Below are 144,179 nucleotides of genomic sequence, written 5' to 3' on the forward strand. Positions count from 1 at the left end.
GTGCACAATTTCGGTGTATCTGCCATTCTAAACTCTACCTTTCATTGGATCAGGAAATCCTGCATTCACCTCTTCATGTTACTATAATGGAGATTACTTTTTTCCCCAATGCGTGGAATGCCAGTTGCCCTGGAGACAACCTTGGCCAAGCCCTTTTAAGCCTCAGCCTTGTACTGAGACCCCGTGTAATGCTCTTGCAGAAGCTTGCAGTTGTAGCATTTTACAAGGAGTTCCACAAAGATCTTGGACTTCTCCTGACACCACCTTCTGGCTTTATTTCGAGCACCACTCTCACTTTTTCCTGCCATGTCTACTTCATGATACCTATAAATATGTCAGTAAATTGGTGGTCAGTTCAGAACTCTCACATGTCAGTCCATGCACAGTGACAGACCACCTTGCCAACTGCATTTGCATGAGAGAAAACACCAAAGTGGCCTGACATAGAATTGTGTATGACTGCTGAAACTACACTGCAGGTGTGAAATATGGCAGTAAGACTAGGCCATGTGTGATGATCAGTGTATGTACACGTTTCACTGTAACATCCTCAAATGCTTTTTGATGATGACATCTGAACTGTATTTCAAAGGATACATTGTCACCTCTGCCCATGCTCTGTTTTATGGTGGATGGTGATCATACATACAGTCTTGTGACACACTATGACATGACATAAAATCTGTGATGTTAGTAATAATCAGTGTTATTAAACGATAAATTGTTATAAATTGCAACATAATGAGTTGGTAGGACATACATTTTACAGACTTTGACTAACGACACATGGGAACTGAACCCATAACTAAAAAGAAGGCAAAGGTGTTAATTTCTGTTTATTAACTGTTAATGCCTCAGGAGAACTAATATATTGAGTGTGTAAGTTGAGGTGTAACAATTTTAACATGAGTGGAGATCTAATTATAACAACCCTACATGTGTTTGACTTTCACTTGTTATGTTCTTAGAGTTATATGTAGAAGCCTGTATTTATTGCTGTAAATATATTTCCTATACATTGACTTAAATGAGCTGAGTAAAACATGCCAGGAAGGTGGCATATATACTCTACATGCTATACTGTCCTATGCTCCTAACAATTTTATATTTGCTGAGTTATGCCTTTTCCAAAACAAATATTGTGAAGATTATATACATGCAACTGTAGTTCAAATTAACTATGATCATTGTCATTCTTAACATACTTCATAAAGATAACTGCTGACTTATTTAGCATTCATTAATTAGAGTTTTCTTGCATATTACATGGTACAAATTGACAGTTATACTTCATGTTAAATTCCACATAAAAGGTATGTGACAATAGTTATTCTGACATCCTCAGTAATATTATGCCAGTCTCATGTGTGCAATTAAAGTCAGCCAAAATTATTTTTTTTAATTTTTGCCTTCAGACATGAACTTTCATTCACTGTTAATGACAGCTGATACTTAATAAAGTGTAGTGCCAGGTCTCTATTGGACTACCAAAGTTTCAAAACTTTAAGCATCATACAGCTGAGACCATATGATAGAAGTTTTGAAACTCTGAGACTAAAAAAAAAAATTAACAAAAAAAAAATAAAAACAAAATTTGTTTTGTTTTACATTTTTGCAGGGGGACAAGTCCCCCTGCACCCCCCACACCCCCTGCTAATTAAATATAACAACTCCAAGATCACAATACAGTCAGGAAAACAGTAAATTTCCCATTCCATGCTGTACAGCGATCTCCATTCAAAACATTCAAAGTTTGAAAACTTTGATCATATGGTCTCATCTGTATGATGTCTGAAGTTTTTAAACTTTGCTAATCCAGTAAGGACCCACAATGCTATGCATCCTGCAATGGCAGAAGCAAAAAAAGAAAGATTTATATCTAGAAATGAACCCAGAACCTATGTCATTAGCCTAACACATCCAATCATTTAACATTGTTTACCACCTAATAATTTGCATTTTTGTGACACATCATCATGCCTTCATGTAATTACACTTCTTGAGGAATGGGCCACGCATAGATTGCATGAACTAATTTTGTATACAGCATATATAAATCAGAAGTATATATTTTTAGAGGAAACATAGTAGTGTCATAATTGCTACTTCAGATATATTTCAAGTACTCTGGATTAATTATCTATATCTTAAAATCCATTATATTTTGTGTCCTAACATTTTAGTACATGCCATATTTGTTATGTCATGCATATAAAAATGTATTACTAATAACAACAGTTCAGGTTCTATAAAGGAAATTATTTGTGCAACTGTGAGTAGTACATTAAACCATCAATAGCTGGAATCAAGCTCTGCACTATTGTTACTCATGTGCATTAACTCATTGAGTCACAGAGACAGTTACATAGCAGGTGTTTTTTTTTTTTTTTTTTTTTGCCAATCAGTTGTAAGAATTGTTAAAAGTGTATATGCACTTAATTGTGATCATTGTTATTAATTATACATTTCACACAAAGTATAGTCAAGTTATTTGCAATTCATTACAGAGTTGGGTTGAAAATTTCATGGTACAACTTGACAGCTGCACTTCATGTTAAATTCCTAATAAAAAAGCATGTGATGGTAGTTATTCTGACCCATTCTGTAAAATTAAATGCAATCTTAATTCAAACCCAGCATCACCTCTACTTTTGCTCCAAACTAACTGCATTAACACTTTGAGCCACAGAAAAAAGAGGAACATAGGTGTATTTTCTTCACTCAGTACTGTCCAAAGAGGGCTGATGGAAGTGTACCAGCACCAGTTTCATTTGCACTATTGACAGCATTTCAAACTAAATTTTTGAGTTTTTGTCTTTGGAAGTGATTTGTCATTCACTGTTAGTGACTTCTGACACTCACCAATGTCAAATGTTGCTCAAGGGGTAATACCAAATATATGTAAATAATAGAAAAATGTCTTTGTCTGATGACTTCTCAACACTGTGTTCTCATACCATATCATAAAAATTTTGACATTAAGCCTTCTTAGTTTGATACATATTACCTTGTCTAGATTTGAACCTTGAAAGAGCGATGCTAACGTGTAACACTGAAACGTTTAACTGCATGTGCCACATACAGAGGGAGTGTTATGATTCAGAGAATGTGGGGCATATATATTCAAGGTCTGACATTCTATCATTCTACATTTATCGAGCAATATAGCAATTTTCTCAATGTTGTCCTTTGGCATTTCACAGTAGATTTCTGGATGAATGTGATATTTGCACCAGTTAGTGTAAGAAATCATATCATACTAAAAACAAATGTATGCAATACAACAGTGAGTTATTCCACTTCTTTAGTAAACAGTACTATCTTAACATATGTTTGCAAAATGATCACATTATGATTTGCATTTAGCTAAACTCCTGATTGCCAACCTTAAACTTAACAGTCATATTACTATTACTGTGGCAGCCATCTATATATACCGACAATATTCTCCTAGTTGAACATATTCTTTCCTGGCTAGCTGAACACATACATACATAATGAAATTACCCTCCTTGGGGACATCAATATAAACTGGCTATCCTTCAGCTCACTTAACTCCACCTTATGTATCAGCTTGCATGGCTTTACTCAATTTATCTCTACACCCACCCATGCTAATAAATCTTACAACTCTGGCTCACTTATTGACTGGATCTTAACCACAGACCCACACAAATATCATAACCCTGAAACTTTGCCTGACTCCGAGTGACAACTCCCCAATAAAAGTTTCAAGATTCTCCCCACATTTCTCCAGACTACATAGATACATTGAATGTTGCAAGCTATCAAACTTCCACCCAGAAAGCTTTTATACCATCCTTTCCATAATAAATTGGTCTTCTCTGACCCATCTCCCTCTTGATGAAGCAGTATACTCATTCAACTCAACCTTCCTAAATATTCTTAACTCATTATCAGCCTTGCACATAGTAAGTGTCAAATCAAAAATATTCCCCCTGTTTAACTAAAGCTACCCGTACCTTGATGAAAACAAGAGATAGAATGTAGAAAATGTGGGTAAAAACTAAGCTACCCATTCACTTACAAAAATATAAAGAACTCAGAAACCTTACTAAAAACATATCAACAGAGATAAAAAGATTTCTATAATGACCCACCTATTTACACAAAGATCAAGTCACAAGAAATTCTTGCACTCAATTAATCAAATACTACATCCTGGTAAACCCTCATCTCCTAATCCCTGCCCACCAAATACACCCCAAGAAACAGCTTCTATCTTCAATTCCTACTTCATAGAATCCATTAGTAAGATAATAAGTCCTGCCTCCTCTACAAATCTACCTGCCCCTTCCTCTTGTCACAATTCTACTGACATATTTTTCCTTAAACCAATACCTACCAGCTACGTTAAATCTCTACTTTGCAAACTAAAACCCTGTTTTACATCTGTTGATAACATACATCCCTATTTTCTTCAGGGGTCTATATTGGATGCTTGAACTTTCAAAAGTTCGAGTGTCATATGGTCGACAACATATGATCAAACTTTTGAAAGTTTGAACATTTTAAATGAGATCTCCATACAGTGTGGAATGGGCCGATTTTCCATTTCTGCACTGTAGTGTGATCTCATATTTGGTATATTTAAAAAGCAGAGGGGTGCAGGGGTGCTTGCCTCCCTGCGTGAAATGTTCAGGAAGGTAATTTATGTATTTTGTTTGGATGTTCGAACTTTTAAAGGTTCAATCATATGGTGTCAACCATATGACACTCAAACTTTTAAACATTCAAACATCCAATATAGACCCTTCTTTCAGACAGAAGTATACTCTCTAGCTCTCACATTATCTGTTCTGGTAAACCATTCTATCTCTGAATCAAAAGTTCCCTCTATTTGTAAAGAATTCTATACTCTATAAATTAGGCAACTCCATAGAAATCTCCAATTTTAGACCCATAGCCATCCTGACTCCTCTCTCAAAAATATTTAAAAAATGTATGCACAAGAAAGTCATGGAACACTTACTTCAAAACAATCTGCTTACCCCCACACAACATGGCTTTTGTCCAAAACATAGCACCACTGCTGCCCTCCTATCCTTTAAAAAGACTATTTTGCTGATCAGAGATAACAATAAACTAGTATCATGTTTATTCCTTGATCTCTCCAAAGCATTTGATGCATACAGTCTGTCACTTCTTTCTGCTGGAAAAACTCTCTAACCTTAACTTCTCCACCTCTACCATTTCCTGGTTCTCACAGATAGACTACAACCATTAAAATGGCTTTCTGCTCTCTCCCCTCCTTTCCCTATCAAAATGAGTGATCTCCAAAGATCTAGTCTTGGTCCAGTGCTCTTCAATATCTTTAACAATCTACTCTATGCCTCCTACTTTCAGTCATCCCTTATTCAATATGCAGTCATCACCATTTTAGACACCCCCATAGACTTAAAATCTATTACTCAGAAGTCATTCAACTCTGTTGAAACCTGGCTCTCTAACAACCAGCTAATTCTGAATCCTATAAAAAAACAAACTTACTTTTTCTTCCCAAAAATCTAAAACACCTTAACATCACTTTTATTATTCATTCTCTAAATAAAACACCTATTATAGTTGAACGCAACACAAAACTTCTAGGAGTCATGATAAATGACTGACTGAAATTTGATTTGCATGTTAATTGTATTAATAAACCTAATCAAAAACTTGGCCTCTTATACAGAAATAAAAAGTTTGTATCCAGCAAAGGTAACATCTCACAGCCTCATGCCTTTCTTTTGCCAAGTCTACTGTATAGCTCTCAGATCTTTGCCAACTTCCAAATCTCAATTCAAACTAACTAGGAACTGCCTATAACAAAGTTGCCAGATTTACCATGAATCAAAACTATAGATCTTATCACTGTCTCCCTTTCAAACACTTAAACTGGCTAGAATTACCCCCACCAACTTCTCACAACTTCAGATTATCCACTCTGTCTTGTACCAGCCATCTTTCTGTCCCAACTTGTCTCCTCTTATCTCCTTCTACACTTATTCCAGGACTCTCCAAAGCTCAGGCCAAACCTACTACAAACCTATAAACCAAAGAGCAAAATTGGTCAAAACCTCTACAACTACTTCCCTACCATTTCTTGGAACAAACACCCATTGCAAACTAGATCGCTTAAACAACTCAAAGAATTTAAATCAGCCACCAAAGACTACCTAAAATGTTGCTGTTTATGCCACTATATTCACCCTTCATAAACTGTCTTCCTCTCCTTTGTAGATCACTGTCTGCCCTCAATGATCTTACTTCAGCTATGTGTTAGCTCTCTTAGTCATTTTACCCAGGTAATTACCTGCCACTCAATCTTAAAAATATCTCTGCTAATGTACTACTTGTATGATCTTCACTATTTGTAACTACCTTGGCTATACTTACAAACTTTGTGTTCTGTTTCTGCACAAATCTTTAGTCAAATTTCAACTCTAACACTGTAAATAAGTTTATGCTTTTACTGTTCCAACTTGAAAATGTTAATGCTTTGTTTATAATTACTATTTTCATTTAAAATTTTATTGTAATTTGTGAAGCTTTTCTCCATGGATCTCCACTGAATCAGGGCTATCAGCTCAGCTGGACAAACCTGGTCAACAAACATAAAATAAATAAAATAAAATAAATAAAAAATATTGCTTATATCATTAAGTTTTATGTAATTTGTGTAACTTATGTACACTTTGTACTCAGAAGCACAGTTATCTGTTAAGCATACAATCATAAAGGTGGGATAAAGCTCATCTCCTAAGTAAGTCAATGAAATTTCTAATTTCTTTTGTAAGTCTAATGTCCCTGACACACCTTCTGTAGGAATATATCAAAGTGGCAGGAGTGTTAAACACCTAATTATTCATGCACTACTGCTAATGAGTCATCCATGCAAGCCATTACCTCACTTCTCAGTACTTCCTCTTTTACTACTAGGGAGTGTGCAAGTCATTGTATAGATCCTTACACCATGTTTAGATGCCCAGCATTTTGAGCAGAATGAGTGATTGATGAATAATAATGAGCCAACAACTGATTTACATATTCACCTTCCCCAGAAGGGATAATCATCACTATATAGGCACAACATGGGGGTAAGGAACTTGTATTGTAGTAGGAAAGACTACTTTGATTCACAAACTTTGGATACTGTTGTCTGACTGCTGCAATTGTATTACTTTTAGTGAATTTTACTACAAATCCTGTCAAGTTATGTGATTTCTTTACAAGTATTACTTACACAGTTATGGTGTTAATTTTTCAAGAGAAAATTGAGTGACAACTGCACTTGGCTTGTTTTTGTTGGTGTAGAAGGCATAGCAGTTGGTATTGAAAGGATGTTCATCTAATGTTACATGCCTTTATAACAACATTTTTCTGAGGATGTGAACACATTTATGAAATTATATTAGAAGTGGTTGATGGTGACATGGTTGATCAGGGTAGCATGATTACTCCATTTGTAGAACTGGTGGAATCTCTCGTGAAGGTGAAGTACTACACAGAGGTCTCTGTAGATGTGCTCAGAGGGGGTCATGATTTTTGCCCATCCCCTGAAGATAGTGTATCAGTATGTGCCATGTTGTGTATACGTATATCATGGAAGCATAGGCAACTTCCACCAGAGCCTTAGAAAAGATAGTCAGACTACAGTTTGTTGTGCATTCTGACATGCAAGACTACCTGAACCATGTGGGTGACTCCTTGGACAGGATGAATGACACACCAGATCATTCACTGTCTGAAATGGAATGTTACCCGGGAGGGTCGGCATCCAAGTAAAGAGAGGACCTCTACATCATAAGGTGTTAGCTGATCTGGCCATGCCAGATTCTGTAGTGGTACAAGTTCTACTGCCCCATCAATGATTAAGGTGTCCACACCCATACATGGTAGACCTTGAGGTAGTAGTTATGGATGTACATGTGATGAGAGCTCACATTTAGGAAGCAGTCCAGCTTATAGTCAGGTTCATGGAACTAGCAGTGCAACTACAGGCTGGGGGCTGGGGATGGTGACATTGAGCCATAACTTCTGTCTTGCATGGCTCACACCTTTCCAGGATGCCAGGGTATAGTGATAGCATAAGTGCTTTGATTGTGTTCCTGCAGAGCAACACATGGTACAACTCACCTTGACCATACCTCCTTACACACACTCATGTATATAAATCATTAACATTGAATGAGTGGTGTCTGTTGCTACTGGCCTGACAATGCATACTTGATGTTAACCTGATTTCTTACTCTGTCACACATGCAGATCTACTTCTTTGATGTCAAGCTTGTCGTCCTGTAAACCCCCCATCACACACACACACACACAAACACACACACACACACACACACACACACACACACACACACACACACACACACACACACACACACACACACACACACACACACACACACTGTCTATGTAAGTGATTATGACTGTGCCATGCTCTTTACATGTTTCACTGTGACTTATTGGTGCCTATGTCTGATGTATACAGTAGATAGCTAATGCTTGATTAGTCAGATCCTTGATTTAATCACATTCTTCTACAGAGTTGCACTTTTTTCTGCCCAAGTACTAATTTTTGTTATGTAGGTTGTGTGATCCTCATTGTATCTGTAGTAGTGCTCCTAGTAATGCAGTCCTGCTAGTTAGGACTTACTGCTTGTTCAGCACCTTGTGAAAATGATGCTATTGCCTTGATTATTGTTGGGATGTCTAAGTTGGGCAGCCTTTTTGTGTGATGCACACTATTGGGCAACCAGCATATGTGTTTGTTCAACATATATTTTTTAAATTCCAAAGTTGGATCGTTGCATAGTCCCTAATTTGTGTCTTGCATATTAAGGTTCATATTTTCTATTTCTTAGGGATGTGTAAGTATGGTTGCTCATGCACTTATGTGTAGGATTGTGAAATCTGATGTAACATTGTGGGTGTTACCTTGACATGGTTCTGCTTTGGCTTGATGTACAGGCTATATAAAACATGCTGTGAAAATCTATTTTTGTATACATTTTAACCGATTCCTACTTATATTGCATATACTTTATCTCTCATGAGTTTCTACTAATATTCCTGTACAGTTGAGCCATGTTTTATCTTACTGATGTACAATACTTGTATATGAGGGTAATCATTTTTATCTGTTCTTTACAGGTTCATCTCTGACCTTGTTTAATTCTGTTACTGTGTTTTCTTTTCTGGGGTTGACTTTGACCAATGCTCACAGAACACAACCATTACATGGTGGGTCTATATTAGATGAACAAAAGTTCATCTTAGCGAACGCTCACATGAGCGACTATCCAGGTACTCAAAACTGCAATTGTGGGGGGCTGCACCCCCCACACCCCCCCTAAATATATATTCCAACTCTGAGATCGCACTACAGTGAGGAAAGGGCAAATATTCCCATCTTTACTGTACCACGATCTCACAATTGTGGTTCCAAGTTCTGCAATATTCGCTCATGTGAGCGTTCGCTAAGATGAACTTTTGTTCATCTAATGTAGACCCTACATGGTACCTCTCAACCTCTTAATGCAAAATATCTGTACAAAGTTTGACAAAATGGGGGTACAAATAGGGACATATTTTAAATATTGCTCTTATAAACTTAGAAAGTTACTAGAGTAACAGGATTTGTTTTAATATACATTTTCTGATGGATTTAAAGTCTGAAACTCAAATGTATGTCATTATTTAGTGACTACAATCATGAGATCATCCTAGTGATTTGCCAGGAAAATAGGGGAACAGGCCAAAAATATGAAACAAAAATTTGGACATTCTGAGGAAATCTGTACAGTTGAGAGGTATCGGAGTGTAATGGCTGATAGTTTTGCATGCAATACTGTCACTGTTTGTGCTTAGCTTGTTACTTTTTTCTCTTATCCAGGACTATAAAATATTGTGCATGACTATGACTGCCAGGATCACCAACAGTTGCTAGTTCTTCCTTAGACTCCTCATCTGTGTCTGCAGGCCCTGCTGGCCCTGCCTGTAGTGCTGGGAACTGTGGTGCTTGGCCTTGTTGTCTCTGTTGCAACTGTTTCCTGACAATTATATTGTGTAACCTGGCACAGACTACTATTATTTGGCTAATGTGGCTGGGTCATATTGCAAAGTTCCTTTAGATGTATCGAGACAGAGTAGCTTGAACTGAGTAAGACAAATACATTTTCTACAATATTTTTAGTTTGAGGATGTGCATCATTGTAACTTCGCTCAGTGGGGTTGTGTGGGTTTCTCATAGGTGTGATGAGCCAAGGTTACCCTGCATAATCTGCCCTTGTGGAAAGTCACCCTTAGAAAACCTTATATATAGGTCACAGGTGTGCCATATGTCTGAGTTTTAAAAACTGCCAGGGTTACCCACACAAAGACATTGCAGATTATACTTTGGGCATTACAGCTCATCCAACAGTTGACAGAATGATAAGCTTTTCTGTTGATGTACCTCCTTCCCTGTTTCTCAGGTATATGACCCCCAGAACCTCAGGAAAATGTGCTATGGTATAGAAATATTGCATGGTGGCAGCTCTCTCCTCCGGGGTATATTAAAAACAGATATGCTCTGTTACATATTGCAGCATTGAATTTAAAAATTGGTGTAATACTTTTGAGAAACACCCATAATATATCCCCTATAGATCTCTGAAAAGTGCTTGTAGCTACTATAAGTAATGCTACACATTCCTTTTTTTCCACTGGGATGTGCTCTCCATGATTTTCCCGGGACCTCTGGTGAGGGTGGAAGAGGTTGACTAGTTGCTTTAAAGTATCATTGTCCACCTGGTAGCACTCTAATATTTCAGAAGTCAGTGATATGTGAAAAGTAGTCTGAACATTCTTCTCTTTCTAGGCCAAGGTTTGACACCAGTAGCAGCAATAGCAGCTTCTATTAAAGCTTGTTGCACAAACAGGTTAATGATAGCAGCAGGAACCCCTAACATTTTTTTTCTAAGTGTTTTTGTGATTGTATTCCAAAGAGTACCGATAAGGCCAAAAGAAAGCATGGCATTTATTCACAGGTTTTATATGTTCCTGTGTCATTCCACCATGTTGATTTGCTTCATTAGCATGTATTTCTTCTACTTATTTATTTATTTACTGACGTTTGTTTACTGAGAAAGTCCAACTGTGTAGGTGCCCATTTTCAGTGAGGCACAAGGAGAAAAGCTCCAAAGTATTACAAAAACATTTTAAGAACAATAATTTTACAATCTTTGAAAATAATACAAAAGCATCTACAGTTTAAATAATTATACCAAATTAGACGTGAAAACATTGGTTAAGAATAGATACAACTTTTATGACAATGATTTACTGTTTAGAGAAATTGTAGCCAATTTATAGAAAAATTAAAGGTAAGTTGATACAATACCAACAAGAATTGTAATAGGAAGTGAGAGAAATAAAACTGGTTCATGGCATATTTAGAAAGAGAATCCGGGGGAAGAAACAGATTGTAGTAAGGAGGTGAGTGAAGAAGGCAGAGTGAGGAGGCATAAGGTATGAATAAGTACTTGTTCATATTTAGGGATATATTTTATCCTGGAGTTGAGCAAAAACAAAGCCACATTTTTACTAGGAAGTCTTTCAGAATTGTTTTAAAGGACTGGTTGGAGAGTATTGACCTGATGGATACAGGTAACGAGTTACAGGCCTTATCAACATAGTATGAGTATGGACCATGCCCAGCAAATTTCATAGGTTTGTGGACAGAGAAGAGTTTTTGGTGATTGGATCCTAATAACCGATTGGGAACATAGTTGTGTAGAATGCTATTTAATGCTGGACAAATGGATGCTGGGCACAATTTTATAGGTGGTAAGAAGCTGTGCAAATGATAGCTGATAAGGTAGTTTTAACAAATTTAGGCTTTTTAATACCATACAGTGGTGAGTTCTGAAAGGAGTATTTGCTGCAAATTTAACCACTTTAATATAACATTGTTCAAGCTTTGATTTCTGTAATGCTTGGAGGTTAGAAAGGATGCCTTATTTATCATACTATGTTGTTTACCCTTGTTATCCTGCCAGCAAGATGTGTAGACCTGATTAATGAATTCAAATTAGCACATTCACTGCCGCTCTTCATGCACACAGAGTTAGCATGGTGTAGTTATTCATAAATCCTGGAAATGGTTTAAATGCCAGACATAGACATCCTACACATCAAAGAACTAGTGTGAGTGAGGGTGAGTGTGTGTGTGTGTGTGTGTGTGTGTGTGTGTGTGTGTGTGTGTGTGTGTGTGTGTGTGTGTGTGTGTGTGTGTGTGTAAAAAAATATATATATATATGTATATGTCGTACAGGTGCCATAACTTGTGTGATGAGACTTTCTTTATTCTGATAGCTCTGTGATGTGACTTTATATATTTCTCAGACTGATAAAACATGTCGTTTTAAAGGATGGAGACTTATTACAAAGAATTCTGCTATTAAGGATGATTATCTTCACTGAGCCACTTAGCCTATCTGGCTTGTAAACAGTTTTAAGATCAAGGTTACTCTTTGTGTTACAAATATGAATAGTTTTAGATGATGTGTATTATTGTATGCCTCAGAAATATTTTTGTATAGTTTAGTACCAAACAAATACTGCATCTGTGCATCCTCCATTTGGTTGTAATACATACTGCATGATTTTTATAATGTTCGAATACCATGTGCACAGCAGTGGGGCCTTCATCTGTATTGCACTGTTCTATATTAAAACTGTGCCACAATTCATTTACTTGCACTGCATGGCTATGGAGTATGTTGGATTATTTTCAAGTTTATCTGATTTTATGGACTGCAGTTGTACTGTGCATAATTTTATACTAGTCAGTCACTTTAAACTGAACTGTACATTTTTTTTAGTTTTACTTTTATGAATCTACCTTTGCTTTTTAATATAATGTGCTGGGGAATGCAAAATGATGTTAATGCTTATAAAATGTTATCTGAATGTTGTACTTTTAAGAACTGATTTATTTTATCCCTTTGGTAACAGTTTTCCCCTTCTTTACTGTCTACAGAACCATTGTGTTACATCTGCTGTATTATGTATCCTGCACTGTAATTCTATAATTAAGGTTTGTGACAAGATCTGATGTGATGCCATGGTACCTTACTTTACATTATGTTGTTCTGTGTAGAAGGTGGAATTGGCCTTCACTGGGTCATTGAACAGTTGGCCATATGCCTTGATGATATAGGTTACTGTATTTTAATTATTGCTTATTTTTTCAATGACAAAAACTCAAACATCATTATTTCATATTGAGTGATACACACCTGCTGAGATGCAGTACTTACAGTCCACATGCCACCTTCCTTGCACCACAAAGCATTCCAATGGCAGCATCCGATTAAGGCTAGGATTAAGAAACAAAACCTGACACAGGAATGGTGAAAAACAGTGATTCAGAGACAGAAGAGTCACAATGAGGAAATACCTCATTATTAGCTAATTTAAATGTCCCTGAATCACTTTTGTTTACCACAAGAGATAACAAGCACTCTGCTGTAGTAATCACCACTGACTGCCTATGCATTTCATTGGTACAGGCACCATCCCTCATTCATTTCACCACACACATACACACATCCAGACAAGTATGTGCACGCATACAGGCAAACACACACACATAAAAACACACATTCCCATATCTTACACCTTCCCCTTATTGACCAGAGTGTCTATGATTTTGGATCTTGTATTCTCTATATCCTTCTTATGGATAAATGCAGTCAATCAATACTGCCTGATGTTAGAGTTTCTTGTTTTTTAATCTGCACCTGTAGCTTCTTGTTAAAACATCTGTTGTTCTTTTTATTTTTTAATTCATTTAAGGTAATATGAAAAAAGTTTCTCTGGTGGCTGGTATTCCCCCAGTATGAAAGGAATGGGAGCCCCCACCTCACACACACACACACACACACACACACACACACACACACACACACACACACACACACACACACACACACACACACTAAAGCTACATACTTATCAATTAACTAACCCCAGTACTGCAAGCACACATTTAGAGCTCTTCCCCAACCCACAGTCACCTGACAGCACTCATGCATGCCCACTGAGACACAAGACACACATGCACATGCATGCACAAGCACACAGACACACACACACACACACACACACACACACACACACACACACACACACACACACACACACACACACACGCACACACGCACACACACACACACACACACACACACACACACACACACACACACACACACACACACACACACACACACACACACACAACACTTCTTGTCTACTAAAATCCCTAGCACAGACCTTTAATTTTATCTCTGTCTCATTGCAAATAATGGGTTAGTATGAGCTTTTGGCCACATTAATTAACCAAGCTGATTGTAGGGATATATTCAGCTGAGTGGTTCTTTGAGTCACTGGGCCACATGCATACATACAGCAGGCATTTGGGGAGAATGCACATGAATCAATGTCATATGACTCATCCTTGGGATGCCTTTTTTTACATTTGTGGTAAGACAAAGCGACAGCCCACCACAGTATTGCACCTTTTTTGTACACGCACTATGGAAAGGCGGTCTTGGAATCAGAATCAGAAATGGCTACAGTTAGCCATAATTACAACTTACAACTGGTGGAAGAATTTCTGAATTTGTAGGATACGTTATAGGTTCATAAGTGTGTGTAATAGGCTAATGGCCCTGGATCCTTTACAAGCCTAGCCAAAAAAAATGTCCAAGCACCGTGCCACCTGATGTTAGTACACAGTGCCCCTATCTAGTAGGGGCAACTGGAGTGATTCCTGGGGTGAACTTTCTGTTACCCATCTACTCGTCAAGATTTCTCCTGAATAGGGCCAGTGAGGTGCTCTGCTTGACATGAATGGAAAGCTTATTCCAGAGTATGGGCAGTCTTTGGGAAATTAATCTGTCCCTCCAGCATATTCTGTTAATTGTGGTAATGAGGTTGTGATCTCTGGAGCATGTGGCATGGGAGGGATTGGGATTTCTTTTGGTGTAGCATTTCAAGTAGGGCTGGGTTGGACATGGCTTTGTAAGTCAAGCAGAGGTTACCTCTAAGTAGATGATAAGAGACTGAGAACAGCTGAAGTTTCTTGAGTCTGTCCATGTAGGACATGTGCTTAAGGCCTAGGATCTTTTTTGTGAGGTACGTTTGTGGCCTCTCCAGCTGTTGTAGATGTCTGGTCAGGTACATGCCAAACAGGGCATTATATTCAATGATTGGTCTAATAAGGAATGAGTAGAGAGAGAGAGATGATGACCTCTTTCTTCCTGGATGCAAAACCTTTGGTTATAAAATGTGCCACGTAGAAGGACTTTCTGACCACAGTGGCAATGTGGTGGTCGAAGGCGAGGTGACTGTTGATCTGGGTGTCCAAATCTCTTATTGTGTTCAGTGGGTTCCCATCAATGTGGTAATTTGTGGGAAATTATTTTTTTCCAAATGGGATGATAACACATTTTTTGGTGTTAAGCTTCAGGCCATGGTTCTGACACCAGTCATTGGTCTCAGAGGGGGCATTTTGTAGGATGGCCAGTGATCCTGCCTTGAATGTTCCACGGATATTTAGAGAGGATAGTCTGGGCACCTCTCAAAGAACAATGGATGGATTTCTTAACACTAATTTAGATCGAACAGCTGATAGAGCTGAAAGAACAACTGCTGTTGAAGGCGGTGTGAATATTCCAGTATGGGAGCGTTTTCTGACTGAAACACGAAGTAAAAGAAGTAACAATCCTTTTGTTAATATTGGTAAACGCTCCATGGATTTCCCAGCAGAGGTAAAGACAATTGTCTCTAAATTACTTAATCTCTTGAACAAAGAAGCAGCTGTTTTTTATAATTGTCACAGTTTACAAAGATACTTAGACCTGGACATTGTGCCAAGAGGCTTAAGAGCCATAAAGTATCCATCTGAACCTTTTAATAGTACATGTCCTACTGACAAAATGTTTAAGAACAAATGGGAATGTGCTGCTCACCAGTGCTCTAGAGAATGGCTAAAAATTTTAATTGAAAGAGACAATGTTAAGTTATTAAATCTAAAAAAAGACATTAATATGGCTTGCAGTAATTTAGCGACTGTGCTGGACAAAGCCAGATTTGAATCTTGCTTTAGAGATATTCAAAACAAGGTGAATGTCTCAGAAAAGAAAATTATTGAACAAAAGATGTCAAAAATAGAGAGAGATTTGCGTGATTTTGAAAAGGGTAGTGTTTACTTATTCAAAGCCTATCAACGTTCACGTTCAAATGTACGCAATTCTAACATTATGAACAGAGACAGAACGAGGAGAGTCAGTCATTACAGCGCTGATACGCCAAATTTTAATACAAACAAACAGGTTCATGCTATGGATTCTGTGGAGTTTCCCGAATTACCCTCGCCTGGTAACCAATGCTTTTTTCCAGATAACTTTCAGGGAGAAGGTGAATATCCACAGCGGAAAAGAGGTTTTGGAGAACAAGACTACCAAAGAGGAGGTGCGTTGCGACAAGGGAGAGAGTACAAACGGACTAAATGGTACTGAAAAACAGTTATTTACCAATATGGTTGTAAATTTGTCAGGATGTCATATTTCTGATAGCATTATTTCTGTTTTAAATTGTGGCCTAAAATTTGTGCCTACTGTTTTGCCAAAACTGTATATGTGCAAAATAGAGTTATTTAAATTTATTAGGAAGTTACATTTATGGTATTTCTTTAATGGTCAAGGTGCAAGCCACAGTAATAATGAAAGTTATAATAATGAAAGTCAATACAATTCAAGTTTAGATGACTATAGTAATGAATCATGTGATTCTTTTGTATCTTGTGCCAGTGACTTGAATGCATATTATCCGATAGATTCTTCAGGTGTTAACATTGAAAGTAATTTTATACCTCCTTTTCAACATGATGGTATAAAAACATTTCAAGCAATGGTTGATTTTGATATGGAGTGTTTGATTAAGAATTTTGACAAAAAACAAGTTGAATATAATCTTACCAAACTTGAGTGGTTAGAATTAATGCAATTTTCTAAGCAAAATGATTTTGTCATCAAGCCATCTGATAAAGGCAGCAAAATTGTCATTATGCATCATATGGATTATTTAGATATGTGTTTGCAATTATTGATGGATAAGACTGTGTATTCTATTGTTGATGAAAAAGTGGTTACACAAGCTAAAGAACAGTATTTATCTTTAATTCACAAAGGTTTACGCTTGGGTTACTGGACTGAAAGTGATGTTCAAAAAAAGTTGACTTTATCTGGCACTGGTCCAGCATTTTTCTATTGTTTACCCAAAATTCATAAAAATTGTAGGAAACCACCTGGTAGACCTATAGTGTCAGCTAGACACTACTTTTTACATAATCTTGGAGTAATATTACATGGGGTACTACGAAAACAAGCAGTTAGTCTTCCTTCATATATGAGATTCTGTTGATTTTTTAAGTAAAATCAAGAACATAATGTGGAATAGGAAAATGTATTGGCTAACATTAGATGTAAAGAGTTTATACACAAGTATTTAACACAAATATGGGTTGGAAGCATTGTTTGTTAGCATGGGTGACCAGCCATTTACACATTATATACTTGACTTGGTTCAATTTTGTTTGGAAAACAATTATTTTTGTTTTGATAATATGATTTTTCATCATTACAAGGTACAGCTATGGGGGCCCCATTTGCACCTATGTATGCAAATATCTTCGTGGGGCTAGTTGAAAAAGAATGTATGTATAATAACCCATTTGTAAAGAAATATGTCAAACTGTATTTTAGATACATTGATGATTTATTTTTTTTATGTGAAGATGGTTTGGATGAAATGCAGAGTTTTGTAACTAGTATCCAACATAATAGGTTCAACATTTCTTTTGATGGAATAGCATATGGGAATATAGTGAATTTTTTGGATATTCAACTACATGGAATTAATGGTAAACCAGTGGTTACTAGTGTACACAGAAAATTCAGTACACCACATGAATTTGTCAAAGCATCTAGTTGTCATCCTAGACAGACAATCCAAGCTTTACCATATGGAGAGTTACTTAGAATCTCTCGCTTGTGTAATGATGATGAAATATTCTTGAAAGAAATACAGAATACAAAAGATATGTTTGTTAGAAGAAATTATGACATCAAATTGCTTGATGCTGACATAAAATGAATAACTAATGTAAGATTTAATAAACAAAATAATGAAGAAATAAATTATAAAAGTGTAAATGGGGGTCATTTTGGTATGAACAGAATGGTAGATTCTGAGAATAGAATTTTTTTAGTATCCACATATAATGTGTGTAGTTATAAAATTAAAAACATTATTTTACATTTTTGGCAATTTCTACAAAATTATAGTGATTTAAATCAACTAACGTTAAAAAAACTAGTATTCTCGTATAAAAGAGGTAGGAGCATCAAAGATCTGGTAGTGCACACAAAATTTAACAGACCAGAAGTTAAAATGTTACGCTCTCTTTCTGAATTAGGCACATTTCCTTGTACAAATTGTAATTGCTGCCAGTATATTCAGAGAGCATTTAATAATATAAATGACAAAAGTTTTGTTCCTGATGGTAGATTTAATTGTAGGACAAGTAGAGTAATTTATGCAATAAAATGTGGATGTGAGAAGTACTATATAGGTCAAACAAAAAGAATGTTCAAGGTGAGGTTGCTAGAACATATGAGAGACATCAGAAATTGTAAAATAGAGAGTCCTTTAGCTAAACATTTTTGTGAACATCATAATGGACAATATCACACATTGCAAGCTACTATTTTGCAACAAGTGGCTGCTGATGAACTTGATACAAATGTTGTTGTAAAATTACTTTTAAAAAAAGAAACTGTTTTTATTTTAAAATATGGTACTTTGTTACCTAGAGGTCTTAATACAGATTGCTGTTGGAGAAGTGTGATGTAAAGTGAATTTTATTGGTTGATTGATAAATTGTTTTATTGACTTGTGGATTGTTGGGACTAAAAAAGATGTATGGGGTGTGTTTGGTGTTACTCCTTGAAGGCTTACTGTAGCCGAGGCGCTAGAGTGCATCGAATAAACCATTGGATTTTACTGGTTTTTGTTGTTGCTTGGCATTTTGTAGGATGTCTGCATCATTTGGGGAGTTGATAATGGCTCCTAGCTTGCAGACATCAGTGAACTTGGTCAGCCAGAGTCCTTCTGTGTTAGCCTGGACTTCTGAGAAGTTGATCCCAAACAGAAGTGGGGCCAGGACTGAGCCCTGTGGGACTCCATTCATGACTAGTCAACAGTCTAACTTGGAATCCACAACTTTCACTCTGTGGATCCTGTCTGTGAGCCAGTTTGCAACCCACATAGTGATGTAAGGATTGATGCCTAGTTTGGTGAGTTTATCAATGATACCTGAGTGGGGAATGGTATCAAAGGCCTTGGCCAGGTCAAGGTATGCTGTATGCATTTCCTTACCCTCATCCACAGCCTTGGTAACTGCCTCAAAGAAGTCAACCAGCTTCAGCAGGCAGGATCTCCCCTTGACAAAGCCAAACTGTGTGGGGTCAAAAGTTTTTAGATTGCCTATAGCTTTGTTAAGCAGGTTCATAATGATGTGATAGCTTTGCATACCAGACTCATCAGGCTAATGGGCAATAGTTCCCAGGGTCTATAGTTGCTCCCTGTTTATTGAAACCAGATAACTGTAGCAGTGCACAATTTGTTAAGGACATAGCCTGAGGTAAGGTTGTGATTGAACAAGGCACACAGATGTGGTGCCAGGTTCATTTTGTAGCTCATGTAAGACGCAGCCAGGGATATTATCAGGTCCCATGGATGTTGTATTCTTGGCTTTTGACAATGCAGCTTTTACCTGTGCCATAGAAATGGTGGGTACCAGGCTTTTTTCTGGTATTGTGAAAGGGCCCTTGGGGGGAGAGGTAAAGTTGGCACTGAATCTGTCAGCCAGTATGTTGGCTATATCTGTTGGCTCAGTATAGGAGGTGCCATTGTGCAATAACTCAGAGCAAATCTGGGTATTGGCTTGAAGGTTTTTGATGTGGTTATAGATGGCTTTGTGGTTGTTTTTGGTGTCAGCTGCAATTCTGCCTTCATAGCTGGCTTTAGAGGATTTGATAAATGATCTCAGCTTTTTGTTGAGATTGATAAGGGAGGTTTTCCAGTCTTGTGACATTTTTCTGCAACAGTTTCTTCCTCCTGCTGTAGAGTTTATTGTTGGCTGGGGACCACCAGATTGGCTTCCTTTTTTTTGGAGGAGTGCATCTTGGTTCTATATGGTATGGGAAGGTCCATGCATTTCTGTACATGCTTGTACAGTGCATTGGTGTATGATTCTGCAGTCATACAGCTATTTTCCATTAGCATGGTTGCCAAGAAGTTAGCCTCCTCTGTATTTAGGAGCCCAAAGTCTGCTTTAGAGAAGTTTTTCAGGGTGGTTATCTTAGCAGGGGTTGCAGGTGAAATGGAGATTTCCATGATAATCAGTTTGTTGTCAGATTTAACCAGGGAGAAATTGACTATAGGTGTGGAGAAACAGTCTCCCATGTTGGTGATAACCAGGTCGAGGATGTTGCTTCTTCTAGTGGGATTCAGAATGAGCTGGTTCAGGGCATTGGAACTGATAAATTCCAGAAAGCATTGGGCCTGTATATTGGTACTTGAATAGCTTTCCCAGCTGATGGAAGGGTAGTTGAAGCCACCCAGTATGAGAGGATTGGGTTGGACTTTGATAGATTCCAGAGTGGTTAGGAACTTGGAGTGAGAGTCAAGGGACAAGTTTGGGGTTCTGTAGCAGGCTATGACTTGTATCACCATCTTACCCATTGTTAGTTTTAACTGAAGTATCTCAAATGCATTATGCTGGGCTACCAATCTAGAGGTGTGCGTATCCTTTAAGAATATGGAGGCACCACCACCTTTGGAGCTTCCGGACATATTCTGGGGCTGAAAGGTATGGAATGAGTTGTAGCCTGGGAGTGCAGGGGTGCTTTCTAGCTCTTTAAAGCAGATCTCTGTAATAGCACAGATGACATTCTCCATTTTGAGGAGAGCTTTGAGTGAGTGCATCTTGAGATTTAGACTTCTAGCATTGAGCAGCACGACCCTCAGATTGCATCTGTTTATAGCTGTTATGGTGGAATTTTGGTCTTTGGAACATTGCCTAAAAAATGCACTATAGGGTTGACAAGAACCTTGAACAGTACCCGGAATCCCAGGGGTGACACATGCAGGCTGTCTCTGGCAAAGCATTGAGGTCTGTCGATCATGTCGCCCAAGGCAGACAGATACCGGATCGCCTTAGAATGACACCAGAAACTTAACCAATTGTTGAAGTCAATTCTTTTCTGCTTGTACTGCTGGAAATGTGCTATCCATCAATTATATTCAACAAAGAGCTGATGGGGGTGGCAGCATGCAACATTCAGTTAAAGTTCCCAAGTGTACAGTAACAGAAAGGCACTTCAATAAAGACACACACACACACACACACACACACACACACACACACACACACACACACACACACACACACATATACACACACACACAAACACATGCACAGATCAGTGCATTAGATAAAACTAAGTTTTTAAAGCTTATATTAAAATGTTATCAATGTTTTTTTTCAGAGCAGGGGAATTTTTCAGATAATATTACTATCACAATAATTAAAAAGCAGATAGTATGCAGTGATTAAAGTTATCATCTGTGTTAGATAGATATCCCAATTCATTTTTCCTCAGTCCTTGTCATTAGCTACTTTTCAGAGCTTTCAATTTTGTTAATTTCTTGTTTCTTTTACACCTTCAGTATAAGTTTGTTTCACACTTTTGTTATACATTACTACTCAGGTTACACGGACTCTTTCCAAGGAACAGTCATATCTCAGAACTACAGATTAATTGCTTTACTTTCTCCCTTGGATTCATGTTCTCATTTTTTTCTTTGTAAGTACACATTTTTGTTTGACATTCTTTGTATATCTGACTGTTACTTGTACTTTGTTTATTTATTTATTTTCTTGTTCTTGCTCTCAACATCTGAAATGTTAAACACTTTACCAAATAGTACAGAATGTCTTTAAAGACATTTTTGAAGCAGTATTTAAGGGGATGATTGTTACCTAGGAATAGAAAAACAAATACATCTTAGAACATATTTGAAAATTTTGACATATTTTAGTTAGTAACATGCATATTTTCTCCATTGCAGCACTACATAAATTATGTTCAAGTGATGTCGGTCTCTAAGCAGTTGGTTGCAAGGTATCAGGAGACATGTTGTAATGCTATTTAAAAATGTAATGAGTGTTTTATGATTCACCCTCTCTTCCGCATATGTTAAATTGCGTAGTTGTGCTTGCAGTAGCATGTCAGTGGCAGGATCTGAACTTAATAATTATTTTGCCAGCGGTATTGTGATGGTCGTGACTCACTAATAACCTCTCTACATAAAAGTCACATATTCAGTTAAATGGCAAGTTGGTCCAGGTATTGCCCAGTATAAATGTGCATCCCATGTTTGCACATGAGTTCAGGGTGGCACTTCAACAGTGACAATTATCTAAAGCCAAGGTTTACACCTGCCAGATGGCTAGCCCTGCCATGGTAGCTTTTCCATGCCAGACATACTTACACCTATGACCGATTCACATGCTGCATGTCTATGGAATGGGGGAAGAAACCAAAGCACCCACATAAAGCCCATGCAGGCTCTGTACAGAAGACACCCCAGCCAAGAATCAAACCAGGGGACTTCTTGCTATGAGGTGACAACATGATCTGCTGCACCACTATGCTGTTGCCTGAAGTTAGATTACATGTAATGGGTTAAATATTTACACTATTTCCTTAAATAATTCAGTTTATATCTTCACCCTCATTCCTTTGATTTTATACTTACAAGTACTTCATCTAATAGTAATGTAAACAAGAGATATGCTGCTATTAGAACATGAATGCATAACTGAAAAGTGTCTCCCTTTCCAATCATTTGAAATGGTTGCATCTGTTGTAGACTGGGCAGCAAAATTGTAAAAGGAAGTTCAATGACAACTATAACTGAAAAAGTGAATGAGTTAGAGACTTTTAAGTCAGTTCACTCTAATTGTAGAACAATGTCAATTACAAAAATGTTATAGAAGTTAAATTCAATGTTGTTATGAAATATGAAGTCACGTATACCAGCAGAACCTGTCAGTGTTTTAAGGATATTTATTATGTTATTTAATGTCATAACTAAAATGCGAATTACATGAGTGTAGTTTCGTTTAATGATAAATGATGTATTTTATGGTCCTGACATTTTGATGCAGTAAATTATATCATGCTGTAAATATTGATTTACCTTTGATATACTGGACACAAATAATCATGGTTGAAAAAAATGTGTATTTTATTCTTCAGTATTCTTTAGTAGTAAGGAGCACACTGCATGCTTTTTTCACAATATTGATTTATATTTGTTCCAAAAATCAGTCCCATTGTACGTTATCCTGATATTTTTTAGTACAATATATGTGGCATATCTCCTTTTTAATCCATTACATTTTATACCACTTCATGTCATTCAATACATTTCTGGTTTGGGGCAGAAAAAACAATGACTGCCAAATTGAAAAAAAAAAAAGATCTAATTTGCCTGCTAATAATAATCACATGCGTGACCTTCAAAGCCCATCTGATTTTCCTAAAAATGAAAGCAGAAAAACAGTATATTTATATGGTTATGTTAAATCCTCACTTCAGACGTGAGCTTGTTAGCTTCCTTTCTGTGTGTTACACTTGTGCATCTTCTGTACCAGTCTTAACCACAATGGAAACATACACCTGTCTTTTCTGCTTATACCATGACACTGAATATAGTGGTCCAATTACCACCTGCATAAAAAAACATTTGGGAGTCTGGACAAACTCAGGTATTTTTCCCTTTACTGCATTGTTAGCTTTTATAAAGAACAGCCATTTGTCAGCTGTGCTATGCTACTATATCACACACCTGAATATCTCAATCCCTTATTCTGGTCTTACTCCCATAAATTGACACAGTTCAAATGTTTCCATTAAATCATACCAATACCAATATGTTTTGACTGGTTTTCTCTACAAGCAGTTGCACACATAGGAAACAAATAAGTACATTCAACAATGTATTTAAAGAGAGGATCTGCTGTAGACATTACATGCCACAACAGGAGTTTAGGACAGGAAAAAACATGTGAGTTTGAAAAGTGATTACATATTGAGGTACCAAGTACCAGGCCAGATGGACTCATGAACAATGGTTCAAAGAAGCACACATCTTCACATCTTTGGTATTATTTTTGATTCTGTTAGCCTATTTTGAAAAGGGTTCTGTGGCTGTATAGTAGCTTAGCTATTGAAGTCAGGAAGAACATTTTTAGTTTCTGAGGCAAAAGTACATAATACCCACTATGCCATGTAATGAGGACAGGTGACATTTTTTGACCTAATAAAAGCCGTAGGAGAGTAATATTAGGAAAATTACATCATGTGGTTTATTTCAAAGTTAGCTTTAAACAAGTAACATTTTATTAATAGGTCTATAAAACAACTGGTTTAAAAAGTATTATACCATGACCCCCCATTAATATTCCAAAACGTGCACGCTGATTGGCCAGCGTGCATGTTGTAAATCGACTTACACTAATGGAAAAAAGTCCGGTCGCCCGGACTTTTTCCATTAGTATAAGTCTCTTTTAAAACACTGTCTCGCTATGTTAAAAGAGTTTAACATAGCGAGACAGGTTTAAAAAAAGCAACGGAGATCTCCGTTGCTTTTTTTAAAGCTGTCTCGCTATGTTAAACTCCTTTAACATAGCGACACAGTGTGTAAAAAGCAACAGAGATCTTGCTTTCTCTGTTGCTTTTTTTAAACCTGTCTCGCTATGTTAAATGGGTTTAACATAGCGAGACAGCTTTAAAATAAGCAAAGGAGATCTCCATTGTTTATTTTAAAGCTGTCTCGCTATGTTAAATCCATTTAACATAGCGAGACAGGTTTAAAAAAAAAAACCAACGGATGTCCGTTGCTTATTTTAAAGCTGTCTCGCTATGTTAAACCCATTTAACATAGCAAAATAGTAAAAAGCAATGGAGATCTTGCTTTCTCCGTTGCTTTTGGCCACAGCTCTGATGTACTGCGTAGGCATGCGCAGTACATCAGAACTGCTGCGGATACCAGACAGCTGCGGAAGGGCAGCAAAGAGGCATTATACAATGCCATTATTTAAGAAAAGTAATTATTTCCTTTCTTAAATAATGTCATAGTATAATAGCAATAACCCACTTCTGGGTGTGGGTAATGCGGGATTTACCCACGGTTGTCTTTGTTTGGTCCCTCGGGACCAAACCACGCCAACCGTGGGTAAATCCCACATTACCTACACCCGGGCATGGGTTATTGCTATAATACACGTATTGAAGAAGGAGTCAGCTACCAGGGCTAGTAAATCATAATGTATTTAAAATTTAAATACACAGTACTTTTCCATATTCTGTCTGAAGCATTTATGTATAATATAACATCTGCACTCATTACATCATATCAAGTTACTAATATAGCATCCAAAAATATAAAAAACACATTCATATCTCTGTCAAGATATCTTATTATTACAGAAGCCTGATGGGGAAAAAAGGATTACAATATTTTGTAAATATTTAAATGTTTTGGTTGCCACTTTAAACATGATCCAGCCTTGAAACTAAAGGTATAAAGAACTCATATCCCATAACATGCATTTGGGATCCTTATAGGGAGTCTCAAAACAACAGAGCCAGTATATGCAATATTCTGCTGCTCACAGAGCTATAGATGAGCAAAGAATGAAACATCACATCACACAAAGAGAAACTTATGCAAACAGAGAAAATTTAAACATTAAAAAGAAAAAAGTGCATTGCTGTGGGAAGAAAGCCCAAACTCCCTTACATGAAAATGTACTGAGATCTCACAAACATATGTAAAAGATGAATGTTCCTTATTAAAACAGTTCTCCAATGTTACTGACTTCACTATATACACCTTAATGAAATGTGTAAGTTTATTTATATAACATTTCACTATCTCATTTTACATTTGTTTTTATAATGTATTTTTGTGGTTTTTTTAAAGATTGTAATCAAAGTATATGCTGATTAGTCAATCCAGGAAAAGGCAAATCTGGGTATTGGCTTGAAGGTTTTTGATATGGTTATAGATGGCTTTGTGGTTGTTTTTGGTGTCAGCTCCAATTCTGCCTTCATAGCTGGCTTTAGAGGATTTGATAAATGATCTCAGCTTTTTGTTGAGATTGAAAAGGGAGGTTTTCCAGTCTTGTGACTTTTTTCTGCAACAGTTTCTTCCTCCTGCTGTAGAGTTTATTGTTGGCTGGGGACCACCAGATTGGCTTCCTTTTTTTTTGGAGGAGTGCATCTTGGTTCTATATGGTATGGGAAGGTCCATGCATTTGTGTACATGCTTGTACAGTGCATTGGTGTATGATTCTGCAGTCATACAGCTATTTTCCATTAGCATGGTTGCCAAGAAGTTAGCCTCCTCTGTATTTTTGAGAGGAGCCCAAAGTCTGCTTTAGAGAAGTTTTTCAGGGTGGTTATCTTAGCAGGTTGCAGGTGAAATGAGATTTCCATGATAATCAGTTTGTTGTCAGATTTAACCAGGGAGAAATTGACTATAGGTGTGGAGAAACAGTCTCCCATGTTGGTGATAACCAGGTCGAGGATGTTGCTTCTTCTAGTGGGATTCAGAATGAGCTGATTCAGGGCATTGGAACTGATAAATTCCAGAAAGCATTGGGCCTGTATATTGGTACTTGAATAGCTTTCCCAGCTGATGGAAGGGTAGTTGAAGCCACCCAGTATGAGAGGATTGGGTTGGACTTTGATAGATTCCAGAGTGGTTAGGAACTTGGAGTGAGAATCAAGGGACATGTTTGGGATTCTGTAGCAGGCTATGACTTGTATCACCATCTTACCCAGTGTTAGTTTTACCTGAAGTATCTCAAATGCATTATGCTGGGCTACCAATTTAGAGGTGTGCGTATCCTTTAAGAATATGGAGGCACCACCACCTTTGGAGCTTCCGGACATATTCTAAAAGGTATGGAATGAGTTGTAGCCTGGGAGTGCAGGGGTGCTTTCTAGCTCTTTAAAGCAGATCTCTGTAATAGCACAGATGACATTCTCCATTTTGAGGAGAGCTTCGAGTGAGTGCATCTTGAGATTTAGACTTCTAGCATTGAGCAGCACGACCCTCAGATTGCATCTGTTTATAGCTGTTATGGTGGAATTTTGGTCTTTGGAACATTGCCTAAAAAATGCACTATAGGGTTGACAAGAACCTTAAACAGTACCCGGAATCCCAGGGGTGACACATGCAGGCTGTCTCTGGCAAAGCATTGAGGTCTGTCGATCATGTCGCCCAAGGCAGACAGATACCGGATCGCCTTAGAATGACACCAGAAACTTAGCCAATTGTTGAAGTCAATTCTTTTCTGCTTGTACTGCTGGAAATGTGCTATCCATCAATTATATTCAACAAAGAGCTGATGGGGGTGGCAGCGTGCAACATTCAGTTAAAGTTCCCAAGTGTACAGTAACAGAAAGGCACTTCAATAAAGACACGCACACCACATGCACACCACACACACACACACACACACACACACACACACACACACACACACACACACACACACACACACACACATACATACACACACACACACACAAACACATGCACAGATCAGTGCATTAGATAAAACTAAGTTTTTAAAGCTTATATTAAAATGTTATCAATGTTTTTTTTCAGAGCAGGGGAATTTTTCAGATAATATTACTATCACAATAATTAAAAAGCAGATAGTATGCAGTGATTAAAGTTATCATCTGGGTTAGATAGATATCCCAATTCATTTTTCCTCAGTCCTTGTCATTAGCTACTTTTCAGAGCTTTCAATTTTGTTAATTTCTTGTTTCTTTACACCTTCAGTATAACTTTGTTTCACACTTTTGTTATACATTACTACTCAGGTTACACGGACTCTTTCCAAGGAACAGTTATATCTCAGAACTACAGATTAATTGCTTTACTTTCTCCCTTGGATTCATGTTCTAATTTTTTTCTTTGTAAGTACACATTTTTGTTTGACATTCTTTGTATATCTGACTGTTACTTGTACTTTGTTTATTTATTTATTTTCTTGTTCTTGCTCTCAACATCTGAAATGTTAAACACTTTACCAAATAGTACAGAATGTCTTTAAAGACATTTTTGAAGCAGTATTTAAGGGGATGATTGTTACCTAGGAATAGAAAAACAAATACATCTTAGAACATATTTGAAAATTTTGACATATTTTAGTTAGTAACATGCATATTTTCTCCATTGCAGCACTACATAAATTATGTTCAAGTGATGTCGGTCTCTAAGCAGTTGGTTGCAAGGTATCAGGAGACATGTTGTAATGCTATTTAAAAATGTAATGAGTGTTTTATGATTCACCCTCTCTTCCGCATATGTTAAATTGCGTAGTTGTGCTTGCAGTAGCATGTCAGTGGCAGGATCTGAACTTAATAATTATTTTACCAGCGGTATTGTGATGGTCGTGACTCACTATTAACCTCTCTACATAAAAGTCACATATTCAGTTAAATGGCAAGTTGGTCCAGGTATTGCCCAGTATAAATGTGCATCCCATGTTTGCACATGAGTTCAGGGTGGCACTTCAACAGTGACAATTATCTAAAGCCAAGGTTTACACCTGCCAGGTGGCTAGCCCTGCCATGGTAGCTTTTCCATGCCAGACATACTTACACCTATGACCGATTCACATGCTGCATGTCTATGGAATGTGGGAAGAAACCAAAGCACCCACATAAAGCCCATGCAGGTTTGTACAGAAGACACCCCAGCCAAGAATCAAACCAGGGGACTTCTTGCTATGAGGTGACAACATGATCTGCTGCACCACTATGCTGTTGCCTGAAGTTAGATTACATGTAATGGGTTAAATATTTACACTATTTCCTTAAATAATTCAGTTTATATCTTCACCCTCATTCCTTTGATTTTATACTTACAAGTACTTCATCTAATAGTAATGTAAACAAGAGATATGCTGCTATTAGAACATGAATGCATAACTGAAAAGTGTCTCCCTTTCCAATCATTTGAAATGGTTGCATCTGTTGTAGACTGGGCAGCAAAATTGTAAAAGGAAGTTCAATGACAACTATAACTGAAAAAGTGAATGAGTTAGAGACTTTTAAGTCAGTTCACTCTAATTGTAGAACAATGTCAATTACAAAAATGTTATAGAAGTTAAATTCAATGTTGTTATGAAATATGAAGTCACGTATACCAGCAGAACCTGTCAGTGTTTTAAGGATATTTATTATGTTATTTAATGTCATAACTAAAATGCAATTACATGAGTGTAGTTTCGCTTTAATGATAAATGATGTATTTTATGGTCCTGACATTTTGATGCAGTAAATTATATCATGCTGTAAATATTGATTTACCTTTGATATACTGGACACAAATAATCATGGTTGAAAAAATGTGTATTTTATTCTTCAGTATTCTTTAGTAGTAAGGAGCACACTGCATGCTTTTTTCACAATATTGATTTATATTTGTTCCAAAAATCAGTCCCATTGTACGTTATCCTGATATTTTTAGTACAATATATGTGGCATATCTCCTTTTTAATCCATTACATTTTATACCACTTCATGTCATTCAATACATTTCTGGTTTGGGGCAGAAAACAATGACTGCCAAATTGAAAAAAAAAGATCTAATTTGCCTGCTAATAATAATCACATGTGACCTTCAAAGCCCATCTGATTTTCCTAAAAATGAAAGCAGAAAACAGTATATTTATATGGTTATGTTAAATCCTCACTTCAGACGTGAGCTTGTTAGCTTCCTTTCTGTGTGTTACACTTGTGCATCTTCTGTACCAGTCTTAACCACAATGGAAACATACACCTGTCTTTTTCTGCTTATACCATGACACTGAATATAGTGGTCCAATTACCACCTGCATAAAAAACATTTGGGAGTCTGGACAAACTCAGGTATTTTTCCTTTACTGCATTGTTAGCTTTTATAAAGAATAGCCATTTGTCAGCTGTGCTATGCTACTATATCACACACCTGAATATCTCAATCCCTTATTCTGGTCTTACTCCCATAAATTGACACAGTTCAAATGTTTCCATTAAATCATACCAATACCAATATGTTTTGACTGGTTTTCTCTACAAGCAGTTGCACACATAGGAAACAAATAAGTACATTCAACAATGTATTTAAAGAGAGGATCTGCTGTAGACATTACATGCCACAACAGGAGTTTAGGACAGGAAAAAACATGTGAGTTTGAAAAGTGATTACATATTGAGGTACCAAGTACCAGGCCAGATGGACTCATGAACAATGGTTCAAAGAAGCACACATCTTCACATCTTTGGTATTATTTTTGATTCTGTTAGCCTATTTTGAAAAGGGTTCTGTGGCTGTATAGTAGCTTAGCTATTGAAGTCAGGAAGAACATTTTTAGTTTCTGAGGCAAAAGTACATAATACCCACTATGCCATGTAATGAGGACAGGTGACATTTTTTGACCTAATAAAAGCCGTAGGAGAGTAATATTAGGAAAATTACATCATGTGGTTTATTTCGAAGTTAGCTTAAAACAAGTAATATTTTATTAATAGGTTCATAAAAACAACTGGTTTAAAAGTATTATACCATGACCCCCATTAATATTCCAGAAACGCACGCTGATTGGCCAGCTGCAGACAGTTGTAATCGACTTACACTCATCGGAAAAAGTCCGCCGCCCGGACTTTTTCCATTAGTATAAGTCTTTTAAACACTGTCTCATGTTAAAAGAGTTTAACATAGCGAGACAGGTTTAAAAAGCAACGGAGATCTCCGCTGCTTTTAAAGCTGTCTCGCCATGTTAAACTCCTTTAACATAACGACATAGTGTAAAAAGCAACGGAGATCTTGCTTTCTCTGTTGCTTTTTAATTTGTCTCATGTTAAATGGGTTTAATATAGACAGCTTTAAAATAAGCAAAGGAGATCTCCATTGTTTATTTTAAAGTTGTTCGCTATGTTAAATCCATTTAACATAGCGAGACAGGTTTAAAACCAACGGATGTCCGCTGTTTATTTTAAAGCTGTCTCGCCATGTTAAACCCATTTAACATAGCGAATAGTAAAAAGCAACGGAGATCTTGCTTTCTCCGCTGCTTTTGGCCACAGTTCTGATGTACCGCGAGGCATGCGCAGTACATCAGAACTGCTGATACCAGACAGCCGCGAAGGGCAGCAAAGAGGCATTATACAATGCCATTATTTAAGAAAAGTAATTATTTCCTTTCTAAATAATGTCATAGAGACACAGCAATAACCCACTTCTGGGTGTGGGTAATGCGACCACGGTTGTCTTTGTTTGGACCGACCAAACCACGCCAACTGTGGGTAAATCCCACATTACCTACACCCGGGCGTGGGTTATTGCTATAATACACGTATTGAAGAAGGAGTCAGCTACCAGGGCTAGTAAATCATAATGTATTTAAAATTTAAATACACAGTACTTTTCCATATTCTGTCTGAAGCATTTATGTATAATATAACATCTGCACTCATTACATCATATCAAGTTACTAATATAGCATCCAAAAATATAAAAAACACATTCATATCTCTGTCAAGATATCTTATTATTACAGAAGCCTGATGGGGAAAAAGGATTACAATATTTTGTAAATATTTAAATGTTTTGGTTGCCACTTTAAACATGATCCAGCCTTGAAACTAAAGGTATAAAGAACTCATATCCCATAACATGCATTTGGGATCCTTATAGGGAGTCTCAAAACAACAGAGCCAGTATATGCAATATTCTGCTGCTCACAGAGCTATAGATGAGCAAAGAATGAAACATCACATCACACAAAGAGAAACTTACGCAAACAGAGAAAATTTAAACATTAAAAAGAAAAAAGTGCATTGCTGTGGGAAGAAAGCCCAAACAAACTCCCTTACATGAAAATGTACTGAGATCTCACAAACATATGTAAAAGATGAATGTTCCTTATTAAAACAGTTCTCCAATGTTACTGACTTCACTATATACACCTTAATGAAATGTGTAAGTTTATTTAAAAGAATTGACAATTTTATGGGGTTTAATAGCAGTGTAACATTCATCAAGTATATTGCTGATGATAGGTCAGTAGTGTTTGGTATGCATACATACATAGTGCTATATATGAGTTTTTATTTAATTGAAAGTTCCCTAGTGCCATGACCTCTCAAGCTTAAAGTGAGTTACACAATTCGAAAGGGAAAAACACTAAGATGAAAACACTGCTTTAAAAAAAACATAACACTCATAAGAGAGAAACAATGGAATTATACATCACACTAGTTTTTATCAGTTATACAACCTGAGTAAATATGTATAATCTCTTTCGATTGTTTAAACCATATGCTGTAACAAAAAATATGCAAATCATATTAGATTTTTTTTCCATTTTTAGCAATTTCAGATTTATTCCTTTCCGTTATTATATATATATATATATATATATATATATATATATATATATATATATATATGTATATAGAAATCATTATTATATAGATATATAGGTTCTGCTATGAACCATCGACTTCCTGAAAGTCAACATTCCAAAAGAACAAAAAAAAAATGTCTGATATCCAAAACAGTGAAAAACTCCTTTTCTCTTGTTTTACTGCAGGCGGCAAGCCCTCCTACAATACACAATTCCATGGTCACACCAACTCATAGAAAGGAGAAATCTCCCTAAAAAAGTGAATCATTGCTGGCATACAATTAGAAATTGTACAGGCAATTACTTCTAATGTGGAAAACCATTTGACATTATGCCATTTGTTTTGTTTTTTTTCTGCATGCTACTGACATGTGACAATTGTGCCTTGAGCATGTATAGGGAAGGCATATATTTACAAACACACACACATCTATATATATATATATATCTATATATATATATCTATATATATATATATATATATATATATATATATATATATATATATATATATATTTATATATATATATATGTGTGCATACATAGACAGGTCGCTCAACTAATTGAATCCCAAATGGTTGATGGAAAATACATTTGACTAAAAACTCAGTTGACAGAAAAGTTTATAAGTCTAAAGACAATACATGATGGTGTCTTAGGGAAGTGAATCTTGACAGCATATGTGAATTGTGGGTCGATATTATGCTATCAAAAAGACATTCCAACAAATGCCTTTTCATCGACCCATAAACAGTGAATAGCTAGTTACGTGAACAGCCAATTCAGTGATTTGTTTTTTCCTAGGGAAAAAAAAATCGCTTGTCCATCATTGCAAATTTGCCCCTTTCCCCACTGTACTGTGATTTCGGAGTTGGTATAGTTAGTTAGGGGGGGTGGGGGGTGAAGCCCCCCACTTTGACATGTTTGTAGCGATGTGTCGTTTCTCATCAGCCATAGATATTTTCCCTAGGAAAAAAATTGCTGAATTGACCATTCGCATAACTGGTGGATCGCTGTTTAGGGGTCAGTGAAAAAGCATTCGGTGGCATTCCTTTTCGATAAAATAATATAGACCCGTGGATTGCAATGGTCTTCTTCATGTTGTCCCCCCAGATATCTATAGATGTTTGTGTTAGGGCTCCTGCACTGATTCACTTTGTACTCTGTGTTCTTTTCTTTTTTCTCAGCAGTCGTGTGAGCATTGAATTAGCTCACACACACACACACACACACACACACACACACACACACACACACACACACACACAGTGTGTGATGTGTGTGTGTGTGTGTGTGTGTGTGTTTGTGTGTGTGTATAGTTTTATTTATATATACATACATATATATATATATATATATATATATATATATATACATATATATATACACACACACACACACACACACACACACACACACATATATATATATATATATATATATATATATATATATATATATATATATATATATATATAAAATACAGGGAGTGAGGGAGTGAAGGAGGGTTTGGTATCACAACAAAAAAAGTTTTATGGCATAATTGTTGTGAAGAAGGTTTTCTATTAAATGAACTTTCATTTACACACACGCACACACACACATGTATGCACATGCAAACATGCACATACATATATATGTATGTTTAAAATGATAACCACTGAAATTCAAAGCTATTTTCATCACATATTTGTTTAACCAGTGTAATCCTGCTATCACTCTTTGAATAATATATATCTCTTCCAGAAAAATAATATTTATTATTACAGCTAAATCATTTTCAGATTTGAAAGATCCCGATTATTTAATACACACTGTGAGCTTTCCTTGTTTACATGGATATACAGATGCTACGTTTTTACATGGAGCCACTTCAAACTGTCGTACTTACAAAACATGTAGCTTACAAATATTGTTGTTGCTTTCCTTACAAAATTAGAGGTCAGCTGGGTTAAATTATTTTTACCTGCATACATAACACCAAATATCTCTCTTTTATGACAAAGTTTCTTCTGTGTGTACAACTATAAGTGGAAACTTGGGATAACAGGAATGTAAAGGAGGATATACAATGGATACCAGAAGCTGTGAGCAGCTGTGGTCTGTTACACATCAAATGCTATAATCTAATCAAATATGTCTTGGCTATTAGCATCAAGAACAGAAAATAATTCTGACAAATACATTAAAATACATATTCAGAGGAAGCACTCACTGTAATTTTATTAGAAAAGTTAGTGCAAGTCTTATTGCTTATAAATGAAAACTATACTTAAGTGCAGAGGAACATCTGATGCCTCAGACAATGTCCGTATATGAGTTGACTGTGATCAATGGACATTGGACTCAATACTCTTCTTTTAATTAAAACCACATAAATTAAAATTCAGTTAACATTTTTTAAATACATGTAATATTCCAAAAAACTGATTCGGCTAATCAAAGTTTCCAAAAAAATTAATTCAGGATCTTGATCAAGCGGGGATGAATTATCTATTGATGAGAACAATAAGGAACTTGTACTGCTTTTATTTATATTATTATATGTCACCTTTGAGATAGATGGCATGAATGGGAGCCAAGATACAGAGTGTAACCGGTTTCACTGACTTTTCATTAATATTAAAATACATGTATCCTGGTTGGTCAGCCCAAACAGCCTGCCCATTGTAAATTGATCATAAACCAAGAGAAAAAAGTCTGGCCTCTTCTTATTCGGCGGACTGTATTTTCTGTTGAAATATGCCACCGAGAGCAGACCACATATAAGAAAACTCAGGTACGTTCTGTAAAACTAAATGAAATGTACCTGATTTTTCTTGTATTTTTGTGCTGTCCTGCTATACTGCCATACCTCTCAACTGTTATGATGTTCAGACAATATCCACATTTCTGACTCATATTTAAAAAAAAAAAAAGGAAAGAAAGCAACAGAGATCTTTTTTCTTTGTTGTTTGCTTCTGTTCAACAGCACTGATGTACTGTACAAGAGTGGGAATGTAAGTCCCATACACATACACATTACATCAAAAAATGAAGGAAGAACCGGGAAAAACACAGAGGAACACTTCAGCAGCACCATACAAAGACATTCCCCCAGATTTGTTAATCTTCCATACAGAACTAGTTTAGTCCTGCACGGAAGTGACCGTTCAGGAGCAGGACAGCAGCGAGCTATGCATAATAATGAGGCGCGCTGCCTAAGCTCCTAATCTTACACGGAGTGTGTAAGAGTGCAGGGGGCATGTCTGAGAGCAGAGCCCTCAGAATATACACGCCCTCGCAATGCAGAACAGCAGAAAGGGGTAAGAAATGAGTGTGCCTGCTCAGAGGTGTCTGCATATTCCCACCAACAGTCCTCCATGTGTACAACCGCAACAGTACATATAAATAAAATGAATAAACCATTTTATTTATTTTTCTAAAATCCGATTAAAGCCAACCATAGGTATGTCGGTGTGCCCATCACTTAGCTACGGTTAATGCAGCTTAAATGGCTGAAGAGGATAACAAGAAAGATATATGCAAATGAAGCAGCATAGCAATAGTGCAGTGGGCAGAGCATTCACCTTAGGAACAGGCATTCCCAGTTTGAGTCCCACTGCAGCAGATTCCATTTTTCATGGCAAAGCACATTATGAATAATATTTATGTTGCATAACCCACTAAATAACATATTTTTATGAACTGGAGTACTGCAGTAAATGCACATGTGAAGTGTCAGTGTCATAATGAATAAGGCACTAAGAAGCAGGTTTAAACACAAATAAGCAGTAGTAAGCATATTTAAGCACTAGTTAGCGGGTGTAAGCCCATTTGTGGGGTAGTAAGCAATGCCTACACTGGCTAAGCAATTGTAAAGCTAACTCTCTGTAAGCAGAAGTAATGGCATGTTAGCAGTGCTTACCCTCACGCAAACCTGCTTACAACTGCTCAAAAGTGCCTTAATAACTCTGTACCCAATGGACCTTGTTCTTGCCATCAACAAAATAAAACAACCATGCAGGTCTCAAACCCAGGACCCCATAGTCACAATAATTAGCCACCAAGCCATCACAGATGTACAGACGAATGAGGTATCAGCAAACAAGTCTTCACCATAGTAAAACCAAACTGAACCTATGAAAGGAATCAGTATACAGTTATATGTTCCATAACCCACTACATAACTTAAATATGTGAACTATAGTACAGCAGTAAGCCCAGAAGTGAGCTGTAATTGTAACAGAATGTTGAAGTCCCCAATAAAACACAAGGACCCCATAGAGTGTATGTACACATTAATCATGGATACCTGGCAGATATATAAGATGCAATGAATAAGAAATCAATGCCCAAAAGGAAAAGTGTAATGTAAGCACCGCTAAGCATTGCACAGACCAGCTTAGGAGGTGTAAGCAATGTGTAGAGCAGCTAACTCAATGTGCCCAGTGGTATACCCCTTTAAACAATGCCAATCCTCGATAAGCAGGTATGCTCATAGCTTAGCCTTTTCAGAACTGGCTAGTCACGGAGAAGTGTGGGAAATTGGCCCTACTTAAGCCCAAGAGGCGGGAACACATCTCATAACTGGTTGTAGCTTCTCCTTGTAGGCACTATGGCAGTAAGGAGAGACGGTGTGCGCAGTGCTGGTGCATCCAGGAGTCCAAGGTCATGGCAGGACTCCTAGTTAAAGAACATTTTCAGAGACTGCTGCAGGACCAGTACTAGGGCTCCCAGTATAAGGTGGAGGCCTGGGACTGTCTCACCAATGACCTCACCAGTGCCATTGGTATACCCTGAACTGGTGAGCAGGTCAGGCACCACTATGTTGACCTGAAGTGGCATAAAGGGGACCTCTTGGTGGAGTGGCTCCAAGAAGCTAGAGTATCTGGGGATGTTCCAGAAGTGTGTAAGTATCACCCCAGTAGGTGTGTAATAATTGCTAGCTCAGATATATCATGGATAGGTATGGATAAATATTCCTCTTATGTCACCCACAGCTGCAATGGAGCGGTCCGCGAACCAGGAGGCCCACATCAGTCGCCTGGCGAGGTTGCGATGCGAGGCAGGTCAGTAATACCCATGCATTTACTGTCATAGGAAATAACAATAAAAGTAGTAGTAAATCAATTGCTAGTATAAAACCTGTATTGTTCAAGGCAAGTACTGCATACAGTACAGAATATGGCAGTAAGTGTATCATATTGTTTGTAAGTCAATAAAAGTGTAATAGCCTGACAAAAACAGGTCTAACTGCTGGACGGCATGTGTATTTCCTGGTATCATATGATACTGTAGATATGCAATCATGTAATAGTACTGTAGTATTAAGCACTGTTACTCACACTGTGCACCATAAATTGAATGTGTAGGAATGTCTGTATATGACAGGTGTAATCCCCAGAGGCTATTTAGTACAACTGAGAGACACATAGACAGTAAACAGGGAAAATACAGACAACAAAAAACGAATTGCACATGCAGCTGGGCTGTGAACTGTTGTCTTTTTAGCACACGCAGCAACGGTTCGAATCCGGACTGTGGTAGTCATCTGCATACAGAATCATTCCCCACAACTGCACAGATATGTCCAGAATGTCTATTAAAGTGGCCAATGTATGTTGCCTATCAACCTGTCCCCCTGCAAAATCAGTGGGATGATCCCAGATGTATAGACAGCAAACAGGAAATACAACTGATTGACACACAGCTATGAGAACAAAGCTGGCACACTAGCAACTCATCAATACCTTATCTGACTAAGAAGCCACGTATTTCCCATTTACACTCCAACTTGTCAAGCTGTGGTCAGAATGTTTACAGTTTTAAAGTGAGATGTATGTGCATAATAGTAATGTGGGATCTGGTACGATGTGTGGGAACATTCAGGTAATTGCTAATAAACATTCCTCAAACAGGTCTGTCAGATACAAACACTGTGTCCAGAAATACAAGAATGATATGCAGTTGCTCTGAATAATGAGGTATTACACATCACTGTCACCCACACTGTCCTAAGCATAAAACTGTCTAGGAAATCTGTATAAGAGTGTTGTTATACAAAGTCAGAATGCAAAAGCACAGGGGATTAATAAGACAGAAAGGAGATAGGAGGTATACATCAATATCTATATAGCAGAAACAACTGTGATGGACAGTGTTTAAGTTGCAGCAGACACAGCCATGGTTTAAATCCTGGGAGTGGAATTAGGCTGCATACAGATCCATACCCCAAAACTGTATAGATGAGGCCAGAATGTCCAGCATATGTGCCCATATCTGCTGCCTGTCTCCCTGTCCCCCTGGTAAGTCTGTGGGATGATCCCAGATGTTTAGCCAGCAAACAGGGAATACAAGTGATTGGCAAACATCTATGAAAACACACCTGTCATTGTAGCAACCCCTGAAACGGTTAGGAGAGTAATATGTCAAGTATGTCCTATCTACACTCCCATGTTGTCAAGTTATGACCAGTGTGTACGGTAACAGAGTGAGATGTATGTGCATGATACTAATGTGTAATCTGGAACTTTGTGTGGCAACAGTCAGGTAGTGCTAACAAACATTGATCCCACAGGTACGTTGGATACAAACACTGTGCTGTGAAATACAGACCATTATAACCTTTACTTTTACTGTTCACTCTGGTATTGTAGGGAATTGTGAGTGTTGCAGTTTCTCTGAATAATAATGTATCACTGGTCACTGTCACCCACACTCTGCTACATAATATAAATGTGTAGGAAAGCATGTATATGTGTGTGTCAGGTCACTAAAGGTGGAAAAGTGCAATATTTTAGATATGCCAGGCACACCAGCATGTGGTCACTACATGGCCAGAGTCTGTGCCAAAAGAGTTGGATAGCATAGTGCAAAACATCAACCCAGAATCCGGGAGTATGTGTACAGTCAGTGTTAACAAACATTCCCTCCACAGGTATACCAGGTAAGAGGTGTATACTGCAGGTAATACCGGTTCATGTATAATGATGACGATAACCGTATCACTGTCCAAACTAAGGCTATAGGGTAGTGTAGTAAGACTTGTAAGGTACAGATTACAGCATTGACTAGAAAAGTAATGTGGACTACAGGAATATACTAGTTGCTAACTGACCCCTTTCTCTCCACCCGCCATATCTCCAACAATAATCAACATACCCACCCCAACCAGTATGTAATGACACCTATGTTCTGATAATGTCCAATTTTTTGATAAAATGCTAATGTTTCCCATGCATGTACTATATTAAATTATTCCAACATTGGTGGCATGGTGCCATCAATGTACCTGCATGCTGTTCTTGTTACCACTATGGTCACATATATGCATGTGTTCTGTTTGCTATGCAACTGCTCCATATCTGGTGTCTGGGTTAATGGGAATATCTATGCATGCTGTTATACCTAACTCTGGAATGTGTTGACTATTACTAACCCACAAATGATGATGAAATGTAAACACTATAGCACACTTGGGAAGGCCAGTCCCAGCAGACCCACCTGTCCCACCTCAGCTGGCCATGGCACTGGGCACCAGCATGTGTGGGGCCCAACCCTGCACCTCCCTGTCCGATGGTCCTGCACCACCTTCGGGTGGAACCACCTCAGGAGATGGGGCTTGCCCCGCCAGGAGTTGGCGCAGACAGGCACCTGTCACCCGTTGCTAGGTTGGGGTCATGGTGCATAGAGTGATAACGAGCAGTTTGGTGATCTTCTACACCGTGGGCTGTGTGTCACATTTAAAGAGTCAGCCTGGCTCTGTGACTCAGCCCCCAGCACAGCCACCTTTGAGGCTGTGAAGGTGCAGTGGTGACTGCTCATGGGTGGAGACCTCAATCCCACTGTTACCACTAAGGGGCTTGTGGGCTTCCGAAATCCCAACACCCCTCCCCATCAAGATGTTTACCCCCCACATGTGTCATATGCTGCCGCTGTATGCATCTTGTTTGTCTTGTCTGTTAACCTACCCAACCTGCCTCCTCAAATATACCTACTACCCCTCCCCAACATCCCACTCTCACCTGAAAAAAAAAGGGCAATCTGTTCCCACAAAAAAAATCTCATCTCATACATAGCTGTCCATTGGACACGTAATCTGGTCTAATTGGCATCACAACTTATTATTCTTGTCTTCAACCCTCTCCCAGGGGTTTTGCGTGTCCAAACCTACCTCCAAATTCAGTGTATATGCACAGCTGTTGCTGTAGAAGAAATGGGCAACTATGGACCTTCCCTCCACCCTTCCTGCACATCCCTAGCTATTTTCCCTACTGTCTTTCTCTCTTTGTGCCCTTTTTCACCACTTTCCTATAAACTCTTTTTTCTTTTCTTTTACAGAATTTAGCATGGGGGTAAGCAGGATAAAGCACATTTAAGCTGCAGTAAGCGGGTTTAAGCCTGTTTGCATGGGGGTAAGCAATACCTACACAGGTTAAGCAAACAGAAGCTAAATGAGTATAAGAAACTGTAACCAGAAGTTAGCAGTGCTTACCTCCGCGCAAACCTACTTACAACTGCTTTAAAGTGCCTTAAACACTCTGTATCCAAAGGCCCATGTTCTGCCCCGCAGCAAAATAAGCAGCCTCTGCAAGGCTCGAATCCAGGACCCTGCACACCATAGACAAAGTGATTTACCACTAAGCCATGCCAGACATACATAACCCTGATGTTTTCACAAACATATCCAGCCCAGACATTAAACAGTACAGAGAATGTATTCCATAATTTAGATCTATGTGTGTGTGTGTAAATATATTAATATCTAAACAGATACAACATATATATATATATATATATGTATATATACATATATATATAAATATATATATATATATATATATATATATATATATATATATATATATATATATATATATATATATATATATATATATATATATATATATATATATATATATAGGTATATATGGACATACATGTGTAGATATCAATGGGAGATTAACTAAAACATATATGTCCACATACACCATTAATGGGGTTAAGAGGTCCCAAACAGTATACGTCTTGTACGAATAGGTATACCCACCCCCCACACAGCCAAACATGTCCGCCCTGCAATACACTGTCAAGTGTTGCAGATCCCATAACCAGGACCTGACACAACATGGGCGCAATACGTTAACAGTACTACATCCCACATGTATGATGTCAGGCTGGTATTGGTAACATATCATGCAGCACAGTCTGGCTCCCATAGTAAATGTAAATAGTGGAAGCTATCAACATCCCCAGGATTGATATACACAGACACATATATGCAGGTACAGATATACGTATACATATATATATATATATATATATATATATATATATATATATATATATATATGTGTGTGTGTGTGTGTGTGTGTGTGTGTGTGTGTATAGATATATATATATATATATATATATATATATATAGAGAGAGAGATAGATAGATAGATATACATGTGACTACACATACACATGCAGAGATATGTACAGTAAGATACTTATGTAGTAGGTGCACACAATATGGAACAACCACTATGTCTACAGTTAACACCTTAACGACTGGACACTGAATAAGCCACCCATACAAATGACATTCTTTGCCTGCAACATCTACCCACAGAGAGGTCATAGGATAAAACACCACACACAGGTTTGCAGAAATGGAAAACCATTATTTGTGTACTATTACAGATTTATATGCCATGTCATATAGCTGTTCAGACACTGACATCCATATAAACAGAGTAATGCAACTGTGAAACAGTTATACTAATACAGTAGTCTGGAAAGGTTCACAACTGTTGCTGTCCAGGCCAAGCCCTTCAAAAAGTACAATAATAAAGACAGACTGGGCCACAGGATACCAAACAATCAACAGTAAATAAGGCATGTGTTTAGTTCAGCAGCCTCTATCTACATTCTGTACACAATCACTAGGTGGTAAAGACTTCAGTTAGCCAAATGGAATGTAACTGTCACATAACAAGGCATAACTGACACCATCACAAGCACACTGACAAACTAAACAGTCTATATGGCAGGAGGCAGTAGGCCTGCATTAACCCAATTTATGTATGTAATGTCAATATAGGTGAAATGTATGGTATTGTACATCCAGATACCTTAAGGCAGCTCACACCTGATACCCCCACATATTGTAACAGCCTAGGTTATTTATGGTGCATCCCCCCCAGACTCAATAATACAAGCCCATATACCACTGTTACATACACTGGCTTCTGGATTCCATATGGGCACACATGTATGGTGTAGGTGAAGCCCACACATATATGGCCCCAGCCCCACCGTATGTGTGGGGAATACAACAGCAGTGGACTGCTGGCAGATATGGCAGCGTGATATACATATATGTGCATATGTATCACTATCTGTATATGTGTAGATATATATTGCCCTGTATATGTATATATCTGGATGTGTATATGTATATCTATGTATATATACATACCCATCTATATATGTTGATATGTATATGTGTATATATCTATATAGATATCTGGATAATTATATATGCATATATTACCACCGTATGCCCTGAACATGAAGTGTAGGCCTACCTCTGCCCCTATAGTCCTAATTACATAGTGCAAGGGGACATCAGGTATGTCTGGCAGGTATATCAGTAGACTATTGCTACTGTAATAGTGATTGTCTTCACAGACGTGGTGTGTGTGGGAGGTCACATCTGCTTTTCACATGTGTGCCATTGGCTACTGACAGACATCCTAAGGACATCGTAGTACAGTACCGCTGCTAGCACGTAATGCTACTGTGGACTACAGCAGATATATTGGCCTATATATGTGGGCATTCTGACACATATGGACAGTCCAGAGGTATACACAGAGCCCCTCAGTGCCAATCATGTGAACCAAGCCTGACAATGTGGATGTTAACAGCCATGTAGATGGGCATAACATGCAATGACTGGTAAACATATGCCCCCATAGGTTATGCATTCACAGACCCCTGTCTGTCCTGACACATACTAACCACTGGTACAGAGGTGCCATGACCACATATTACCCACTAGATATTGACATACATCTGTACAGCATCCCACTGCTCTGTCTGGCATACATGACTATTAAGGGAGGCCTGTCAGCAGTACATCTGGCAAGTATCTGGACATGACATCTCACTGGTAAGTACACTAAGCTGCTAGGCATGTAACAAAGCACTGCACATGCTACAGACAGACTGGCTCAACACTGGCCTACATTTCCTATGGGGGAATGCACATGTATCTGCATATATAGCAGGCTCTACAGGCATGTCACAGCACAGGGTAAGATACACCTGTATGACAGTGCATAGCTACATCCAATGCGAAAACAGCCACAGCCACATATGGTACGCTAGCATATTATTGCAGTATATGGACTATCTGTTCAACACCATCCTCATATGTGCCACTCACACACAAACCCTACATACACTGGGTCACTTCACAGTGTGGTCCGATGCCTGTCTGTGGTATGGGACATGTGTGTGTTTGGCCCTACAAACATGTAAGCTGATATGGTAACCTACAGTGGAGCAGCATGTAACATCAGATAGGATGGGACCAAGAACAATGACATCTACCACAGTCTGTACACTGGCCAAAGTACATATTAACATTACACACACTGTCAACATTCATCATAAGTACACAGACCTCAGTACTGTGCACACAACCACAGAATGTCCAGGTTATGTCATCAAATATAACCCCTACTGTGCATAACATGTGTAGCAGTCTGATATCTCACTGGCTTGTTATCAGATATGATGTCACTAATTATGGTGTACAGCACATATGCACTTCTTAATGCTTGATACATGTACAAAGGTTGACAGAGGTGTGGCTGGAAGCACATACACAGGGCAAATATTGACATGTTGCTGTGATAACCTCATACATTTACTGCTGTAACAGGGTTTGTTGCAACATATGTCCTATGAGAGATATAAAGTCAGTAACTGTCACAGTTCTACCATCTACAGACTGCAATCCTCACACTACCTTCTGCAGTTCACAGGTAGGTGCTCTGTGGGTAACACATGCAACCAAAGGCAGCAAACAATGCCCAGTCTGCAGATGACCCTACAGATGGGGATTCCTCATACACAGAGCATTGACATGACAGGTATTGCAACATGTAGGACAGCCATATCCGCACACACCCTGTTAACCCAACATTACTCCAAATGCATTATAGCAGCACTTATAGTCTGTAGTCAGGTCAGGCACATTCCCCTCCTGTGTGTTGCCCTGTTTCGCAGTGTATGTTGTTAGAGGTAAATCCCCAATCCATCTGAGATGCTGTTTGCCAAACAAGAGATGAAGTTCTCACAGGGAATGGAAGGGCCCAACACCAACATGATGTTCCTAGATATTGGAGTGTGTTTCCATGCAATTGGCTATGGGAATGTTACTACAGCTGCTCCACATGCAATCAGCTAGAAAGAGCTGCAATTCATGCAGAGGCCATCAGTTGATGGTGAGCATCAATTAAAATGCACATGCTGCTGCCTAAGCAAAGCAGGTGTAGGTCTCTACATCCACCAGAGTGGGAGTGAGAGAGGCAGACAGAATCAAAGACAAGTCAGGGAGGGGTGGGACAGTAAAACCTAAGCATGTTTGTGTCACACACCTACCAGCACAGGGTATCAAACCCCTGATGACTATGTAATGGTATCACATTTCCATGCAGTTATTGGATATGCCACATAGGTTACATGGTGAGGAGCTCTCAGAATGTATATGTGATGGTGAGTGACAACTGCAACAGGGATATGGTAGCTATACAGTAGGTGTAGTACACGTGCCTGTCCGCATGTACTGGTGAAAGCAACAACACAGCCACACTCTCACAGGGATGCACACACATTGACACCCTTGGCAGGGCCAGGAATATAACTCATCACTAGTGAGATTGCCACAACACATTACTGTGCAGGTATCACATGCACCACAGGGGTCAATTGGAGGTTATATGGGCAAAGGGTATGGGGAAGTGTCTGACATCAGACAGCATGCTTCAGTATGCCAGTGGGGGTTGTAGTGAGTGTGCCTGTGATTGTACACATCATACAACACACACACACACACACACACACACACACACACACACACACACACACACACACATATACACATGCACACACGCACACACGCACACACGCACACACACACACACACAGTGCCAGTACTGACATGCATGGGTGCATTGATTCATGGGTGTGTAGTGGTCAACTGTGCCAGATGGTTATACAAGGCTAGGTGATGGGTATATCTTGGCATCAGGCTACATGACAATGGTCTGCATTGTGGCTAAGGGGTGAGGTTTCTGGATTTGTCCACACAGGTGGGTATTGTGTTCACCATCCAGTCACCTGGGTGACTATTGCATGTGGCCAATTCTGTGCATTTCTTGCCATGTATGTGTTCCTTAGTCCATGACATGGACAGTGTCTGTGATGTGCACACCTCCCACATGCATGTACAGTGACATGTGGAACTGTACCTGGGGTGTCTGCGCATGTTGTGCACACAGATTATCATCAGATGTGCTAGTCCTGGCCTCATGTGGTGGGAAATGGTAGTGAACAGCAGGTTTACCCTGCACCTACATTGATAGCATGCTAATGGCATTCCCTGCTGTCAGTGGCATCTGTCCATGCAGGGCATGTTTTCAGGCATAGTATGTCCTTTGTGGGTCACATTTGATGGCACCACAGGTGTTGCAGGTGTCCAGTGGGGAACATGAGGAAGGTTCACTGTCTGCATGTACATGCCTATTGGATGGATGGACATGGTGTCATGCCCTCAGTAGCCCACTGCAATCACTCCATAGTTACTATTGCTGGGCAATATGCAGTGTACTACCAACATAGTGGCTGTTGCCTAGACAAGTGAGTGTGTGTGTGTGTGTGTGTGTGTGTGTGTGTGTGTATGAGACATATGTTGAGAGTGTTCTCTGGGTAATGCTAGGATTGCTAACTTTGTTTGCCTGGCCTTGATGTCACATGTATGGGTATGGATTTGCACCCCAGCCTATAAGAAAATTACAAAACCCACTCCACATTGGGCCCAGATGTTACACACTCATAACCATCTACACACACACACACACACACACACACACACACACACACACACACACACACCTTTCCTTTCTGGGATTAGAACTCCTACCTAACTAGTTTATTACACTACAGCATTATGCAGTTATAGTTGTGCCATGGAGATTGCTAGAGTACTCCTTCCCCAAAGGTGTATTTCACATTGGATGATATCAGCAGGATTGCCAAAGTAGGGCATTCGAATTGTAGTGAGTGTGGCTAGGCAAAAATGCATTTCTCCCTACAAAGACATTGAAACACACACAAAACCTCCACAACTGACATGTGTGGGTATAGAACCCCTAACAGAGGTGTATATCACACTACAGCATGAAGCTGTTATAGGATGCACCATGGGGATTACTGCCGAACTCCTTCCCCAAAGGTGGATTTCACATTGGATGACATCAGCAGGATTGCCAAAGTAGGGCATTTGAAATGTACTGAGTGTGACTAGTCTAAAATGCATTGTTCCCTACACAGACATTGAAACACACATAAAACATCCGGAACTGCCATGGGTGGAAATAGAACCCTGCCAGAGTTCTATATTACATTACAGCAGTAAGTAGTTATAGCACACACTATGGAGATTACTGGGCTACATCCTTCCCAGAGGTGCATCTCTAGGTGGATGACACCAGCAGCCTTACCAAAGTAGAGCATTCAAATTGTATGGAGTGTGATTAGCCTAAAAAGCATTGCTCTCTACACAGAGTCAGACAGACACACACACACACACACACACACACACACACACACACACACTGGCACACACACACTTGCCAAGTCTGGGATTAGAACTCCTACCTAATTAAGTTATCATACTACAGCAGTACATAGTTATAGGACATGCTATGGAGATTACTGGGCTACAACCTTCCCAGATGTGTATTTCTAGGTGGACATCAGCAGCCTTGCCAAAGTAGAGCATTTGAGTTGTAGGGAGTGTTACTACCCTAAAAAACATTGCTCTTTACACAGACAAAATCAGACATATACACACACTTGCCAAGTGTGGGATTAGAACTCAATAGAACTAATTTATCACACTGCAGTAGTACGCAGTTATAGGATGTGCTACAGGGATTACTGTGCTACAACCTTCCCAAAGGTGTATTTCTAGGTGGATGACATCATCAGCCTTGCCAAAGTGGAGTATTTGAATTGTAGGCATTGTGACTACCCTAAAAAGCACTGCTCTCTACAACAGACACACAGACACACACACACACACACACACACACACACACACACACACACACACACACTTGCCAAGTATGTGATTAGAACTCCTACCTAACTATTTTATCACACTGCAGTAGTACACAGTTATACAACACACTACATCCTTCCCAGAGGTGTATTTCTAGGTTGGTGACATCAGCAGCATTGCCAAAGTAGAGCATTTGATTTGTAGGGAGTGTGACTACCCTAAAAACTATTGCTCTCTACACAGACACACACACACACACTTGCCAAGTCTGGGATTAGAACTCCTACCTAACTATTTTATAAAACTACACCAGTACACACTTATAGGATGTGCTACAGAGATTACTGGGCTACAGCCTTCCCAGAGGTGTATTTCTAGGTGGATGACATCAGCAGCTTTGCCAAAGTAGAGCATTTGAATTGTAGGGAGAGTGACTACCCTAAAAAGCATTGCTCTCTATGCAGACAGACACACACACACACACACACACACACACACACACACACACACACACACACACACACACACACACACACACACACACACACCTTTCCTTTCTGGGATTAGAACTCCTACCTAACTAGTTTATTACACTACAGCATTATGCAGTTATAGTATGTGCCATGGAGATTGCTAGAGTACTCCTTCCCCAAAGGTGTATTTCACATTGGATGATATCAGCAGGATTGCCAAAGTAGGGCATTCGAATTGTAGTGAGTGTGGCTAGGCAAAAATGCATTTCTCCCTACAAAGACATTGAAACACACACAAAACCTCCACAACTGACATGTGTGGGTATAGAACCCCTAACAGAGGTGTATATCACACTACAGCATGAAGCTGTTATAGGATGCACCATGGGGATTACTGCCGAACTCCTTCCCCAAAGGTGGATTTCACATTGGATGACATCAGCAGGATTGCCAAAGTAGGGCATTTGAAATGTGCTGAGTGTGACTAGCCTAAAATGCATTGTTCCCTACACAGACATTGAAACACACATAAAACATCCAGAACTGCCATGGGTGGAAATAGAACCCTGCCAGAGTTCTATATTACATTACAGCAGTAAGCAGTTATAGCACACACTATGATTACTGGGCTACATCCTTCCCAGAGGTGCATCTCTAAGTGGATGACACCAGCAGCCTTACCAAAGTACAGCATTCAAATTGTATGGAGTGTGATTAGCCTAAAAAGCATTGCTCTCTACACAGAGTCAGACACACACACACACACACACACACACACACACACACACACACACACACACACACACACACACACACTGGCACACACACACTTGCCAAGTCTGGGATTAGAACTCCTACCTAATTAAGTTATCATACTACAGCAGTACATAGTTATAGGACATGCTATGGAGATTACTGGGCTACAACCTTCCCAGATGTGTATTTCTAGGTGGACATCAGCAGCCTTGCCAAAGTAGAGCATTTGAGTTGTAGGGAGTGTTACTACCCTAAAAAGCATTGCTCTTTACACAGACAAAATCAGACAGACATATACACACACTTGCCAAGTGTGGGATTAGAACTCATTAGAACTAATCTATCACACTGCAGTAGTACGCAGTTATAGGATGTGCTACAGGGATTACTGTGCTACAACCTTCCCAAAGGTGTATTTCTAGGTGGATGACATCATCAGCCTTGCCAAAGTGGAGTATTTGAATTGTAGGCATTGTGACTACCCTAAAAAGCACTGCTCTCTACACAGACGGACACACAGACACACACACACACAGACACACACACACACACACACACACACACACACACACACACACACACACACACACACACACACACACACACACACACTTGCCAAGTATGTGATTAGAACTCCTACCTAACTATTTTATCATACTGCAGCAGTACACAGTTATACAACACACTACATCCTTCCCAGAGGTGTATTTCTAGGTTGGTGACATCAGCAGCATTGCCAAAGTAGAGCATTTGATTTGTAGGGAGTGTGACTACCCTAAAAAGTATTGCTCTCTACACAGACACACACACACACACACACTTGCCAAGTCTGGGATTAGAACTCCTACCTAACTATTTTATCAAACTACACCAGTACACACTTATAGGATGTGCTACAGAGATTACTGGGCTACAGCCTTCCCAGAGGTGTATTTCTAGGTGGATGACATCAGCAGCTTTGCCAAAGTAGAGCATTTGAATTGTAGGGAGAGTGACTACCCTAAAAAGCATTGCTCTCTACGCAGACACACACACACACACACACACACACACACACACACACACACACACACACACACACACACACACACACACACACACACACACACACACACACACACACACACACAATTGCCATGTCTGGGATTGGAACACCTACCTAACTAATTTATCACATTACAGCAGTACACAGTTATGAGACACCCCATGGAGATTACTGGGCTACAACTCTCCCAAAAGTTTATTTCACAGTGGATGACCTCAGCAGGCTTGTCATAGTAGGGCTATAGGGAGGGCAGAGTGTGTGTTCTTGGGCCATAACACATTCATCTAGAGGATGACATGCCACATGCGGGCACAAACATGGTCATATTACACAGGTACGTGAATACAGCTGCTAGATGACTACTTCCTTGTAGAGTCATGTGGCACAGCTAGTACATGCACCACATAGTCTGTACTGCTGACAGATACTGGTGGCTAGTATCTGTGGTGAGTGGCATCTGAACCTCATGTGGTTGTGGCCCTTTGGCTGTGTGCTGGGTGGGACAGGCCTGGATGGCTCCTTGTCACAGTCACCCTCTTCCACACATCTATGGACATCTACCTTTGGCTTATTATAGTGTGTTGTCCTTACATATATGTCTGTATTCCTATCCAGTGTGTGTGCAAAGCATGAGTGTTGCATACTGTGGAGTGTCTGCACTAACATCTGTGACTGCCAGATATGTCTGATCCACTGGTGTTTGCAGGCAGGGCCTTCATGTGTTTAAGTGTGTGAGCAAGCCCAGTATGCCCATCTGTACTGAATGTGTGGATCGAGTCCAGGTAGTTTGTACTGCAGTGCTGACCTTTGTGTTGTCCACCTACAGGTAGCATGCTGTTTCTGCAGGGTATCCGCTGATCATTTGCCATTGATTATTGCTACATTTATGCATAGGTTGGGGGGCACACCTGATTATTTCTACATTTCTACACAGGATTGGGGGCACACCTGATTGTTATTACATTACTATTAGGATGGGGGGGCACACCTGACTATTTCTACATTTCTTCACAGGATTGGGGGGCACACCTGACTGTTATTACATCACTATGAAGGATGAGGGGGCACACCTGACAATTTCTACATTTCTACACATGATTGGGGGGGGCACACCTAACTGTTATAACATTACTACATTGTATGGGGGGCACACCTGGCACTTGTACACATTTGCTAGGACTGTACTGGTATGTCAGGTACTCCATTTCATTCTGTATCCTTACCTATCATGCTGACTAGAGGCATACCAGTGTATTACAGATCATAGCTTTGTTTGCCCTACATATTCATGTCTGGCTTCCTACCCTTCAGAAGTAACATCCCACTGCCTGACCTGCTGTAGTCTGTCTGTGTAGGTCTGGTGGGGAGGTTACCCATAGGCATCATTCAGAGGCCAAGACACAGGCTCTGTTTGGGTTTGTCTACACCTGTTTTGCTGGCTAGGACTGTTGTTGGGTATGTGAACTTCCCTGACTGGCATGTGTGAGTTATATGGGCACACCTGTCTCACAGCACATTTCCTGCAGTGGGTTTTATCACCCTGTGTAGTACTGGCTACTATGGTGACTCCAGTATGTGTTACAGATGTCATGGTGCCACTATGTGTGTCTACATTCGGCTGCCATAACATTCAGTCACCCAATTCACTTGCATGCTCACATCCATACCATAGATACAGGTAACAACACATTCCACTCCATTTGGCAATTTGTAGGTTGACTGACTTACCTTGTGGGTGTGCCAGGATTGTGGATGGTGCTGGATGGCTGCCTATGTTGGATGTACATAGTACACTCCCTATACATGGTTAAGCACAGGTAGTGTCATGTTTGGCATCCCTTTTACTGTATGTGTTAGTCAGAGAGAGAGGTGTCATTCCCTGGGTCCCTACTGTGTCAGTGTAAGTGTTATGAGTTGTCTCTTTGCCATGGCCTCGGCATAATGGGCATGCCTCCATCTGCCTACTGGGGCAGGCTGAGGTTGTTCCTCCACTGAGTCACTCTGTGTCTGTGCTGCCTTGGCATTGGTGGGGGGCTGTGTGGCCCTGTCCCATGCTGTTCCTGCTGCAGCTGTTTCCACAGGATCATATTGTGTAGCATGGCACATACCATAACAATTTGGGTACATGTAGCTCATGAGTACTGCAAGGCTCTACCGAATGTGTCCAGACACCAGAACCGTGACCTGAGCATCCAAAATACATGCTCTATTATAAGTCTGGTATGTGCGTGTGCCTCATTACGGCATTCTTCTTCAGGTGAGTGTGGATTTCTGATGGGTGTCATCAGCCACAGCTCCAGTGTGTAGCCAGCATCCTCCACTAGATGACCATAGGGGATGTCCCCACTGACAAATCTCTGGTACAGCTGCGTCAGATGTCAAATGTGGGAATCGTGATAGCTTCCAGGGCAGCCAGCATACACATTCATTATAATGCCCTGGGCATCACACACGACCTGGCAGTTGATGGAGGGGATGCCCTGTGGTTGATGTAGGCCCTACACTGATCACCGGGTGGTTCTTTGATGCGTATGTGCGTGGAGTCTATAGCACCCACTACCTCAGGGTATTCTGCCATTTGGTGGAGGAGATGCATATTGCTGGCCAACACCTCACGGGTGTTGGGGAAATATACATGCTCACTGGAATGTGTTGACATGGCATCCAGGATCTTCTCAAACACTCTGGATGCTGATGCCTGTGAGATCCCCATGATATCCCCAGCTGAGCTTTGGGAGGTACCTGTAGCTAGTATTCCTAGACTTACACATACCTCGGTATTCACTGGGATGGGTTCCCCTCGGTCAGTTTGGCATGTCAGGCGTGGCAGGTACAGTTCAACTATTTGCTGTAGTAGGTCCCTGTCCACCCTATAGTGCACCACTATGTCCAGCTCATGTAGCCCCTGGTAGGTTACCCTGGGTCTGTACACTCTTCTCCGTCTCCTCATTGTGGATTGCTCGGCAGCATTCACATCTTCACCACCCTCAGCCTCTTGCACATGTTGTTCTATGTTGCCTGCTGCAGCCGCTCTCATTTTGTAGGTTTGTTTGTTAAAAGTTCCCCGCTTGTATATATCGGTGGTGCAGAGTATGGGAAAAAACAGAGGGGAAGGTGTTTGCATAGTTTATAGTAGTGTTCTGGGCTGGGCTGCTCTGCTGCCTGTGTAATTGGCTCATTCTGATACATTTCACTTGCCAGCTATGCTAGTTCTCCTTGATTACCTTCCTACTGCTGTTTTCCCTTCTCATTTCCTTCCTGTTTAAGCCTGAGGCACACAGCACAGAGTGCTCAAATGTGCACAATGCTACTATTTCCTGGTTTAACTTTTTTTTTCTTCCTGTACAATTGGTGCGTGGTGTGCACACCCACTTAGACAATGTTAATAGTGCTAGGCAGATTCAGACACACCCCCTAGCTTAGCTGCGCTAAGCTAAGAGCAAACCTGAACCACAGGGCACCAATCCACTTACAGTATGCCTGACATCCTCCCCCCCATGATGTCACCTAACTCCTTGGCTTGCAGCAAGCTATTCCTACTCTTACACTTTTGGGACCTGACTAGCATGTTGGGTAAAACTGGGATTCACTAACATTCCCCTCATTTACATAGGACTGCCTGCTAATGCATAGTTACATGTGTCACACTGAGCCTCCCCCCCTTAGCAACCATTACTCACTGGCCATGTTTTGCCTGCCATTGACTTGCATGGAAGAATAGTGATTTTAGTTAGAATGCTTAATTTAGGTTCATTTTGTTATTTTCCCTCCGATCCCGTTAGCTCGCCGTTGCCCTACGCTTAACCAGCCGAGATCGGCTATGAAAAAATAAACATTGTTTTTTTTTATTATTTTCACTGTTTGCAATGCCAATGGCCTTATACTTGGCCATTGACATGCTTCCTAAGCGATATGCAGTCTTTATTTGTAGCTGTCACAGCTCTGTTTTGGATTTTGCAGAAATGTACTCGTTTACTAACTGAGTACATTTCTGAAGTTTGCACTAGTCCTGGACAGCCAGTTGCAAGCTTCCTGGATCACAAAATCACCTCATTTGCATGGATTTCTCCTGTAAATAGGGTGATTTGCATACAGGGGCTTAGTCCATGCAGAACTAGTACAGGAGCGCTCATGCACGCCCCTGCAGGCTATTCCTGGATCGCACGGCAGACATATTGCCTGCTAGAGCTCCTGCACTGATCTTGCATGCCGTGAAAGGCATGGAGAATCCAGGGGATTATTTAAGAAAGGTAAGCAATTTCTTTCTGAAATAATGTCACTGTATAATTGCATAGATCTCATGATCAAACCACACCTACCATGGGTAAATCCATGCTCAGTCATGGGTTATTGCTTAATTATCCCTATATTTGTAATAAATCTGTTCAAATAGATTAGTAATATAACATTGATTTAAAACTATTTATTTAATTATTAATGCAAATGAGCTGACAGGAGTGTTACAGGTTTCACTCTTTTTTCAACCAAGCAATGGATAGAAAGAATTATGTTTTCCTGAATAACCTGTCATGACTGAGAAAGTAGTTAAATCTGTTTAGCCTCATTATAACTATGTTCAATAAACTTGGTCTGGTCCATTTCAGATGCCTGAGTAGTGTGCAACAACAAGGATATTGTATAGAACCTTTCTTAACTTCAACGTCATCATATCAGGGACAGGGCTCCATAATTTAACTTCATAGCTCAAGCAATATCAATAACCATAATGATGGAATGATAATGTTATATAAGGGTCACATGACCCAAGGGGAAGCATCAGGCATGTGGTATTTCTGATGCAATGCATGTTCAAATGCTCATTGAAACATCTCATAGCTGTTACAAATACATTGAGGGCATCCCATACAAAGCGAATACAGCAAAATAGCAAGTCATTTCCCTATACGAACGGGGAGAAAATGAGGAGATAGAGCAGTTAGATATGGGGATTAGTAACAACTCGTACACACAGAGGAACATCAGGAAGTGTAACAGTCAGTGTGGGGAAGAAGTGTATTTTTTGGTAGATAAATGGCCCACTTTTTTTAGTTAGTTACAGGGATTTTGAAGCAATTTGAATGAAAATATGAAGAGGAGCAGTGCAGACAGACTAACATGCACTGCAGACAAGAATTGAGAGGAAAAATGATACATAATGGGGTCAACAATGGAGAGATGCAGAATGGTAGACAGTGGGCAATTCACTATGATGAGCAATGGATAGCAAGAAGGGAATGGAAAGTGAAACATCAACACTGGAGAGATGGAGAATGGCAGAGGGTGGGCACATTGATTATGGTGAGGAATTGACTAGAAAAAGATAATGAGGAGTGAAACGTAATGATGAAGAGCACAATGACCAGAAACAGAGATAGGTAAGGAGAACCTATGTGAATGACAGCCACCTCCATGGGTGACAGCAGAGGTGGACACTGCTACTAGTGGCACAGTCGATGGGATTACCAAGTCATGTGACTATATAAGAAACACAAGAACACACCTCAGGTTTCTAATATGTCTGGCAGTTGGGTATAAGGATTAAGAAGCAGTTAATGAGCTGTTTCCTGTAGTCCAGTGTCGCAACGTTTGATTTCCTCCACCTCCATTTCCTAACTGTGTAACTCCGAGCAAGTTAGTTAACCAGACACCGCTTCTTGTCTGAGCCTGAAAAAGGTCCACGGAGATCTGTGTTCTATCCCAGAAAACAAATACAAATAAAATACCACCATTAGTCCAAGTTGGCAATTGCAGGCCACCACACGTCCACTGAGTGACCCATAAGGAACCTTCTGTACCACTTCCTGACAGTTAAACTTTGCCCCCTTCCACTTCTGACAGATTGCTATGGGGGCATTCAGCAAGTCCTCCATATTAACTTTCAAAAGGTGATCTTTTTCACCCTGCAAAGTAGCAGTCCTGGGGATTATTGGGGACTAAGCAGTAGGCAGAGTGGCTGGTGCAGATTGCTGTGGTGGCCTTATCACAGACTGCACAGTGACTTAATCCTGCGGAAAAAGCAAATAAAATGAGCATAGCAAAATAGCAAATGAAAGGGAGAAGGAGACAGACAAATAAATAAATAAATAAAAATAAAAGGATGGCACGGATACAACAGATTAGCAATACACTGCACACACCCCACCACCTGAAGAGCCTGTCAGCCTATCACACCTCCTTAGATATCCTTTATTTTAAACTGGATAACATAAAACATTGATCTATTCAGCTTAGCCTTGGCAGCAGAAGCCAATTATAGCTAGAGGCGATAGAGATGATGTGCAGTATTGAACCATATACTGATTGCATAGAACAAAAAGGTGTCTCCCTCTCCCTAACCTCTTCTTTCCAGGGTCTGTTTGGCCATTCTACTGGCCACTATATTTGTGACTGTGTGGCTCATCATAGTTGGTGATGCCAGTGTCACTACTTGTTGCCCTGGAAAGCAGAACCAGGCATCAGTTTATAGAGTCAGACCACAAACTCCTACAGCATGATCTATATATGGCCCTTGTGCATCAGTTCTTTCCTTGGTGTCACATGCAAGAACCCAAGTAAACTCAGAAGGGTCATGACTGCTCTATATTGTTGCAGCTTTATATCCTGTGTTCTTTTTGTCTGTGTCAGCCTTTTGCCACCCCTCAAAATGCTGAACTAAAGAAAAAATGTGAATGGATATAACACATTGGCTCTAAGCTGAAGTGACATTTAAAAAAATACAAAACGTTCAAGTTATAGGGCTTACATTTTCCACAGAAAAAGGCACCTACATTTAATTATAATGTTGATGTACTGTAGGTGATGGCAATGTAACACATATAAGTAGTGTTGATAAAACTGTCACTTTGGGAGTTTTGTCAAGGTTCTCCCATTAGAATACTGGAAGGAAAACTGCATAAAAAACAATCTTCAAGTCCCTTTTGAAAAGTCATTATGCTGTATGTTTGCAGGCCCGTGTTAAGCATTCAGAAGCAGAGTCAAGGAACTTTAATTTACCAAACTTCTGTGGAATCTTTCTCAGATAATGCATGGCATTCTATTGTTGACATCTGAATTTTGTCAGAAGCAGACTCCCAACCATGAAAGCTGTAATGGTATTTCAAATGTGTTATCTTGCGAAGCATCTCATAGACAACAAATGGCCTTTTTCATTCTGCAAACATTTTGCCAAAATCTTGCATTCCAATGATGTCAGTTATGTGCTGTTCTGAAAGTAGAGACCAGTCAGAAGTTACTGTCATGAAATGTACTCTGTCTTCATGTCAGTTTAAAACCATTACAAATACATTTTAGGAACTGCAGCACAGAAGTGCAATTATTTAATATTATAGTTTGCCATATTAAGGACATCAGAAAATGATTATGTATGAAGTGATGGACTTGCATTTCGTAGTTACACTACATTTTGTGAATACAAAAACAGCAGTTTGCATTGGTTTGCTATGTATATGCTTTGGAAGGAGGAACAAGGTCATTATATAGGACTTGCTCTCTGCACTTCTTTCTCAGTGTAACTTCTTGCTCTGTATAGATCTACAGTGACACCATTATTGGCAGCAAACTCTGACACCTCTTTGTTCACCAAGTTGGATATGTATGCCTGAGGCAATTCTGACATTTTTATGATTCAGGAGACTTGTTACTTTTATGCAATAAAACCCAGAGCTGAGCTTACTGTCAGCTTCACTGCATATATGGAAGTTGAAAAATAATAAGACAGGATTTAAAATTTAGTTGTCAGGCACATTGGAAGTTTCCCCAAAGAACTCAAAGCATTAACGATTCTCTGATGCAAGCTGTTTATATACTAATTCAATGTACAGTTCTATAGGTTATTCATTCTTTTTTTCCAAAAACATTTTTTATTAAATTTTGTTAATAAACATGGACATAAAGTATTAAAAATAAACAATATAAAACATAACTATTTACACTTTATACAAACATCCATGATAAGCATTTGTTTTATCCAAGAAAGGTAATCAATATTTATCTAACGATCTCTCCAATTTTTGGCAAAGTAGTCTTTTGTGTGTTACATTTGATGATCTCTGATAAATAGTTTGCATTTCTTTTTTACATGCAGATTTTGCTATTGAAGTAAACTCAGTAAACATAAGATCTTGCTTATTTTTCCAGTTCAATGTGATTATTTTTCGAGCAATAGCTAGAATAAACCAAAGAACAGGTAACTGATGTCTAGGAATTACACTTGGTGTAGGGGCATTGAATAATATCAAAGAGCTAGTAATGTGACAGTTATCAGACCACAGGGCTTTTGCGAAATGTCTAAAATCAGTCCAGTATTGTGTGAGACTTCTACATTCGATGAACATGTGAACCCAGTTGGCTTCAAGAATATCACCAAACCTCCAGCATTTGCTTTCATTACTCTTGGTTATAAGGTCAATTCTGTGTGGAGTGTAAAGCTTCTACGAATAAATCTGCAGGTATATAGTCTCCAATATAAAGATGACGTGTTTTTTTATTGAATTTAATAACTGTTTCTTATTATTGTTAGATAAAGTTTCACCATTAATCTTTATGGAGTAATTCCAAAAAACTTGGTCAAAAGTAATCAAGTCTTCTTGTAGGATTTTATATAAAGGTGATATGCTCAATTTATGTTCAATGTTCATCGAACTACACCATATGAATAGTTGTATCAATCATGGTATAATATCAGTTTCCAGATTTATTGACACTCTCACTTTATTTTCAACAAACTGTATTAAAGATTGAATACAGAGCCAATTATCTTGACTGATGTTATATCTGGCTAAAAGAAAGTTCATTGGTTGGATGTTCTTATAGTCTATAAACTGGTGCCAAAACTTTAGATTATTCTCTTTAAGATTCTGCATCTTATTGATATTAAAGGTATCTAGGCAATCTGGTGTATAAACTATGGGAAATTAACTGTCATCCTGTAGAACTTATCTATGGGCTATAAAAATGCAGTGTTATTGTTTCTTTGTCATACACAGTAACTAACATATAAGCAGGCATTGTGATCAGGCTATGATGAGATGCAAACTGTATGGCACATTTTCAGTAACATCTCAGACCATGCATATTTTACAGTTTGTGTAATGATATAGCAAAAAAAAAGTGTAAAATAACTGCGTAAGAGAACTTCTGGCAATGAGTTTGTAACAGGTACATTGAGGAATGCATACATTGCTCTTTATGATGTGTTCTGCCAAACATCTATGTAGGGTCATTTCTGAGTGGAGTGTTTTATTTTATTTATTTGGGGAGAGACCAGTTGCTAAAAAAGTTAAGGTCTTCACCTCCCACACACAAGATACAGGGTTCAATCCTGACCTCTGGCCAATGTGTATTTGGAGTTTGCATGTTCTCCCTGTGTTTTTTTGGAGTTCCTGTCAACTCTGAAAAACATGCTGAGTGTTTCCATCTCAGACTTCCCAAAGATTGCAGCTGTGAGCAGCAGCACAGACTCTATACAGTGTCCTATAGGGGGAAGAGTTGTACAGGCCAACTGCTTTGGTGCTCAGTATCCTCAAGATAGGAGAACACAGATCACAGACTGTGTGCTGTGGCAGGGCTAGCCACTCGATGGTGTAAAAATATGGCTGTAAGTGATGGTTGAGGAAACTGCTCTGAACTATGCCAGGGCAGTGCAGCAAACAAAGCCAGAGTCTACTACTCAGAAGGAGGACAGGACAGGTTAGAAATAGTGTGGGAAGAGAGAGAAGCTGCAGAAGGCAGTGAGAGATGTCATCAGAATTAGTGACAGGCTTTTGGTCTAGTATTCATAATGTCAGCCTATGCCCCATTGCAGAGTTGTGATAGGGAAGAGAAGAGTACATTCAGACAGCAGTTGTAGGAAAGTAGGACATGAATTGGTGCTGATAATGTGTGACATAAATGCACACATCACAACAGACGAGCAGCATATGAGGACTGCTTGGGTCCACATGGATGGGACACAGGAATAAAGAAGGAGAGGCCATCCTAGACTTATGTCTAGCAAATGGCTTGATAGTAGCTAACACATGGCTCATAAAGAGAGACAGTCACAAGATCACATACAAGACTGGCCAACATGCAACTCAGTTGCAAACAGTGATTAGAGAACGCTCTTATGTCAGCAGAAACCAGGCTGAAGACCTGGATGATGACTGAAAATAAAGTACAACGGTTTAAGGAATTAGTCAGGGCTCTAACACCTCAAGGAGAGAAGATGGAGATAAAGAAGAGCGTCAGCACCTCAAAACAGTGTATGTGAGGACTACAGAACAGATATGTGGCTGAGCCAGGAAGCCATCAAAAGAAAGAAGAGTGCAGGAAAAAGTGGGAAATAGAAAGGATGGACCAGGTTACAAAGGAGAGGCTATGAGAGGAGTTGCAATAGCAAAGAACAGGGCATCAGATGCACTCTACCAGCTTCTGGAATGTGAATCAGTAGATGGCACAAATAAACTATATCAGATTGCAAAGCAAAGACAGAAAGATAAAGAAGTTAGTTAGACACCCTTCATAAGGGATGCCAGTAAAAACCTGCTCACCAGCCGATAGGACATCAAAGGCAGATGGATGGAGTATTTCAGCAACTTTTGAATGAAGAAAACCCATCAGAAGCTGTAGTATTCCTGACACAGCCTACAATGAGAGAAGAAGAAGAAAAGGAGCCCACTCTGGAAAAAGTAAGAATAGCACTGAGAAAAATTAAGTCAGGGAAAGCAGCCAGCTCAGATGAGGTCACAGCACATATAAGATGATGGGTGAGATAGGGGAGAAATGGTTCCTAAGGATACTCATAGCAGTTTGGAGAAAAGGGCATATCTAAGATGACTGGGGAATAAACATACTTGTGCCAGTGTACAAGAACAAAGGGAACATGCACAACTGTGGGCAGTACAGAGGTATCAAACTCCTGTCAAATTTCCCGAAAGTTCTGGAGAAGATGATTGATAAATGGATATGCAGAGTAATAGAAAGTAGGATCGGAAAAGAACAGTTCAGATTCAGATCAGGATGCAGTACAACTGGTCCTATGTTTGCAGTAAGACAGATAGTTGTTAAGAAGCTAGAGAATAGAAAAGAGTCCAACTGGGCATTCTTAGACTTGGCAAAAGCATATGATATGGTCCCGAGAAAGCTGATTTGGACAGTCCTGTGGTGGTTTCATGTCCCAGAAACACTGCTAGAATTAGTGCATGCTATGTACAAAGATCCAGTGAATCCGGTATGAACAATGTTTGGTCTCAGACAGGAGTTCCCAGTGGGAGTGGATGTGCATCAGGGTTCAGCTCTGAGCTCACTGCTGTTCATACTGGTGATGGCTTACATTAGCAAACAGACCAGAGGGGACAGATCAACAAAGGTGCTGTATGCATATGATTGGCCATTACAGGCAGACTCTGAATAAGGGCTTCAGGAAAGGATAGGGGAATGGAATGCAAAACTGAAGGCACGTGTTATAAAACTAAGTACAGATAAGACAGTGGTAATGGCAGCAAACTGGAAAAATCAGAAGAAGTTGAGTAATGTGATAGAAGGCAAGATAGGGGAACAGGTTAACAGATTCAAGTACCAGGGAGGGGTGGTTGAGGAGAAGGGATGTCCGAATGAAGAGGTTAAAGTTTGAATCAGAGGGGCTGCAACCAACTGGCACAGAGTTTCAGGTGTAGTATATGACAGGAGAATGCCAAAGAAGCTGAAAATTAAGGTGTACAAAGCAGAGTTGCAACCAGTACTACTGTATGGTGCAGAAACGACCAATAAAGTACGCAGCTTTCCATAATAAACACTTTAGGATACAAGCCAAAGACGTACTTGATTCTTTTTTTGTGAAACTTACATTGTCAGTGAGAATATACAGCATATAATGATGTTCTGCTTTTGTTAAACATACTGTAAACATCAAAGTAGCATGACTTAGTGTCATAAGTTTCCTCACAACAATATAAATAAATAATTAGGGTATAAACCAGTTCTGGCAATAGTAAAGGTTAACCTAATATTTTCTTTATTTCAGTATACGGCTGCCAGAAATGCACATATAAAGATGCCAATGTATACCAATTCTTACTCACATGAAAGGCAAATGTCAATTAAAACAATTGTTAGGCCAGAATTTATAATATTTATACTTGGTAAGCCACAGATTCAGTTTTTTTTTTATCTGAAGTATTAAATGACATTCTAATGACTGGTCTTTTCAAGTATCAAAATCAGTTTGTGATGTCTTTATTCCACAGTCAAAACCATCACCTTCACCTAGTAGAGAATGTTAATCACATAAATAACAGATAATCTCAGATGTCCATCTCTAAATATGTTCACAGGAAACAGACACAAGAAAGGCCCAAAAACTAACCTCTTTGGAATTGCACTAACTTGGCACAAAGGGGCAGGCCGTGTGGTATGCATTTTGAAACGCATCTAATTATACTGAAAATTACATAATCAAAGGTTTTTGTTATTCAGAAATATGCACACTGATTGGGCAGCCTAATGAACATACTTCTCATAAATCCAGCGTAACTCAAAGAAGAGTTCAGCAGCCATCCTGCAGGGATATTTTTGGCATTGCTATGAAACTTAGAGATTGAAGCTGCTCATTTTGTCTGCATGTATGATATTATGAACGCTAGCTGCTTGACAAACGTCCAAGCAGAAAAGCATTATGCAGACAAACACTTTATGTTAAAATTAAACTGCAAAATGCCAAAGAGTAACAAACTTACAAACTTAGGGAAAATGCTGATCACTAAGGAAACTTTTAAACTTAAGCACTTTATTGTTAAGAAGTTCCTTTGAATAAAAAGAGTGAACACACTTACCTTTTAATGTTTTTCAAGTGTGCAACATTTTCCCTTTAGATACTTATCTCTTGCTTTTTAAAATTAGCAGAAACAACTATAAGAAATGTACTGTGAAACCTGAATGCATGTACAGAACGTGCTTTGCAATCTCCTACAAGGAACAAGCCATGGAACAACATTATATCTGTTTACACAATGGTATTATTTAAAATGGGGTAAGCAATTTATTTTTTTTTATAATGTCATTGTATAATAGCAATAATCCATTTCTGTATGTGTGTTTAATGGGATTTACCCATGGTTGTTTTTTTTAATCACACTGACTTCATCCTCATGACCAAGCCACATCAGCTGTGGGTAAATCTTATGATACCCACATCCAGTCATGGATTATTTCTAAAAAAAATCACTACCCATACACCAGTATGGATGACAATTGGCTATCTTTCTTCCAGCCATAATAGACAAAAATATCATATTGTTTGCCCATACCAATTACACCAACTGCATTGAGGGCAACCTGTCTGACTGACTAAACAGATAGCAACAATATTTGTAGTGATTTGAAACTGAAGGATGTTAGTCTCATTTTGAAGCTGTAATATAGAAATTCTTTGACACTAACAGTGTTGAGAAACAAAATAACTATATCTATTGCAGAGTCATTCATTTTCCTCCTGGATGTAAAGGCCTCCCCACTTGTCTTGGTATTTTCCTAACAGTTATACAGTAAACCAAATTGTCATGGCACATTGTTATTCCTAAAGGTCGGTTGTCATCCCATTCAGCTATAATTTTAAGCCTTATACACTCCTCATAGACATGTTTAACAAGTGCCTTCTTGTATTGTCTGTGTGAGAAAGACTGAAATAAACTAAGAGAAAGTTAACTAGCAGAAGAAAATGCATAAAAATATCTGTCCATAGGGGAGCAGTATCAAATTAAACATAGACGTAAATACTTGCTTAAAGATAAAAGTGAAATATAAGTTGCATTGTACTTGATTTTTAGTGAGGTGTAATATGCAAAACAAAAAATCTATAAAATAACAAACCAGGAACCACAATCAATCCAAACAGGTAACCAGATTGCAGGAAATGATAGGACCACCCCAGAAAATTGCACAACTTTAATAACCAAATTAAGCGCTTTTGTCAAGCAAGTTGACTTCATCAGAATTTGTTCCTTAAATTTATGTTGGGTCTTCCCAACATAAAAAAAAAACATTGGTATTTCTGACACTTAGATATATTACCTCCCTAGAGTTACAGGTACAGTGAAAGGAAGCATGTATGTTCACATCATTGACTTTAGTATACCTAGCTAGGTATATTACCTCCCTAGAGTTACAGGTACAGTGAAGGGAAGTATATATGTTCACATCATTGACTTTAATATACCTAGCTAAGTATATTACCCCCTAGAGTTACAGGTACAGTAAAAAGAAGTATGTATGCTCACATCATTGACTTTAACATACATAGCTAGGTATATTACCCTCCTAGAGTTACAAGTACAGTAAAAGAAAGTATGTATGTTCACATCATTGACTTTAATATACCTAGCTAGGTATATTACCCCCCAAAGAGTTAGAGGTCAGTGAAAGGAAGTATGTATGTTCACATCATTGACTTTAATATACCTAGATAAGTGTCAGCAAAACCAATGTTTTTAAATTGGCAAGACCAAGCGTAAATTTAGGGAACAAATATATGAGCATATAACTGATATTAACAAAAAGGATAGAAAAAAATCTTTATACAAACATATAAAAAAAAATCCAGAGCATAGATTGGCTTTTTTAGGGATTGACATTATTGTTAAGAATGCAAGGGGCGGGTCTTGGGAGGACTTGATTGAAGAAAGGGAAACTTTGGGGCAACTTAAGTTGAAATCTAATGGTTTTCCAGGACTAAATGAATTTATTTCAATTGTCAGCACTTTGAGACTTTTGTGTTATAAAATTTAGGTTTTACAATAATTTTATTAAAAATGTATTAGTATGTTTATTATAGGTTTTAGTATGGTGTTGAAAACAAACATAATTAATAATGTACTGCATTGTGGTTTTCTTCTGTACTTAATGGGTTAATTGGAAGGCATCTATATCACATTATTGAAATTTTACTACATCGAATCAATAAAGGTTGAACTTTATTGATCGAAGTAGTAAAATTTCGAATAACGTAAAAAAATAAATAAATCACTACAAAAAAAACTAACTAGCGTAGGCAGGGGGGCAAGCCCCCTGCACCCCCCACATCCCCCCTACTTAAATATACTAACTCTGAGACCACACTATATTGAGGTAAATGGAAATATCTCCCTTACGGAGATTTCCATTTACCTGCACAATGTTTTGGACTTTCGATATTGTCGGCTTACGACAACGTGAACTAGACCCAATTGGAAGCCTTTTGTAATTGGATAGATGTTACATGATTGGAAGGGGGGACTTTTAAATGTTGGTGTTTGTGTATTTTAGGACAGATTCTGACATAAGTCAATTTATTTGATGAAAGAGTTTAATCTGCTTATTAAAATCTATAAAATGCTATATAACTGTATTTTCTACTTTGAAACTGTATTCTAGTTTACTTAAACAGTTCATCATTCTTATCTGTGCAAATGTATATAGCAGCTTATATTCTGCTTCATTGATTTTGCTGCACATAAAGATTTCCTTATTTGAACTTTGTCTTGTTGATTTGATTTGCAACCTTCCTCTCTCTCTCTCTATATATATATATATATATATATATATATATATATATATATATATATATATATATATAAATATATAAATATATATATATATATATATATATATATATATATATATATATATATAAATATATATATATATATATATATATATAGAGAGAGAGAGAGAGAGATAAACTAGAAAAACAGGAAAACTGTCTTCTGAATTCAAACTAAGGCCAGAGGGAGTCCTGTTTGAGAACTTTTTAAATAAATAGTCTAACTATTAATCCTGCTATGTTAAAAAAACATGTTAAAGATATCCTAGAAAAAAAAAGAGCTATGGCCTATAAGAAATCTAAATATTTTTATTTTGGACTAAAATATAGAAATAGTGATGGAGCAGTGTACCATTAGTCAGAAACAGACAGCTTTTAGTTTAATCTTAGATACATTTTTTCTGACAATTTGTAATCCTTTTGAATATTCTCTTTTTATTTTTTTGGTGCATATCTTTCTTTATTTTCATTTTTGCTTGGAAAAGAAATGCTTTATCTTATCTATTTAAAGAAAATAATATTACCATTTAACTGCGATTACTTGTGACTTATGAAATTTATTGGTAAAATTAGTTGTTGGATATCTGCCCAATATGAAGTGGTACAGCTTAAGCTGCTACTACCATTAAAACATTTAAAGGCTTTCTTATTTTAAAGAAAATTTACATGGACTGTTTTGCTTTTGTTAGTTTTGAGCACCTAGTGGTAATGTACCTTATATTTTGGGAAGGGAGGATTTGGTGCTCTAAATTCACTCTTTTTGCCTCTATTCTAAAATATTAGCCAACTATATCATTGGACTTATTTTGATTTATCAAACTTCATTTGCCAGAGTCTCAAGACATCAAAGATTGGAGCACCTCCACAGCAAATTATTGTCAGGAAGATCTGATGGCAGTGATGCCTTTTTGAAGGTAGTTTCCCCTTCTGTGGGTTACTATAACCATGGAGTTGGTATATATATAAGTTCAGACAGTGTGTAGATAACAGTTTGTTGCTTCCAATAATTGGTGGTTTAATCCTCATTGACTAATAGTGGAAGGAAAATATTATGTCTGAATGTTTTGTGTTTGTGTGTGTGAGTGTGTGCGTGTGCACGTGTGCGAGTCTGCGCATGTGCGTGTGTGCGTGCGTGTGTGTGTGTGTGTGTGTGTGTGTGTGTGTGTGTGTGTGTGTGTGTGTGTGTGTGTGTGTGTGTTTGCAGAGTAAAATCTGGGTGTGCGTGTGTGTGTGTGTGTGTGTGTGTGTGTGTGTGTGTGTGTGTGTGTGTGTGTGTGTGTGTTTGCAAAGTAACTAGAATCTGGGTGAGTTTTAATTACTTTTGATAAAGTTGCACTTGCACTAGAATGCATTTTGCTCAGTCTGAGGAGGTTAAAGTCCTTGGCAGCCAGTGATTATATATGTATGATCTGTACCTGGACAGTGTGGGCCTTAATTGTGCTTTGCAGGACATAGGTATATAAATGCACATTTAACATATACTACCAATGTCAATTCCTATTTGTTTATTACCTAATATAAGTGGTGGGAGTCAAATTCCATATTGCTATTGCAGTTGCAAATCAGATTATGAGGGCAGTAGTTTGGAAGTTAGAACCCATAGCTCTTGTCCATCACTGTCTGTTTGAAAATATAACACACTTAATAAAATCCATAAGCATTTTACTTAGCAACCAGTTATAATAAAGTCTCCTTCAAATATGAAGCATTACTTATTTTATCAAAAATGTCTATCTTGCAAAAAATTGGTTATAGTTATTCATAGACCTTCAAAAACCGAAAAAGTAGTCACTGCTGAGACGGAAATCTCTTGAGTTTTTTATTTTTTATTTTTAACACTTTAATACGTTAAAATAATAAAACGAACATTCAGGATTCTGATGAAATCCCTATGTGAGGGAAGAAAGAGCTCATTCCTGCTGTTCGTTTTATTATTTTAACGTATTAAAGTGTTAAAAATAAAAAATAAAAAACTCAAGAGATTTCCGTCTCAGCAGTGACTACTTTTTCGTTTTTTGTGGACTTTGCACTGTTGGGTTCGTTCATTTTGTTTTATTTATAGACCTTCAAACATTTTCAATTACGTTCTTAGAAGAGTGATTGTATAAAAATCATCATGCTGACATGCCATACAGTGACATCATAAAAGTTTTTCATTCATTGGACATGATGGGAGGAGAAGGGTGAATAGCATAATATGACAATGAGAAGATTACTTGCTATGAAAGCTGCCATTGGCAGGAGCTCAACTGCGTCACAGTGTTGGGTGAGGAAATGTGACTGTGGTGGCAGGTTTGTCTGCATTACAGAACTCATAGACTGGAAAGATTTTTCCTACTATAGAAACAAATATATTTTCCAACATACACAGTAATGCTTCTTCTCAGCTTTGTTATCTGAACAGCACATCAGCGGTTAAGGAAAACTGGTGCAATTAGATGTACCATACCACATTTTGGTATAAAGTTCTATTCCTGCAAGCTTTGCAGTTGTGCCTAGTCTATGCTCAGTTGTTGCTTCATTTCAGAATAGCTAATAATCTTGGAGGATGGGGGTGGCATTTACACGTGTGCTTTCCTTATGTAATATTTATGCTACACAGTGGGCTTAGACAGAGTACATGGTCTTACATCATTTTATAGCAGTCTTTATGAATCAGTTTGGCAAGCCATTATAATACAAAGCAGCCTTACTCCATGAGGCGCAGTGTTTATGAATCCTGTCCATTACTATTAATATGCATCTCACGAATATGAGCTTCCTTCCAGACTGGCTAAGATTCATATGGCCTATTCATTCATCCTCTGGCTGGAAGGACTAATCATCCCATTTAATCCTCCATGAGGTGAAAATTGAACAATGGGAACTGAACCATTCTTCTGGAGCAAGCAGACTCACCTCATAAAGTCCATGAGCTCCGAATCCTGGAGGCAGATCTCCTGAATACCACTGTGTGTTGTGATAGCTGGAAGCATGTATGCCTCTACACAGCTCTTTCCTAGCTAGTGCTACAAACCTCTTGCACTGTGTGCTTACCATGCTGTTACCCTATAAGTGTAATACCCAGTGCTCTCACTAGATGTTACACAAGAAGAAACACAGAGCCATGTTTCTCCTTCCACGATGGGTGAGCCAGTAAAAGCCACCCACTACCATCCTTCATGACCCATCCCTCAGCATGAGTCACATTCAGTGCTTCAGCCCTGTCTCACTTGCATGGGGCAGTTTGATCTTTTAACATTCTTTGTATTTTTTCTTACTACATTTACTTTGTTTTCATGAGCACTTGAACTGACTGGTCAGCTGTATGACTAGGTAAATAAATGTGTGTGTGTGTGGGGGGGGGGCTGCAGTGAATTTCTGATGTTTAGAATTCTGATATATCCTAATTAACAACAGTAGGTTTTTAAAAGTTGTTTTTTTCTTGGTGACTCTTTGTTACTGTACCTCTTTGTAGTAGCCTATAACAGACTACCAGAATTATTATATTTAGGGGCAGGGGTGGGTAGAGAATTCGCAACCAGAGAAAGTGACTAATGAAAACATTGCATTTCATAATAAGCATGCATTAATATTTTGCAGGAAAAAATATAAAGGCCGTAGTTAGTACTGAAATGTCATTTATTCTTTTTAACAATTTTAATTGTCAAAGTTGTTTTATTTATGTCTTATTGTGGTTTTAGGGGTTGAAAAGCCTAGCAGTTTTAAGCAGTTGGCTACTTTTCACATCGCAATGCTTGTGTACAGTTTCACTGACAGACAGTACTACTAGATATTGCAATTAATTATCAAATTTGCAAAGAATTTGAAATGGTGGCTTTGTTCCATTCAGTAAACAACTGTTTAATAATTAAAATATTTAATTCATCTGATAAATCTGTGCTGAATGTATTCTGATTTGGATTTCTTTCTAAACAACACACAGGGTTTAGTTGTATTATTTTTCTTATAGTAATTTTTGATATATATTTTACAACCCTCCCAAAGAAGAGTTTGAATAGAACACCTGCTGGTTCTTAATCTCGCATAAGTTCATCCATTTGCACTGCACAAGTTTAACAGCATTTCCTGGTCCAAAAGTAGGTGCCATAGAGACTATACTGGGTACCATGGAAACTGAGTGGTTTGGTTTGCACAATATAGTGTGACTCTGCAAATACTCAAGTGAAACTTTTCTTGTACAAATACCAAACTGGCAGTTAGAAAGGCAGAAGTGCGAGTTTCCATACATTCCAGGATACACTGTGACATGTCTTAGCCCATTATATCAATGTATTTTGTACTTATATAATATGTAAATAAAAATAAATTAAACTGAACCAGAGCCACAAAGAGATGACAAAACATTTAATTCAACACATCCACAGTATCACTAAGTTTCATCCACTAAGGACTTCTTCAGACTGTATAATGTGTTACAAAAAATACAATCATTAAATACACATGATCTATGATGTCACATGACATAATTATTTCCTTTTAAGGAAAGCAATGAACTCCTTCCTGTCTTTCATACCAGGTGGATGGCAAGCGTTCAGTTTTACTTGCATTCATACTCCTTCCAACTCAATTCTTCTTCTGTATCAAATTTTTTATCTGCTTCCAAAACTTCACCCAAAACACAAACCTTAAAATGTACCTTGCACTTGTTGTCCTTATAATGCTTACTTAAAGCATTGTTATCATCTTGCACACTTACAGGTACTTGTGCTCATACATTCTTTTATTTAATTCTCTTGTTCGCCCTACATAAAATGCAGTACATGACATACAAACAATCAAATACACTACAACTCTTGATTTGCAAGTGTATCTGCCGTTTGTATGCACCCATGCAGTACTCACTTTAATATCTTTAACCTCAGTCAACAGCAAATCACATAAACTGCACACTAAACATTTGTACATTCCTGGATTGCTGCATTTTAACACTTTACTGCTTAACTGACTCTGAAATAAATTTTTAAGGCTTTTACCTTTTTTCTGCACAAAGACTGGGGCATCTCCCACCTTTTGACCTACTTCAGTACTGCACTTTAAACATTTCCAATTGTCTTTTATAATATTTTTAATGGTATGAGCATCAACACTGTTAGTAACTTGCATAGAAGTTTTGAAATCCTTTATTTACTTCTTTTTTGCTGTTACTACCCCATCACTCATATTCTTAATGATTTATCTGTAGCAGAGTTCTACATCATTTTTGGGATACCCTCTGCTGATAAACTTTTCACACAGACTCATACATTCCTTACTATATACACACACACACACACACACACACACACACACACACACACAGACACACACACAGACACATATATATATATATATATATATATATATATATATATATATATATATATATATATACACACACAGTGGATATAAAAAGTTTACACATGCCTTTTAAAATGCCAGGCTTTTGTGATATAAAGAATGAGACCACAATGCATAATTTCAAAACTTTTCCCACCTTTAATTTGACCTATAGCCTGTACAATTTGCACAATTCAATTGAAAAACAAACAAATCTGTTTGGGGGAAATATAAAAAATAAAAAAACATACAATATGTATAAGTGTGCACACCCTTAAACTATACTTTATTGAAGCACCTTTTGATTTAATTACAGCATTCAGTCTTTTTGGGTACACATCTACCATCAATTAAAGAGAATCTGATTAACACCAAATAAAGTTCAGCTTTCCTAGTAGGATTTTCCTGACATTTATTCAGTTGCCTTCTACAGCAAAAGCCATGGTTTGCAGAGATCTTACAAAGCATCAAAGGGATCTCATTGTTGAAAGGTATCAGTCAGAAGAAGGGTAGAAAAAAATTTCCACAGCATTGGATATACCATGGAACATGGTGAAGACAGTCATCAAAAAGTGGAGAAAATACAGGACAACAGTGACGTTGTAAAGAACTGAACATCCCTCCAAAATTGATGAAAAGCCAAGACAAAAACTGGTCAGGGAGGCTGCCACTAGACCTACAGCAACACTGAAAGAGATGCAAGAATTTCTGGCAAGTACTGGTTGTGTACATGTGACAACAATCTCCCATATTCTCCATATGTATGGACTATGGGGTAGGGTTGCAAGATGGAAGCCTTTTCTTACACAGAAAAACATCCAGGACCAGCTAAAATTTGCAAAACAATACATCATGTGGGAAAATGTGTTATGGTCTGATGAGGCCAAGGTTGAACTTTTTGGCCATAATTCCAGAAGATACATTTGGCGCAAAAACAACCCTTTGGATAACCAAAAGTACACCATCCCCACAGTGAAGCATGGTGGTGGCAGTATCATGCTTTGGGGTTGCTTTTCTTCAGCTGGAACCAGGGCTTTAGTCAAGGTGGAGGAAATTATGAACAGTTCCAAATACCAGTCACTTTTGGCCCAAAGATGAAGAGGAATTTCACCTTTCAGTGCAACAATGACCCCAAGCATACATCCAAATCAACAAAAAAATGGCTTCACCAAAAAATAATTAAAGTTTTGGAATGGCCCAGCCAGAACCCAAACATTAATCCTATAGAAAATCTGTGGGGTGACCTGAAGAAGACTGTGCACAAGAGATGCCCTCAAATCTGACACATTTGGAACACTTTTGCAAGGAAGTGTGGGCAAATATTGCCAAGTCAAGATGTGCCATGCTGATATCCTCCTACCCAAGAAGACTGAATGTTGTAATTAAGTCAAAAGGTACTTCAACAAACTATTAGTTAAAGGGTGTGCACATAAATTTATGCAATCAGCTTATTGTACGTTTTTTATTTTTTTGCATTTTTCCCCTAATGGATTTATTTGTTTTTCAATTGAATTGCAGAGGTTATAGGTCACATTAAAGGTGGGAAAAGTTTTGAAATGATTTATTGTGGCACAAAAACCTGGCATTTAACAGGGGTGTGTAAACCTTGTATATCCACTGTATGTATGTATGTATGTATGGGTTCACTTTATAATCTTGAAATTCTGAAATACCGAACTTCAGAATATCGAGATCATAAAGCCGAAACACCACAATACCGAATGTCCATAATCGCGAAATTCAAAATCCCGACACTTACATAAACACACTCACATACACACAACTGCCCCCCACACACAAACAAAACTAACCTACACTAGAAACAAGAAGGGGTCTTTGCACCCCTGCACCTCAGCCCCCCACACCTCCCCTACTTTTATATTCTAACTCCGAGACCGCACAATCACACACACAAAGGCAACTCACATCCACACATTTTACAGCCCCTTGCACGCACACACATCACAACCAAAGCACATGCTAACATACACTACAGTACATAACCTACACACTTATACAAACTTACCTTCACTTACATCCATTCATACACCGCAACACCATAAGCTCCGAACTTCGGGATTTTGAATTTCGCGCTTCTGGTGTTTCATGATTCCGAGCATTTGGTATTATAATTTCAGTATTCTGAAATTCTTTATTTCAGAATTTCAAGATTATAAAGTGAACCCATATATATATATATATATATATATATATATATATATATATATATATATATATTCCATACATTTGGTTGAATTACATTTAGTCAAAAATGATGCCAGGCATTGCACTTCACTGAAAGCTCACTTGGTTGAAGTTCATTTGGTCGAAAATGGAATATAGCCCCTGCCCCACTGCAGTGCGACCCTGGAGTGAGAATATTAAATAGGGGGGGTGTGGAGTGCTAATGTATTCACTATTATAAGAAGATATATCCATCAGAAATGCATTGATATATATATCTTTAGTAAAAACTATCCCTCCCCCTTATTTAATATTCTCAATCCAGTGTTGCACTGCAGTGGGGCAGGGGCTATATTCCATTTTCGACCAAATTAACTTTGACCAAGTGAGCTTTCAGTCAAGTGAGGTTTCAGTGAAGTGAAATGCCTGGAAACATTTTCAACTAAGTGTAATTTGACCAAATGTATGGAATCCATATATATATATATATATATATATATATATATATATATATATTTACATCTATTTATATATATATATATATATATATATATATATATATATATATATATATATATATATATAGTTTCACTTCATATACTCAAAATTATGAAATCTCGAATTTCAGCATTTTGGGTCCATGAAGCCAACCGCATCACAACACCAAAACCCCACAAAGCCGAAATCTCAAACCCGAACCCACAGCATACATGACATCACACACAAACCACAACACCTACATCACAAAAAACATAAACACAACAAAACACCACACATACACATACCTACACTAAAAAAAAGCAGGGGGGTAAGCCCCCCTACACCTGCCACATCTACCCTACTTATATATATTAACTCCGAGATCGCACAGAGAAAAAAAAAAACTCACACACACACACACACACACACACACACACACACACACACACACACACACACACACACACACACACACACACACACACACACACACACACACACACACACACACACACACACACACACACACACACACACACACACATTACTCGTACACATAAGTTACAAAAATGCTCACATACACTCACACACCTGAAAGTCTGAACACAAACATCCCAAACACTTCCTGTAACGTAGTGTCACTGCATAAGCGTGGATTCGACATATTTGCATTCACGCTAATGCAGTTTCGCTATTCTTAAGTTTCGACTTCATGGACTCGAAATGCAGAAATTCGAGATTTCAGCATTTCGAGAATATGAAGTGAAACTATATATATATATATATATATATATATATATATATATATGTGTGTGTGTGTGTGTGTGTGTGTGTGTGTGTGTGTGTGTGTAAAGATAAGAGACCGGAAAATGTTGATACTTATGAAAATATTAACAGAAGGAGTAAGGGGAGGTATCCAAGACTTAGCTCTACTTGGCAAGTAGGAAAGCAAACTGTAGAAAAAACAAATACTGAAACTGTTGAAACAACTTAACGTAGCACCCAAAGAACAACTCAAAAAGGACAAAACCAAATGAAAATTTATGAAGTGCTTTTCGTCAGGTTTGCTGACACAACTTCCTCAGATAACAACCAGGTAATACATACAAAGTTTAAATACATTCAAAATGTCATGTGATAAAGTCAATTGCATAATAAATTACTTCAATATCAATTATCTACATAGTATCTCATTTCATTCTTTGAACTACCTTGCTTTTAAAGTGATATCCTAGCTAATAAAAAATGTTAAACAGTTTACTACAAATACATATAAATATTCACTACTTTGACTAGAGTTAAAACGTTTCCTAGTACAATTTAAAACCTCAGAAATACTCATGGTTTAATTTATGTAGACATATCATATACTAATTAAAAAGTATATATATGTGTTCATTAGACTAGTACGTGTATTACTTGGTTGTTATCTGAGAAAGGTGAGTCAGCGAACCTTTCGAAAAGCGCTTCATAAGCTTTTCATTTGGTTTTATCCTTCTCAAGTTGTTCTTTGGGTGCTACATTAAGTTAAGTAGGAAAGCAAGTCACTTTGTAGAGGTTTTCATGTTGTTATACTTGATGGGGTAGAAAATCATATGTAATCATTTGTGAAGGTCACTTATCCCATGTAATGGTTCCTTGGGAGTAACAGGAATGGAAGGGAATTCCTAGGCTTCTTGTTACCTTGTAGTTCCTTGCTGGGGGTAAAGCATCAGCGGTGGTAGAACCTTATACTTTAAATACAAAAAGAGAGGGATAAAAGAAAAAGAAGGAATGCAAAATGGAGTTTTGAAGCACATATTGGTTCAGTGTCATAATAGTGATATTTGGCCCTTGAAGGTAGGGGTAGCTGGCTGAATATTTTGATGACGTAAGTTCCTCATGAGGCATACAGAGAGAGGAATGTCTCATTTTTTTCAAAAAAGTAGGAAAACGTATGTGGAAGCAAGATGCATTTTAAATTGATTTTATGGGCTGAAGAGGGGCGTAGAAATGTATGGAAAGAAAAATGGGAAGGATAGGGATATTAAGGAGGCAAACTGCAGAATGTTTGACATCTATAAAAAAGAAATCAAAAAAATAAAATGGAACAAAAGGCATAAAAGTAGCAGTGTTATGAGAAATGTTCCTTCTTCTGAGCCTTAAAAGGCCAGGTCCTTAGATATGAAACTCATTATAAATAAGGCTAAATCATATTAATTCATTAGAAAAACTTTTATAAGTATAATGTAACACATCTTAACCATCCTGTGAGCTTCATAGTCATAGATGTTAGTAAACTCTTAGTAGATATTTCACAGATTACCCATTTTTTTAACACTATTAGTGGTAATGCTTCATATTTTGGTGATGGAAGGTTGAGAGCAATATGATGAAGTGGGCAGGAAATGGGGCATACGATATCTATATAAAAAAAATGGGGAACAAAGTTAGTAATGTCAACTCTTGGGATTTCCAGTAGTTTATTGGAGAGTGAGATCACAGTGCTTAGGCAATGCAGTAGAAGTTTATTCTTTAGGGGATACAGGTGGCAGGGAACTGTCTATTAGCAGCTGCTTTGCTTGGTTGAGAGCAGCAGTATTGTAACTTATCCCCAGGTTTGGCTTTGTTCATCATTTCTATTCAAAAAACAGGGATAGATGCAACTAAGGGTGGTGGAAGGTTTGGTCTGGGTGAGAGGTATTGTGAAGGACAAGGATTATGTCAGTATTAGGTTAGGTTTATGTTATAGATGCTGCTGTGTATACAGGCATATATAAATTAGGCTGATAGTGATAATGCGAGTGCACCTAGCAGGTGGGTGATGGAGGGGGCAAAGGTGGTATACTGATATGGAGAAGAAGGCAGGGGTGTAATGATACATGGTGGCAATGTTATAATTTGCTTTTCAGATTGTCATCAGTCACTCTGTTTAAGGAAGATGTGGGAAGTCACTACAACACAGGCAGATGCTTTCTTCCAGGACACATTTGGCCATCAGCAGACAAATGAATAGATGGCTATCACAAAACAATTGAGAGTATGAAAGAGAAGGGTAGAACTGGATGGAGTGACTGTGAAAGAGTGGCCAAAGCGTCAGAAGAATGCACTGAAGAGGTTATTGTGATATGACCGTTGGACTCTCAGATCTCTGAAGGTGATGATACGGATGATAATTGTGCAGGGAAGTTTGGTAGGAGTAATAATGTTGATGAGAGCGTGCAAAGCTTCTTACAAAGGTTAGAAAATACAGGTAGGCTCGTATTACTATGTATGATTATGACAGCGCAGGGTTGGAACAGGATCGGGTAGGTGAAAGACAGGTGTCAAAGGGTCTAGATCATTTAATCAAAATATGTATTCATCAAACACTAATCAGCAAAACTAATTTCAGCGAACTCCAGACTTTTTCCCAGGGTTAGGAAGCACTTGGCCATCACCACAACTTTTCTCTTTTCCCCACTGTAGTGCAATGTCGGAGTTGGTATATATAGTTGGGGGGTTGTAAGGGGTGCAGCCACCCACACTGGGGGGTGGGGAAGACAAAGCCCTCCACTTGGGTGGGTTTGATTTAGTGCGGTATCTGGTCCAGAGTGCTGGTGGGCAAGTGGTTCCTAACCATGGTAAAAGTATGGGATTCACTGAAAATAGTTTTGATGAATACATATTTGATGAATATTTTTTGATTAAGTGATATACACCCAGTGTCAAATGCAGACCAGGAAATGGTGCCTAGAAGGGAGTGTGGCAAGATGGGTAATAGGCATTTCCCCATCTGCTCTTACGTTTGGGTCCATTTGAGAATGAAGATCCAGGACAACTGAGTCCAGCAGTGTATGCAGTTGCTTTTGGAAGGCATTTAAGTTGTGTTTATCATATCATAAACCACATATACTGTTAGTAGTGAAGGAGAAGATTCAGAAGAGGGAGACTGTGGACATTTTTTAAATGAATGATGCTGACGGTGCTCAAAGAATAATGGAAGTATAGGTGACAGGGTCCAAGGACCATACAGCAACATTCTTGGCTCTGGGGAGAAGGAAAGCAGTTACGGTCAGGTATAGATCATGGAATAATTGGGTTTTGGGTTTCATTAATTTTATGTCTGTGATATATGACCAGTATTTCCAAAAAGTGAAAGCAGTGGACAATTTCCTTCTTCAGAAGTGTAGGAAAGTGGACACCTGGCTAGGCACCATGATTGTAAATGTAGGTGGACTCACAAAATAGGATGTGGCACTAAGTGAGACTGGGATGTGCTGGACATATAATGCAGTCAACTGTAAGTTCAGTTTATAGGGGTCCCCACAGCATCATAAAGTGTTGGAGGTGAGAGCCAGGGTATGGAGGTAAAGGAACTTTGACAATGGATGTAGCTGAAAGAGGGCTGCAGCTGAGAGGGCATTGTGCTACTAGGTGCACAAGGGGTATGTTGTCTTTTTTAGGGAGGGACCAGGCAACTGGTCATTTCATTCCTGATTAGAACTGGCAGATTAATTATTAGACTTCAGCATTAAATGGATGTAGGCATAGTGTGGGAACACATAGAAGGCTTTACTTGGGAGGTTTCTGTTAAATCAGCAGTGAGAGATAGCCAGCAGGTTTGTCATAACTTGAAAATATGTTAAAGGCAAAGCACATATGCAACAGGCTTTATTGGATAAAGAAGTCCGGGCATGAAGGATTTGTTGGTGCATTAAGCCTTCTCCCTTTTTAAGAGTTTCTCAAATTACTACTGGGCTTGCTACCAAAAAAAAAAAAAAAAAAAAAAAAAAAACACCAGTTGTGTACTGGCTTATTCATCAGCTTTCATTCCCATTAAAAATATCAGTGAATGATTACATAGATAAGAGTAATACCAAAGTACAGTATGTGTCATTAGATGATGCTGAGAGGTTGGTACAATGATTCACTGGTCCCTGGTTGTTTAAGCCTGACATTGAATCATTTTTTTGCAGATTGCCCCTTTACAAAGCACACTAACCCATGTTGGGAATGTCCTTGGGGCTAAGTTTTACTTTGACAAAGTCATGCCTATGGATTGAGTGGTAGCATCTGCAGCATTTGAGTAATCCAGCTTGGTATTGCAATGGATGTGTGATCAAGTGTAGATGGGTGTGAAGGCAATGTATTTTTTTGTTGATCAGTGAAGGGCAAGGATGAGTTTAGAGTGGTGTCTTAATGTTTTTGGAGTTGAGCAAGGTGGCTAAAAGGGTGAAAAGAGAATTTGATAGCTTATATGTGTTTTTTGGTGCAATACCATGTGGAAGCAGGATTATGTTTATTCAGATGAGTGACAGCTGTGTACTAATATGGCAGACAGTGTTGCGACGGGGACTTACTTTAAGGGTAATTGGTTTGTGGCAGGTTGGCATCAGCTGTGGCCCCAGAGGTTAAGGAGGGACATTACATTTTTTGAAATCATGCTGATTTGAGCTGCAATGCTGATGCACTTTAGGAAGCTGAGTAATAACATGATTTTCCATTAAGATAAGGTATTGGTAGTACCAAAATGTACAAAATGGTAAGCAACAGGGTTCAGATTGTGTTGAAGGAATTTGTGTTGCATTATCTTTAGACTAAGCTCTTATTTTCTACTAAGTAGTATGTTGCAAGTAGATTAAATGCACTGAAAGATAATGAATTCACTTTCAGCTTTACTGGTTTCAAGTGTTAGCTCCAAGTGCAGAAAAGTTGCTAGAAAGTTGCCAAAGAAAGCCTGAGAAACTGACAAGTTATAGCTGGGTAGCTGGTACAGCAATGGTTGGCTAGTTCTACCAAGAAGATGTATAATTCAGCATTGAGATCATTTAAAGTTTTTGTTGGAAGTTGATCTATAAGGAGAGAATGTGGTAAGTTTGCCTGGTGGCACATTGTTTAGCAGGTAAGAATTGTGTTAGTTGCAACACTATATTGAGGTTGATATAATGGTGTTGATTGCAGCTGATAAGTTGTGGGGTTATAATAATGGTTCTAAGTACTGGGTAGTACAGAGGATGTTGAAGAGATTGGAAAGGGCATGGAGTGTATTGGTTGACGGTAGGTTACCTGTTGGTTGACAGTTTTTAAGAGTGGTGTTGAAGGTCTGCAGATGGTATCCACTTCATGTGATATGTATGCTTTGTTGGTCACTTCAGCTGTTTTCTTTAAAAAGGGGGATTTAGGATTAGTGAGCTGTTGGGATTGTTGATGCAGTCTGAAGTGCATATTACTAGGGGAGCGGTATTAGTTTGGTTGGCAAAATCTAAGCTGGATCAAATTGGGAAGGGTCAGCAGGTGATGATGTTAGTAAAAAGCAAGAATGTGTTGTGATGTCTGGTGAGATGGGAGTTGATCTGGAAGAAAGTATCTTGGTTTTCTAAAAAGGATGTAGTTTTTAAGTTTTTGAATTATAGACTGGTACAGACTAAGCATTTTGATTTAGTTCTGAAAAATACATTGCCATGCAAAGGTGAGGTAGAAGGTAATATTCATTTCAGTTATTTAGGATTGACAGAGCATTTATTAAAAGGAAAAGTAGGTGGTCATTTAAGGCATTTAAAGGTAAATTTGGCTGTTGTGATAACTGTGAAGGTCTGGAGAATTTGCTTGCGTTGAAGGATTTGTGTTTGTTTTTCAGGGCACAAGAATATTTTAATTATTGGGCATTCTTATGTGTTTAGAGCTTTAGTTAGCCTGGGAGGGAGCCAATTGGACCATGACTCAGATAGCTGGGATGTCACCTGGGAAGGAAGGAAGGAAGGAAGGAAGGAAGGAAGGAAGGAAGGAAGGAAGGAAGGAAGGAAGGAAGGAAGGAAGGGAAGGCATGACATGGTGTCAGCTTTTACCTGTGGTGGATGAGCTTTGTATATTGAGTTATGTCTTCAAGTTTATTATTGTCTGTTTTGAAGGGAATGACTTGGTTAATTATAGGCTGCTCTAAGAAATCATTAACGATTTGTTATGGTTGCACCAGCAGTTTCCAAAGCTAACATTGTATGGCTGTGATTATTCCTAGACTGGTTTAGCAGTATAGATACTTATCGGTCATACAGTGGCAACATGGTGACCAGAGTACTCCATTCCATAGGCATAAAAGTGAATGGAAGGTGGGATTTTGCAGCTAGGGAATAGGTATGGTTTCAACATGATTGGGTACATCTGAGTGGTTTAGGTTTGAACCTGTTCAGTGTTGACATGACAATATTTTACAGGGTATGGTGAAAAGGATGAGACAATATTATAAAGGATAAAAAACTGAATAGTGACAGTGCAAATACCACCTTTAGTACAGTTCAAGGACCTAAACTACTAACAATATAGCTGATGGATATGCCAAAAGAAGTCTCCACTCCAATTCATTAGAAACATATCTTCCAAACAATAGAAGAACCTGGCATCACATATCAGGAAAAAGCAACTTACTTAGTGTTCTCATTCTAATTATATTGGTACCAGGTAGATAAAATGGCACAGAAAACAGCCAAAAGATTAATTTAATGAAACAGCAATAGTTTGGCCTGCTATGCATTCAAACAATCCGTGAAGAATTGCCATAAATCTTGATAGTGAAATATATACTTTTCACCAAAAGATAGCTCTCACTGATTATTAAAAAAAAATCAAACAATAAGAAATTACAAGTCCTGGATAAGGCATGATTCCAATAAAATAATCCTTTTGGCAGTTAGATGGTCCTACTAAAGTATAGAAGTATAGCTGAAGCTTACCATCAAGTGTAATTGTCCCTTGAGCAAGTCAGTGGAAGGCAGAGTGAGAAGTTTACTTATACTCATCTGTCGTCAAATCTCACTGTGGAGGAGGAATCAGCAAAAGTTGGTGTCTGCGGTGCGCATTGCATTCCATATGGAGCTGTCTGTCATTGACAGTTTTAGTAAGTTAAAAACAATTCACATGTAAAAACCTTCATATCTGTATAAACATATATGTATAAAATGTACAGATACATCATAAAAGAGTGCAAACTATATCATTTAGTGTAGACACATCTGCTTAAATTTTAATGCAGGCTTTATTGACACCAACTGGTTTAAACATTAAAAATTCAGCATTCATTCTTAATACCCATTCTATTTCCTTGATTTCTAATTTATTATTTAATTATTTAAAATCTGTCTGGTTTATCTGATTGAATGAGATTCTCTATTAATTATAGGATTTAGGGTCTACAACTAGGGCAATGGCATTGTCACAACAAGTCACAGGATTTATATACACCCCTATGACTCCCACAGGTTTGATTTTGTTTCTTATCACCCGGGTGGTACTACATACTAACCTATGGTACCAATGGATTAATACCCCTCTCCTCAGAGAGGGAAAAAAGGAAGAAAGAAAAAAGGGTGTTTTCTAATATCAGGTAACTCAAGACATATCAAGAGGGTATTTGAAGAGGTAGGATGCTTCAATAGCATAATGGCTTAGACTTTTGTCTTCCATGCGTAAGGTTTACTCATGACCCTAACCAACAGTAGTTGTAATTCCTTTTCCCTGGGTCTTTCTAGGGTTACTTCCAAAGACAAGCTGGATTTTTACCCCTTTTAATTTAGCCACTCATACCTTCTTGGTTAAATAATATAAAGCAGAGCTAATAAATAGTATGTCATTATTATTATTATTATTATTATTATTATTATTATTATTATTATTACTTTAAAATCAAGTGCATTGGTGGTAATTAGGTTAGAGGTACAACAGTATACTTAAACCGATGTAATTAGTTTAGTTTCCTTGCAAATTCTGTAACTGCATTGATCACTGCAGCAAGAGCCACTAATTTAATTTTATTATCACAGTTTGGACTGTTTTGCAGACCCTAAAGGATAGATGGGAGCACGTAACATCAGAGACCCAAGGCCTATTCTTGGAATTGACAGCTGTTCAAGAGAAAGAAAGATCGACTCAAAAAGATGAAAAGTCGGCTTGTCATTAATAATGAGCAATTGATGGGCAAAGTACCCCCTAAAAACTTCTAAGGTTCTCCAACTCTTTAGTGATGCAGCTGCAGGCCTATGATTGGGAAGGTATTTTCAGAGCTGGTGATTCACAGCTGAATGTATTGACTCATGTTCTGAGGAAAGAGACACAACACAACGTTTCTTGAAATGTTACCAATTGGGTAGCCAATCTTATCTGAAAATAACATTTCCCAGACAAAAGCATCATTTTTTTTATTCTGTTAACAAAGCAGTGGTACAAGCTTTAGTCAAGAGAACATCAAAAGCCCAATTGGTCCATTCAGTTTTAAGATTATTGGTCTTTCAAAACATACAAATCAATTTCAATTTTACTGCTTATCACATTCTAGGGAAACTCAGTGGCATAGCTGATATTTTATCCTGCTTTCAGCTCTCCCGGTTTTGACAACTGGCAACAGCAGCTCAGTATTTTGGGTCACCTTGATCCTCCAAGAATTTGGCTGATTGGTGAACAATAGCCATCTTACAGTTAAGTTTGAATAGGTTTAGAGATGGACTTTGTTTTACATGGATGGGGACCTATTCCAGAGCATGGGAATATCTTGAGTTACATATCTGCCTCATCAGCATGTTCTATTTATGCCACAAGCAAAGTTTAAATCTCTGGATCGAATGTGTTGGTGTTGTTCATTTGCAGATGTGCAGAGCTAAGAGGGCTGGATCTAAGTGTGCCTTAAATGCTAAGCACAGATCAACTGTCAGCAATCTGTAGGAGACTGAGTATAGAGGCAGGGCTCTAAGGCTATCTATATAGGAGAATGCGTTAATACTCTGGGTTCTCTTAGTGAGAAACCTCTGTGGGCATTCCAGCTGCTACATATGCCTTGTTAGGTACATGTCAAAGGGGGCATTGCACTCAATAATGGGTCTGATAAAGACTGAGTAGAGTGGTACTGTAACTTCCTTGGTCCTGGAAACCATACCCTTACTTATAAGTTGGGCAACTTAGAATTATTTTCTTATTGCCTTGGCTGTGTGTTGGTCAAAGGCCAGATCTCTAACTACTGGGTCAGTCTTTAGGGATGCGTTATCAATGGAGTAATTTGCCTGGGTGGACATTTTCTCAAAAGGCACCCTAACACACTTCTTGCATTGAGTTTTAATCCATAGCTTTGTCACCAGTCATTTGTCTGCTTTAGATCCTCTTGCAGGGTGTTGATGTCATGGATGGAATTTATGATAACTCTCAATTTACAGTTGTGTAGGAACTTGGTAAGCCAGAGGCCTTTGACATTAGCCTTGACGTCTTAGAAGTAGAATGCCAAACAGGAGTGGGCCCAACATGGAGACCTGTGGTACTCTGCTGATGATCTGCCTCTAGATGGAGGTGGTCTCACCAATCCATACTTCTTGGGTCCTATTTGTGAGCCAGCTAACAATCCAGTGACTTATGTGTGGATTTATGCCTAGTTCTGTGAGTTTGTCCACGATATCTAAGTGGGGTACTGAACTGAATGCCTTAGCCAAATCTAGGTAGGTGGTATGCACCATTTTCCCTTCATCCATTGCCTTAGTTACCTTCTTAAAGAAATATACCAAATTAAGTAGGCATGACCTTCTCTTGACAAAACCAACAGGGATGGGTCCAGTGTCTGTAGGTTGCCATTCTTTATTCACTTAGTATGTAGCCTGTTTTGAGGTTGCAGCTGAAAAGTGTCTCAAATGGTCCTGATAGGTAATATTTCAGTGTGTTTAGGAGGCAACCTGAGATATTGTCTACCCCAGCGAGGCTGTGATTTTGGCCTTACTAATCAAAAGGAGTGGTTACGCTAGAAGAAATTTCATAAGAGAGATGGGGGGAGTGGGGGGTGAAATTTGAGCTTAATTTTTCAGCCAGCAGATTTGCTATGTCACTGTCCATTGAAGGTGATACCATTTGTGATGTCCGTGCTCTGGCCCAGCAATCAAGGAGCCTCAATCCTCACCACTAACACCAGGTAGGGTGTCTCATATTAGAGGAAAGGATAACAGATACACACAGTAAAGTACAATTTCCCTTAAGTGCACACAGAGATCACAGTCAGTATGGGGCTGGTTGCTCCCTTGCTTCCCAGGTCCCCAATAGGACTCCCCACTGGCACAGCTACAAGGTCCAGATCTCAGCCTAGCTGGCAAGCTAACCTCCAGTACCCTCTCTGTCCCACCAGTGCTTTGTATCCCTGCCCAGGTAGCTGACACACCACACACACTTTGAGATAAGTATTTATGCAACTTCACAGACACTCCTGGGAAAGGCTGACACAGATTCTCCAGCTGTGCCCCTTTACCTAGACTATACAGTAGTAAATTCTGCCACCACCAGCTAATAATTATCAGCTACCCAAAGGCCCTTAAAAGGGTGTCCAATTATTACTGTGCAATATTATTATCCAATTGGTAATGTGACTATTCAGTCTAAGGCTTATTAGAGTGGCTTATTACAATAAACTCTATAAATATTCAATGTACTCTAGAGCTTACTTATCTCTACACAAACCTGCCACAGGTAAAGGTTTTTAAAAATATTTAATAATAAATAATTAAAACACAAGACAATTCTTCTATACCACAGTGATATCTAAGAGTTCAGAGATCACACAGAAACTTAAAACAATACAGTAAGAAAGTTCTGATATAACAGAAAAACACTTGTCTAACTTTCTTCTAAGTTCCTAGCTATTACTACAAGAAAACATACTTCTAAGCTACTACTTACATAAGGCAACAGGCAGAGTGCTGATTAGTGAGATATCAAGATCAAAATGCTCCACAGTCTCTTACTGAACAATAGTTTTTAAACTCACTAACAAACATCTTTGCTAGGCCCTCCCAAATTACATCATTTTGACACTTAGGTTTTCCCAGTATACACATTACATCATTTTGACACTTATTCTGGAGTTCCCAGGCCAACAAACTGAATTATTTAGCAATCTAACACCTGCTCAGGAAACTACAACAATAAAAGACATTTCACATGTACACTCTAGCAATTATTCCTTAAGTTAAGACAATAGAAAGAATGTGTTCAGCCAGCCGCTTCGGCACCACTATTTAGATAATTTTACTTCAAAGATCATTTGAAATGCTTGGCTTAGTTTTCCTTACAGCAGATGGCAATGTTGCAACAATCTTGAAATTCACATTTTACAGTGTTTTCTTTCAGTTAAGAACACAAGCCTGTATTTTACATTTATATATACAAATGATAGAATTATGTATCAAATTCTATTTGACTAGGCTGGCAGCCTTCGTACATCTTTCCCCAGTGTTCTCATCATTTACTGCAAGTTCTGCACACTTTTGCATATTACCTTTGAGGTTTCGGACATAGCTGTAGAAAGGCTTGTAGTTGTCTTTAGCCTAAGAGGCTATCTTGACCTCTTAATTGGCCATGTTGGATTAAATTAGTCCCCTTAGTTTCCTGTTCAGTTTAATCAAGGAACTCTTGTCATTATGAGAGTTACTCTTTCTGATTTTGCCCATGTTTTTTTTTTCCTTTTTGTTATATACCCTGTTTAGATTAGGAGTCCACTAGTCTAGTTGGTATTTTGGGTTTGTTTTGGGCTTACTTCTGGAAGGCACAGAAGTCTCTATGCAGCCATTTTCATGTTTGTACAGTGCTTCTGTGAACAATTCTGCATATTCTATTGTGAACTTGGGTTAGGCAGGGCACTGAATTTTGAAAAACTGTCACTTAATAGAATGTAGTTTGCTTTAGAATAATTTGTAAGTGTAGCAGGTTTTGCTGAGTTTTCCAAGTTGAATTTTTTTTCTAAAGGAGACAGCTTTGTGATCTGACCTCACCAGTGAGAACATGAAACGGGGTAGGGTGGGGGTGCAGTGCTGTCTCATATTGTTGAGGATTAGGTCCAGTACGTTTGAACCTCTGGTTGGAGTGTGAACTAGCCAATAAAGGGTATTTGTATTAATAAAGTCCAGGAAACACTGTGCCTGCCAGCTGGAGGCAGTGAATCTTTCCCAGTCTATGGAGGATTAATTAAATTATCTCATGAATAGAGTGTTTGGTTGGATGGAGTGTGCCTCCAGTGGATCCAGAAGAGTTATGGAATTCTTTCCACATAGGTAGTGACCTTATAGCTTGCAAAAATATGGTAATTGACTCTACCTAGGGTGAATTGCACATGGGTAAACTACAGGGTACCATCCTGTTTAACCAACCTTGTGGTATACTTGTTGCTAATGTAGATCAAGGCACCTCCAGCTTTAGTCCCTGTCTGTGTGGCTGATGGTTTAAATGTGTGGAAGGCACTGTAGCATTGCATTGTAGGAGTACTTTTGGTGGCTTTAAGCCAAGTCTCGGTAATGACATAGATGTCTGTATTCTCCAAAGATAGGAGAACTTGTAGGCTATGGAGTTTGTTTTTAAGCCTGGATCACTATGCATTGAGCAGTAACACCTTTAGGTTCTTTTGGGTTTTAATTGCTATGTCAGTAGGTCTGTCACTTTGGCATTGTCTACAAAAGGCATTTTATATTACAAAGTTATCTAATGCAGCATTTTCATGAAAAAGGTTGTGAACGAGGGAACACCATGCTGAAGCATGATAGTGGATGGTCAAATTGTGGTCCAAACCACCTATTATACCCCACTTGAGGTTTATCAGTCGTTTACCAAGGTGGCTGGATGGATGTCCTTCCAGGTCTTACAATCAGATAGCATTTTCTATAGGCAATGAGTGGCAAGGCCTGAATTGTTTGGCAATATGAAGTATTGGGGGGGGGCTTGTGGTACACACTTGGACATTATTTGAGGGGCTGGCACAGACTGGTTGTTGTCAACCTGCTTCCTAGTTTGTATCAAGTTTACAATTTCTACTATTGTTACATTTATTACATAGAGTCATTTTACTAGTTGGCATTATATCTTAACGGTTGTTTAATAAACTGGTCTCAAATGCAAAACTATGTGATTATTGACTCATTAAGGGGACAAGTGAAGCTTGCCAACAAGCGCAGTTGTCCCTTGAGCAAGTCAATGGTGGGTAGAGTTGAGGAGATTACTTATACTCACCCTGAGTCAAATCTCCTCATGCTGGTGGACAGCTCAGCTAAATCTCATGCATTCATCCCATTAGCTTATCAGTTTGTAAGCTAAATGGTCATGTTGCACCCTAAACCCCCTTGTATTCCCCCCTTAAGATTCATCAGACTCTTACCAAGGTGGTTGGGGGGAAGACTTTCCAGATCTTACAATCAGATAGCATGTTCTATAGGGCAATGAGTGGAAAGGCCTGAACTGGTTTGTAGTATGAAGTATCCAAGGGGACTTGAGGTATGTGCTTGGACATTATTTGAGGGGCCAGTATGGACTAGGTGATGCCATCTGGCTTCCTGGGTTATTTCAAATTTGTGGTTTCTACTATTGTTAAATTTATTACATAGGTTCATAGGTTGGTTCACAGGTTGGTACTAGGCTATCAGCCCTAGGGCCTATACAAGCCTAGCCATAACAATTCCCTGGCTATTTCTTCCCACATTATTTACTTTCCTGGACCCCTGTCTAGCAGGGCGACTGACGTGATCCCTGGGGTGAATCATAGGATCATAGGAGGTTACTAGGGTAATGGCCCTGGGGCCCTTACAAGCCTAGCCAAGAGTTTATCCCCAAAAAGAAACCTCACTCAGCACCTATCACTCCTGTCAATGAGGGACACAGGTAGAACCCCCTGGGACAGATTTGTGTTTACCCATCCCCTCATCAAGGTTGCGCTTGAAGAGGGTCAGTGAGGTGCTCTGTTTAACGTGTATGGGGAGTCTATTGCAGAGACGGGGCAGCCTCTGGGAGACAAACCTGTCTCTCCAGGAGGTTTTGTTGATGTTGTATCTTAAATTCATGCCCTTTGAATGGGTAGTGCATGAGAATTTAGACTTATGGATCTGGAGCATCTCTAGTAGGGTAGGCTCTGAGATTGCCTTGTGGGCGATGCACAGATCATGCCTGAGCAATCTGTACGATACCGAGTAGAGTGATAGTGATTTGAGCATGTCTGCATAGGACAGGTGTTGGAAGCCATGGATTCTCTTTGTGAGGTATTTCATTGGCCTTTCCAGTTGGTGCAGATGTTTGGAGAGGTACATCCCAAATGGGCGTTATACTCAATTATTGGTTTAATGATGGAGGAGTATAGAGAAGTAATAACCTCCTTTTTTCTGGAGGCAATTTCTTTACTTATGAGATGAACCAAGTAAAAGGCTTTTCTGACCACTGCTGCTACTTGATGGTCAAATGTGAGGTTGTTATCAACCTGAGTGTCCAGGTCTCTTACCACAGGTCGCATGCTTAGGGGGTTGCCATTGATGTGATAATCAGTAATAGTTGCATTTTTGCCGAATGGTATGATGATACACTTTTTTGCACTTAGCTTGAGGTCATGACTTTGGCACCAGTCATTAGTTGCTGAGACACCCTCTTACAGTATTTTAACATCATTTGGGGTCAATGAGAGTACCCAACTTACAGTCGTCCACAAATGTGGTCAGTCACAGGCCTTTTGTCTTTGGCTGGACCTCTCAGAAATAGATGCCAAACAGTACGGGTCCCAGGACAGATCCCTGGAGAACTCCACTAGTGACGGGTCTGCCATAGGAGATGGAGGTGCCTATTTTGACTTTGAGGGTCCTGTCAGTGAGCCAGAAGGCCACACACCTATTGAGATAGGGATTTATTCCAAGCAGTGTTAGTTGTTTGATGATGCCTGAGTGGGAGATTGTATCAAAGGCCTTGGCCAAGTCAAGGTAAGCTGCATGCACTGATTTTCCCTCATCCTGGGCCTTGGTGACAGTCTCATAGAAGTCAACCAGGTTCAACAGGCAAGATCTGCCCTTAACGAATCCAAACTGGTTGGGGTCAAGTGCTTGGAGATTGCCTATGTCCTTGTTTTATGAGATCCATAATAATACACTCCATGGCTTTACAGATCAAACTTGTCAAGCTAATGAGGAGACAGTTTCCAGGGTCAGTAGTGGCACCACCTTCGTGCAAGGGAATGACAATGGCAGTTCTCCACTCTGCTGGAATGAAGCCTGTACTTGGGCTGTGGTTGAATAGGGTACTGATTGGCAAAGTCACTTCTTGCTGGAGATGGTGCAAAATACAACCTGGGATACTATCAGGTCCCACAGAAGTTGTGTTCTTTTCTTTGGATAGAGCCTGTAATACTTGATCTAGGGAGATGCGAGGTGCAGGGCAAGTAGGGATGTTGAAAGGGCCTGGGGGGGGGGGTGAAGTTTGCATTGAGCATACCTGCTAACAGGTTGGCTAAGTCAACAGGATCAATGGTACTGCTAAGTACTAATTCTGAACAAACCTGGGCTTTGCCATGGATGTTCCTGATGTAAATGAAGAAGACTTTATGGCTTCCCTTTGTTTTGGAGGATAGTTTTGATTTATAATTGGCCTTGAAGGTTTTTCACTAGTGATCGAATTTGCTTGTTGAGGCTAAGGAGGGAGTTTTTCTAATTTGGAATTTGTTCCTTTCTACCCTTGGACAACATTCTCTTCCTTTTGTTGTAAAGCCTGTTGATAGAGGATGTCCACCAAACAGGTTTGTGTTTCATGGAGGAACAGGTATTAGTTCTATTGGGTATGGCTGCATCCCTGCAGTTGTACAGGTGCTTGTATACTGCATTGGCATACTGTTCAGCATAGCTGTCTGCATCCTCTGAAGGGTGCAGTGATGTGAAGCTAAAGACACCCTCCCTTAGGAGGTTATAGTCAGCTTTTGAGAAGTTTTTTAGATTGATTACAGCTGGGGGGGTGGGTAGGATAGAAACTTCAAATGAGACAGTCTGATAATCTGATCTCACTAGGGAGAAACATACTATAGGAGTGTCTCAGCGGTCACCCATATTGTTGAGAACCAAGCTCAGAATGTTATCTCCCCTTGTGGGGGATGAGATGAGCTGGTCTATTGTGTTAAAATTGATGAAGTTGAGGAATCATTGAGAGAGTGCATTAGTGCAAGAATGGTTAACTCAGTCTATGGTGGGTTAGTTGAAGTCACCAAGGATCAGGGTGTTAGAGGGTACCTTGATGGAGTCAAGTAGATCCAGGTAAGAGGAGTGGGTGTGCTGAGTCATGGAGGGGGTCTATAGCTAGCTATAACTTGGATGGGTGTCTTGCCAGCTGTCAGTTGTACCTGGAGTAGTTCCAGTGCATAATGCTGGCAAACCAATCTGGAGGTGTGCCTGTCCTTAATGAAGATAGAGACTGCACCACCCTTAGTCTTCCCAACCTCATTTTGGGGTCAGAATGTGTGGAATGAGGTATAGCCTGGTTAGGCAGGGGTGCTCTCTGCAGCCCTGAACCAAGTTTCTGTGACCGCACAGACATCGGCATCTTCTAGCATAAGGAGAGCCTCCAGTGAGTCCATTTTCAGGTTAAGACTCCTAGTGTTAAGCAGAATGACCTTCAATTTGCTTTTTCACAGATCTTCTATGCTGGAAGGCTTGTCTTTGGGACACTGCCTAAAAAAGGCACAATGGGGGAGGGGAGAGCCTTGGCCAGGATCCAGAAACCCACTGGTGACAGGTGATGGCCATCACTGTCAAAGCATCGAGGCCTATCAACCATGTCATCTCAGACAGACAGATACTGGATCCCCTTGGAATGACACCACAAACTAAGCCACTTGTTGAAATCAATTATTTTTTGTTGGTATTGTGGTACCATTCTTGGTGAAGGTAGGATGCTGCTTAGGGCTAAGGTCATACCTGCCTGGGACACATACTCTGAGAGCTCAATCATGTCTCTCTTCATATAGTCCAGTGAGGTACATCTCAAGTCATTCACACCAACATGGACAATAACAGTCATACTTGTACTTGTGGAGAGACTTATGTGTGTGCATGATGTGGCTGATTCTGACACCAGACAAATGACTGTGATCTTCTTCATGTCAAGCCTGGTGAGGGGGACATAGATGTGTCTCATAATTGAGTCACCAATGACTAGTATGTTTGGTTGATTGCTATGTTTAGTGGGCTGTGATGGTTTATTGTTTTACCTTATAGGCTGTATCTGTGAGACACTGGTGTGTTGTCTGCTGTGTGTGATGTATTTGGTGTTGTGTGCGGAATGTTTGTGAGTGTGTTTTGGAGGTCTCTTCTGTTTAGGTAAGGTTTTATTGTGGACCTTTCCATAGGTGTGTGTGTTGTGCTTGGCTATGTGATGTGAGTGGTGTTGTGCTTGTGCTGGTAATCTCCTCTATATCAGGAGTTCTGACTGTGGCAGGAGAGAGCATAGACTTTGGGTTACTGAAGTACATGCATTTCTTGCAGATGGAAGAATTATGTGCTAGGAGAAGAGGGTTGTCAGTAAACATGAGGCAGTTGCTAGACTGTCTCAGTATGCCCATGTCGATGAAGCTGGCAGGAAAAACTGATGGGAATTGTCCAGACATAGTGTTCTGAATGCTTGGGCAGATGTATGGAGAGAGGGTTTTGATAAGGGTTTGTTCACAAGAGTGTAGACCATAAGAACCTTCTTAACTGTAAAGTAACTGGCCTGAAGCACAAGTGTTAAAGCAAAAGCTAAAATGCTTAGAATAACAGATAAATGTAATCTAGCTACTAACAAGCAGTAATAAAAGCAGCAGAACAAAAACACTTGAACACTTAGTGCACAGCAAAAATAAGGTAATAAAGTATGAAGAACACAATTACAGTAAAAGCAGCTGAATAAAGTAGAGATAGTTCAAGATTAGGGAACTAAGGGGGTTGGCCTTCCCAAATGCTATCTCTTTACTCATTACACTGGGTTGATGAAATAGGACATGGAGGAGTGTCCAAAGTCAAAGAAGCAAGGGCGTAGTCCTACCCAAATGATCTCACTACATTACATTGAGTGATTAAATGAGACTGGACTGGGAGGAGTTACCAAAATCAGATTTACAGCAGGGGCGGGCAATTCTAAAACCACAAGCTAAAGACTACAACAACACTTCAGAGGGAGGGTGGGAAAAACAAACAGTGCAGACAACAAAGGACAGAAACAATAAAGCAAATATAAATAATAAAGCAAATATTTAAATACAGTATAGTACAAATCGAGTTGCAAAAAAGTGTACTTATCGGTTTGGTAAATCAGATGATAGTAGGATCCAACACAGCCAGAAGCATTTAGCTTTGTTATATCAGCTCTGCACAAATTCACAGAAATGAAGTCTGTACTAGAAGAAACAAACAGTGCAGACAACAAAAGACAGAAACAAAAAAGCAAATATATAAATACAGTATAGTGCAAATCAAATTGCAAAAAAGTGTACTTATCAGTTTGGTAAATCGGTAGTATGATCCAACACAGCCAGGAGAATTTAGCTCTGCTATATCAGCTCTGCACAAATTCACATAAATGAAGTCTGTACTGAGTCTATTTACTGGTTGGTGTTATACTTTAATGGTCATTTAATAAACTGGTCACAAATGTGTGATTCTCCAGGTCCCCAAATCAATTTTATTTTTTGCCATAATTAATTTAGAGATGTGTGAACTGCAGTAAACTATTGGTCTATGAAAGTTATGCAGTCCAGTCTAACAAAATGAAACTCCAGTGTTACTGGATGTGTGGAAGATGACCAGACATTCCATTTTTACATGAAGCTGTGAGTCCTCAAAGTTAAAATATTTAAGTAGTATCAAAACAACAAGTAGAAAGGTCACACAGACAAAAAGAACAAAAAAATGCCTAGGGAAACCTGATTCATCTCTGTGTAATATCTGAAACTTCCTTTGAAGGAGACCCAAAGGGGAGAAACAAATGAACCCTTAAGTTCCTACACGTGTTCCAAAAGTATGACTTCTAAATGTCCACTGATTTTTTTCTTACTTTTTATGTGTTTATTTTTGCATTTAGGCCAATAAAACCATCCTCCTCTAGCTGTAGGCACATGTTTTGCCCTTGATATGGGATCATCAGTATATAGTAAAGGGCTACTTTGGCCATTTTCTGAGATCAATCAGTTTGGGTGAAGCATGGCATGTTACTGGTGTTTGGGTTTATTGGCTTGAATACGCCATTGCCAATCTTCAAATGCTGTATTATCTTTCTCTTTATGGTATGTGTTGTATTATGTATATGCATATCAAGTGTTCAGATGTTTTGTACTCACGAGATTTCTGTGAAACTACTCTACTGTATCAGTAGACATGGATTCATAGAAGGAAAGAAAGAAAGAAAGAAAGAAAGAAAGAAAGAAAGAAAGAAAGAAAGAATTAAAGGCAGTAGGAAGGTAAGACGAGAAGGACTTCTATTAGACCGCATCTTGATTAATGCTAACACTGGACATATTGGGCTAGATTCATGAATGACTGATTTCCATGCTGCTATCATTTGTGCATCTCACTGCAATGCGCACATGATAGTGCTCTATTTTGTATTCATTAAATGGTTCTACACCAAAGTTAAACAGCACAATATGCTAATTAAAGCATAAGAAGCTGAATTATATGCAATAAAACCAATCAAATATGGCGGACCCATTCAGGAAGCTATACAGTAACTGTGTAAAGATGGTGTAGCCCTAGGCTATAAACATCAAAACATACTGGAATACAGCCACCATCACACTTAGAAACAAAAAAGTAATGTTAGGGACTGATGCTACTTTCTTGCATGTGCAGGTGCAACAGGCTCAAATCTATGGTCCTGATGCTGCAGATAAACCTCATTCAAGGAGACGGGTGCTCAGACCCCATTTAACATATCATGGTATTGAACTAGTAAAGCAATACAGGGTTGATAGGGAAACACTACAGGAAATGTGCAACCTCTGCCACCCGCATATCAGACCGAGGGGAAAGCGAGGGCAACTTATACCAGTGGTAACTAAGGTATGTATAGCATTCAGGATATGAGTAATTGGTACATTCCAGAGATCTACAGGGGATATACTATTGGTGTCACTGACCTCGGGTTCCAGAATATTTCAACAATATCTAAACTCTATGCTACAGCATGCAAGGGAGTACATCTATTTTCCACACACACCAGAGAGGTGCCATAGACTGCACTCACATAGAAATAAAAGTGCCACCTACAGAATAGAGAATGGCATACATCAATAGAAAGGAGTTCCACTCAAGTCAACTGCCAGGTTGTGTGTAATGCCCCAAGGGTCATCCTAAATGTCTGTGCAGGCAACCCAGACAGTTATCAGGACTCACACATATGGCACACCTCACGCCTTTACACAAGGTTTGCCAGGAGTGATGCAGGTTATACACTGGAACCATGGCTCATGACACCCATCAGAAATGCCCACATACCCAAAGAATACTAATGCAGCAATGCCCATACTCAAACTAGAATTATCACAGAGAATGTATTTGGCATACTGAAGTCATGCTTCCACTATCTAGACACATCAAGATGGTGCCCTGCAGTATGACCCAGGCATCTGTGCAGAAATTCTCGCAGTCTTTGCCATGTTGCACAATATCATCTTGAGTATACAGCTGCAACAGGGACAGCAAGGGTCAAGACCACACACATTTGTGGACCACAGGCAGGGCCAGCACTTCCCACACATACAGATGAAGAATCTGAAGGCAAAGCTCTAGCTGGAGAGGTATCTGGCAAATGTAGGCATGCACAATATGTCCTTGCCCTGGCTAAGAGGCAAAGAATAGCACACACTCACCACCTAAGTCTCAAAGGTCAGTGCACACCCCCAGCAACTAAGAGGCAAATGATACACAAACCACTGAAGAAATACACATAACAGTCTATGCACGTACAAATATTAAAACTGATATCATCCAATGTCCACAAATATTACTTACCCATGTAATGTCGGTGTATGGATAGCATCAGACAGAGACAGCCCCAAAGCACTTGACTCCTAACTGTAGTAACGTCAAAGTAAGTGTGGAACCTGTAGTAGATGAACAAATGTGTGAAAAGATACACTGCCTGCATACTGTCAGTCTCGTACCTATCCACTCTGTGCATCACACATACATGCAGCCCTAAGTCAAACAGAAATGAACAAAGCCCATGGCACAGTCACCATATTTCTCAAAAGATGGGTGGAGGTGCATTAAGAACTGCCATGTGTGCAGTATAGCAGCAGTGAAATGTAAAACTTGCATGCATCACATTTTTTTTTTTACATTGCATAATGAAATAGATTCCGAATATATACATGTAAGCAGTGTGTGTAGAGGACAAACATAACATGAAATAATGTAGTGATTTGTAGAACACTATCCTCAAAGTAACTATTAACAACGTTCTGCCTGTATCCAGTCAGACACCCCTGCTTTCACTTTCATATCTGCAACATTATCTTCAAATAGTTAGAGTCAGCCCTCTGAGCATTGAGAAACTGCAGATGAGGTGTGAAATCATTAGCATTTCCGAATACCAAAGAAATCACTAGGTGTAAGGGATGTAAACATGATGTAAATAGCTACATGATAGCATGCACATGCCCTAGGACTGCAGGAAGGTGCAATAACAATTCTTAGCTGCTAATGGTTTGCAATTGTTTCTGATTGTTCTAACTATAACAAGCAATACTGAAGTGAAAGTTCTTTCTGAAAGTGTTTGTATCATGCAGAGTAGACTTGCAATACAAAGGTTTAAGTACCTTGAGAGCTATAAGAACAATCTTAACAACAGTGACATCCTTGTAGTAAGAGAACACTGTCCATCCTATGCTTAAAATCTGTCTGAAATGCTGATCAGTAATATTACACATTGAAACAAAGATGCTAATAAATGACCACAGCATTATATTTCTTTTGTTATTTCTTATATATTACCCTATATATGTTACTACTGTCTATTTGTTTTTTGTTTTTTTTTTGTGTCCCTCATTTGCACACATCTTGGCAGAGTGCACTGTTGACTATCAGCATTTTGAGGTAGTGAGCAAAATCCCACTGTCCCCAGTATAAAATGAGAAATTTAAGTGGTCTTGCTATCAGTATTGCATTACCCATTTGCATAGGTGTGCTTTGCTACATTACTCTGAGCAGCGGTAAGACAAATAGTTGTGTGCAATATATATTGCTACATATGTTCTTTTGCCTGTGTAATGTCAGCACTGCTTAGCAGAGAACAGACAGGGGTCAAAGTTGAAGGAAACTGAAAAATTTCATTACTTTATATCTTTAGCACAAACCGTTTTGTTACTGCTGTGAGGTATTACTAATGAGTCAGTGATGTGCTCCTGCTGTATACCTGTTTCTGTGTCAAAAGCTGTAAATGCAATCACTTTAGTCCCTTAACACACCTTTTCTGGGTTTCAAATCCATAGAGAATGAAGGGACTGTGAAAATTATTACTCCAGATGTAGGAATCACTGTCATCATAACTTTATATGCTTTTATTACTTTTTTCTTGCTTTGTGAACTTGCTCACTGCTAAGCGAAATACAATCAGGCTTACATGCTTAAGGAAAAAAAAGTGAAAAATGTTATTTGGGCAGTCTTCTGTAGTGCAAACAGGCTTAGCAGTGATGCATGGCTGTCAGCACTCTGGGCAGTACTGAGTGGAGAAAATATACCTGTTAATCTAGCTTCCTCTCTGGCACAAGGTATAAGTGCACTGATTTTAGACATATCACACAGGTGATCCAGGGTCCAAATGCAGATAACACTTTTTTAAATAGGGTGTTAGAATGCAATTTCTAGAAACACTTTGATTAGGGACATAACACAACTTACAAATGGCTATCATAATTATGTTTATTGCAGAAATGTCCTTGATATACTTAGGTGAAAATCATCCTTCTCTGTGCATATAGCCCAACTCTGTGTTTAGGACAGTATGTGTAGTGAAGTATGTATGTATCATGCCACGACCTCTATTAGTCAGCTCATGAAAGTATATCCATCTGACAAACATTTACGGACAGCAATCATGACTCTTTCATGGGACTGCATTTACCAGAACTTCTTAAAATCACACATATACAGATCTATCTGAAGTATTTCTCCATCCATACTGAAAACAGTTTGTAATACACAGGAATGAAAGGAAGTTCTGCTGTAGCACTGACAAATAACCACCCTGCTTTAAATGTATGCATTATTTATTCCTTAGGTTTGATTCACACATTGGTCAACTAACCTTTATAGCATGTAATTCCAGAAAACTGTGTGCCAAGTTATTCTATTTAACCACCAAAATACCAAGGATAACAACTCAATGTTGACCATCTGAAAAAGTGTGAATATGTTCAGCATCACACATGGCAAATCTCACTGCCATGTCTCACACCTTCAATGTTGAATGATAAAATACCTTCCCCCTAGCTTTCAAGTGCCTCTTTTTGCTTACCATTATGCAAATGCAGCCAGCATGGCTGCCCATGTTTGTACACTAGCTGTTAACTGTAAGACTGGAATTTAGTACCAATTCATATTTAAAGTTGCTGCTTGACTTCTCCAGGCATGGGTAAGGGTCGGAGATGATGGTACTAAATTTAGAGCACAGAAGTGAGGTGTGGAGAAGTCCAGGATTTTTGTGGCATTCCTCGTAAAGTGCTACTGCCATAGGCTACTGCAGGGGACTACACTGGGCCTTAGTATAAGACTGAGGTTTGGAACAGAGTAGCCAAGGCTTTGTCCAGTGCAAATGGCACCCTACTCACTGGAGAAAATTGCCTATCACTACTACACTGACCTTGATCTGTGCAAGAAGGATCTGCTTAGCTGATGGGTGTATGAGTTTAGGACTGCTGACATCCCACAGTTGTGTAAGTATTCTGACCCATCAGTATTAAATAATACAGAATATAGTACACAGGTAACACTGTTATTCAATATGCTTTAATATCTCTTGTTGTCTTCTTCTGTTTTGTCCATCTGCTGAAGACATTGTATCGAATTGTGAGGCATACCAAGAGGTTAACTTGCCTCAGAGAGGCATGAGGTATGTATGCATCAGGTCTTAATGTAAGGATAATAAGTACTGTAACTGTATGCAATATGGTAATACTATAAAAAACAGTGGTATTTATTGCAATATGAAAGCCTAATACATATTGTAATTGTATGCAGTATGGCAATACTGTAATAAATACTGGTATTTATGACATCAGGGTAGTGCAGTTGATTAATGGTACAACTGAGTAAGACGTTCCCATCATACCTGGATGTGGCAAAGGTGTATAGACTGGATAATTGTAAGTGTTCGTTGTCTGAAAATATATAGTCTTGTGATATACCATATATCTAATTCACTCTCACTCTTTTTTTTTTGTTTCACGCCATCCCTTCTTTCTCTTGCTTTATTTTTTTATTTTTTATTTTTTTTTTTTGTGGTGGCAGGAATTATTTTATCTGTCTAAAAATGTTCAGTTGTCATATATTTTTGCTTACAAAAAAAAAAAAAAAAAAATCAGACATGCAGCACAGGGAGGTAGACTGACTAATGTGGACTGGCCTGCTATCTCTCTGCAGGTGACAGCACCGATATCCAGCACTTCAGGCTCCCAAGCTGTCAAAGCTGCCTCCACAACCTCTACCTTACCTGGCCCATCCACATTGGGTAGCTCTGCCCTGGTAGCTGGTGCACTGGTACCATCCAGGAGTAGTATTAGTGGAGGTGGTGATGTTATCACCCACCAAGTGCTGACAGGGCTGGTGGAGAGTATTATGGAATAGAGACCTCGGTGCCTGAATCAGCCATGTTGAAAAGGTGGATCATCACATTACCAGGACGATGCTACATTGAGCACTGACACAAGAAACGGAGACAGGAGACAGTCATGACAGCTCTGAGGGTGAAGGCTAGATTCTAACTGTTCTGGGCTTGATGTGGGTGCACCTCCACTGCCCCCTACCTATCCACAAGTATGGTGTCCCCCAACCTTTTGTGTCAGTCATCATCCTTGTATGTCTAGTTTGTCCTATATGTCTGCACCTGTGTCCTCACCAAACCTTCCTACCTGACATTCCTAAGTACGTTCCCCAAACATTCCTCTCTCTTTGAAAGAAATAAAAATGTAAAAAATGGGCCTCTGTACCAAAAAAAAAAATGTCCCGCACATAGCTCTCAACTTCACCTATGCATCTTCTTGACACACTTGATTTGATACAATTGTCTGTACAACATTATTGTGCTGTTATCACCTGCCCTTGGTATGGTGACAGTCCAAAATCAACAAATTCTGGCTGCACATCTACATTTATGCTGTAAAAAGTGGATAGCTATGGATGGCTCCAAATTCCTTCATGAAAATGTTTATTTTCTTTCCTGTGTCCTCCCCTCTGCTTTGTCCCCTCCCCCCATTTCACCACTTTCCTGTCAACCCCATTTTCTCACATTTAATCTGGTCAAAAAAATAGAATCACACACAGCACACATGATCAGAGGTGGCCCATAAAAAAGACTTCACTTTTTATCCTCAGCCTTTGTGCAGAGTTTGGCATCACACACCAATACCAAGTGATGGTGAATTGCTTTTCATGGCTATGGCAAAACCTAGTCAGTTGTTACCATCACTCACAGTGGTCTGGTTTATCCTCATGCAAAGGTGCTTAAACATGCTGTGCTATCAGAATACAGAGTAAAGGCAGAGTAAAAACAATACATTGCAATAGTTACTCAAACAGTTCTTTGACTACTGGATGTAACAAAATGCAACTTCCTTTTTGGTGTTTTGACATACACCACTTGTCTTTGTCTGAAGACTGCTTTTTGGTCATAGTATCAAGGGTTCAAGTCCAGATGCACTTCACATTATTTATTACTGTGAAGTTATACTTTTGTTATATCTTTAATGACTTAATCTTAACTTTTATCTACTATCAAACTTTTGTGAACCAATTTTGAATAGTTTTGCAAAAACAGCATTTGAAAACGCATCCATGCGCATGAGGATGAAGTATTAAACATCCCTTACTCTTCCAGTGTCAGTGGCCTGTCCTACAGCTTCTTCACCACCACAGCTATCACTTACTGATACAGAGCCTGACAGATTAATACTGAGGATACACCATAATAATGCACATTTATGACCCATAACAGTACCCTTTCACACGTGTCCCTGTATCTGTGTCTATCTTCACCCTTCTGTCTCACCCCTCTGTACTGTTGACTATTCATTAGGCTGATGGATGTAAATGTAATGTTATGGCATTTTCTGCCTGCCACTGCTTCGCTGAAGAATAAACGCTACATATTCCACTGGTTACATAGGGTATCACTGTCCCTTCAAAGGTGTGATGTAGACATGTGTCATGTATGAAGTAGGATTTCCTTGGTGGGATCTAGAAATAACGATCAAGTCTGTAGACATAATTTTTCTTCTTGCAAACAGTTCATATCCAGCATTAGCTGAAACTCATACTGTCTGCTTTTAAAAGAGTCTTTCCTTTGAATGAGTTACCTAGCTGTCTCTGTAAGCCCCTTCTCTTTTATCAGTTGTCGTGTTCATCAGCTGCATGATGCCGTGCAATGTGCAGCTGTAGTATGCCTGTAGTATGCCATGCTAAATGGCACTTCATGTGTTATTACATAATGCGGTGATCGTTTGTATTACACCTCATTGCACACCCAGTTAATCTGTAATTTCCCTTGAAACATCTCTCTGTGTAGTACACATAAAAATTATTTCAGTAGCTATTATTTTTGCCAGGAAACATATGCATAATAGTTATTCCTAGGTATTCTTAAAGTCATGATAAAAAGTTTATCACATTCTGACACAGTCTGTAAAATCATCTGCATACTGGAGTCAAACACTGCGTTTTCATTAAGCTGAGAGTTTACACCTTGTACCACAGATAAAGCTAGGATGATATGTGAATTGTCTCTGCTAAGTACTGTTCAGAGTGCTGACTGCCACATTGCCACCAAGCCTGTCTGCTGTAAAGAAGTCAAACCAAATTAAAGTATTTTACTTTTTCCTTCAGCAGACAACACTGTTTGCTCACAGCCTAACGTCATGCAAATGGTGAAAGCAAGCAGAAGACTTAATTTCTGAACTGAGCTTCAGAGGTAATATGGAAAGGTATAATAGAACATCCAGAGCTCCACTGAACACCACTGAACACTGCCACTTCACAGTCCTATTTCAACACATCAAAGTATCATTGCACATGCACTGACACTGATAACATTCATGCAAATACATTTCTCAGCAGTGCACTTCAGAAGTGATTTGTAACAAAAATAAGTATTGCTACTGGGTGATAATTACTTCATTAGATGGAGATTGTTTATTATACAATTCCTCCTCTAAACGTGCACGCTGATTGGCCAGCCCAACCAGCGTGCCCGTTGTAAATCCCTCAATATACTAACGGAAAAAGGTCCGGTCGCCCAGACTTTTTCCGTTAGTATAAAACACTGTCTCGCTATGTTAAAAGAGTTTAACATAGCGATACAGGTTTAAAAAAAGCAACGCAGATCTCCGTTGCTTTTTTAAAGATGTCTCGCTATGTTAAACTCCTTTAACATAGCGACACAGTGTGTAAAAAGCAACGGAGATCTTGCGATATCAGTTGCTTTTTTTTTAAACCTGTCTCGCTATATTAAATGGGTTTAACATAGCGAGACAGCTTTAAAATAAGTAACGGAGATCTCCCATTTAACATAGCGAAACAGTAAAAAGCAACGGAGATCTTGCGTTCTCTGTTGCTTTTGCCCACAGCTCTGATGTACTGCGTAGGCATGCACAGTACATCAGAACTGCCGCAGAATACCAGACAGCTGCGGAAGGGCAGCAAAGAGGCATTATACAATGCCATTATTTAAGAAAAGTAATTATTTCTTTTCTTAAATAATGTCATTGTATAATAGCAATAACCCACTTCTGGGTGTGGGTAATGCGGGATTTAACCACGGTTGTCTTTGTTTGGTTCCTCGGGCTTCACCCTCGGGACCAAACCACGCCAACCGTGGTTAAATCCCGCATTACCCACACCCAGGCGTGGGTTATTGCTATAATGTACTGATGTGAAATGCATTGAACTGTGTGGTTATACCACTTCATTGTAGACAGCTGGCTCTGCAATGCAGCACTACTGCACTAACACAAATGATATACAACCACATACAGCCTTCATATACAAAATTCATCATGTGTTTTCCCTCATGCATTAGAACATTAAGCATTGACTGGTAGTGACAGGCCACATTGCCCATGTATGAACACATACCATATCTAATATCAGTAACATTCATTTTTGTTTACATACTATCATTATAATTTGATGATCCATGAATGATTCATTGCCCATCCTGTGTTTCACAAGTGTGTGTGTTTCATATATACAAGACAGGTAGCTACATGTTCATAGGTTCATAGGTTGGTACTAGACTATCGGCCCTAGATCCTATACAAGCCTAGCCATAACAATTCCCTGGCTATTTCTTCCCACACTATTTACTTCCCTGGAACCCTGTCAAGTAGGGCGAATGACGTGATGCCCGTGGTGAATTTCTTTTCTCCCATCCAATCGTCAAGGTTCCTTTTGAAGAGGGTGAAAGAGGCACTCTGCTTGACATGTATGGGCAGTCTATTCCAGAGTCTGGGGAGTCTCTGGGTCAGGAACCTATCCCTCCAGCATGTTTTGTTTATTGTGATGACAAGGTTTAGATCCCTGGAGTGTGGTTCTGAGGGATTGGGATTTCTTTAAGTGTAGCATGTCCAACAGCTCTGGGTTTGATATGGCCTTGTATGTTAAGCAGAGATCATCTCTAAGTAGATGATATGAGACAGAGTATAGTTGGTGTTTTTAAGGTGGTCTGCGTAGGGCATCTGCTTTAGGCCACTGATTCTTTTAGTGAGGTATTTCTGCGGCCTTTCCAGTTGTTGCAGATGTCTTGAGAGGTACATACCAAATGGGGCGTTGTATTCTATAATGGGTCTAATGAGGGATGAGTACAGTGGGACAATGACCTCCTTTTTTCTGGATGAAAAGCCTTAGTGATGAGGAGTGCCACATAGAATGATTTATTGACTGTTGTGGAGATGTGGTTATCGAAGGTGAGACCACTGTCCACCTGTGTCCCTAATTCTCTTATCACACTTTTGGTGTTTAGTGTACTGCCACCTATGTGGTAATTCATGGTTACATGTTTATTTTCCAAAGGGGATAACTATACATTTCTTGGCATTGAGCTTGAGCCCATGGCTCTGGTAACAAGCATCTGTTTCTGCAAGGCCCTTTTATAGAGTATCCACATAATTTGGGGATTCAATAATGGCTCCCGGTTTGCAGTCATCTGCTAGCTTTGTTAGCCAGAGTCCCTTAGTGTTGGCCTGTACTTCAGAAAAATAGACGCCAAACAAGAGCGGGCCTAGGACTGAACCCTGAGGTACTCCATTTGTCACTTGTCTGAAGCTGGATTTGGAGTCTGTGTCACTTGTCTGGAGCTGGATTTGGAGTCTGTGGAGCTGGATTTGGAGTCTGTCAGTCTGAGTTCTGTAGTATTCATTAATAACAGCATAGCTGACATAAATCAGCAGTATGTATGTATGTATGTATATATATATATATATATATATATATATATATATATATATATATATATATATATATATATATAATGTGTGTGTGTGTGTATTATTGACCATAGCATTGACCTTCTTGATCCATCATATTAACAAATATGGATTTGGACAAAACCTTCATCATCACAATATGGTCTCTGACCCATAATTAGTTGCTATCCTATCTACACTGCACTGTCCTTTCTACACTGCACTGTCAGACTGTAAAATCAGATTTCTGCAGTAGTGATTACATTAAGTATTGTGTCCTCTAGACTGCATAGCTAAATGGGTTGTAATCTCACTGCAGTCAGCTTGTGTGTGTACGGGCATGGCATCATGCAGATATGACCTGGTCTACTGTTGTCCACAATACAATAGTAACCTGGAGTTAATTTTAAAGTGCAGGGTAAGTCTACACCAGTTTTAGATCCTTCTCATAGGGTCATAGGTAGGTACTAGGCTATTGGCCCTAAGACCTATATAAGCCCAGCCAAACGGTACCCTGGCTTTTGCCACCCAAGAAAATTATTTTCTTGTGCCCCTGTCAAGCAGAGCCACAGAAGTGATCCCCGGGGCGAATTTACTAACTCCCATCCAATCATCAAGATTTTTCTTAAAGAGTGCTAATGAGGAGCTTTGTTTGATATAGACAGGTGGCTTGTTCCAGAGTATGGGAAGTCTCTGGGACAGGAATCTATCCCCTCGAGCATGTTCTGTTTATTGTCATGACAAGGTTTAGGTTGCTAGAGCATGTAGCTTGGAGGGATTGAGATTTCTTTAAGTGGAGCATGTCCAACAGCTCTGGGTTTGACATAGCTTTGTATGTTAGGCAGAGATCGCCTCTGAGTAGGCAATATGCAACAGAGTAAAGCTGGAGTTTTTGAGACAGTCTGCATAGGGCATCTGTTTGAGGCTGGTGATCCTCTTTGTGAGGTATTTCTGTGGCTTTTCCAGTTGTTGTAAATGTCTTAACATGTAGATGTCATAACATCAACTTCTCTGCTATACCACATTGATGTCATCCTATATAAAGTGCACTCTGACAATGCATAAGTCAGAGTTCTGCTGTGGTGCCCCATCAAGCACTGTGTCCTCTAGATGACATAGTTAGATAGGTAGGGGGTTCTAATCTCACAGCAGTATTTTTTTGTGTGTGTATGACATTGTACAGATATGGCCTGAATTAATGCTGTCCACAATTCAGTAGTAGTCTGGAGTTCATTTTAAATGGCAGGGTGAGTCCTAATCAATTTCAGACCCTTCTTGCAACATCATCCTCTCTGCTAAATCACACTGATGCCTTCCTGTATAAAGTGCACTCTCACATCATGCAGATCATACTCTTCAGTGGTACTTGTGTTAAGTACTGTGTCCTCTAGATTACATAGCTAAATAGTTAATGGGTTCTAATCTTGTGCCCATCAACTTGTGTGTGGGTATGGTGATGTGCAGATATGACCTGAGCTACTGCCGTACAGTAGTATACTGGAATTTATTTTAAACTGCAGGGTGGGTCCATATCAGCTTCAAACCCTTCTCACAACATTGCTTTCTCTGCTAAACCACACTGATGTCATCCTGTATAAAGTGGACTTTGATACTGTACAACTCAGATTTTAGTGGAGGAGCTTGTTTAAACACTGTGTCCTCTAGGTTGCATAGGTAGTGGCTTCTAATCTCATGACAGTCAACTTGTGTGTGTATATGTCATTGTGCAGATATGACCTGAACTACTGGTATCCACAGTCCAATAGTAACCTGGTCCAATTGTAACCTGGTGTTCATTTTAAACAGCAGGATGAGTCCACATTGATTTCAGACCCTTCTCGCACATCATCTTCTATGCTAAATTACACTGATGCCATCCTGTATAAAGTGCACTCTCACACTGTATAAGTCAAACTTCTTTGGAGGCATTTGCATTAAGTACTGTGCCTTTTGCATAGGTAGGGAGTTTAATCCAACAGCAGTCAACATATGTATGTGTGCATTAATCTCACAGCAGTCAACATATGCATGTGTGTATAGAGTTGTGTAAATATGACATTAACTCCTGATGGCCTTATTAAAATAGCAGTTGGGCATTCATTTTAAACTACAGGTGTGTCCACATCAGTGTCAGATCTGTCTCCCAGTATAATTTTCTCAGCAACACAACACTGGTGTCATTCTCTATAAAGTACACTATCACAGTAGATACGTATTCTGTTAAGTATGTTGGCTTCCAAGTTGTAAAACTAGATAGTTAGGGGGTTCTAATCTTAAAACAATCAACTTGTATATGTAATGGTGAGTTCATTGCATTGCTGGAGGATTATTTCAGAAGGTGTGCTCATTTGACTCCCATTCATAAGAAACATTTACATGGTGATATCAGTCCCACACCCCCTTTTCACATACACATGCTGTCTGCAACACACTGATGCAGTCATCATTTCAGTAATGCACTATCAGACCCCAAAGTCAGACATCTCCTGTCATGTGTGCGTATAATACACTTGTGTGTAGATTTTGTCAGTCGATAAGTAGGGAGTTTGAATACAGCAGTGAGGCTCTCCTGATTGTGTGTATGTGAATGCAAATTGATGGCAGAGTGTGTTATACCTCTTAGTACTGAGAACATTTAGAATTCCACATAGTCATAGAAGTCATTTTGCACACAAATCTCCTTTGCATGACACAGCTGATGTCACCCTTTCAAATATACAGTATGGCACATATGTGGTGAGATTTCTCCTTGGCATGTGCATAATACATCTGAGTGTAGGTTGTTTAAATACATAAGTAGGGAGTTCAAATATAGAAATGAATGTCATCTGTGGTTGTGTATTTCTTCATTGTACTGTGCCGAACAGGCTGCAAATACATATATGAGGTTTATCTATACAGTGTGCTGGGCAACCACTTTTTTGCAGATACATGAAGATAATACACAATGGTCATGACATCCATTGACATGTGTAATGTCACAGTCATCAAATAAATGTGTAGTTGCCCTTGCGTTTCAGCAAACTTTCATTAGTCTGTAATGTTAACTATATAGTTAAAATCCTGACGTTGCTCCTTACATCGACTGTGCATGTTGTTAACAGTGTTGTCACCCACATGCGCTATGTTCAGGTGTAGATGTTGTTTCCTGTTACAAAAGTTTATTACTCATTTCCTTTGGAAAGGCTGTACTGAAGACTGATGCTGTGATTTGAATAGATTGTCATTTCATCACAGTTGTAGTGAAGCACCTCCTCAGGAGAGAGGACATAAGACAATATAACATATGTTGACTAAGTAAGGCATGTATTCCAATACGGTAGTATATCTTTATTGGACATAATTGTTGTTCTACCATCAGAGTGACAACAGTAGGGGGCTACAAGTGTGTTTGAGTACACCTAGCATTAGGCGATGTTGTCTGACATACAGCAAGATTCTAAGTAATTACAGGGATACATATTCCTTGATTCATACACATGATGCAGTGCTTTTATGTAACCACACTTATGGCAATTGGTGATGCCCTTATTATAACTTGGCACATTCACTGATCCCACTATGGTGTTGATTTTCTCAATGTTTAGGCAACTGTTCCAAAACCAGCACTGACTGACTGTAACTATCTGTGTCCTTAACTGTTCTGCATGAAAGGCATCCTTTCCCCAGTTATACTTTGCACATATAGAATGGTAAAGGTCTCCCTCCTCAACTTTTAGCAGATAAAATTTATGGAAGATAAAGTACAGCTGATTGAATTACTTCACCTAGGTGGAGTTCAACAGCTGTGATAACATTTCCACTTTGGCAAATGTGATTAACAGCCATCTTGTTATTTGGAGGAGTTCACACAAAAAAACCAAGCCCTTCCTGGCACCAGTGTATCCACCAAGTAACTAAAAAGCACTGGAAGAGCAATGAGGCACAGTCCAAAATGTAGTTTTTAGTGTAGTTGAACCATTTAATAGTCACTAGTCATCGCAAAAACTTAATCAGAAACACTGTTACATAAACCCTTAAAGATTAGTCAACACAATTGACATTAGACCAATCAAAAACTTACAATGTTAATTACCAATAAGAATCTTCCAAAAACATAGAATTATTTAAAAACAACTTAAAAACTTAACTTCTTCTAATTTCTAATGGTCATCCTCCAAGCATTTAAAAAACATCTGGTGTTAACATTGTCATTTAAACCTGGAGATATATAGGAAGCTAAATGTAACTACCATTCAGCTTCCCTTTTTTTATAGGTTCATAGGTTAGTACTAGACTAACTACCCTTGTGGGCCATTTCAAGCCTAGCCAATTAGGCTATGTGAGAATCAAATCCTGCACCTTGTGCCTGTAAGGTAAACACCTTAAACATTATGCCAGCCTCCCACCCCACTCTCCACTAAGTTCTTACAGTTGCTCCCCTGTGGGTCCTGACTCACTGCTTCAATAATAAAAAAGTGAACTTTTTTCAACTAGTACAATTAACAGAATGCTTATGCAATGGGTTGTTTGAATTTTTGCTTTTGACAGCATACAAATGTTTACTAATTCCACTAATTCTTTTTCTCAAACTCCTGGTAGTCATCAGCAGGACAGGCTGAACATAAAGCTATGTAAACAGCCCCAGAGGTGACACAATCTAACCTTCCTGGAACTGGAATGGTATGATCTATGTGTACCAAAGAAATATGTGGAACTTCATGCATAAATCTACAAACCTTGCAACCAAAACACTTGCACGTACCTATCATTCTCTGTGTCGAAGAAACCCTAACTTACTATTACTTTGTTGCAACAATTGTTTAATACTACAATTCTTCTTGTAAACAAAATTGGGGAAAGTTCCCAGAACTTTTGTGATGTCCCCATTGCCTAAAATAACCTTCCAATTGTCAGAAATAGCATCACATATAGCAGTGTTGTGCAAACTCATGTCTAAGCAAAATCTGGGGGCTTCCTGGTACTCCAACAACGGTCCAATAATACTATCCCTTTGGTTTACCCTTTTGTTAACAAATCACCTTAATAAAATTGTAGGAAAATCTGTTTCATGCCTCAAAATAATTTCCTGGGCTGACCTGTTTAGCAGGTCAATAGGATACCCCTTCTCCAAAAACAAAATGGAAATGAACTGAATTTCATTCATAAGATCACTATCAACTATTGTCATTCATGAAGCTCTGATTAATTGTCCACGTGGGATGTTCCTTTTCATAAATATTGGGTGGTAACTCTGAAAGTGAACATAACTGTTACAAAAGTGTTCTTTCAATGGATATGACTAATAAATGTCTTTTGCATATGGTCCCACCTTAAATCTACATCTAAAAACAAACTTGGGAACCTTGTTCACCTAAAAGGAACTTCAAAAATTCGGTACTTTGATTCAATATTTCAATGAAGTTCACAATTGTTACTCCTTTTAACTGTTTGTAAAAGTTAATATTAAACATAAAATAACTATTTATAACTACTTTCTGACTTTCAAGATGTCAAAATCTTGCAGTTAGGTTTTAACTTTTTGCCAAGTAATAGAGTGAACATCTCTAAGACACTCATGGAGTTAAAGCTCTATAGATGGAAACTAAATTTAAGATACATTTTGAATGATGTTGTGACAAGAAGGACTTTAAGTAAACCATCTAGTTTTAATTTTAATTTAGTGCACACCATTAAGGTATTTGAAATGCATTATGAAAATGATATTAGAAATTTGTTACAATTTTATCTATTTAACATTTGTTAACTGGGCAAGTCCAACTAGGTTCCACAGATCCTGTTTTCAGCAGAGGCCCGGGGAGAAATGCTCCGGAAGCATGTCTTTAGAATGTGGGAGGAAACCCAAGTGAACACAGGGAGAACATGCAAACTCTACACAGAAGGAACCCCAGCTGAGAATTGAACCGGAGAACCTTTTGCTGTGAGGCGACAGCATTAACCGCTGCACCACTGCGCCACACAAAGAAAGAACTATTTTGTTTATTATAACTTGAACCTCAGGGAGAAGAAAGCCTTAAATGATTTAACGAGCAGAAGAGATTCAAGGTTTATGAAGGCTGACAAGGGGGGTGGGATTGTTATTATGAATATGAGTGACAACAATGCAGCTATGGACAATATGGTAAATAATAATGATGAATATAAATATGTGACCAAGTACGAAGTATTGAAAAGTTATAGCCTTATTCACAATGTTTTGAATTATTTACTTGTGAATGGTAAGATTAGTCATGAAATTTTCGAATTTTTGTATGTTGAGAATCCTAAAGTGGGTCTTTTCTTCGGCATCCCGAAACTTCACAAAAGTACAATCAACCCTCTATTTAGACCTATTGCTTCAGCCCCAGGTAGTAGCACTGAGGGTATTTCTTTATTTTTGGATCACATTTTTAACCCCTTAGTACAAAAACTGTCTTCCTACACATCTGATTCTTGGAATTTTTTGAATGAATTAAAGTTGTTTTCACTTGGTTTAAGGATGGTACAGAAACTTTTCTCATGTTTACAGTAGATGTTGTTTTTTGTTCACATGTATCCCGCAAGAACATGGGGTGGAGTACATTAGATGCTAAATACGCTAACATTAGTAGTGATAATATCAGCATGTACATGCCTCTTTTAGATTTGTTATTGAAAAATAGTTATTTTATGTTTAATGATAACTTTTACAAAAAGTTAAAGGGAGTAGCAATGGGGGCAACAGTGGGAACAACCTACGCTAATTTAGTTTTGGGTTGGTAGGAATATGAAATTTTGCCCAAGCTCTCCCTTGGTAAGAACATCATTTTTTTATAGAAGGTTTGTAGATGATTTATTTTTTATTGTTAATTCAGATTTTTTTTTTTTGAAATTTTAAACTTCATTGAAATATTGAATCATTTTAGGTGAACAAGGTTCCCAAGTTTGTTTCTTAGATGTAGATTTAAGGTGGGACCATATACAAATGACATTTATTAGTCATATTCATTGAAATAACACTTTTTGTAACAGTTATGTATACTTTTTATATGGAAAAAACTTCTAGAATTTGTATTTTTGAAGATGTTAGTGATACTTGCTGTAAAAGAGAGACTAGTGCACTCTATAAACATGTTTTGAAACATAAAGTGGCTTATTTTCACTCAATAAATTAGGATGGATTAAAATATTCATCCGGATTCACTAATCTTCCATACAGGACTAGCTTAGTTCAAAGGTGCGCTGCCTGAGCTCCTAAACGGACACAGAGCATGTACAAGTGTAGGGGACATGTCTGAGAGCAGAGGTCTCGGAATATACACGCCCCTGCCCATTGCTTAACTATGTATACTGCAGCTTAAATGGAGCAAGAGGATAAATATCAAGATATATGCAAGCAAAATAGTACTGCAATAGTGTAGTGGGTAGAACATTGGCCTTATGAGCAGTCATTCCTGGTTCAAGTCTCACTCCAGTACATTCCATTTTCCATGTCAAATCACTTTATGAACAATATTTTTTGTTGCATAACCTGCTAAATAACATATATTTGCGAACTGGAGTACTGTATTAAATGCAGATGTAAGGTGTCATTATAATAATGTTGTTAAATCCACAGATAAACACAAGTGCCCCATACAGTATATGTACACATGAACCAGGGATACAAATCAAAGGTATAATGTGTAATGAATGATAAATCAATAGTGTCCAAATTCACTACCTTCCCAATAACCATTTTACATTTCTGTCTAAATTAGTGCGAGGGTAAGAGGGAGTAAGCACTATTAAGCAGTAGTAAGTGGGAGTAAGCATATTTAAGCAGCAGTAAGTGGGTTTAAGCCTGTTTCTGCAGGGGTACGCAATGCGCACACAGGTTAACCAATATTGAAGCTAACTCTCTGTAAGCATATTTAACTGGAAGTTAGCTTTGCTTAACTTCAAGCAAACCCATGTAAACCCACTTACAATTGCTTAAAAGTGTCTTAGGCACTCTGTATGCAACAGCCACTGTTCTGGCCAGAAACAAAGATGCCCTTGCACATCTTGAACCCAGCACCCGGACACTATAGTCACAGTAGTTAATCACTAAACCATCACAGTAGTACATAAGCTTGAGGTATCACCAAACAGATCCTCACTATAGGAATATTAAACTTATGTGAAAGGAATGTATATACAGTTTTATGTTGTATAACCTACTACATAACAATAATATGTGAATTGGAGTACTGCATTAAGTCCAGATGTGAGGTGTCAGTGTGATAAAGTGTTGAAATCCACCATACGGTGTACATATACACAATCACGAATCATGGATACCAAACAAATATATAACATGTAATGAATAATAAATCAATGCCAACCAGCAAATATTATACAAATTAAAATTTAAGCAATGCTAACCTTTGCACAGCCCTGCTTACTAGGTGTAAGCAATGTGTAGGCCCAGCTAAATCGGTTTGCCCATTGGTATACCCCTTTAAGCAATGCCAGCCTTAGGTAAGCAGGTTTGCCCATAACTTAGCATTTTCAAAACCGTCCAATCACGGCAAAGTGTGGGAAATTGGCCCTTTTTAAAGCCAACAGACGGGAATACATCTCTTAACTGGTTGCAGCTTCCTCCTGTAGGTACTATGATTGGTATGGGAGAGGGAGTGTGCTTTCAGGTGCAGTGCTGGGGCATCCAGGAGTCCGAAATCATGTCAGGACTCCTTGCTAAAGACCATGACCAGTGACTGCTGCAGGACCAGTACCAGGGTTCCCAATATAAAGCAGAAGCCTGGGACTGTCTCGCCCGTGACCTCACCAGTGCCACTGGCATACCTCGAACTGATGAGCAGGTCAGGCATCACTATGCCAACCTGAAGCAGAGAAAGAAAGAGCTCTTGGATCAGTTAATGTCCCAGCCATGTGTATCAGTCCACTACCTGTTTAACAATTGCCAGCTCATGTATATTATGGATAGGTATGGCTAAATATTCCTGTTATGTCTTTGACAGTGGCAGATGAGCGGGCTGAGAACCGGGAAGCCCATGCCTGTAGATTGCAGACATTGCGTTGTGAGGCAGGTTAGTAATAGTCTTGCATGTACTATCATAAGAAATAAATCTAAAAGTAGTAGTAAGTTAATTGCCAGTATAAAACCTGCATTGTTTAAGGCATGCACTGAATACACCAGAGAATATGACAGGAAGAGTCTCATATAAGATGTATGTAAATAAAAGGTTAACAGTCTGACAATAAAGGTCTAACTGCTGGACTGCATGTGTTTACTCTGGTATCATATGGTAATGCAGAGTTGCAATCTCTTAATAGTACTGTTGTATTAAGCACTGTTACCCACACTGTGCTACATAAATAAAATGTCTAGGAATGTCTGTATATGACTATTGTAATCACAAGAGGTCATACTGTACAACTGAGAGAGACTTAGACAGAAAACAGTGAAAAGATAGACAACATAATCCAAATAGCACACTCAAGAACTGTTGTATTTTTAACACACACAGCCATGGTTCGAATCCTGGGAGTGGTAGTAAGCTGTATGCAGAATCATACCCCACAACTGTACAGATATGTCAAGAATGTCCAGTTAATTGGCCCATATCCACTGCCTGCCACCCTGTCCCCCTGGCAAATCAGTGGGATGATCCCAGATGTTTAGGCAGCAAATAATGACATACAATTGATTGTCAAACATCTATAAGAACAAACCTGTCACTCGCGCAACTCCCCAAAATGTTATGAGAGTAATAAGCCAAGTATGTCCCATCTCCACCCCCATGTTGTGAAGCTGTGACCAGAGTGTGTGCAGTAACAGAGTGAGATCTATGTGCATAATACTAATGTGGAGTCTGGTAATATGTATGGCAACATTCAGGGAGTGCTAACAAACATTGCCCCTACAGGTCTGTCAGATACGAAAACTGTGCCTAGAAATAAAAGATAGAAATCCTGAACAGGTAGTGTTTACTCTGGTATTGTATGGCATTGTTAGTGTTGCAGTTGCTCTGAATTATAAGGTATTACTCATCACTGTCATCCACACTGTGCTACATAATAAAACTGTCTAGGAAACTCTGTATAAGAGTGTTGTAATTAAACCATGGAAGACTTATAGACAGAAATCAGAGAAGATATACACAGAAATATCTATATAGCACACTCAACTGTGATGGACACTGTTTTATTTTTAGCAGACACAACCATGGTTCGAATCCTGGGAGTGGTAGTAAGCTGTATGCAGAATCATATCCTACAAGTGTACAGAATGGTCCAGAATGTCCATTTAATTGGCCCATATCTGCTGGCTGTCCCCCTGGCATATCAGCGTGCTAATCTCTGACATGTAGGCAGCATTTAGTGTCATATAACTGACTGTCAGGCCTGTACATATTTGGAAAATGTCAATGAAAACAAACCTGCCATTGTACAACTCACCAAAGGTTTATGAGGGCAATAGTCAAAATATGCCCCAGTTTCACCTGCATGTGGTCAAGACATGCCCAGAGTGTGTGCAATGAGAGATGGACAGGTATGTGCATAACATCAACCTGGAATCTGGGAATATGTGTAGAAACAGTCAGGTAGTGTTAACAAACAATACCACTATGGGTATACCAGGTAAGAGGTGTATACTGCAAGTAAAACTCAGTTCATGTATATAGTTGTCCACATCCATACCACTGTCAAAACTAAGGCCATTGGGTAGTGTACTAATACCTGTAAGGTACAGATCACAGCACTGACTAGGAAAGTAATGAGAACTACAAGTATACACTAGTTGTTAATTGACATCTCTCTCCCCCACCACCATATCTGCAAGAATAAACTAAATATACAACTCAATCGGTATGTGCTCCATTAAATCTACTGTTGGGACATATATCTACTGTTGGGACATATGTCCTATTATTTGATAAATATTTAAATTTGTTTCTATGCATGTGCCATGTTAAAATACTCCCAGTTGTAATGCGTGTAATACACAGTTGTAATGGCCACTGTGGTTTTATATATGCATGTGTTCTGTTTGCTATGCAACTGTTCCATAACTGGTGTTTTGGGTTAATGGGAATATCTATGCATGCTGTTATACCTAATCCTGGAATGTGTTGACTATTACTAACCGACGTATGTTGTAAAATTGAAACACCATAGCACGTTTGGGAAGGCCAGTCCCTGTGGACCCACCCCTCCCACATCATCTGGCCGTGGCACTCGGCACCAGCACATCTGGGGCCCACCCCAGGACCTCTTTGTCTGCAGGTGCTGCACCACCTTTGGGTGAAACCACCTCAGGGGATGGGGATCACCCCCCGTCCCCCCAGGAGCGGGCGCAGACAGGACACAGTCACCTGTCACCAGGTCCGGGGGATGGTGCGTAGCAAGCTCCACAGGGAGTTTGGAGATCTGCTACAACAGCTTGAGGGCCACATGGCACAACTAGAGGGTTGGCCTGGCCCTCCTACTCAGCCCCCAGCACAGCCACCTTTGGGGCCATGAAGGTGCCGTGGTGATGGCCTATGGGTGGGGACCTCAGTCCCACTGTTTCCACTAGGGGGATCATGGGCTTCCAACTTCCAAACACCCCTCCCCATCCAAGGTGTTTAACCCCCACATGTGTCATATACTGCCCTTTATTGCTGTCTTGTCTGTCTTCTCTGTTATCCTCCCCAATCTACCTCCCCAAATATACCTACAATCCCTCTCCAACATCCCACTCTCACCTGAAAAAAAAAGGGCAATCTGTTTCCAAAAAAAAATCTCGCCCCATACATAGCTGTCCATTTCACAAACATGCCCAGTGGACACATGTAATCTGGTCTAATTGGCTTCACAATATATTATTGTTGTCCTCACCCCTCTCTCAGGGGTATGAGTGTGCAAATCTACCTCCAAATCAGAGTATATGCACAGCTGTTGCTGTAGAAGAACTGGGCAGCTATGGGCCTTCCCTACATCTGTCCTGCACATCCCTAGCTATTTTCCCTACTGTCTTTCCCTCTTTGTGCCCCTTTTTCACCACTTTCCTATCAACCCTTTTTCATTTCTTTTAAAGAAATTAGCGTGGGTGTAAGAAGGAGTAAGCACTTTTAAGCAGCAGTAAGTGGGTTTAAGCTTGTTTGCACAGGGGTAAGCAATGCCTACACAGGTTAAGCAACTGAGAAGCTAAATCAGTATAAGAAACTCTAACTGGAAGTTAGCAGTGCTTAACTCCATGGAAACCTGTGCAAACCTGCTTACAACTGCTTAAAAGTGCCTTAATCTCTCTGTATACAATGGCCCTTGTTCTGCCTAGCAACAAAATAAACAGCCTCTGGAAGGATCGAACCCAGAGCACTGCACACCATAGCCAAAGTGATTTATCACTAAGCCATGTCACATATACATAACCCTGTTGTTTTCACAAACATATCATCCAGCACAGTCATTCAAAAGTACAGGAAATGTATTAATTCGTGTAGATATGTGTGTGTGTGTGTGTGTGTGTGTGTGTGTGTGTGTGTGTGTGTGTGTGTGTGTGTGTGTGTATCTCTCTCTCTCTCTCTCTATATATATATATATATATATATGTCTCTCATATATATATATATCTATATATATATATATATATATATATATATATATATACCAAAGGCACCGTTAATGGGGATGAGGGGGCCCAAGCTAAATATCTCTTGCAAGTATTGATATTACCCCCTCCCCCACAGTGAAACAGATCAGCCCTGCAATACAATACCAACTGTTGCAAGTCTCATACACAGGACTCTACACAACATGGGCACAAGACGATAACAGTTATCCATCTTACCTGTATGATGTCAGGATGGTATCAATAACATATCATGCAGTACAGTCTGGCTACCATAGGGAATGTACAATGTGGAAGCAATAAACATTCCAAAGATACATACACACACACACACACACACACACACACATATGCAGATACATATATATATATATATATATATATATATATATATATATATATATATATATATGTAACTACACATACACACACAGAGATATGTTATAGGAAGATACATATTTAGATGGTACACAGCATACTGAGCAGCCAGTATTCCTATAGTTGCCACCTTATCAAATGGACAGTGTATGAGTCACCCATACAAAAGACAATTGTTGCCTGAAACATATACCCACAGAGAAGTCAAAGGATATGACACCACACACAGGTTTGCATACATAAGAAAGTTTTATTTGTGTACTATTACAGTTGTATATGCCATGTCATATAGCTGTTTAGACTTTGAAATCTATACTAACTGATTAATGCAACTTTCATGCATATAATTTTATATAGTAATCAGAAAGCATAACATATGTCAATGTCCAGGTCAAGGCCTTCAAGTAGTACAACAGTAAAGACAGACTGGGCCACAGGATAACAATCAATCAACAGTAAGTAATGCAGATGTATAGTCCAGCAACCTCTAACTACACTCTGTACTCAATCCCTAGGGGGGAAAATTTAAGTTGACACAATGGGATGTATCTGTTACATATCAGTGAATAACTGAAAACATCACAATCACACTGACAAACAGAACAGTCTGTATGGCAGTAAGCAGTAGGCCAGCAATGTTGCCAAGGTGAAATGTGTGGTAATGTACATCCATATACCTTAAGGCAGCTTACTACTGATATCCCTCACATGTTGCAACAGCCTAGGTTATTTATGGTACATACCCCCCCATAGTCTGACTTACAGGGGCATATAACACTGTTACATACACTGACCTCTGGACTGCAGAAGGGCACACATGTTTTGTGCAGCTGAAGCCCACATAAATATTGACCCTACCCCACAATATGTGTGGGAGCCACAACAGCACTGGAATGATGGCAGGAATGGCATCATGACATAATCACAGGCCACTACATAACAACCCCTTACTGTATGTCATATGGACAAGGCCTGCTATGTAGGTGGAGGACAAGGGCCGAAACACAGGCCCATATGTGAAATAGTGCTGCCATACACTGAGTAAGTTGCTAGTTTTACAGGATAGTTGGCAACATACGCTTAGTCAGGAATATGAAGTCAGAAACACAAATGGATGCAACCATGTACTGATTGCACTCAACACACATACTGCCAGTGATATATCTGACACAAGACCTGTGTGGTTGACAGATAAAACATAACAGGCACACCTCTGGCCATCATTTGGATAGTCCCACAGTTGAGAGGTATGCAGACAGAATGCATTCCATGTTAAACTAGTATGTACACACAATCCCTGTAACACTGGTGCTATACAATGCATATAACAACAGTACTCACACTCTTTCTGTAGTTCTGGAACCTTATACAAATATGTAGCTGGCCTGAGTCTGCAAGTCCTCTTGTAAGAGGTATTGCTACCTGCTGTCTATGATACTGCTGCCCAAACACAGGAAGGATGTCCACCATACAGGAAAGGTAAAATGACCATGCCCACATGATGTAGGGATTATAGTAGTGGGTTGCCATGACAGTGGTAACTGGAAGTACTACACAGCATGCTGCATGCAGTTAGCAAGTGGAGGACACTGACTGATGCTGAGGCCATCACCTGATCATATGCATTACCTACGAAATCCATACTCCTATCTATTCAAAGCATCTCAATCAATTTACTGGAGAGAGAGAGAGAGACCGAGATAGAAAGAGAGAGAGAGAGAGAAAGAGAGAGAAGAGAGAGACAGAATGAAAGCTAAAGCTAAAGACAAAGCCAAAGCAAAAAACAGAAAAACAACAACACAAAAATACATCCAGCAAACTATCCAGAACAGATATCATTCCCACAACAGATATGTGAAGTATATATGCATGTAATTGAATGTAGTACTTGGTCCATAATAATGGGATAGATGATGTAGAATGATTTATATGTCCCATCAGGTGTTGTTGTAATGATGTCCAGCTGAACAATTGTTATGGACAATAGTCTCTGTCCTTGTGGGTAGTGGGCCATACCCATCAACTGTGCAGATCAGCACTGACTGACAAGATGCAAGCCATCATAGTGTATGCTGTGTGATGGAAAACATGTATATTACTGTGGCCAATAGCTGGTGGTGCAATATATATATATATATATATATATATATATATATATATATATATATATATATGTGTGTGTGTGTATATATATATATATATATATATATATATATATATATATATATATATACATGTTTGTCTACAGATATAAAGATACCTATATCTATTTATATGTATATATATATATATATATATATATATATATATATATATATATATATATATATATATATAATATAAACAAACTGATAAAATAAAAAATGAGCTTGAGAATGCAGTCCCAAATGAATGAAATAAACTATTTTATCCTAAATGAATGAAATAAACTATTTCTGTATATATAATATACAACTCATAATATATATCTACACACACACACACACACACACACACATATATATATATATATATATATATATATATATATATATATATATATATATATATATATATATATATATATTCTATATATATATATATATATATATATATATATATATATATATATATATATGTGTGTGTGTGTGTGTGTTTACATGGGTCCTATTTGTGTTGTCAAAAGTACGGTTCTTTGAACCGTACTTTATCGAACACACTTTAGTGAAAGTGCATTTTTTCGAAAATGCACTTTCCAAAAAAAAAAAACATACAGTTGTCAAATACCATTAGTTGTACATCAACGTATACTGTTGATGTACAACTAAGAAAACTCCTGTTGAGATTGTGGTACAGTGGGGATAAGGTAATATTCCCTTTTCCCCACTGTAATGCGATCTTGGAGTGAGAATAATAAAGTAGGATGTGTGTGGGGGTGCAGCCCCCCCCACATGAGGAGTGCAGTGGGGCTTGCCCACCTGTATAATGTTGTTTAATTTGTTATGTTTTTTTTTTACATTTTCCTGTTTCGCAAAAGTGCATTTTCGATATAATTCATTTTCGCGGAAGTGTGGTATTGGAAATACGGTTCTATGAACCATATTTTCGATACTACAATATAGACCTGTCTACAGATATACAAACACACACACGTATGTATATAAATATGTCCCCGAGTTTTGCATCACAGTGCTGCATGCTATGTGTGAGGGAACATCACACATATCAAAAAACACACATATATATAAATATATATATATATATATATATATACAGCAGTAAGTGTGTGCAACATGGACGGTTATGTCATGTGTGAACCCCTTGTTGGGACTACATTGCCTTGTCTGTGAAGGTGGGACTGGGAATTTGTGGAAGGATAGCAGGTATATTTGTGGAGGTGGGTTGGGTTGGCAGATAGAGAAGACAACCTACAGGGGCGGTATATGACACATATGGTGGGTAAACACCCTGGATGGTGAGTGTCTTCTGTGATGTGAAAGCCCCATTAGCCCCCATATGAAAACAATGGGAACAAGACCCCCACCCATTGCCAGTCACAACTTCAGCTTCATGGCCCTGACAGTGCCTGGGCTGGAGACTAGGCAGGAAGAGCATGTGGACCCTGTGAGTGTGTACTGAGGGCCTCAAGGTGCTGTAGCACATCCCCCAAGTCTCTGTGGAGCTCCCTATTCACCAGACTTTGAACCTGACCTCGGGTGACAGGATCATGTCTGTGTATGCTCCCGTGGGAGAGAACACCATCCTCTGTGGTTGTAATGCAGGACCAGTAGATGAGGAGGCCCCAGGGTGGGTCTCATATGTGATGTGGCCTGGTAACATGGCCAGATGAGGTGGGAGAGGGGGTTGTGCTGGCAACTGTTCCCTAAACATGCTAATGTGTCACTGTTATAGAACATATGTGGGTAGTAATAGTCCACACATTCCCGGATCATGTCCAACAGCATGCACAAATATCCCCAATAACACATAACAGATGTGCAGCAATCACATAGCAAACAGATCACATGCCTATATGGAACCATACTTGCCCTTACAATGGCATGCAGGGGACATTTTCCGTAACAGGCCAGCAATGATAGTGTCCCCACAGGGAACATGGCTACAAACGCATAGCACAATTTGTGGTACAATACGATATATGTTCCAATAGTAGGTATTCTGTAGCCATACCTATTGAGTTGTGTGTTCAGATTGTTGTTGCAAATATGGTAGATGTGTATTAAGAACTATGGTAACCTTGTTGCATGAGTTGCTCAGGCCTGTTTCCATCTTTATGTCTTTCAGGCAAGATGTCACGTGAGACATTCCCTGTCTATACAGCAGATGAAAATGAGGTCATCCTCACACACCTGGTGCAGCACTACCAGGTGTTGTTTGACAGAAAAGCCCATGATCAGCAGGAGTGGACAACCCTGTGGAACGATCTTGACCACAGGGTAAATTATGTCGGCCTGCATAACCGCAGTTATGAGCAGGTACAGCATCATTGCAGTGACCTACTTTGCAATGCCCGTTGGCATGCTGCTGCAGTCCAGGGGGGATCACCTCACAATGGGGGGTCATGCCATCCATCCCCCCAACATATGTTAAGGAGCTCCTTGCCAGCCTCATGGCACCTACCTGCTCGCACACACAACTGGCAGAGAGTATAGTGGAGGTTGGTGCTATCCACACACCAGCAGAGGAGTGTGTAGGTAAGGCCACAGGGCACATCAGTAGACCACTGTTGCATATCCATCCACATCTGTACAGGTAGATCATGCATATGTAAGATGACATATATATAATCTGTTGCTGCGTAGTCGTATTAAACAGATGTACATAAGCTGTAGTATTGTGGGCTTGTACAGTAGATGTACTGTAATGCGGCACCCACTCTGTACCAATGCCACCGCTGTGGCTACTGACATCATATCTCTCACACACTTATGTAGGTCCATCTGGTATACCTCCGAGGTGGAAGCCTGCAGCTGGTGAGTATGTTTTTTGTTCAGGCTTGACAATACACCAGTCATGTTATGGCTATGGTATATTCCATGCATACATTTAATACACCTACCCATAATGCATGCCTTACATGTTCATGTTTTGTTGCTGTTAACTGCACTGCATCACAGTGGTGACCATGATGGTGTATCTGAAGGGTATGTCAGACTCCTGCAATATAACTAACATCCTGTCAATGCAAAATGTGTCCACAGAGATAAGCATAATGGTGGGACAAATGGCCTACAGTAGGGACATGTGTGAAACATCACCCTTATACAGTGCTATAACAATGTATATACCAGTATTACAATGGCAACTGTTACAGATCTAGATTATGGCATATCATAATACTGCGGTCCACAACCCTTACACCCTGCAATGTGGTCCCGACATGAGCAATGAGTGTGTAATATGGAATCGTAGGTTAGGGCAGCAAATTTGGGGAATACATACCTTCACAAACACTGGAGGCATATGTATGCACACACTCCAGATAAAATATAGCAGAAGCAACTGTTAAGGTACCGACTGCATGCATTTGGCATGGAAATGCACCTTCCAGCAAGTACACATCCCCAATGTCACACCAAGTATTGGTCTGCTGTCCAAGACATTTGGCCATCAAATGTGCACACTTACCTGCAACAGAGGCAGCCGTGCCTTGCACACATCTTATATGACATGGCATGGGCCCCTTACCCAACAGGTAGCACCCATGAGCTGGACATATAGCCATATCTCACTATTGCATATACCATGGCAAACAGTGCAGACATTCATTTATGTGGCAAGGATGTATGGGACAGGAATGATGTAGGAAATAAACAGATGGCCATCCAAGACAGATGATGTCACATGTAGCAAACTGGTCATGTGGGCTGCCTAGTAACATGCCACACTAAGGGGGTTGCAGGAATGTCTAGCAAGTAATGGCTGTGTAGTACCCATGTCAGAAATTGCCTGGACTCTGTAAACATGTAGCCCATGGGTTAGGGTAATCAGATGTGACAGTTGTACCACAGGAAACCTCAGCCAGGCCTTTCTACAGGTAGTGTATGCATAACAGAAGAGGTCCCCAAAAGGCATGCATTACAATGTGTACTAGCGTACCATGACCATGTTGGAAACCTACAGACAGTATCACGTAAGATACATGTGCTGCACATCCAACACCTCACCCCACCTCAGGCCCACCATCCCCACTTGTACAGTGCTGGTGCCAGTATAAACCTGTATGTTTGCCATTCATTAGCTTGGACTAGGCTGTTACATGTCATGTTCAGTGTGTGGGGCACTGTAAACTGACACACATGTGTAGGCCATAATTGTCAAGCATCTTCAAAAAGGCTGAAGGTGGGGAGGGTAAGTCATCATGACACACCAGTGCACTGCAGCAGGAATCCAAAGGATACTATGAATGGCTGTATCTGCACACAGTCAGGGTCACAAACTGTGGCAGATGTAACCCTGACTCCAAAGCAATAGTGACAGCAGTGTGTGAACTCCAAGGGATATGCACATGAGCTGACCTTGCAATCATGCAGAGTTGGGGGACATGTGTAGGGCAGACTGACCATATACTGGCAAATGCAAATGGCCCATGCTAGCATACTCCTACCAGGAATAGTGACTGCTGTAGTACACATAACAGTAGGTACAACAAACTGTCATGATAAGGGCATGCACACATATGCACCCATGAAGTGTATGCATCTCAATAAGCATCAGCACAACTAACACATTTGTTTGACACTGCATTTGATTGTACAGGACATATGTCACATAGTAGGCTCATGTAATAATAACATATGCAGTAATGGGGTCTCATGGCATATCAAGGAAGAGGGTGTCATAGCAATAAGGGTGTGTACACTCCCCATAGCCATGGTAAGGTTTGATGGTTGTCAGTGTAATAGTATTATGTTGGTCATGCATGCACTGCTGATGACATCTGTAAATCAGACATCAGGCATTCACAAATGACATCTGTTCACATATCATCCCAGGTATGTGTCAGATAAACACATAGTGGCTGTGAGCATTAGAGCAGACATAACTGACACAGTAATACACATTCAGCAATGGTGGGTACACCTGTGAGTTATGGTGCACAGTACATGGCAGGATGTTGAACAGGTGCACAGCAATACTGTGTACATGGGTGCAGTGTTTTCCAGGGGAAGGGGTATCACCTTCTAATGCAGCCCATGCATCACATGTGTATACATTTGCTAGCATGGATTGACTATAGCTGCACTGCATGCTGTTGAGTACGATATGTTATGCATATTGACAGATGGGTAATGGAGGTCTGTGTGTAATATCTTCATGCAACCTCACCTGTAAGTGTGTGTGTGTGGGTGGAGTGGGGGGGGGTTGTAAGTGCAATCTGGTGGAGTGGAGGGGGGTTGATGCATGTAGGATGTGTGTGTGCGTGTGTGTATGTGTGTGTGTGTGTGTGTGTGTGTGTGTGTGTGTGTGTGTGTGTGTGTGTGTGTGTGTGTTTGGGTGTCCATGTATACACATGTGTGATTGTGAGGTTGTTCATACATCCGTACTTCAATTTGGAATCATGCAGTACATGGACATGGACTGACACATGAGACACCAGGAATACTTGTCTGATATGTAATCTCAGGACAGCTGATAATATAATAAGGTCTTTAGCATGGAACATGCATTGGGAGGGAAACCAGACACCAAGTATACTGTTAAAATTGCAATCAGCAGAAAGGTGAAAGACTACCCACGTATGCAGCACTACAGATGCATTGGGGAATTACTAGACAACACCAATGAGTGTATCCAAATATTACTGTTGTCTACATAATAAGTTGATTGAGCAACAGATCTTGCATCTACTGAACAATAGTTACATATGACACTCCGGTGCATGACATTATTGAATGAGCGTAGTAGCCACTAACATATGGGGGCCATGCTGATGATGTTGGGACATACCCAGGGTGAGCACTGGATGACAGCAGTGAGTCATTGTAAAACCTACTCCAATCAAGTCAGAGAGGTAATGGAGTAACAGGCCATGTTTTGTGATCACTTGTCTAGGCAATTAGAAGAATGATACATTAATGATTGGTATTAATGAGTGTGTTATGCAGGATGGTGAACTTATGTGAATAAACTTGGGACAGTCTGTAAACTCAGGGACAGATAAGTGTTATGGTGGAATGTCAGGGTGTGTGTGTGTATGTTTGTGTGTGTGTGTGTGTGTGTGTGTGTGTGTGTGTGTGTGTGTGTGTGTGTGTGTGTGTGTGTGTGTGTGCGTGTGTGTGTATGTGTGTGTGTGTATGTGTTTACTGTTAAGTAATGCCGTGCAGGTCTTAAAGTGCATTTCTTGTTTTCCCCTCACAGGTGATGAGATGGGTCAGAGTCCCTCCTGCATGCAATCTGATGTTGGTATCCATACAGATACTGGAAATGATGATAGATGTGTTGAGGCACAGGCGGGGTTGTCAGAGGCCAAAACTGCACCATCGTTTGACATCCCCCTGTTATCTACCCCATCCCTGCACACAGTCACAGTGCCTATAGATACCCCATCACCAGTGGCCATAGCAGAGAGACAGTTGGTGGTTGGTGGCAGTGCACAGGACAGTGTGGTATCTATGGTTGCTGTGTCTGGACACAGCAGGCATAGCCAGATGTCCTACAGGGTACCACATAGGCAGATGTACCAGGGTGCTCATGGGAGGGCCACTGGTCATCGTGCCCCTGGCAGAAGTGCCATATCTGGTACCACCAGATGCATGTTTCAGGCTGTCATGGGGGTGCAGACACATATGGAACTGTACACCAGACAGGGTTTGAGGCTGTAGAGGGCTGTTTTTTCATCTATAAGTGACAACATCCATGATCTTGCAGGTGCCATCCATGATTATATAGAGGTTATGGATAGATGGTTGGGTGAGATGGTGGGCCTCACTGACTGTGGATTGTCCATGCTAGAGCATGTGGTGGGAGTGGGACAATGGCCATGTAGATGTAGGCCAGCAACACCAATATCTGGCAGTCGACATGGATGTGCAAGGACACCAAGCCGCTCCCGTAATGGCAATAACAGCCCCAGCACTGCAAGGGGGGCGCTGTCCACCCCACACCACAGCAGGTCATGTGTATGTGGCCCTGGCCAGTCCCAGGAGGGACCTGGTTCCAGCAGACATATGTCGTAATCAGGGGAGAGTAACATATTGAGGCTTGTACCTGGACATGCCCGTGGAACCCCTGGCAGGCACAGTTTGCATGTCTGTGGCTGGAGGAGGTGAACCGCACACCCTGCCAAGTATGGTCTGCAGCTGTCCAAGAAACACCTGTATAGGGAAGCCACACGGCAGAACTCTCGGCATGCATACCCACACACAATACAAACACACCTAGGTCAACCCCATACCTACACACACCACATCACGATGGTCATATCAGTGACTTTCACCCCTCACTCACACACATGGTGTCAAACATATGGCCCACCCTAGGTCTCTGGCAAACCAACAACACACCCTGTGTATATGATGATACCTGTGCCACATCCCTGTCATCCATAACATCGAAGCAGGGACAGGCTAATATGGTTCTGATTCACACGGTGACTGTACTATGGTGTATCAATATACTGCTGTGTAACATGTTGTCAGCAGTAATGTTTAATGCTTACATGTCAGGTAGTGTAGCTGACCAGCCATGATGCATTATAGCTGTTAGTAACGCTGAGTAATTTTGGTCTCCGTAATGTTATCCATTTGTGTTGTAGGTGTACATGTGTCAGCAGGAGGATGGTCTGCTGTCATATCTCACAAGGGGTATGGCACTGTGGTGACACCATGGCTGTGCCATATCCTGGGTACAGGTGAACACATGTCACATGTCTGCATAACAGTTACTGCCTGTGCCACATGGACAGATGACCTCCTGGGACATGTATATTCAGCAACCTGAAGTAGATCCCTCCACATACACGCACACTCTTACTTGGCAACACTAGGACTAGACCCCTACATAGGTATGTAGTGCTACTGATGTGTGTGGCTTTAATTGCACATACCACACACTGTTTAGGATGAGGTGTGTTCCAGGTTACATGTTACATGCAGAGCATCCCCAGACATCATACCTATCAAACTGGAAATATCAAAAATCTGGACAAGGCCCATGAAAAATAGGAATAAATCTGCATGCTGATTAACATAAAATTGGCATACATAATTAAGTAACCCCACCCACTCCAGTGGAATTGTGGGATATCAACTTTCCAATGCAAACTGAAGAACAGACAATGAAAATATGACACCAGAGTCCCCCTGCAGCCATTCCAATGTCCCATTACCTCCCTATTTTTCCCCATTTACCCTAAATACTAATGTGTGTATACTGCTTTACTTCTACAATGATTATTTTGATTTTATTTTTTACATTTTATAGCACAATGCACAAACACTTATAGATATCTGCTAAACAAAGCAACACTGTCTCACATTGAAAATAGACTTGGCATTAAAACTTCTCTGCCCTTGAAACTCACATTCATTGAAACAGCATTTAAACCCTCACATTCATTGAAACATTAAAACCCATACCACATCCAAAAAGACACATCTGGCCAGTAGTGAATAAAGATTACCTTTGGTCTGTTTTTAAATCATAGGCCCCTGGCTTGCACACAAAATAAGAAACATACATGCGTTCTTTAATACATCTTTGTGACTTTATTAAATTATATTCCTTGTATAATACAGCACACTTGTTAGAAGTTAGAGCGCACTTTAAAATGTATTTGTTATCCATTTTCCCAGTAGGCAATGAAACAAAATGCATGAACCAATAATGACAAAACTGCCCAATTCAGAACATTTCCATCATAAAAGTCTACTTCCACACACTATATATATATCTATGATGACAGTAGTGTAAGCTATAGGCATCTTGCACAGATTCTCGCACTTATTTTCAATTTCAGTTTTTTATTTGGGGGGGTCAAAAGGCCAAAAAACAGGACACATTTTAAACATTGCTTGTATAATTTTGAAACGTTGTTAGAATAAAATGTGTTACCACTATGCATTTCACTGCCAAGTGCTGAACCTAGGACCCTGTGTGCATTACAGTCAGAGCAGCATACCACTATGCCAAATCAGCAGTTTTTAGAAAGATAGAAAGACTGAAACTTAAATGGCCATCATTTAGTGAATTCAGTATTCACTTCTTCTCACCATAGCTCTCAACGTCTTAGCACAAAAACCTGGACAAAGCCAATAATGGGGATATACAGCCCCAAAAGAGGGACAATTTTCAAATACTGATCTTATAAACTTAGAAAATTGCTAGAATAAAAGCTTTTGTGTTACCATTTATTTTCTGATGGATATGAAGTCTGAAATTCAAATGCCTGTCATTATTTAGTGAAGTCAATCCTTCAGTGATTTGCCATTGCCACAAAAATCCTGAAAAAAACACAGATTTAATGAGGAATAGAACAAAAATATGAGGCATAAATTCAGAAGTGGTGGTGGCTAGGGACTTTAGGTTCTTTTTACCTGTACCCAAGGTACAGGGTTTGAGCCTCTTTACCTGTACCCAAGGTACTGGGTTTGAGCTTGAGTACCTCTAGCCACCAGGTGTATTGAGTTGGGGGCATTTTCACACACAACATTTCTGCATTAGGTTTAAACATTTATGAAGAACAGATCTCAGAAACAAACATCAGGCCAATAATATGGCATAAAATATAATAAATATTTACTATAAACCGTATAATATATAAATCTATATATATAATATAAACCAGTCCAGAACATGAACAGGGAGTCCTTACAAGGTTTAATTATATTATTGTAAGGCTTCTTACCTACTCCATAATCATGTGCATAAACAAATGGATCCACCTTGTGCAAGACTATGAACTGTTCCTATCTGTTTTTACAGCTGTAAAACTGAAAGTTTTACAAAATGCAACTAGTCAGCAGTTTCAGCATTGCCAAGCAACATGTAAATAACACCTATGTTTTGTGTATTTTGTGTGTGCGTGCGCACGCTCGTGTGTGTGTGTGTGTGTGTGTGTGTGTGTGTGTGTGTGTGTGTGTGTGTGTGTGTGTGTGTGTCTGTTCCTTCTCCCTTGAATACAAAGCACAATACAATTTAACTGCTCCAGTGGGGCTCCCTACCATTCAAGCCATATAGTTGGAGTTTGACTTAAATCATTTTCCGATATTTTTGAATAGTGATTATTACAACTGAAAGGAGATATGTTGTTAAAATGTGTGTTCTGTCTAACAAGATCTCAACTTTACTTATTGGAATTATTTTAAAATAAACACACACACACACACACACACACACACACACACACACACACACACACACACACACACACACACACACACACACACTCCAAAGCAAAAAAGGCAGCAATTTATTTCATAAGAAACCTGAAAGCAATCTTTTCAATTCCATTTCACAAAGAAAAATACAGCTCCAAAGATGTCTCAGCAAAAGCAGTTCTGTTTCAACTCAGAAAAGGCAGCAATCACTTTCATAAGAAACCTGAAAGCAGTCTCTGCAGTACGGTATGGCTCCAAAGCAGTCTCGGCAAAAACAATTCTGTTAATCAACTCAGAAAAGGCAGCAATCCCTTTCATAAGAAACCTGAAAGCAGTCTCGGCAATATGGCTCCAAAGTAGTCTCGGCAAAAGCAATTCTGTTTCAACATTCATAAAGAAAAGAAAAATACACATTTCTACCTGAAACAATCTTGGCAAATAATTCTGTTTCAACCTGAAAGCAAGCAATCTCGGCAAGTACCAGCAGAATGTGCAACTCAGCTCTAAAGCTTCCTTTATCTAGTCCAAAAGTGCTTGCAGCTAAAAACTTAAATTCAAAAACAGAGACATTCTGCGCTTCAGGCTCACAGAGCTGACGTCATTGTGCATGTGATGATGTCAACAAAGCGTGAAAAGAAAATAATAAAAAAAAAATCGTGAATGAAGGGGCGCCACTCTGGAATTGTGGCATCCCATTATTTGAACCCCAAAACTCGGTAAAAACTGAATAATTCTGTACAGTTGGGAGGTATGCCAGGTATGTATAGTATGGTAATGAGAGATGTAATGGTTGTATATGGACGATACATACTGTGACATACCATCATATACACATTAACAAACACATAACAGTCAGACATACATCCGAGAGACCTGGGCCCATCAATGCTAACTAACTTGTCAGTGTGTCCAATGTGTTACAGGTAGGCTGCACACAGCACATGCATAACTGGGCTGGATAGTGTTATCAGTTACCTGTATGGTTGATGGTGACAGTGGTCACCATACAGTGGTACATGGGACATGTACTGGGGGTACCATGGTGTAATGACAGTATACCCAGCATCCACACCCCACTTTGGATATTATACACACTGGAACCCATGATGACACTCTGACATACCCACCATCACACATTGACCAGGACTGCAATACAACCCCTTGTCCATCCCAAGAGTGCTACTACAGGGATATACATCTAATGCACATGTCACAGGCATAGTAGGGTGATGCATTGTCATGCCTCTCCTATTGGCAGCAACATCACTATCCCTAATACTGTGTGGCAATGTGTATTGTAATAGGAGTACGTGGCCTTGGCATGCTGTACCCTACATATATACACACATGCACACATAGACACACTTGCCAGAACTCAGTGGTTATTCCATGCCTATCAACCCATTTGTAAAACAGTGTTGTGCTGGTACTGCAAGGCTAAGGTAGCCTTTAGGGGCAGGTGCATAACAAGGTACATGTAATGTCTGGTACAGCAGCAGCCACATCTAACTATGGCAATGGGTGTTGCGGTGGGTGTGAAGGGCCTCAGGATATTTCCAACTACAGGTTAACTAACACACAGAAACTCATATCCTCAGTAATGCACACGTACATATTTGTTAGTATTGGTGTTCATTGCTGCAGGTGTTCAGAGGTGTGTACCTGGCAATTGTCCATGGAGAGATGGGAAGTGTAGGAGATGTGTGTACAGTGGTAACATGCCACCTGCCATGTGCCAGTAGGCAATCTATCTACAGACAGCACTGTGATGATCCTGAGGGTGAGAATGACATGTATCAGCCAATCCTCTGGGTGCCTCCTGAAAATGGCTGGTGAGGTGCTCCAGTTGACATGTATGCAACATATATTACAAAACATGGTTAGTGTTTGTGTTGGAGACCTGTACCCAAGCATGTTTTGTTGACTGTGGTAGTGAAGTGGAGGTACCTGTGACATGTGGTGCATACAGGGTGCTGTGTCCTATCTGTGCCAGTTATAACACAGCTGGGCAGACATGTCAGTGTCAGTCAAGCATAGGTTGCCTGTACATATCCAAGATGAATACCTGACATCTGCACATCTGTACAGGGACTGACAGATATCAGCTTGTCAACTAGCTATGCAGTAGTATGAATGTGTTGGCAGATAGACGTCTGACACTGATAGGTATGCCATTACTACATGCTGGCAGCCCTCACTAACATATGCTATAGAGACAGTAGTCTACAGTTAATTTCCACATGTCAGATCATTATCCAGTAGGAAATATATAATGAGACACAGCTCACACACCAGGAACATGACAGTGAGAACTCAGAGTCCATCTATGCATGCAGGGGTGTTTGTTGCAGTACTACAATTAGCAATCTACTCTTGCTTGGGAAAGCACTGTCAACAGTAGTAACATCATGATACACTACATGCCAGTGTGACTGCACATAACCTGGGATACTACCCTTGTATTTAACACATTCACATAGATAAGAGTGTCGTACAGGTCCCAGACAGGAGACTCACACTCCTTGCTACTGTACTGACAGCACAAAGATGCATGTTATGTACATGGAATTAAATACACTTATTAAAAATGTCATTACCCTGCTATTTTATCAGAATGGAATGTGAGTACTGGTTACCAGGGGTGAGCCGTGCTTAGCAGGTTTCAGCATTGCTGTAATATAAATGCTAAGCAGATTTGCACACTGGTAAGCAAAGCCTACATGATGTAAGCACCTGTACATTTAACCATACATTAGCACTGTTTACTGTCATGCAAACCCACATAAACCTGCTTCAAGCTGCTCAAAACTGCATTAACCACACTGTATCCAACAGCCCTTGCTCTGCCTAGAAACAAAATAAACAGCCCTTGTAGGTGTTGAACCCAGTACCTTGTACACTATAGTCACAACAGTTAAGCACTACACCATGAGAGCTGTGACAACAGGTGTTGTTTTCACAATATATCTGTCAGCAGACATATTGAATAGTATTGAACAATTGCTGTGACTTCTACAATTGTATAGTACATGTTAGTGATATTACTGTTGCATCACATATGTTGTTATATCTAAATATACACATATCAGATACACGGTGTAATACATCTGGGATGGTATACACAACAGTAATGTTCACACATGACAAGTATATGGATATATACATATACATATGTAGATATATGTCGACATGTACATACACATATATATTGATATATATGTATTTATACACATATGTATAGTGCATCATATATATGGCCATTTATAGATCTCTCTGTATATATATATATATATATATATATATATAAAAGTATGTACATAATTTATATACATATATATCTATTTATGTCAATATATATATATATATATATATATATATATATATATATATAGACATCTATAACTATATGCTCATATATATCTATATATCTGTATATGTGTAAACATATATAGATTTGTATATGTATATATATGTGTTTGTATATGTATATATATATATATATATATATATATATATATATGTACTTATATATATATATATATATATATATATATATATATATATATATATATGTATGTGATATGTATGTGTATATATATATATATATATATATATATATATATATATATATATATATATATATACACATATACACATATATGTTTACCATATGTCCAGAACATGGAGTGGAGTCATACCTCATCACCAATAGTCTCAACGTCTCAGTGCAAGGGGATGTCATGTATGTATAGCAGGTATATATGTAGACTGTTGCTACTGTAACAGGGTTTGTCTTAACAGACACGTTGTGTGTGGAAGGTCACATCTGCTATTGACATGTACACCATCAGTTACTGACAGACATTCTAAAGACATCACAGTACAGTACCACTGATAGCACAGTAATGATTGTGTGGACTACAGCAGAGATATGACCAATATATGTGGACAGTCTGGTACACTCTGGTCAGTCCAGATATATACACAGATCCCCTTGGTGTGAGACATGTGGTCCATGCCTGACAATTTGGATGTTAACAGTCATGTACATAGGTATATCACATAAATACTGGACTACATATGCCCACACAGTTTAAGCATTCACACACTCCTGTCTGTCCTATCACATAATAACTGGTGGTGCAGAGGTCACATGGCCATATACTACCCACTAGTTAGTGACATACATCTGTACAGCATCCCACAGCTTTGTCAGAAATAGACAAGAATTATGTTGGCCAGGCAGCAGTACATCTTGAAAATATCTGGACATAATATCACACTGGGTAATTACACTAAGCTGCTAGGCATGTAACAAAACACTGTGCGAACTACAGGCAGACTGCCACAACACTGGCCTACATTTCGTATGGGGGTATATACATGTACCTACATATATAGCAGACTCTACAGGCATGTCACAGCACAGAGTAACAGACACCTGTTTGAATGTGCATACCCACAACCAATGTGAATACAGCCACAGCCACATATGGTACAAAAGCTTAATATTACACTATATGGATTGTCTGATCAACACCATCCTCATATGTGCCACTCGCACACTAACCCTACATATACTGGGTTATGACACAGTGTGGTCCAGTGCCTGTCTGTGGTATGGGACACGTGTGTTTGGCCCTACAAACATGTGAGCCGATAAGGTACCATACACTGGAGCAGCATGTAACATCAGATAGAACAGGACCAAGAACAATGACATCTACCACAGTCTGTACACAGGCCAAGATACATATTCGGAATACACATATTGTCGACAATCACCATAAGTACACAGACCCCACTACTGTAAACACAACCACAGAATGTCCAGGTTATGTTATCAGAAATAACCCCTACTATACATAACACGTTTAGCAGTCTGATATCTGACTGGCTTGTTATCAGGTATGATGTCAGTACATAATGGTGTACAGAACATATGCACCTCTTACTGCATGACATATGTACAAAGGTTGACAGACTTGTGGCTGGAGCCACAAACACTGGGCCGATATTGGCATGTTGTTGTGATACCCTCATACATTTACTGTTGTAACAGAGTTTGTTGTGACATATGCCCTATGAGGGATATGAAGTCAGTAACTCTCATGGCTGTCACCATGTACTGACTGCAATCCTCAGACTATACTTCTGCAGTTCTAAGATAGGTCAACTGTGAATAACACAAGATGCATAAGACTCTAAACACTGACCAGTCTGCAGATAACCCTACAGGTGGGTGTTTCCTCAAAAACATAACACTGTCATGACAGGTATTAAATCATGTAGACCAGCCATATCCACACAAACCCTGTTAAACCAACATTACTCCAAAGGCAGAAGAGCAACACTTACATTCTGTAGTCATGTCTGGAACATCTCCCTTCTGTTTTTTGGCCTGTCTCCACAATGTATGTTGTTAGAGGTATATCCCATTACCATCTGTGCTGCTGTTTGCCAAACACTGACATGAAGTCCTGCTCACAGTGAATGAAAAGGGCCAACAACACCCACATGATGTTCCTAGTTATAGGAGTGTGTTTCCATGCAATTGGCTATGGGAATGTTACCACAGCTGTCCCACATGCAATCAGCTAGTGGGGGACTGCAATTCGTGCAGAGGCCATCAGCTGATCATGAGCATCCCTTACAAAACACAAGCTGCTGCCTAAGCAAAGCAGGTGTACTTCTCCACATCCACCAGACAGGGAGTGAGAGAGACAGACAGAGACAAAGTAAGACAGGGAGGGGGTGGGAGAGTAAAACCTAAGCATGTTTGTGTCTCACACTTAGCAGTATGGGGTTTCAACTCCCTGCCTGACTATGTATTGCTATCACATGTCTACGCAGTTATTGCATGCACAACAGAACTTATATGTTGGGGAGCTGTCCAAAGGTATATTCGATGGTGAGTGACATTCACAACATTGATAAAGGAAGGATAAGGTAGGTGTAGTACACATGCCTATCCACATGAACAGGTGTCAAGGTCGACACAACCAAACTCTCTCAGGGACTCACACACATTATTACAGTTGGCAAGGTCAGGCTTAGACTTCCTAACTAGCTAGTTTGCCACAATACAGTAAAATGTAGGTATCACATGCACCACAGGTTTTATCAGGATAATATATGGGCAAAGGGTATGCTAGGGTGTCTGACATCAGAAGGAATGATTCAGTAGGCCAATGGGAGGTGTAGTGAGTGAGAATGGCATCCAAATCATTATACTCCACACACACACACACACACACACACACACACACACACACACACACACACACACACACACATACACACACACACGTTGCCAGTACTGACATGCATGGGTGCACTGCTTCACAGGTGTGTAGTGGTTGACTGTGCCAGAAGGCAGTACAAGGCTAGGTAAAGGGTATACCTTGGCAGGAGGCCACATGGGAATGGTCTGCTGTGTGGCTTAGGGGTGTAGAGTCTGGATTGGCCCACACAGTTGGGTATTTTAATCACCATCCAGACATCTGGGTTACTATTGTGGGTGGGTAGTGCTGTGCAATGCTTGCCATGTATGTGTTTTATAGTCCATGACATGGACTGTGTCTGGGATGTGTACACATCCCAAATGCATGTTCTGTGACATGTGTAAGTGGTACCTGGGGTGTCTGGGACACATTGTGTACACAGATTGTTATCATCAGAAGTGTCATTCCTGGCCTCATATGGTGAGAACTGGCAATGGACACCAGGTTGACCCTGAACCTACATTGACAGCATGATACAGGTATTCCCTGGTGTCAGTGGCATCTGTCCATACAGGACATGTGTATAAGGCATGGTATATCCTTTGTGGCTTACATTTGCTGGCACTACAGTTGTTGCAGGTGTCCAGTGCAGAACATAGTGAAGGAGCACTATATGCAATTTTATGCCTAATGTAGGGATGGGACAGGGTGCCATGCCCTCTGTAGTCCACTGCAATAATACCATGGTTACTATCTGTGGGCAATATGTAGGGAACTACCAATAGTGGTTGTTGCCTAGCTGAGTGTGTTTGTGTATGAGACATCGTTTGAGAGTGTGCTCTGGGTAATACAAGGGTTTTCTAAATTGTTTGCCAGGGCTTGTTGTCACATGGAGGGGTATGGATTGTCTACCCCCACCTCTTTGCTATTTGACATCAGTTATCCTCACTCACAGCCACCCCCACACATGATACAAGTGACACACACAGCAAGTCTCACAGTTGCCATGTCTGGGATTAGAACTCCTACCTAACTAGTACATCACACTACAACATTATGCAGTGATAGCACATGCCACAAAAATGACTGGGCTACTGCTTTCCCAAAGGTGTATTTCAAAGTGAATGACATCAGCAGGCTTGCCAAAGAAGAGCAATGGAGGTTGTAGTGACTGTGAATGGCCTCAAAAGCACTGCTCTCTACACAGACAAACAAACATCCGCACTTGCTATGTCTGGGATGAGAACTCCTACCTAACTAATATATCACACTACAGCATTACACAGTTATAGGACATGCCACGGAGATTAATGGGCTACTCTTTCCTCAAAGGTGTATTGCAAAGTGAATGACATCAGCAGCCCTGCCAAAGTAGGGCATTGGAAATTGTAGTGAGTGTGAGTGGCCTAAAAAGCATTGATGCCTACACAGGCAAACAAACACACACATACACTCACACACACACACACACACACACACACACACACACACACACACACACACACAAACACACAAACATTTACACTTGCCATGTCTGAGAATAGTACTCCTGCCTAACTAGTTTATTACACTACAGCATTACACAGTTATAGGACACATCACAGAAATGACTGGGCTACTCCTTCCCCAAAGGTGTATTTCAAAGTGAATGACATCAGCAGCCCTGCCAAAGTAGGGCATTTGAAACTGTTTGTAGTGAGTGTGAGTGGCCTAAAAGGAAATGATCCCTACACAGACAAACAAACACACACACTTTTACACTTGCCATACTTGGGAGTGGAACTCCTACCTAACTAGTTTATCACACTGCAGCATTACACAGTTATAGGACACGCCATGGAGATTACTGAGTTACTTCTTCCCCAAAGGTGTATTTCAAAGTGAAAGACATCAGCAGCCCTGCCAAAGAAGGGCATTGGTATTTGCAGTGTGTGTGAGTGGCCTAAAAAGCATTGATCCCTACACAGACAAACAAACACACACATTTGCCGTGTTCGGGAATAGAACTCCCACCTAAATAGCATATCACACTACAGCATTACGCAGTTATAGGACATGCCACAGAGATTACTGGATTGTTTTTTTTTCCAATGGTATATTTCAAAGTGAATAACATCAGCAGGCTTGCCAAAGAAGGTCATAGTGACTGTGAATGGCCTCAAGCGCAATGCTATCTACACAAACAAACATCCACACTTGTCATGTCTGGGAGGAGAACACCTACCTAACTAGTATATCACACTAAAGCAGTTTTAGGACACACCACGGAGATTACTTGGCTACTCTTTCCCCAAAGTTGTATTTCAAAGTGAATGACATCAGCAGCCCTGCCAAAGTAGGGCATTTGAAATTGTAGTGAGTGTGAGTGGCCTAAAAAGTATTGATCCCTACACAGACAAACAAACACACACACAAACACACTTGCCATGTTTGGGAATAGAACTCCTACCTAACTAGTTTATCACACTATAGCATTATGCAGTTATAGGACAAGCCATGGAGATTACATAGTTACTTTTTCCTCAAAGGTGCATTTCAAACTGAATGACAACAGCAGCCCTGCCAAAGTAGGGCATTTGAAATTATAGTGAGTGTGAGTGGCCTAAAAAGAACTGATCCCTACACAGACAAACACGCACACAAACACACTTGCCATGTTTGGGAATAGAACTCCTACCTAATTAATCACACAACAGCATTACGCAGTTATAGGACATGCCACAGAGATTATTGGGCTACTTCTTCCCTAAAGGTGTATTTCAAAGTGAAAGCCATCAGCAGCCCTGCCAAGGTAGGGTATTGGAAATTGTAGTGAGTGTGAGTGGCCTAAAAAACATTGATCTCTACACAGACAAACTTGCCATGTTTGGTAATAGAACTCTCTGACCTAAATAGCATAGCACACTACAGCATTACACAGTTATAGAACATGCTACAGAGATTGCTGGACCATTACTTCTCCAAGTGTATATTTCAAAGTGAATGACATCAGCAGGCTGTAGTGACTGTGAATGGCCTCAAAAGTACTGCTCTCTACACAGACAAACAAACATCCACACTTGCCATGTCTGGGAGGAGAATTCCTACCTAACTAGTATATCACAGTACAGCATTACACAGTTATAGGACACGCCACAAACATTACCGGGTTACTCCTTTCCCAAAGGTGTATTTCAAAGTGAATGACATCAGCAACCCTGCCAAAGTAGGGCATTGGAAATTGCATTGATCCCTACACAGACATTGCCATGTCTGGGATGAGTACTCCTACCTAACTAGTTTATTACACTACAGCATTACTCAGTTAAGGACGCATTACAGAAATTACTGTGCTACTCCTTCCCAAAGGTGTATTTCAAAGTGAATGACATCAGCAGCCCCAACATTTGATATTGTAGTGAATGACTTGCCATGTCTGAAAACTCCTACCTAACTAGTTTATCACGGACACATGGAGATTACAGAGTTGCTTCTTCCCCAAAAGTGTATTTAAAAGTGAATGACAACAGCAGCCCTGCCAATGTAGGGCATTTGAAATTGTTGTGTGTGTGACTGGCCTAAAAAGGCATTGATCCCTACACAGACAAACTTTTACACTTGCTATGTTTGTGAACAGAACTCCTACCTAATTAGTTTATCACACAACAGCATTACGCAGTTATAGGACGTGCCACAGAGATTATTGGGCTACTCCTTCCCCAAAGATGTATTTCAAAGTGAAAGACATCAGCAGCCTTGCCAAAGTAGGGCACTGGAAATTGTAGTGAGTGTGTACACAGACAAGCAAACACACACACTTTTTAGATTATCACACTACAACATTACGCAGTTATACGACACACCACAGATTACTAGGTTACTCCTTTGCCAAAGGTGTATTTCAAAGTGAATGACATCAGCAGCCCTGCCAAAGTAGGGCATTTTAAATTGTAGTGAGTGTGAGTGGCCTGAAAAGCATTGATCCCTACAGAGACAAACACACACACAAACACACAAACCTATACACTTGCCATGTCTGGGAATAGAACTCCTACATAACTAGTTCTGGTCTGCCAGTGTTTGGACAGATGACATCGGTATTCCCTACTACAAGCCCAAATAATGTGCTGCTAACCTGTATGTACAATCCCAAGGGTGTGTCCATTTGATAGATACATATTATATACTGTGTGTCTGGGGTACTTCTCCCTGTGTACTGCTTGTATGTCTGTGCCCACATTTATGCCATGTCCATCTTTCAGATGGTGACACTTATTACTTCTAAACATTTACTATGGCTTACTGCTGGAATGTGTTTTGCTGGGAAGCTTTGTTTTTGGCACTGCAGTTCTGAGAACTTGGCTCTGTCATCGGCAGTACTGGCCAATGGCCACCAGGACAAACCTTACCATGCATACATACTGACCACTCTCACACAATGAATTTCACACACCAACCTAACAAACATAGCCCTGCATAGTGTACACATGCTACAATCTATCCTGCTATCTTGGCCAACTCAGGTAATATGTGCTCCACTGTTATTATACCTGCACATACATGTTACTACATTTCTACATAGGATTGTGGGGGCACACCTGACTGTTACTACATTCCTACATATCATTGGGAGGGCACACCTGACTTTTACTATATTTCTACATGGTATTGAAGGGGGCACACCTGACTGCTACTACATTTTTACATAGTATTGGAGGGGGCACACCTGACTGTTACTACATTTCTACATAGGATTGGGGAGGCACACCTGACTATTACTACATTTCTGCATAGGATTGGGGGGGCACACCTGACACGTGTACACATTTGCTATGACTGTACTGGTATTTCATGTACTCCATTTCATTCTGTATTCTAATCTATCATGCTGACTAGAGGCATATCAGTGTACAACAGGTCTTAAGTTTGATTGACCTACATTTCAGTTTCTGACTTCTTACCCTTCAGAACTAACATCCCACAGCCTTACCTGTTGTAGTCTGCCTGTGTAGGTCTGGGGGGGTGTTCTCCATAGCCATTAATCAGAGGCCTTAGTACAGCCTTTGTTTGTGTTTGTCTACACCTGTCCTGCTGGCTAAGACAGTTGCTGGGTATGTGAGCCTCCCTGACTGGCATGTGTGTTTCTTATGGGCACACATGTGGCTCAGCACATTTCTTGCAGTGAGTTTTGTCACCTTGTCTAGTACTGGCTGTTATGTTGACACCAGTATTTGTTACAGATCTCATGCTGCCACTATAGGTGTCTACTATCTGTTGGCATCCCATTCTGCCACCCATTTCCCTTGCATGCTCACATCCAAATCATAGATACAAGTAACAACACATACTACTCCATTCGGCAATTGGTAGGAAGAGTGATTTACCTTGTGGCTGTGCCAGTATTGAGGATGCTGCTGGAAGGCTGACTATGTTGGATGCACATAGTACACTCCCTATACATGGTTAAGCACAGACAGTGTCATGTTTGGCATCCCTTATACTGTATGTGCGAGTCAGAGAGAGGTGTCATTCCCTGGATTCCTACCATGTCAGTGTATGTGCTATGCATTGCCTCTTTGCCACAGCCTGGGCATACTGGGCAAGCCTCCTTTCTTCCTACTGGAGCAGGCTCAGGTTGTTCCTCCTCTGAGTCACTCTGTGCCTGTGCAGGCCTTGGCAATGGTGGGGGACTGTGTGGCCCTGCCACATGCTGTTCCTGCTGCAGTGGTTTTTGCAGGATCATATTGTGTAGCATGGCACATATGATGACAATTTGGGTACGTGTAGCTGGTGAGTACTGCAAGGCTCCACTGGATGTGTCCAGGCACCAGAACTGTCACTTTAGCATCCCAAATACATGCTATATTATGATCCTGGTCTGTGCATGTGCCTCATTACATTATGGAGTTCTTGTTTGTGTGTGTGTGTGTGTGTGTGTGTGTGTGTGTGTGTGTGTGTGTGTGTGTGTGTGTGTGTGTGCGCATTTCTGATGGGTGTCATTAGCCATGGCTCCAGTGCGTAACCAGCATCCCCCGCTAGGTGACCGTAAGGGATGTCCCCATTGACAAATCTCTGGTACAGCTGCGTCAGATGCCAAATGTGGGAATCATGATAGCTTCCAGGGCAGCCAGCACACACATTCATTATAATGTCTTGGCCATTGCACATGACCTGGCAGTTGATGGAGGGGAAGCCCTTGCTGTTGATGTAAACCTTACCCCACTCACTGGGTGGTGCTTTGATGCATATGTGCGTGCAGTATATAGCAACCACTACCGCAGGGTATTCTGCTATTTGGTGGAAGAGACACATATTGCTGGCCAGCACCTCACAGGTGTTGTGGAAATATACTTGCTCACTGGCATGTGCTGACATAGCATCCAGGAACTGGTGGAGTACCCTGGATGTTGATGCCTGTGAGACCCCCATGATATTCCCAGTCGTCCTTTGGAAGGTACCTGTGGCTAGTATTCTTAGGGCTACACATACCTTGGTATCCACTGAGATGGGTTCCCCTCTGTTGGTTGCGTGTGTGAGGTGTGGCCAGCACAGCTCAACAATTTGCTGTAGGAGGTCCCTGTCCACCCTATAGCGCTCCAATATTTCCAGATCATGTAGCCCCTGGTAGGTTAACTTGGGTCTGTACACTCTTCTCCTTCTCCTCACTGTGGGTTGGTCATCAGCATTCTCATCCACACCACCCTCAGCCTCTTCCACTTGTTGATTTATGATAGCTGCTGCAGCCACTATCATTTTGCTGCTTTTGTTTGGTAAAATATCCCCGCTTGTGTACACTGTTGGTGTAGAGTTTGTGGGAAAAAACAGAGGGTAAGGTGCTTGCATAGTTTATAGTGGTGTGCTGGGCTTGGCTGGGCTGCTGCCTGTGTTATTGTCTGATTCTGATACATTTCATCTGCCAGCTACGCTAGTTCTCCTTGATTACCTTCTTACTGCTGTTTTACTTTCCCATTGCCTTCCTGTTTAAGCCCAGGGGTGTGCCAGGCAAACACAGTGCTCATATGTGCACAGAGCTGCTATTTCCTGTTTTTTTTTTTTCCTTTAAAACACGGTGTGCAGCATTCACACCAATTTAGGCAATGTAAAGTGTGCTATGCAGCCTCAGACACACCCCCTTGCTTAGCTCTGTTAAGCTAAGGGCAAACCCAAGCCACATGGCTCCAATATGCTTACAGTATGCCTGACACACCCCTCTATGATGTCAGCTAGCTCTTAGGCTTGCACCATGGCCTTCCTGCACCAACATGGTTGGGTGCAGGCTAGCCTTGAGGGGGAATTTGGGATTCAGTATCATTCCCCTCATTTGCATAGGATTGCCTGCTAATGCTTAATTTACAAGTCCCACACTGAGCCTTCCCCCTTAGCAACCACTATTCACTGGCCATGTTGTCTTCTGCCTGCCATTGAGTATAATGGCTAAATTGTGAATAAGAATAGAATGCTTATTTAAAGTTTTTTTTTTATTTTTGGTCCGATCCTGTTTGCCCGCCACTGCCCTACACTTAAACAGCTGAAATCAGCTAAAAAATAAATAATAAAAGTATTTTTTTTATTTTTGCAACTGTTTTCCATGCCACTGGCCATATATTTGGCCATTGGCATGCTTTCCAAATAATATACACCCTTTATTTTCGAGCTGTCATGGCTCCGTTTTGTAGTTTGCAGAAATGTACTCAGTTACTAACCAAGTACATTTCTGCAGACTACACTAGTCCTGCAAGGCTGGCTGCCAGCTTCCTGGATCACAAATTCACCTCATTTGCATGGTTTTCACCTGCAAATGGGGTAGTTTGCATACAGGAGCTGTATCTGTGTAGGAATATTGCAGGAGTTCTCGTGCACGTCCCGGGAACTTATTCCTGGATCACACGGTGGCCATATTGCCTCCATCAGCTCCTGCACTATTTCTGCATGCCATGCAGAGCTTGCTGAATCCTGGGGATTATCTGTTAGGGAGCATTATTAGATAGTCAGAATATTATCTGTTAGTGAGCATTATAGGATAGTCAGAATATTATCTGTTTGGGAGCATTATTAGATAGTCAGTTTGGGTAGGTTGTTTCCTCCTAGGTTGAATGAGCTACTTTAATGTATGATTTATGTGGGGTGATATTGTTGCATTGTAGATATGGGATATGTTAAAAAGTATTCCAATATAAACATTGTTGATACATTTATTGTCTAGATAAATACATGCATTTTTAACATGATTTTGATTAATATTTACATCATGCTGACATTTCTTATTTAAATTTACATATTACACATTCTTTATAACACTGAACAAGGCATATTTGCCAAAACTCATTTGTTTGTAGCAATAAATTTAAGTCTAACAAGTTGTTTTTTTAATATTTTATTTGGTGCTAGCAGTTTATATTTTACATTGGTCCTGGTTTCTGTGCACCTGTTGGATCTGTAAGTGTGAGGAAGCTGTTTTTGTCTTTGGTTGTAAATGTTGCCACTAAAAATGTGTGTAAACCAATCCTGAATTA

This window comes from Protopterus annectens, chromosome 1.part0 (assembly GCF_019279795.1).
Source record: "Protopterus annectens isolate FY-2018-M chromosome 1.part0, PAN1.0, whole genome shotgun sequence".
Classification (NCBI taxonomy): domain Eukaryota; kingdom Metazoa; phylum Chordata; order Ceratodontiformes; family Protopteridae; genus Protopterus; species Protopterus annectens.